This window comes from Pelodiscus sinensis, chromosome 18 (genome assembly GCF_052426305.1).
Source record: "Pelodiscus sinensis isolate ZL-2025 chromosome 18, ASM5242630v1, whole genome shotgun sequence".
Classification (NCBI taxonomy): Eukaryota; Metazoa; Chordata; order Testudines; family Trionychidae; genus Pelodiscus; species Pelodiscus sinensis.
The window spans coordinates 26732120-26875165 of record NC_143069.1 but is presented as its reverse complement, the minus strand read 5'-3'; the positions used below and the strand labels follow the sequence as shown (position 1 = coordinate 26875165).

The 143046-nt window shown below is 50.2% G+C and overlaps 2 protein-coding genes across 2 annotated transcripts; one reads left to right on the top strand and one right to left on the bottom strand.

Annotated features, from left to right (window-relative positions):
* Positions 1-56733: 56733 nt before the first annotated feature.
* On the bottom strand, positions 56734-94657 carry LOC149523326 (maestro heat-like repeat-containing protein family member 2A). The gene is made up of 4 exons (XM_089770422.1): positions 94611-94657; positions 58917-59086; positions 57599-57672; positions 56734-56880 (listed from the first exon to the last, which is right to left on the bottom strand). Exons 1-4 carry the CDS (start codon positions 94655-94657, stop codon positions 56734-56736), a joined length of 438 nt encoding a protein of 145 aa, XP_089626548.1.
* An 18109-nt stretch (positions 94658-112766) lies between these two features.
* Positions 112767-114444, top strand: LOC149523325 (maestro heat-like repeat-containing protein family member 7). The gene is made up of 5 exons (XM_089770026.1): positions 112767-112829; positions 112946-113051; positions 113320-113415; positions 113581-113685; positions 114075-114444. Exons 3-5 carry the CDS (start codon positions 113410-113412, stop codon positions 114420-114422), a joined length of 459 nt encoding a protein of 152 aa, XP_089626152.1. The 5' UTR covers positions 112767-112829; positions 112946-113051; positions 113320-113409; the 3' UTR covers positions 114423-114444.
* Positions 114445-143046: the final 28602 nt, after the last annotated feature.

The following is a 143046-nucleotide window of genomic DNA, read 5'->3' as shown; positions in this document are numbered from 1 at the left end:
TGGGGGGGGGTCGGGGGGGTCGGTACCTGAGGCTGCAGGCGGCGCTGAGGCAATTGGCCAAGACCAGAGGTGGGGGGGAGGCCTCCGTGATCTCCTGGGAGACCCAAGGAGACAAAGGGGCGTGTGAGACTGGGGCCCCCAAGAGACGCTCACACGGCCAGCGCCCCCACCCAGCAGGATCCAACCCCACTGCCTCCCGCTGCCCTGTAGCCCCCCTGCCCGGCACAGGGCCCCTCCCAGCACCCCCCTCCCAAACCGGGACCAGCTCAGTCCTTGTCCCCAGGCCGTCTCCTGCCCCTCACTGCCCTGGTGACCAGCCTCTGAACCTCCTCATCCCTGCTCCCCAGGCGCATCCCCAGCAGCCCGCTCTGCTGCCTTCCAGCCCCCCCCCCCATGGCCCGGGGAGACCCCTCCCTGTCCCGAATCCCCCTTCCTGTCCAGCACCCCAGACCTGCCCCATTTCTCTGTCCCTCCCTCCTCCACCAACCCCACCCACCCACCCCCTCCAGCTCTGCTGGCCCCACCCATCCCATTTCCAGGTCCCCCACCCACACCCATTGCCCAGGCAGACCCCTGTCCACCCCTCGTATCCCCTCCCCTCCTCCCGGCCACCGCGACTCGCTCACCACAATCCTGGCCACCACGGTGTCCCTGCTGCAGCGCGTCGCCAGGGTGTCCTCGCCCCTTTGGAGGGCGGCGAGGCAGGCGGTGGAGATGGCCAGGAGGAACCGCTGCAGGGCGGCTGGGCTCTGCACCCCAGAGAGAGTCTGTGAGCCTGGGGCCTGCCCCCGCCCCCGGGCAGCGGCAGGGCTCAGGTCTCCCAGGAGTGGAGGTGGGAGCTGCTGGTTGTCCAAGCACCCACACTCCCCCCCCCAACTGCTGCCCCAGGCTTGTGGGGGGCCCAGCTGGTACATGACAAGAAACCCCAGCTTGGGGGGCCCATGTCATGCAGGAGAAGGAGCCTCAGGGGGATCCCCAGGGACAAGCCCCTCCCGGGGGGGGGACGTGCTGGGAAGGGGCCGGACACACTCGGGTCCCCCCCGTGTGGAGAAGGTTCCTACCGTGTCCCGGGTGTGGAGCTGCTCTTCGATGTCAAAAATGGACACGTCCTCCACCCAGGAGTCCACCCGCTCCCGGCAGCGCTCCGGTGAGGCGCAGGGGGACTCTGTGCGGGAGGGAAGGGAACAGGGTGACTCCAGCGCCCAGCAGGGGTCACGCGCCCCCATGTCAGGGACCCAGGGCAGGTTGGGCCCCACACGCCCCTCGCAGGGACCCATCCCCCTTCCACCCTCACATCTGCCAACGCCCTCAGCAGAGCCCCCGCCAGGAACAAGAGAGCCAAGCAGCAGCCCCCGCCCCCATCCATTGCCCTGGAGCAGGGCAGACACTGGGGCTGCCCCTCCCCCCCGCCCCCCAGGTACTGGGTGAGCCCCTGGGCCCAGCGTGTTCACGGCCCCTCACCTGGGTCTGAGCGGCTGCGGGAGGTGGCCCGGCTGCAGCTGGAGGCCCAGGCGCTGCTGCTGACGGACCTGGACCCACAGCTACAGGGGCTGGTGCGGGGAGCGACGGGCTGGGGGCTCCCGGAGACTGGCAGGTCCCCGGGGGCCGGGCAGAGCGATGCCCCCTGGTGGTAATGGGGGCTGGGCTCCCGGGGCAGATGTTTCTCTCCACAGAGGAGGAGGCCCCCGAGCCACCCTACCCGGCTGCCCCGCTGGGCTGGGTCCCGCCTTCCCAGCCGCCCCTGGAGCCAGGTCCGGGTGGGCCTGGCCGGTGGGCGAGTCGCCCCGAGCTGGTGGGATTCAGCTTCCCCGCCCATGGGGACGGAGGAGCTGCTCCCCATCGGCCCTGGGGCCATCTTCAGGGTGTTCTTGAAGAATTGTCTGAAGCGTTTGGCCATTCTGCAAATAAGAGGAGCAAAGGGGAGCTGGGGGCGCAGCCTGAAGAGCGAAATCCAGGGATTCCCACTCCCCAGAGCGACTGCCCCCAGCCCCCAAATGGCCCCTTGATTATCGGCTCGGTCTTGCACAGGCACTGCAAGGACCTGAGGGTATGTCTACACTACAATGTTAGTTCGAACTAACGGACGTGAGTTCGAACTAACATTCCTAGGTGCTACACTAGCGCTCCGCTAGTTCGAATATAAATCGAACTAGCGGAGCACTTAGTTCGAACTAGGAAAACCTCATTTTACGAGGATTAAGCCTAGTTCGAACTTACTAGTTCGAATTAAGGGGTGTGTAGCCCCTTAATTCGAACTAGTGGGAGGCTAGACCTCCCCAGGTTTCCCTGGTGGCCACTCTGGCCAACACCAGAGAAACTCTATTGCCCCCCTCCAGGCCCCAGACCCCTTAAAGGGGCACGGGCTGGCTACGGTGCCCGTGCCAGGTGCAAGCCTGCCAGCCCCCAGCTAGCAGACCCTGCACCTGGTACAGCACAGAGCCACCCACCCGATGTCCCCCAGCCCACCCCCTCTTCCCGGGACCAGACTGGCAGCTCCCGGGAGCTTGCCCAGGACCGCAAGAGCCGGGCACCCACCTAGGCTAGTGCGGACATCGTGGAACTCGTCCACGACCTCCGCACTAAGTCACAGGAAAGTGGCCGGCTAGGGCAGGAGAGCTGCCAGCCTGGCCACCCAGGAGCAGGTGTGCATGAAAATCAAGGGGGTCCACTGAGACCCCCGACCCTGAGACCTGAGCTTACAATGGCCGTCCTGGGTCAGACCAAAGGTCCATCTAGCCCAGTAGCCTGTCTGCCGACAGCGGCCAACCCTAGGGACCCTGGAGGGGATGGACCGAAGACAGTGACCAAGCCATTTGTCTCGTGCCATCCCTCTCCAGCCTTCCACAAACCTTGGGCAGGGACACCACTCCTACCCTCTGGCTAAGACTACTCCATGGACCCAACCTCCATGACTTGATCTCCCTTCCCTTTAAACTCTGTTCCAGTTGTAGCCTTCACAGCCTCCTGCAGCAAGGAGTTCCACAGGTTAACTATTTGCCTTGGGAGATAGGCCGGCCCTTGCCCACACACAACCCGCCAACCTGAAGCAGATTCTCACCAGCAACTACACAACGCACCATAATCACTCGAACTCAGGAACCAATCCTTGCAACAAACCTCGCTGCCAACTCTACCCACATATATACACCAGCAACACCATCACAGGACCTAACCAGATCAGCCATACTCTCACTGGTACATTCTCCTGCACATCCACCAACGTAATATAGGCCATCATGTGCCAACAATGACCCACTGCTATATACATCGGCCAAACAGGACAGTCCCTACGTAAAAGAATCAATGGACACAAATCTGATATTAGGAATGGCAACATACAAAAACCTCTAGGGGAACACTTCAATCTTCCTGGACACACAATTGCAGATCTAAAAGTAGCCATCCTGCAGCAAAAAAACTTCAGGACCAGACTTCAAAGAGAAACTGAGGAGCTACAGTTCATCTTTAAGTTTCACACAATCAGCTCTGGATTAAACAAAGACTGTGAATGGCTTGCTAACTACAAAAGCAGCTTCTGCTCTCTTGGAATTCACACCTCCAGATCAGCTGCTAGAAGTGGGCCTCATCCTCCTTGATTGGATCCACCTCCTCATCTCCAGCCTGATCCTGGCCTGCATATTTATTCCTGCCTCTGGAAATTTACACTACATGCATCTGACGAAGTGGGTCTTTGCCCACGAAAGCTTATGCTCCTACACTTCAGTTAGTCTATAAGATGACACAGGACTCCTCGTTGCTTTTGCAGATTCATACTAACAGGGCTACCCCTCTGATACTTAACTTTCTCTTACTAGTTTGAAGCCTGCTACCCATTCCTTTCCTCTGGTGTCCTCTAGTCCTTCTTTATGGGAACTCATGAAGAACTTTTCTGAATGCACCCTCTCCATCCAACCCCTGCTTTTAGAGACCTCTATTCTGTCCCTGCTCCATCTCCTCTTTTCTAAGCTGAACAGTCCCAGTCTCTGTAGCCTCTCTTCATCTGGGACCTGTTCCCAACCCCTGATCATGTTAGTTGCCCTCCCCTCTCCCAGCCTTTCTCTTCCCCTCTCCCACCTCCTTTTCCCAGTCTCCCCCAGTTTTGTTCAATAAAGACAGAGTCAATGTTGGAAGAAACGTTATCTTTATTTTGTACATCAGGAAGGGGGGCTAGGGAAGGGTAAGTGGAAGGAGGTGAGGGAGGAATGGGGTACGAGCCCCCGATGGGGAGGACTGGGCTGGCTCTGCGGGTTCTGGGGGTGGAAGCTCTCCTGCAGCCCCCCAATTGCCCCCTCTCCCCAGATGGCAGCCTGAGGCAAGTGCAGCCGGGCTGATGGCCGAGTGCTGTGATGTGCCCAGTGTGGGCACTCCGGGCAATCCAAGCCAGGACTGCTTTGCAAGCGGGGCACCCCTGAGAACTGTCTGTCCGGGGTGGGGCTCGGGACACTTTAAGTGCAGCCCTCGGCTAGCCTGAGACAGCATCTCCACGCTCTAAGTCCTCCTCTGATGCCCTGCCGGCACTGCTTCCGGCCATCCTTAAGCCCTATTCAGGGTCCACTCAATGTGGACATGCTAGTTCGAATTAGCAAAACGCTAATTCGAACTAGTTTTTAGTTCTAGACGCGTTAGTTCGAATTCGCTTAGTTCGAACTAACTCTGTAGTGTAGACATACCCTGAGTCTCCTACCCATCAACAGCCCCTGCTCAGCCAATCAGGGGCGAGTCTAAGCTGTGGGGGGTGGAGCTTTCTTCTGAAAGACACCGGCATAGACCTGTTCCAGCCCCACCTCACCAGTCCCCACAACGGGGGCTGCATCCCCCGCCCCACGGGCTCCTGCAAATCTCACCCAATCCCTCAGCTTGTCTGTTGTGTCACAAGCTGGGGGGTGGGAGGGCAGCAGGGGAAGGGCACAGAAGAGGTAAGAACAGAGCAGAAATGCGGGCGGGATGGAGGAACCCAGCCGGCCCCGGGCGAGATCCAAACCCCTGGGGGCTCTTACCTTTTGCACAAAGGTGTCGGGATGTGGAACTCACACAGCACAAAGGAACCGTGAGGAGGAGACGCACCAGAGCTAAAGCAACCGGGGGTCTCCAAAGTCCCCTGGGCCCGCCCCCCCCTTTATCAGCCTGAGATGTGGGTCCCTCTGTGAGGTCACCACCTCCCCACCTGCCCTTTGCCTTATATGCTGAGGGCTGCCCAAAGCCACTGTGAGGTCACTGCCCCCCCCACCTCACCCCTGCCAATCAAATGTCCTTCCTCTAGCCGCCCCTCTGGGAAGTTTGAGCCATTCCTAGGGGTGCCCCCCACTCCCTGACTGGGCATCCTGTGGCCAGCAGCTCCAGTAGCCCCACAGGCTTCTCCCTGCCCTACACTGCAGGCTTCTTGCACGAGAACTGTTTCACGCAGGAGTTCTTGCGCAAAAGGTCTCGTGCAAGAGCACCTCCACCCTGCCATGTGCTTTTGTACAAGAGTGTCCATGGCAGTTGAATGCTCTCTTGCGCAAGAAAGCTCTGCTGGCCATATTAGCCATAAAAGTGTCTTGCTCAAGAAGCCCCTGGAGCCTGTCCACGCTGCCTTCTTGCACAACAGCTCTTGCACAAAAGGGGCTGATTCCTCGTGGGGAGAGGAATAACTCTTGTGCAAGAAGCCCTCTTTTCTGATGCTTCACTGCAAATTTACTTGCGCAAAAATTCATGTGCAGTGTAGACGTGCCACAAGTTTTTGCACAAGAACAGTTGTTCTTGAGCAAAATGCCCGCACTGCAGCCGCAATGTGTACATTAGGCATGTCCACTGGGAGCAGAGGAGAGGGTAGAGGAGCGGGGTCCTGGGATGGGCATGTTAATGTGGGGTGCACCCTTGGCTCACTCTGCACCTTTTGGGTGACCCTGCCTTGTTCTGTGCCTCAGTTTCCCCCCACTGCACCATGGGACCAGGGACTCTGCCCCACCTCGGTGTGCTTGGATGCAGTCAGGCCAGTCTGTGACAATTATAAAATTGTCAGACATATGGATGAACATAATTGGTTGGGGAAAGTCAACATGGTGTCTGTAAAGGGAAATCATGCCTTACTAATAGCCAGAGTTCTTTGAGGGAATCAACTATCATGTGGTCAAGGGGGATCCAGTGGAGATAGTGCATTTAGATTTCCAGAAAGCCTCTGACAAGGTCCCTCACCCAAGGTTCTTAAGTAAAGCAAGTTGTCATGGGAGAATAGGCTCGGCTTATGGTCTCCCCATAACCCTCCTGCAGCTGGTTCTGCCGCATCCAGCCGCTCAGACCCATACCCTCCCCATTGGACACATGCCTCAGTTTCCCTCCAATGGGCGCATGCCCTGGTCTCAGATCTCCCCACAGGCGCATGCCCCTGGCTCTCTGCAATACTCACCGAGGAAAAGGATGGTGAGAGCAGATCCCATAATAGGGCAGTGAAGGGTACCACCGATCCCCTAATGCGCAGCTCCACCCCTCCTCAAATAAGGTGCTCAGCTGGTGGTTGCAGCTACAGGAAGTCAATAATATTTCATCTCTTCTGGCATACCTTGCCTCTTATCGGCAGGCGACATCTCGTGCAATCACAGTTAATTAGAGGTCTTTGCAAAACCGAGGAAATGATCAGCCTGGCTCAGTGTCCTGCAGCTCCAGCTTGTCCGTATCTCTGTGGGGAGAAAGGGAAGTCTCCTCTGTCTGTGGGGAGCCAGGAGACCACAGGTTCTGAAATTCAATCATTGACTGACCATTATTTCCATGACGATTCCCCTCCCCCTTTCTTTGTTTCTAGATCCAAGTGGTTGGTGACTCATGTAAATAAAATCAGGAAGTGATCATGCAATTAAAGGAAGCTGTTGTGAGGCCTGTTAGTGAAGGGACAGAGTTAAGGGTGTTTAGGGAACAGTAAGTGGCATTTCCTGGCTTTGGAGGCTTTGATTCTTTAAAGCCTCCTGCTCAGCTTGCAAACCTGCCCACGTGCAACACAAGCCCTGGCACCATGCGAGGAATGGGCATGAAGGGGAACACCTGGGTTCACTGCCCCTTGCACCATAGCTGAGCGGTGTTGGCGGCTTTACGCTGTAACGCTTGGTTCTAAGGGTCTTTAGTCAGCCTGTGAATTAAATCAGCCAGGTTCAAAAGAAAATGGGAGCAAGAGAAATTCCATTCAACCCAATGGGTCACCAACCAGGAGAGACTCAGGGACTTTCCCATGTGCCACATAAACCTTGCCCACTGAGCTGCCAGTGGGTGTGTGGCTAGGCCCCTAGAGAGGGACATAAGCTGTGTTTGTGCAGCTGCTGGCTACCTGGCAGGAATAAGCTAGTAGTCAGGCACATTTGGCCCTGGTCCCAGCTCTGGGAGGAGAGTGGGGACTAAGGGTTAGAGGAGGAGGTTGGGAACTAGGACTCCCATGTAACAGCTAAGAACCAAGCCCTTTCTGTTTGCAGATCCTGGTTGGGCCTGGGCAGCCCTTAGACCTGCTGTGGGGAGCCAGGCTCATAAGCCTCCCCCAGCAACACACAGACAGCCCCTTCCCTCCCCCTCTCCTCCCCCCCCCTCCCGCCAGCTGCAGAACGATACAGATGCTGAGAGCATCTCTGGGCAGGCTCAGCTGAAGGGACTTGCCCAGGCCAGGTGTTCCCCTCCCTTGGAGACCAACATCATTCCCCTTCTCATGGGCCCACAGGTCACATCCACACTTGGCCCGTTGGCCCTGGGGGAACCCGCTTCAGGGCGACAGCCCCTTCTCGTATGGTCCTTGGGGCCACACACTCCTGGGGGGGCACTAGAGCCCTTTATTTCCAACCTTCTACTGTGCTGCTTTCCATGGGAACCTCCCAACCAGCACACACAGGGACAAGGGCCGGCAATTCCTCCTGTGGCCGCTAGGTGGCGCTGCAGCCTTGCACTGCCCCGTTCCCCAGAGAATCTGGATTTGTGCTGATCTGATCTGGCCCCTCTGCATTTGATGGGATAAATGAGGCCCTGTTGCACTCGCGGCTGGCTGAGTCAGGCTATGTCTGCACTCGCGGCTTCTGGCCTGAGAAATATGCAAATGAGGCTAAGCGTGGAATATCGCCTAATGAGCCACCATTTTTGCAGAAGAGGCTCTTGCGCCAGAAGGAGCTGTCTGCACTGCCCCTTTCTGTGCAAGAAAAACCCTCTTGCGCGATGCTGTTACGCCGATTATTTTCAGGAATAACGGCATTGCGCAAGAGTGTAAAGCTGCAAAGTTGCCATCCCCACTCAGCTATGCAGCAAAGAACAGCAAACACATCACACCTGCTTTTCTCCCCATCACACCTGTTCTTCTCATGGTGCCAGGGCTCATGTTGCACATGGGCAGGATTGCAGGCTAAGCAGTAGGCTTTGAATAGTCAAACTCTCCGGAACCAAGAAATGCCACTTACTGTTTCCCAAACACCCTTAACTCTGCCCCCTCATGCACATGCCTTATGACACCTTCCTTTAAATGGTCAGTCAAAGACTGAATTTCAGATCCTGTACACATCTGTGTCAAGGCTGTCCCCAACTCTGGCATGATGAATGCAGAAGTGGGTCCCTCAAAAGCACTCCAAAATCTTGCCTCTGCAGGCTCTGGTACAACCCCCCCCCCTAAAAAAATCCTAATACCCAGATTTTGGGGAATCCGCTGCCACCACCCAAGTAAATCCAAGAAAACCAGGGAAGAGATCACTTGGGAAACCTCCTACCTAAGGTAAAACTCTCCCCGTGCTCCAAGCTCTGTTTTACTTGGAGTTGGGAAAACAGGAGATTCACAGACAACAATGAACTCTGCCCTTGTAAGTAGGCACTGAGTCCTAAGGACACAACAATCAACCAATCCCGGTTAATTACAAGATACAACAATTCTTTATTATCAAAATAAAACTACAGTAGCAAGCACATTAAAGTGGTTAGATGGAAAGAGCCACCAAATTGATAAAGATACTCAGGGAAACCTCATGGGCTAAAACTTGGTTACAAAGAAAAAAGAAAAACACAATGAACAGCTTAGACATTATTTCCAAATCCCCAAACAAGGAAAACAACAAATCCTGACGGACTAGCTAAACTTTTCCCTACTTACACATTCTAAGAAATCCGTTCTTGGAGAGAGAATCATAGAATCATAGAATACTAGGACTGGAAGGGACCCCGAGAGGTCATCGAGTCCTGTCCCCTGCCCCCTTGGCAGGACCAAATACTGTCTAGACCATCCCTGATAGACATTTATCTAACCTACTCTTAAATATCTCCAGAGATGGGGATTGCACAACCTCCCTGGGCAATTTATTCCAGTGTTTGACAACCCTGACAGTTAGGAACTTTTTCCTAATGTCCAACCTAAACCTCCCTTGCTGCAGTTTAAGCCCATTGCTTCTTGTTCTATCCCCAGAGGCCAAGATAAACAAGTTTTCTCCCTCCCCCTTATGACACCCTTTTAGATACCTGAAAACGACTATCATGTCTCCTCTCAAGCTTCTCTTTTCTAAACTAAACAAACCCAATTCTTTCAGCCTTCCTTCATAGGTCCTGTTCTCTAGACCTTGAATGAGTCTTGTTGCTCTTCTCTGGACCCTCTCCAATTTCTTCACATCTTTCTTGAAATGCGGTGCCCAGAACAGGACACAATACTCCAACTGAGGCCTAACCAGCGCAGAGTAGAGCAGAAGAATGATTTGTCATGTCTTGCTCACAACACACCTGTTAATGCATCTCAGAATCATGTTTGCTTTTTTTGCAACAGCATCACGCTGCTGACTCATATTCAGCTTGTGGTCCACTATAATCCCTAGATCTCTTTCTGCCATACTCCTTCCTAGACAGTCGCTTCCCATTCTCCCATTTCCCTCAGTCTTGGAAGATACTACAGAAGTGTATGAGTCAAAACCAGCACACAAACACACACAGCCACACACCAGACAGTCCTCATCCCAGACAGCAGGGGGTATTCATATGCAGTGAGGGGGTGCATGGTGCATTGCTGTGGGGTGAGGCAAGGCACAGAGCTGGGGAGTTTTGGGGGGCACTTACAAAGACATCTTGCAGTTTCCCTTGGCCCACGAGGGCATCTGTGGTACAAAGACACTCAGGGGCAGGGAGGGTGTGAGAAAGCCGGAATCTGTGGCTAGTTATACAGGGTGTCTATACACCATGGGCTGAGCCAATTCCCTGGAGTGAGGATGGGACACAGGGACTGGGGCTGGATCAGTGTCCCTGGGATCGCAGGATGGGTCCCAGTGAGACCCTCAGCGAGATACGGCCCCTGCCTGGCTCCATGGAAACCACAATCCCTAATGACTCGTGCTAATCACCAGGAGCCCTGTCCTGGGCCAGCTGCCCTGCGTGCTCGGTGCTGTACGGACACCAGACACAGAGACGGTCCCTGCCCCACTCAGGGGCCACTCACCCCTGGAGTCCCTGAGGGGTTGGAATGGGCGCGGTGTCCCTTCTGCAGGGGAGGAGCCCCCTGCCCCACAGAGCTCAGGGGAGCTTGGCTGCCCCACGGGCCATGTCCCATCCGGGCGCTAATTCCCACAGCCCCGACTGTTTCTGAGCTCCCCGGGGGGGTTGGGCATTTGGGGCCGAGGTCTCATGCAGACAAGGTCTGAGTCTGTCTGTCCCTCCCCAGACGTGCTCCAATCCCTGCCCTGCGCGCCCAGTGCCCCCATCCCCACTGCCCCACAGCTGGGTGTCCCCAGGGTCTGTCCATCTCCCGCTGTGCAGGGACCGTCCCCCTCCAAACACCCGAATGGCCCCAAGGGCGTCTGAGCTGGGGCTCTGTTCCCCAGGAGATGAATTGCTCCATTTCTCCCACTCACCTTCTCCAGGCGACACCGTTGTGGAGTTCTCTGGGTTGGGTCCCTGTGTGGGGCTGGAGAAGCTGGATGGCTGGAGAAGCCCCTGTCTGTGGCAGGAGATGGCTGGAGAAGCCCCTGTCTGTGGCAGGTCCCATGGGACTTCAGTAGCTCCCCTGCTCATGGCCCCTGGTTACCTGGTTGCTTACTGGTTAACTGGTGAACCTTTCACATCCCTAATCCAAAGAACCCCTTGAAATGGGTTATACATTAAATGAGCTTTTTACTACCCTTGTCTCTCGTGACCATTTGGGGTGGTTCACATGCACCCTACGCAGCAGAACTGCCTCATCCATGAACGGGCCCTGGCCATGATTATGCAAAGGGCAAAAGAACAGTCAAAATGGCTGCATTGCAACTCGTGGAGACATTTCTGCAGCATCAAACAGCACGTGGCAGCTTGCAACGTGGTGCCTCACGCGGCTATTGGCCTGAGGATAGCCCCTCCTTCAGAGGAGTCAAGTGGCCAAATCATCCACTCTGCAATAGACACAAAGGGAAATGAAAGTGCAGGCTGGCAAGCTACTGTGTACTGGGGGAAGAGATGAAATGTCTGCCTTCCCACGCTGTGTACTTTCACAGGCTGTCTGCCTTCCCACGCTGTGTACTTTCACAGGCTGTCTGCCTTCCCACGCTGTGTACTTTCACAGGCTGTCTGCCTTCACACGCTGTGTACTTTCACAGGCTGTCTGCCTTCACACGCTGTGTACTTTCACACGCTGAGCTCAAGGGCTGTGTCTACATTGGCATTGCGCAAAAACATGCTGCCTGTCTACACTGCCAGGAAGTTCTTGCGCAAGAACACTGACGTTCTAATGTGAGAAATCGGGGCTTCTTGCGCAAGAACTATGATGCTCCCGCTCAGGAATAAGCCCTTTTGCACAACTGTTCTTGCGCAAGAGGCCAGTGGAAACAGGCAACATGAATTTCTTGCGCAAGAAAGCCCAAAGGCTAAAATGGCCATCAGAGCTTTCTTGCTCAAGAGAACATCTACAATGGCATGGATGCTCTTGCGAAAAAGCACATCACTTGTGCAAAAGCACATGGCAGTGTAGACACTCTCTTGCACAAATACTTTAGCGCAAAAACTCTTGTGTTAAAAGTATTTGAGCAAAATCTTGCCAATGTAGATGTAGCCAAGCTGTAAAGGCGCCTACATTAAACCCAGAGGTCCCAGGTTCTGGTCTGCCTGTGGTGGTTACACAAATGCTTTAGAAAGGAGATCACTGTTATTCTCTACAGTTGGGAAAACTGACTCTCAGAGTGTGGCTATGACTCAATTATGCCATCAGATGGCATAGCCAGGATTATAGCCCAGTCCAGCCCCCACTACATTAACAGTTTGATAGAATGTTAAACAGGAAAGATGGAAATTCTGATCTACTTGAAATCTGTGTTCTTCATGTACCATTTGCTCCAAAAAAGGCATAGCTAGTGGTTGAATGATCTGTGTTAGTGGAGGCTTGGGAAAAGATTGCTTACTCTTCTGAAGCAGATCTGTCACTCAGGGCTGGAATATGTTCCCAAAAGAAAAAAAAATCAGATACACAAAAAGGAAAACAAATCCAAAGAGTTTGCAACAGTGGAGCCCTGGGCTAGTGTTCTCAGAGAATCCATGTTAGAGGCCAAAATCTGAAAAAGGTGTGAGAGAGAAACATCATAGAAATTAACATTCACAGCAACTCAAGAGAACTACCTGAAATCCAGAGGGAATATAGGGTTGTTAACAAAAACCCTACCTCATTTCATAGTCATGGCAACATCAGAGGGGTAGGCCAAGACTGAATGTTTTTTTAAGCACTGTTGTAGGAATTATTCTGTGGCAGTTCTCTGGCCTGTGCCATGCAGAACATCAGACTAGATCACATGTTAGAACCAGAGATAACCTGAATGGAAGTGCCTACATATATTTCAAAATACATCCCACAGATTCTTTTGAGGGAAGTATCAAAATATTTCATGTTGGCCTTTTCATTTGAACTGACATTCATGCGTGAAGTCACAAATACATGAGCTATGTATTCAACCCAAATATTTCACAAGAAAAAACAACAAAATCCGTTTTGGTCATGAGCTAAACTCATATTTTTCCCCAGATTTTTTGATTTGGCCACTGAATCCAGAAATCACTTCCTCACTCATCTCTACATCTACCTGGTTGCAGGTGGTATTCTGATCATGCTCTCACAAGCAGCCCTACTGAATGCATTGAGAATATTTATGTGAATAAAACACATTACAATGGGAATGGTTCTATTCTCAGTATGTGTATTATTGCAAAAACATTTGACCAGCTTCTCCTCTTACAGCTTCTTCACATGGGGAGTCCTTCCAGAACAGTATTCCTGATTAACTCCACGTTTCTTAATTTTGATGAAGTTTTGTTTAAAAATTAAAAAAAAATATGAGAAAACGCGGGAAAAATTCTATTTCAACATTTTGGGAAAGAAAAGTTTTCATTTTTTTCAGTTCCAAATACAGTTTTGTTTGGAAAGGTCCTTTCTTTTATATTAAAATGCTCCCCCCCCCCCCCCGAAAAAGGTCTAAATCAAAAGGAAACAGTTTAATCTCTCTCTCTATATATAAATAAGTTTTCTATGGGATGACAGAGTGATGTGATGACACTGTATCCCACAGCCCCTCCTCTGCCCTCAGCTGCCCTACCTCCTCCTGCCCTCCCTAGTGCTCTGGAGGGCTGGAGCCATGTAACCTTTCCCCTCCCCATTCCTGGAGCCTCCAGGAGCCATGTATCCTCCCAGAAGGGAACCAGAGGCCTTCCCCTTGCGGGGGTGGGCCAGGACCCACATGCCCTCCCCCTTCACAAGGGAGGGGCCTGGGACCTGTGCACCCTCCTGGGGGAAGGAGGGGCAGAGCCACATTTCCTCCCGCATCACGTGGGGTGGGCTGGAAGTCATACACCCTCATCCCTCGCAGGCAAAGGGAGAGAGCCAGGCAGCCTTGGCCCAGCCCAACACCCTGGTGGATGGAGGAAAAGAGCCAGGCCAGCCTCGACCCAACCCTCCAGTGGCCCAGCGGGAGAGCTGGGGCTGCCTACCCACAGTGATGGAGCTTGGTGAGCGTAGCGAGCAGGGAGCAGAGCCCCCTAGTTTAATCAAAATTAAAGTTTTCATTTCAGCCCCCACATTCTTCATTTTGTCTCATGGAAAATATTCAAAATTGTAGGTCGCGTGTCCTGATTTCTGGGTGAAGTTCTTGGATAAGCTCTGAATGTTTTAGGGGACAGAAAATCCATTTCCCCAGCCAGACGGGAGAATGAACCCCATGGGACAGACATTAGTCGTCTTGCTTAATGCGCTATTGGAAGTTGCACGGTTACTGTCATGGGCTGGGTGGGACAAGAACCTACATAGATTAAAACAGCATGTCTAGGATGAGACCAAACCAGAATGTCAAATGCAAATGCCTCTGCACTTTGGGGAAGCTTTAACTCCAACCTAAGCTGTGTGACCTAGGTCCCTCCTCAAAGGGGTTCGTACTTGCCAGGTGTGCTCACCAGTGCCATAAGGATGCAAGTCATCTGTTTCCCCAGCTGGCGAAAGACCTGCTGTCTGGTCTGTGCAAGGACCTACTGTTGTGCAGGTCACCACCGTGTCTCCGCTGGGCTGTGAGCCCTGTGGAAAAAGGGCACATACGTTAGTGTGTAAATGAATCTGTGAAGGCTGCAGAAGAGATATATGGGCAAAGGCTAAAACGTGGGTGCAATCCCTCAGGAAATTGCCTGCAGTTGGGATTGTCTATAGAACTTCTGGATCTAAAACTGGGAGTTTGTGTAGCCTCAGCTAGTGGAAAGTAGATTTATTAACCAGGATGGGTGGTGTAACCCATGGGCTCTTGCAGCCATCTGCAGAGGGCACGGGGGTATAAAAGTTACAGGGGTCCCATGGGACTGGTGTTTACCTTCTAGTTCACCAAACAGTGTCACATGAAAGTGTGTGTCACACCGGTCCTCATAATCTTCTCTAAATGTATGTGCAGAGAATACGGAAGGAGGTATGTGTCTATTGGTAGTTGTGTTCTTTAGACCTTGTAGCTCAAGGCAAGGAGGTGGGAGATGCTTATTTCCCTTGCTGACCATCCTGTGTCTTACAGTAGTACTCTATTCGCATAGTGAGTCACCTGTGAATGGAGAGAAGGCAGGGGGAGAATTATGAGAATGATGTTAAAAGCAGGGGTGGGGTGGCTGCTTTACAGGTGAAGAATGAAGTACTCGACTGAGATATCTAGGAATGCAGAAAGATGCTCTGAGTTCCTTTACCAGGGGAAGGGGACAAAGTGCCAGTCGGTGTAGTTTCTGTCTTGGTTAAAATGCAGTGAGAAGGACTTTGGCTGGTTTTGATGGACATGTAACCCTTTTTTCCAGCATTTCTGTCGGCTGCCATTGAATCTCTCTCCTTTGTTAAATAAGCTCACAGGTGCTTTTCCCGTGAACTAAGTGCTGTGTACAATGCTGAGCTGTGTTCTCAGGTGTAACTATAAGCTGCTGGGTACTGGGCCTTTGGGATCTGGTAATTCTGTAAGTGGTTAAGATGCTGAATGTCACAGGGGCCCCACTCAGAGTACTCAGGGTTGGAGTTTGCCTGGCACTTGCCTCTCTGAGAAACACTGGAGCCCACATGAGTTGCCTGTGGCTGATAGGATCAGCCAGCTGACCCCTAGCAGGCAGAGAGAAGATTCCTCATGGTAATAGCAGGCATTAACGAGATGCCTTAGAACTTTGAGTAACCTGAGCATCATCACAGGTGGTCTAATGACCTCTAGAGGGAGACAGAGGGCAGTAATGACCAGGTGTGGGTGATACAGGCAAAGAAGTTAGGGGAAATAAGAGCTTTTATAAGTTTATTGGGAGGAAAATGCAATAGATCCTTTAATAAATAGAATAATAGAATCATAGAACACTAGCACGTCAAGAGATCATCAGGTCAAGTCCCTTGCCCTCACGGCAGGACCAAGGACTGTCTAGATCATCCCTGACAGGTGTCTGTCTAGCCTGCTCATAAACATGTCCAGTGATGGAGATTCCACAACCCGCCGAGGCAATTTATAAACAAGAGGGACAAAATTAATGTTTAATCAAAATGGCTGAGTCACTAAAGAACTTGTAAAACAACAAGTAGTCCTGAGGCACCTTAGAGACTAACAAAAATATATACATAATAGCATGAACTTTCGTGGGCAAAACCCACTTCATCAGATGAACTGTAAAGGAATAACAAAAACCCAGAAATGATAACAGAAAAAGAAAGGAAAGAAAGGTACCTGTCAATTGTAGGACCAGTGCTAACGAGGCTAAACAAATGGGCTGGAAGTGTCATATACTTAGCTTTTGATGTAAAAATGCAGTGTTAAAGGCAGTGGAGACTGGCTTTATAATGCCACATCCAGTTAATGTCAATGTCAAACCCAGGGAAACAGTGTCAAGTTTACAAATGAAGATCAGTTCCGCACACTCTCTCTGTAATTGGCTGGTGAAATTCCTTTGTAGAAGAATGATTACTTTTACATCCAAGAATGAGCACCCAAGCAGGTTAAAAAGTTTCCCTATAGGTTTATATGTGTTACCATTTCTGATGTTTGATTTGTGTTCATTTATTCTTTGTCATAGAGACTGACCAGTTTGACCAATAGATATGGCAGAGCGGCAGTAACAACAAATGAGAAAGTAGTATCTCTGGGAGGAAATTAGTTATTAAAATTGAGACTGAGATTTTAAAAACATCTTTGAGAGGTAGGAGAATTATTACTAACTTGCTCAGTCACTTCTGTAAATCATAGTTCTTGAAGATAGTGGAAACAGCAATAAGAAGGACAGGTTTCACATTTTCTGGTAAATCTGGTAGCTACAAAATGCTGGCTTAACTGCACAGTTCAGTTTCTTTCATCCTGGCACTATGGTAATGTCAATAAATTAATAACTTTCACGCTTTCACTTACCTGAGTGCTGGCCCTGTCAAATCCAATGGTTGTGGAATCTGAGGAAAGAGACTGAATATATTAATATGAACTCTGCTTGAAATGCCAGGGAACTTGTGTTAATGCCAGAGCTGGTCAAAATGATGCTGCTACAACTTTTTAAAAAGCAATCGATATATAAATGACTGATCAATATGAAAATGGTTGCTGGAAATGTTAATTTTGGTCATTTCCCCCCATGTTTTAGATGAAAAGTTATTTTTATCTAGTGATATTAGATTTCAAAAATATTTCACCATTTTACCCATTTTTTGTTGAACCCCCTGTGAAAGTAGAAAGAATTATACTGTAAGAGAAAGATGAATTGTACTGTAATAATTGAATAAGTTAAATGAATTCTGTTTGTCTTTTAAGAGGAAGAAAAAAAGTATGTTAATGTTGATTGTAGGTATGCAGATCAAGGTGCCAGCCAATTTGGGCCTGAGTTTAACAGGAAGAGAAACATTAGGTGTTAGACAGGAAACAATTCTAGATAATCAGGGAGATATAGCCAGGAGATTGCTGTGTGCTTGATATTGAAATGAAGATACTTAACCACACTAATAATGTGAAGTTTTGCCACACCCTTTGATCTTGTTAACTTGGCCTTTTGACTGTATAAAATCAAGGGGTTTGAACCTTGTATGGAACTCACATTTTCTGAATGCATTTTAGCAAAGCTTTGCTGAAATAAACAGAGCAGTCTGCCAAATCTGTGAGTCCTGTCTGACTTTGACAATTTGGAGGTTCTACCGAGATGGCAACCGTCTTCGCTGAGGCTGTGTGATCCTTGACTGTTTTGCAGGATGACCGTGGTAGCTGGCACCTGGGCATTTGGCCCGAGCGGTCCTCTGCCAGAACGGAAAGGTGCACAACCACAGTGAAGTCTACGCCATCGAACCTGTTGGTTCCTGCTCTGTTCTGGTAGGGATCCCGGGATCTAACATCAGGACTCTGGTCAGGTAATTATTTTGTCCGGACTGAGGACTGTCTTGTCTCTGTGTCTATCCGTCTTCCCTGTGGTGTGAGTGAGTCTGGGAGCCATCCCTGTCCAGGGACTGGCCGACCAAGGGGCTCCTGTCCCCGCAGTCTGTGTGACTGGAATCTGCACAATCGCAGCCGCACCGCACCTTGGATAAAATCCTTGGAGTGAACGCAAGGGCGATTGAGGCAGTAGCCTGTGGGCTTCTTTTGTGTGTTGCACTGGGCACCGCTCTGACGAACCCGAATTTCCTCCTTGTGTGATTGGTGTATGAAGTCCTCCTGTATGGGTAACTAGACATCTAAGCAGGGCAGTTCCCTAAAGGGACCCTGGCTCAGTTTATATATTTTAGAAAGGGTCCGGACTCCTGTAAATTTCTGGAAAAATGATCTAGATTAACTCTGGGGGGATCCCAAAACTCAGTGGCCACTGTTAGGATCTTGGAACAAAGACCAAGTGGACGTCTTAAAAGACAAACTTGGCCTTCCCAAAACTAAATTGGCTAGAGGAGAGGTAGATAGCTTCATGCAGTGGTGGGACGAGGCAAATCTTAAATGAACTGAATCGAAGCTCGCCTCCCTTAAAAATTCTAATTATAAGAAAAAGCTTTATTGGAAACCTCCTCTCCCACCACCAGACCGAGCGCTTCCCTTTACCCCGTCCTCCAAGAAGACTCAGACCGGTCCCACTTGAAGCTATAAACCCTGGACCCACACGGAGCTCCACTCGATTTTAAAAGGTTTTCCAAAGCCCCAGGAAAACCCTACCAAATTTGCAGAGGAATTTTGCTAGTGTGCAATGCCTATGAACCCTCTGAAGCAGACCTCCTGCAACTGTGTAAACTACTTATAACCCCGTAAAGAGCAACAAAGAAAAAAACCCGGGCAACTATCACACAGACTGACTGATGGTTTTTTTGTTTGGTTGGTTGGTTTTTTTTGGGTTTTTTGGGATACAGCAACCAGGTAAAAATGGACAGGGCGCCCTGGCGCATGCGTTTGTTAATAGCCTCTTATCTGCTATTAGCAGTATGTTAAAGCAAATAAGTGTTGGATGGGAGGCCAAGACCATGGACAAATTGCAAGCAGTGGCAGAGCATTGCCACTGCACTCTAAAAAGAAAGAGAAGCAGTCCTCACAAAAGTTGATAGCTCTGCAAATACAGCATTATTCAGGGCAGGGCAGACAGTACTGGGAATGGGGAGGGTACCAAGAATGGGGATAAGGTCAGAGAAGGGGTCGTGGCACCGGGTTTTTGGGATTTAAAGGTTTCAGCTCCGGTCATATCCACCCTGTGGGAACAAGGCATTATTGTCCCCTGTTCCAGCCCCTGTAACACCCCTATCCTCCTCCCAGTTCGAAAAGCTGATGGTAAATCATGGCGGTTTGTTCAGGATCTTCAAGCTATTAACTGCATTGTTGTACCCACCTTTCCTGTAATCCCTAACCCAGCAACTAATCTGGCTTCTATCCTGCCAGATGCAACTCATTTTACTGATGTTGATCTGTGTTCTGCTTTCTTTTCTGTCCCGGTTCACCCTAAGTCCCAGTATCTTTTTGCCTTTTCTTACAAGGAGCAGCAGTATGCTTCCCAAGGGGTACACAGAAAGCCCGTCTTACTTTTCCCAAGCATTAGCCAAAGACCTTGTTGACCTGGTCTTCCCCTCTGGGTCCACATTGGTCCAATGTGTAAATGATCTACTCCTCTGTTCCCCTTCATTATCTGCCTCAGAAACTGACTCTTTAGTGCTTCTCACTGCCCCCCCAGCCACCTTAGGGTTACCTGACTACTGTAAGCCTTTACCCTTTTCTGTCACGAGCAATCTGGTTGTGCACTTGGGGTTCTTACTCAGGAGCATGGTGGCAAAAATCGTCCAGTAGCTTATTTCTCTGCCACCTTGGATCCTGTTGCCCAAGGTCTACCCCCCTGTCTGCGTGCTGTGGCTGCCGCGGCACGCCTAATTGAAATGTCTGAGTCCCTTGTCCTCCGCTCTCCTGTTTCTCTCATGGTCCCTCACTCTATAGATACTCTCCTGCTGCAATGTAATACAGCTCACCTTTCCTCCGCCCGCCTCACTTTTACTGCTTTCGGCTTCGCATATCACCATAAAGTGCTGTTCTCAGTTGAACCCTGCCACTCTCCTTCCTCTGGCTAATGACGGTGAACCCCACGACTGCCTTGCAAGTGTCTCTGCTGTCACCGTCTCATGCCCCGACCTTTCTGATGTCCCTCTCTCTAACTCCGACCTTGTGTTATTCACTGACGGTTCCTGCTTTAGAGATAGCCAAGGTCGTCTCCTCGCAGGATACGCTGTGGTATCACTCTCTGAAACCCTAGAAGCTGCGCCTTTACCTTCTGTGACCTCAGCACAAGTCGCTGAACTAGTTGCCCTAACCCGCGCTTGCTTTCTGGCTGAGGGACGCTCCGCCACCATTTATACTGATTCTCGATATGCTTTTGGGGTTGTACATGACTTTGGCACCCTCTGGCAAGCTCGGGGTTTCCTTACCTCTGCTGGTACCCCTATCAAGAATGGCCCCTACATTGCTGCTCTCCTGTATGCACTCCCATCTGCATTAGCTATTGTTAAGTGCCCTGGTCACTCCACAGCAGATACTGATGTTGCTAAGGGTAATGCTGCCATAGAACCTTCCCCAGGTGCGTTTCTCGGTTCCCTTTCTGTTTCTGTACCACCGCAGTCCCTTTCTAAAGTCACCCTGCTCCTGGTTTTTGATCTGAGGAAGTGGGTCTGGCCCACGAAAGCTCATCATCTAATAAACCATCTTGTTAGTCTTTAAAGTGCTACATTGTCCTGCATTTTGCTTCACCTGCTCCAAGACTCTGCCTCAGAAACAGAAAAAGACTCCTGGGTCGCCCAGGGTTGCTCTCTACACCCTGATTCCCTTTGGCGCCCCCTTATTGGTGCCTTTGTGGCCCCCTTTTCGCTCTACCCAGCTCTGGCCGCCCTGCTACACGGCGTTTCGCATGTCGGAAAGGAGGGTATGATCTCTGCTGTAACTAAGGCAGAATCGTGGGCCCCCCATTTCAGCTCTTTTGCAGCTCACCACTGTGCCGCCTGTACCACTTGCCAAAGCTACAATGTTGGCAAACCTGTAAAGGTAGCTCAAGGGTTCTGGGGCCTGCCCCAAGCACTGTTCTTGCATTGGCAGCTTGATTTTGTACAAATGCCTGTGTGTCAACTATATGAATTTATTTGGGTTATGGTATGCTTATTTTCGGGTTGGATTGAAGTCTTTCCTTGTTGCAAAGCTGATTCGCTGTCTCTTGCCAAATGTTTGTTAAATCATATTATGCCTGCCAAAGAAACTCCTGCCACTCTGTCCAGTGACCGGGGTACACGTTTTACTGAACAACTTGTTCAGCACCTGGATCGTGTGTTACATGTCACACACCTGCTGCACTGTCCCTACCATCCCAAAGACATAAATTAAGTCCTTTTGAAATTGTTTATGTGAACAATGGCTACCATTACTCCAGTCTCAGACTTGAACTTGACTCACAGTACACTCCTTCAGTACTGCAAGGGACTAATGCAAGCTGTAAGTCACTTCCATTCACAGGTTCGAGCCGCCTGGCCGACGGAACCCACCTCGGATGCCTGCCACACTCTCGAGACAGGTGATTGGGTCTACGTACGACACCACCAACGAAAACACGCCATGGAACCCCGGTGGAAGGGCCTGCATCAGGTGCTGCTCACTGCCCAGACGGCTGTTAAGTTATCCGGCATCGCAGCATGGATACAGGCTTCGCAGTGTAAGAAGGCACCATCCCCAGCGGACCAATCATCACCTCAGGACAATGCAGAGTCAATTTTGACTCCAGAAGAAGACGTAGAGGAACAGCCTGCAATACCTTACAACCTACGTTCGCGTAAGGATTGCCTGAAGCAGATGAGGACCAAAAGCAAGGCCCAAGAAGAAGCAGTAGTGAGCCTAGCGCCTGCTGCCTGGTGGACATAAAACCGTAACTGCGGTTCCCTCAGTGGAGGTTGTCAGAACCAAAAGGGTCTTGCCTCCAACATGTGCCACTGGTGGGGCCTGTTCCTCGGCCACTGGTGTCTTAAGATCTGGGGAATCCACAATGACAATGACAATTCTTTTATCCACCAGCAAGTATGGATCGCTCAGACCCTTAATATCTCTAATTGCTGGGTCTGCAGCCACATTCCATCCCACTCACAAGCTGGTTCCTGTCTTGGCAATCCCACTTAATTCCCCAGGCCTCACCCGTTTAACAAGACATGGAACAGTAATGACACTTGGGAAGCAGTGGGAATAATTGTGGGAATAAATGTATCTAAACGGATAAGTGTGGAGGAGAAAAAAGGTCACTGGTGTTTGGTGTGTAATGGGACGGGGCTGAATCTGGGGAGGAGCAGTTGTCTCCAGCATATTGTAACATCAGTACAATCTTTAATGCCATGCAAATAACACCACTCCCCGTAAGGAGAATCACCGTGTGCCCTTCGGGGGATATTACTCCTCCTTTGTAGACACCTATATGGCAAAGGGGTGCAACCGACCCTTCCCGGCTTTGATAGGGCATCATTGGGTCTGTGGAACAAAGGCCTATACCACATTACCAGTTAACTGGTCAGGTATCTGTTATCCCGCCCAACTCTTCCCACAATTCCGAGTGTTAGAGTCCTTCCCATGAGAATGCCTCCGTAATTTTAGGCGAAAAAGAAGGGACTTGTCGGATGCCCAATGGTATGTGAATCACATAAGCCCTTTAACTTGGGAAGAGGCTATTGGTGGTTCCTTTGACCCACTTGGGGGAGTAATACATCATGCAAAAAGGCTTCTGAGGTTACAAACAGTAGTTAAAATCATGGAAAATGAAACTGGAAAAAGTTTAAGGGCCCTGGCCAAAGAAACAGGAGCGATCAGACAAGTGGTCCTCCAAAACCGTCAGGCATTGGATATAGTGCTGGCAGCAAAAGGAGGGACCTGTGCTCTCATTGGCAAAGAATGTTGTGTATATATACCAGACAACACCAATGATAGAATAGATCGCGCTAGCTACTTAAAAAAGATTGCATACCTTTCCAACGAAGAGCCAAGTTCCCTGTGAAAATGGCTAAGTAACTTGTCCAATTTCTCTGGCATAGGAAACTGGTTGTTTCAGGAAGCCCTGACTATCCTATTTGGAATCTTAATAATTTTTGTATGTTTTCAGTTAATCTCCTGTTGTATCCAAAACTGTGCAAGACATGTCACAGACATGTCCCCTCACCAGAGTGCTAATCTGATGCTTTTAAATATCACTAATGAACAAAAAGACAAAGAACGGTTAATGCAAGGAACCCAGTAATTGTTGGTCATAGGCGAGGCTTGACCAAAAGGAGGGATTGTGAAAGTAGAAAGAATTATACTGTAGGAGAAAGATAAATTGTACTGTAATAATTGAATAAGTTGAAGGAATTCTGTTTGTCTTTTAAGAGGAAGAAGAAAAGTATGTTAATGTTGATTGTAGGTATGCAGATCAAGGTGCTAGCCAATTTGGGCCTGAGTTTAACAGGAAGAGAAACATTAGGTGTTAGACAGAAAGCAATTCTAGATAATCAGGGAGATATAGCCAGGAGATTGCTGTGTGCTTGATATTGAAATGAAGATACTTAACCACACTAATAATGTGAAGTTTTGCCACACCCTTTGATCTTGTTAACTTGGCCTTTTGACTGTATAAAATCAAGGGGTTTGAACCTTGTATGGTACTCACATTTTCTGAATGCATTTTAGCAAAGCTTTGCTGAAATAAACAGAGCAGTCTGCCAAATCTGTGAGTCCTGTCTGACTTTGACACTTCCCAGGGTGCCCTGGTGGCCACTCCAGCCTCAACCAAGATCACTCCTCTCCTTCCTCCCTCCCCGGAGCCTTTGGGGGTTGACTCTGGCCACAGTGTCTGCGCCAGTTCCAAGCCTGCCAGGCCAGAGCCAGCAGTTACTACCCCTGACCCAGTGGCCCCCAAACATGAGCCAGCAAAGACTGGCAGCCAGCCCTCCACCACTCGCCAGGAGCAGTCTGCCAGCTCCCAGGAGCCTGACAGGGGCTGGAGAAGGCGGGCGCCTTCCTGGTCCAGGGTGGAGATCATGGACCTTATTCAGGTTTGGGGGGATTGCCCCCAATGTCCATGATCTCTGCACTAGAGAGAGGAATGCGGCCGTCAATGGCAGGATAGCTGCCAGCCTGGCACTAAAGGCCACATGTGAACCCAGGAGCAAGTTTGCATGAAAATCAAGTTGGTCTGGAGAGCCCCCCAACCCTGAGCCTTGACCTTCCCCTCCCCTTTCTTCCCCTTGCTTCCTCCCCCCAAGTTTTCCCCCTCTCCTCTCCCCGCCTCTCTTCTCCTCTCTCCCGCCTCCTTTCCCCAGTCTCACCAGAGTTTCATTCTCCCCCCTCTTCCCCGGGGTTTTGTTAAATAAAGATAGTTTGTGTTCATGAAAATACGTGTATTTTATTTGACATCAGGAAGGGGGCTTAGGGAGAGGTAAGTGGAAGGACGTGAGGGAGGAATGAGGCACAAGCCCCCAGTGGGGCAGACCAGAGAGGCTCTGAGGGCTCCTCAGGATGGAAGCTCTCCCGCAGGGCCTCCTGGATACTGACAGCCCCCTGATGGACCTCTCAGATGGCAGCCTGCAGAAAGTTCAGACAGGTCCGCAGCAACGCGTCCACGAAAAGCACCAGAGTGCCCAGGGGCAGCTCTGGCTTCACGTTGCAGAGTGCTGTGATGTCCCGAGTGAAGGCAACCAGAGCACACAGAGACAAAATGGTTTCCTGTCCCTCATGGAGGTAGGCAAGCAAGCAGGGAAACCTGAGAACTGGCTGTCCAGGGGGGTGCCTTTAAGCACAGGCCTCAGACAGCCTCAGGCAGCAGCCACACAAAGTAACTCCTGACCTGATGCCCTGCCGGACCTGGTTATGTCCGGCCTTAAATGCGATTCACCGTCCACTCAGTGTGGACAGGCTATTTCGAAATAGCAAAACGCTATTTCAAAATGCATTTTGTGTGTAGACGCGCTATTTCGAAATAAGATATTTTGAAATAATGCTGTAGTGTAGACATACTCTGAAAGAAGAAATCAGGCCCCTGAGTAATTGAAACAGATACTTCAAAGAGTTTAATTGGAAACATGTGCACAGTAAATACAAACACTATATTATTTACAGGGGAGGGTTATTTACAGGTGACTGTTTGTGAGACACAGCATGGCCAGCACCTGAGAAATAAACTTAAAGAGTCATCAGCATTTGTACAATGCCCCTTAATAAATATAATAACATGGGTTGGGATTAAGCTGCTGGATATGGAATGGAAAACAATCTCCAAAAAAGGAAACACCACAAGATTAGGGGAACTCCTATTACCTAATATAGTGAATTATCAGAAAGTGTCAATTCAACAGGGGAAAACACTGATCCCCTTCCCATATTCAGCCATCACAGGAAGATTCTCTCCCCATTGAGAACCACAGACAATGATATCCCAGACCCCCTCAGCCTTTTACCCTCCTTTGCTAACTGTTGTCTGGTGACTCCTCATAGGCCCAGAACCCAGGAGGGCAAGAGTAAAGTGCTGAGAGAGACTAGAAACCTAACTATTCAGGAAACTTTTTCTATGAGGTGGAGGATCATAGCCTCTAAATTTGGAGGATGAATGATATCTGCTGAGTACCTTCTTTGAAGGGCAGAGTGTTCTGAACTCCCAATATCATCAGAGGGAGTTTGAGGACACTCAGCAACTTATGAGACTGGACAATACAAGCACAGTTAAAGGCCCTGGATATCTAAAGGAAATCACCAAAATCCACAGTTAGATGCATAAATGCCAATTAAAGCCACCCTTAGTGAATTCCCCCGGCATGTGTAATCCCCTAAGTAGTATAAGGGCCCTACCATCAATCAAACGTTAGCCCTGCCCCCTGATCCCGGAAGTCCCGCCCCCTGACCGCCAGAATTCCCTTCTCCCCTGTCACCAGAAGTCCGGCCACTGGATGGTAGTACATCCGGGTCAAGAGGGACAGCTGACCGGGTGTCATGTGACCCCCGTTAGGCCCGTCCCCTGTCACCGGAAGTCCTGCCTTTGGGGGTAATACATCCGGGGTCAAGAGGGGCAGGTGACCGGAAGTAAGGAGTGTCATGTGACCCCTCTAAGGACTCGCCCCGCCTCCCTCAACCAATCAGGAAGGGTTTTTCCCCTGTAGGACCGCCCCGCGAACCGCTTTAACCAAGCGGGGGGGCAGTTCTGGGACCGGATGACCCGCCCCGCAGTGGGTTGTGTGACCCCTCTAAGAACTTGCCCCGCCTCCCTCCACCAATCAGGAGGGGGTTTTTCCCTGTAGGACCGCCCCGCGAACCCCTTTGACCAATCGGGGGGTAGTTTTGGGACCGGATGACCCACCCAGCAGTGGGTTGTGTGACCCCTCTAAGAACTCGCCCTGCCTCCCTCTACCAATCAGGAGGGGTTTTTTCCCTGTAGGACCGCCCCACAAATCGCTTTGACCAATCCGGGGAGTGCAGTTCCGGGACCCGTTGACCAGACCGGAGACGGGTCGTGTGACCCCTCTAAGAGCTTCCCGTGACACCCTTTGCCAATCAGAGCATAGCACTTCCCCGTAAGTTCTAGCGCCACACAAAAGAGGCCATCTTGTTCCAAGAGCGCGTGTTTCAGAGAGCGTGCAAACGCTGAGCGGAAACATGGCTTCTTTCACCAACTTTGTTTTGGTGCCGAGAAGAAAGCGCTACATCAGCGACAGTTCCGAGGAGGAAGGAGAAGTTGAAGGGAGCCCTTTGACCCACCCGCTGATGGATACACCAATATCTGACACCGAAACCCAACCGCTCACGATGCAGCCAGACAAGCTAGATAGCCTGGAGGAAGAAGGTGCCCATGGCTCCCAGGAGTCGGACAAGACGCATGGAAAAGATGCCAAATAGGTAAATGAAAGATCGAAGTTGGGGCATCATGGGGTTAGGAATCCGGGATTTTGTAAACTTTAAAAAAAAAATGACCAGAGCGTCTTACATTATTTCTTTCTGGCAATCTTTTGACAGCTTGACGATGCCTTTCTAGCTGACCGTCAGACCCAGGACAGCATTGCATCGGACGAGGAAGACGAACCGGGCCCACCTTGTTTTTGCTCAACACCGATACAAAGCATTGAAGAGAACGCCTAGGATGACGGCCATGAAGAATTCAGGAGGTGGCTGTGCATTGACCTAGTTGAGCCAGTGCCACATCATAAGCGTAAAAAAGTTATGCGCTCTATTGTACGCATTAGTGTTTATACCGTCCTTAGTCACTGTCTTAGGGAAAAGCTTTTTGAGGACTGTGAGGGTTGTGTCATAAATGCGCCAGCCCAGCGGTACCATGACTGTTTGACTTGGACTCCAGAGGGTATAAACTGCAAGCTCCAGGGCCTATGTGCTGAACTGTGTTTGGAAATCTTATTAAATACTGTTATTGCCGTAGGTCCGTGGTCCCCAACACGGTGCCCACGGGCGCTATGGCGCCCGCAGGGGCATTTGCATGCACCCGCCAGGTGCTCGGGGCTGACCTGGCCCTGGGCACATAGCGCGTGGCGCTTGCACGGGGGGGCGCGCCGGCCCCGGGCGCGCGGCGCTTGGCGGGGGAGTGCCGGCCTCAGGCGCGCGGCGCTTGGCGGGGGGAGCGCCGGCCCCGGCCCCGGGCGCGTGGCGCTTGCGGGGGGAGCGCCGGCCCCGGGCGCGCGGCGCTTGGCGGAGATGAGCATTACTATGGGGTTCTGGATGTGAAAAAGTTGTTCGGAGCGAAAAATTATTGTGAGTTTTGCCACACAGTATACAGTCATGACCACTCTTGCAGGTATTGTTGCCGCCTCTGCTTGAGCGGAACGTGCTCAGACAGCGTGGGCGTGCCGCTGCGGTGTCCTAGCTGTATCTTGGAACAAGATGGCCTCTTTTGTGTGGCGCTAGAACTTATGGGGAAGTGCTATGCTCTGATTGACAGAGGGTGTCACGGGAAGCTCTTAGAGGGGTCACACGACCAGCTTCCGGTCTGGTCAACGGGTCCCAGAACTGCACCCCCCGAATGGTCAAAGCGATTTGTGGGGCGGTCCTACAGGGAAAAAAACCCTCCTGATTGGTAGAGGGAGGCAGGGTGAGTTCTTAGAGGGGTCACACGACCCACTTCTGGGCGGGTCATCCGTTCCCGGAACTGCCCCCCGATTGGTCAAAGAAGTTCACGAGGCGGTCCTACAGGGAAAAAACTCCTCCTGATTGGTGGAGGGAGGCGGGGTGAGTTCTTAGAGGGGTCACACGACCCACTTCTGGGCGGGTCATCTGTTCCCGGAACTACCCCCCGATTGGTCAAAGCGGTTCGCGGGGCGTTCCTACGGGGAAAGCCCTTCCTGATTGGTAGAGGGAGGAGGGGCAAGTCCTTAGAGGGGTCACATGACACCCCTTACTTCCGGTCACCTGCCCCTCTTTACCCCGGATGTATTACCCCCAAGGGCGGGACTTCCGGTGACAGGGGACGGGCCTAACCAGGGTCACATGACATCCTTTTTTACTTCCGGTCACTTGTCCCTCTCGACCCGGATGTACTACCCTCCAGGGGCGGGACTGCCAGTGACAAGGGAGAAGGGACTTCCGGGGAGTCGGGGGGGGACTTCCAGGGTCAGGGGGCGGGGCTAATGTTTGATTGATGGTAGGGCCCTTATACTACTCCCCTACCCCATAGACAGCTAGCAGATATAGCGTTCAGTCTAGCTTCCCACCCAAGTATATGATGTGCAAGCTGGAAACAGAAGCAGGAGCTCTTTCTTCTATTTGTCTGTGCTTCATTCCCCGAGCACTCATCCAGGTCAGATGTCTCTTAGGACCTGAGTTGCCACCAGCTGGACAATGGGACTTGGGTCATTCTGTAGGACCTGGAGAGCTGAAATTACAGAGAATATGACTCACTTTTCATATAGTCACCTATGCCTGCAGTAGCTGGAGATTTAGTACCAGTGAGTACCAAGCTCCAGAAGCTCTCTGTACAAACAAAGCTTTAGGTTCCTCCATTGGGATCCTTCCAAGCTCCAAACTGAGATGGAGGAGGGGGGAGAGGGGAGACCCTGACCCTACCAGAAACTCATCCAATTGGAAGGTGCTCCATTGACTCAATAGCTTCTGCTTTTAAGTTATTTTACATCTCCTGACAGAAATAAATCTGATGGTGTGGAGTTTGGGGTAGCAAAAAGTGGCTCCCAGGGAGCCGATGGAGCCCAAAGAGTGGATCACACAGGTTGGGAAGAGGCATTGCCAGGGTAGCCAGGAGATGCACTGACTTATATCACACTGGCTGCAGTTTCCTCCAGGTACGTCTACACCGCAAAGTTAATTCAAAATAACAGCTGTTATTTTGAATTAACTTTAATAGCATCTATACATGCAAACCGCTATTTCGAAATTAATTCGAAATAGCAGAGCGCTTAATTCAAATTTGGTAAACCTCATTCTACGAGGGGTAACACCAAATTTGAAATAGCTATTTCAAATTAAGTGCTGTGTAGACAATTAATTCAAAATAGGGGGCCTCCAGCCCTTCCCAGGGAGCCCTGGTGGCCACTCTGGGCACAACCAGGAAAACTTCCTCTCCTCTCCCCCTGGCCCCAGAGCCATTAAAGGGATAGACCCTGGCCCGTGCCAGATCCAAGCCTACCAGCCAAGAGCCAGCAGTGGCCACCGGGGCCCCTGAGCCAGTAGCCACAAAACGTGAGCCAGCAAGGCACTGGCAGCCAACCCTCCACTGCTCCTCAGGAGCAGTCTGCCAGCACCCAGGAGCCTGACAGGGGCTGGAGAAGGCGGGTGCCTTCCTGGTCCAGGGTGGAGATCATGGACCTTATTCAGGTTTGGGAGGGATGCCCCAGCATCCATGATCTCCGCACTAGACAGAGGAACACGGCCGTCAATGGCAGGATAGCTGCCAGCCTGGCCACCAAAGGCCACATGCGAACCCAGGAGCAGGTTTGCATGACAATCAAGTTGGTGCGGTGAGACCCCCAACCTTGGGCCCTGATCTTCCCTTCCCCCTTCTTCCCTTTGCTTCTCCCTTCCAACTTCCTCCTCCCAGGTTTCACCCTCCCCTCTCCCACCCACTCTATTCCTCTCTCCCACCTCCTTTTCCCAGTCTCCCCAGAGGTTCACCCTGTTGTTCAATAAACCCAGTTTCTATTTTTCAACATACATGTCTTTTATTTGACATCAGGAAGGGAGGCTAGGGAGGAGTAAGTAGATGGACGTGAGGGAGGAATGGGGCACGAGCCCCCGGTGGGGAGGACCGGGGTGGCTCTGAGGGCTCCTCGGGGTGGACACTCTCCTGCAGGGCCTCCTGGATCCTGACAGCCCCCCGATGGACTCCCCGGACGGTAGCCTGCAGCAAGTGCAGCTGGGCTGATGGCAACAACCCTACGAGACGCACCGGTGTGCCCAGGGGCAGCTCTGGCTCCATGTGGCCGAGTGCTGTGGTGTCCCGAGTGCAGGCACTCAGGGCACTCCAAGACAGGACTGCTTTGCTCTCCCTCATCGGGGTAGACAAGCGAGCGGGGAACCCTGAGAACTGTCTGTTCGGGGTGGGGGTAGGGTCCCGTGAAGCACGGAGCTCAGTTAGCCTGAGGCAGCAGCCCCACACACTATGTCCTAACCTGATGCCCTGCCAGCACTGGTTCCGGCCAGCCTGAACTTCGGTTCAGGGTCCACTCAGTGTGGACGCGCTATTTCAAAATAACAAAATGCTATTTTGAAATAGGTTTTGTGTATAGATGCATAATTCGAATTAGCTTAATTCAAATTAACTATTTCGAATTAAGTTAACTTGAATTAACGCTGTAGTGTAGACGTACCTCTTTCAGAGCAGACTAAAGCTGAATCTGTCCTTTGATGTGTGGCTGATGCACTTCACACCTGTGGTATCAGTTACTGCTTGCTTGTCAGCTAAATTTCTTTATTTTATAACTCACTAATGAATAGGATTTCACCTGTATTTGTTACTTACAGGTCAACAGATGTTCCATGTCCAGCCATTTCATATTCTTGGTGTCCGTATGTTCCAGGATGATGCCTAAATAAGCAGTGTAAAATAAACATCAATAAAAAACCTTCTCTTGTTAAGTGCAAGGTGATAACATTGGCCCTTTGGCTTCTATTGTGGGTCTAAGGTGAGCTGTAGGCAAGAAAATACTAGAAAAGTTTAGCGTCCACACTGAAGAGAAAAAAATTAAGAATGTTTACATAAAACCTCATTTGCTTTAAACAATCTATGTTCCTCTTGCCACTGCTGTCAGTTAGTGGAGATATACTAGGATAGTGTATTAATCTAGTGGTGTGAACAAAGGGCTGGGGCCAGGAATAAGTGCATACTAAGCAAGGATCTCACATGGATAAATTAATTAGGCCACAATGCTTGCCTGGCTTGCATGGGTGTGCTAAGGAAAGGATGGCACAGGGCCAAAGGGGAGGAATCTAGTGCTTCCTGGGCAAGGCAATCAGGAACCTGCAACAGCAGGCACTGTGTGGCGGTGGCCTGCCTACCTCCCAGTGATGAAGCACCAGTAAGGAACAGTCAACAACACTGAGCTTAGGTCTATAGTTTGAGTCCACACTAACTCTGACTACTAAAAATAGAGTGCAGGTCAGATGACAGAAGCAGTCGGAGGAGCTAGCCACCTTGAGAACAGACTTTTGGGTTTGGATGGGATCATCCTTGGAATAGTTAACCCCTCCTGCTACTCCTGCCACAGCTACTCTATTTTTAGCACACTAGTTTGATCGGAGAATAAACATACCCTACGTGACAGTGTGCCAGCCTCTGCTACTAAATGACTGCGCCATCTCAAAGCATTCTATTGCAAATTACAAATTCCTCCTAACACCACACTGGAGAAGTAGGAGAACATTAACATCTCCATTTATGCATGAGAAGTCACAGCACGGAGAGATTAATAGTAGCTCAGTGCTGCACACAGGGACTTTTTCTGTCTACCTCAAAGGGAATACCAAAAGGGACACGGCACACTTTCTCTCACCAGCTAACTTGGCTGCAACTGCCCGGATCTCTTCCCAGCTGCTGCAGAAGTATGTGATGGTGCTTTTGTAAAAGTTCTCCAGTAGCTCAGCCTTCTCTTTGGCCTAGAGAAAATCAGGGACACATGAGCTCTCTCTGGCTAGAAATGCCCTTTGACTGCCAACACATGCCTTTACAAACCACAAGTAAACAGTCTGTGTTCCTCTTGCCACTGCTGTCAGTTCTTGGACTCACTCAGACTTTTTTTTTAATTTAAACAAGTAAATAAAAGAAAGGACAGGAGGCTGTGTAGAAGTGGGGAAAGTGGGAATCTATGGCAGATTTACATTCCTCTCACCCTCAGTCCTGTATCCCACTCTAATAGGGTACGTCTACACTACAACGTTAATTCGAACTAACTTAGTTCGAATTACTTAATTCGAACTAAGCTAATTAAAACTAACGGATCTAGACTAAAAAACTAGTTCGAATTAGCGTTTTACTAATTCGAACTAGCATGTCCACATTAAGTGGACCCTGAACCGGGCTTAAGGATGGCCGGAAGCAGTGCCGGCAGGACATCAGAGGAGGACTAAGAGCGTGGAGATGCTGTCTCAGGCTAGCCGAGGGCTGTGCTTAAAGGGTCCCAACCCCCACGCCGGACAGACAGTTCTCAGGGGTGCCCCGCTTGCAAAGCAGTCTTGGCTTGGAGTGCCCGGAGTGCCCACACTGGGCACATCACAGCACTTGGCCATCAGACCGGCTGCACTTGCCGCAGCCTGCCATCTGGGGAGATGGGGCAATTGGGGGGCTGCAGGAGAGCTTCCACCACAAAAGCCCGCAGAGCCAGCCCAGTCCTCCCCATCGGGGGCGCGTACCCCATTCCGCCCTCAACTCCTTCCACTTACCCTTCCCTAGCCCCTCTTCTTGATGTACAAAATAAAGGACAATTGTGTTCAAAAATGGAATCTGTCTTTATTGAACAAAACTCGGGGAGACTGGGAAAAGGGGGTGGGAGAGGGGAAGAGAGAGGGTGGCAGAGGGGAGGGCAACTAAAATGATCAGGGGTTGGGAACAGGTCTCATATGAAGAGAGGCTAAAGAGACTGGGACTTTTCAGCTTAGAAAAGAGGAGACGGAGGGGGGACAGGATAGAGGTCTCTAAAACCAGGAGTTGGGTGGAGAGGGTGCATACAGAAAAGTTCTTCATTAGTTCCCATAAAGAAGGACTAGAGGACACCAAAGGAAAGGAATGGGTAACAGGCTTCAAACTAGTAACAGAAAGTTGTTCTTCACAAAGCACAGAGTCAACCTGTGGAACTCCTTGCTGCAGGAGGCTGTGAAGGCTACAACTAGAACAGAGTTTAAAGGGAAGTGAGATCAAGCCATGGAGGTTGGGTCCATGGAGTGGTATTAGCCAGGGGGTAGGAGTGGTGTCCCTGCCCAAAGTTTGTGGAAGGCTGGAGAGGGATGGCACGAGACAAATGGCTTGGTCACTGTCTTCGGTCCATCCCCTCCAGGGTCCCTAGGGTTGGCCGCTGTTGGCAGACAGGCTACTCGGATAGATGAACCTTTGTTCTGACCCAGGATGGCCATTGTAAGCTCAGGGCTCAGGGTCGGGGGTCTCAGTGGACCACCTTGATTTTCATGCACTCCTGCTCCTGGGTGGCCAGGCTGGCAGCTCTCCTGCCCTCGCCGGCCACCTTCCTGTGCGTAGTGCGGAGATCGTGGACGAGGTCCACGATGTCCGCACTAGCCCAGGAGGGAGCCCGCCTTTTGCGGTCCCGGGCAAGCTCCCAGGACCCGCCAGCCTGGTCCCGGGAAGAGGGGGAGGGCTGGGGGGCATCGGGTGGGTGGCTCGATCCGCACCAGGTGCAGGGTCTGCCTGCTGGGTGCTGGCAGGCTTGCACCTGGCATGGGCACCGTAGCCATCCCGTGCCCCTTTAAGGGGTCCGGGGCCGGGAGGGGGGCATACGAGTTTCCCTGGTGTTGGCCGGAGTGGCCACCAGGGAAACCTGGGGGGGGCTAGCCTCCCACTAGTTCGCATTAAGGGGCTACACAGCCCTTAATTCGAACTAGTAAGTTTGAACTAGGCTTAATCCTCGTGGAATGAGGATTACCTAGTTCGAACTAAGCGCTCCGTTAGTTCGAATTAAATTCAAACTAACGGAGCGCTAGTGTAGCGCCTATGAAAGTTAGTTCGAACTAACGTCCGTTAGTTCAAACTAACTTTGTAGCGTAGACATACCCATAGATACTTCCATTGCCCATCACACATTCCCCCTGCTTCTACACCACAAGCCTATGCTGTCAATAATCTCATATAATTCTATAGGTCACTCACAAGGTGTCTGCAGATATCCATCTGGAGCTCCTCAGGGTTCAGCTCGGTTCTCCAACTAAGATGCTCATTAAGTATAGTTTGGAGCCTCTTCAGTCCCAAAAATGGGGCACAGAGATGAAATGTAGCTCTGCACTCCTGAAAAAGAGGGTTGCACCATTGAATTGTTCCATAACACGTATTGTGCTCATTCAAATGGAACTCATGTCCTTGACTGCTCATCTACCCCAAGAATAAAAGGGATTCCCCTGAAGTAATAGACAGAAAATATGCCAGCATGACTTTAATAGGGGGAAAGGGATTCTACTTCTGGAGTATTGCATCCAATTCTGGGCACCCCATTACTTAAAAAATGTTGATACATTGGAGAAAGTCCAACGGAGGGCAACAAAAATGATTAGGAGGCTGGAACACATGATTTACAAGGAGAGGCTGAGGGATTTGGGATTATTTAGTCTTCAGAAGAGAAGAGTGAGGGGAGCTTTGATAGAAGGCTTTAACTACCTGAAGGGGGATTTCAAAGAGGATGGAGAGAGGCTGTTCTCAGTGGTACTAGATGACTGAATGAGGAGCAATGGTCTCAAGTTACAGTGGGGGAGGTCTAGGTTGGATAGTCGGAAAAACTATTTTACTAGGAAGGTGGTGAAGCACTGGAATGGGTTACCTAGGGAGGCAACGGAACCTCTAAATCTAGAGTTTTCAAGTCCTAGCTTGACAAAGCCCTGGCTGGGATTGTTTAGTTGAGGCTGGTCCTGTTTTGGGCAGGAGGTTGGACTCAGTGACCTCCTGAGGTCTCCTCCAAACCTATGGTTCTATGATTTTATAATACTGAAAACTGGAGATAGCAGCAATGTTTTTTCAGAACGGATGTAGCTATGAAAGCTGCTTCACTAGGCATAGCTGTGGTCTTTCCTCTGTTGTGGGGAGGCAGGAACGTGGGGTGCAGAGATAGGCAGGAATGAACTCTTGGGATCAGACCCATGACCTATCCTGAACTCCAGTGAGACAACCCTGGCTGCTAAGGACCAGCCTGTCTGGGATTAACTCAAAAGGAGGGCAATGAACTGAGGGAAGAATTTAGGTCTCCACTGCGGGAAGGAATAGCAGAGCTCCCCTGGCATCAGGAGGAAGATTCTTTTTGCTTAGTAATTAAGTCACTGTCATTCTTACCATTGAAACCTCAGGGCTTGGATCTTGCAGGTGCAGCAGAAGCGTGACCCAGCTCTGTCTAACCTGCTTGGCAAAATAGTCCTTCCATTTTCTCTTTGCAGAGCCGGCCAGGATACCAAACAGGACAAAGGCCAATGCACGAAGAGTGTTGTCCTCCTATAGCCAAGAAAGCCACACAGGTTGGTAACGAAGAAATAACCACATCATGTATCTAGCACAGCTGTTTCTTCTACATTAGGGTAGAGTGATTCCAACGACAGAAGTTTAAAAGAACTGGAATTAATCAAGTTTGGGCCAAATGTGTTGATTCATCAAAATACTTTGAAGACAGTTCAATTTTGACAAAATTCTTCCAGAAGCCAAGTAGGGGTACTTGGTCAGCTTCTTGGTGACCCATCTAGCAGGCTGACTGGGATCTTGGGCTTCCTGGCCCTCACCTTCAGAACAGCCTGTCTGGCAGGCTGACAAGGAGCCAGGAAATGTGCACCCTGGCACCTCTAATTCCCAGTGTTTCCAGGTTCCCTGTCTCCAGCATAGTCTGCCAGTAGACTGCCCTCAGGCAAGGCTCCCAGTAGAGCTGGGTTGAGAATAGTATTACTGTTTCACAAAGAGTTTTGAAATTTGGGCTGGGGGGTGTGTCCCCCAAATAGGAATAAAACCAAAATTTGAAATCTCAAACTTCTCTGCAAAATGGAATAATTTCAACCATCTGACGTAAAAATCGTATGGAGCAGGCCCAAAACAGTCTATTACACCCTGTATGCTCATTTTCCTTGTTATGCAGCTACCTAATCTAGTATTCATACTTCCTTTGCCATTCTCATTGGAAATAAAGATGAACAGAAGGGTGAGACTGAAGGAGCAGGGATGGCATCCTCATTTTCTTAATTCTCTGCTCCTCCATAAAACACATCTCTTCCCTAAGGCCTAAAATCACTTCATTCTGACATGAACAATGCCCAGTGAGGACACATCATGCATTGTAAATGGAGCCTCATCAATGTCAGCTGAACTGGGGTTGAAGGCTTCTGTTCACGTACATTATCGAAGTACTTCCGGATCTGTGTGGTGAGGTCTCTGAAGGAAGAACCTATGTCCTTCCCTTTCAGCTCCTTTAGGACTTTGGCCAGTGCCTTCATGCTTTCGACGACTTCAGAACTGAAAGTGTCTTCTAAAGTCCTGATCAGTGCCTCCAGAAGAAACTTCTTGTACTTTTTCACCTGTTCAGACGTATGACATTAAAAAACACTTTCCACTAACCACATTTCTAATATGTTTTTTTAGCAATTATGAAGCAGTGGGAATTTCATCTGCCCCCTAGTGACCTATAGCTATATTTTACATCAGGTACTAGCTACAATAAGCCAAACTCTGTGCCATATTACACCTATGTAACCCTATTAGATTTCTAATTACTTAGATTTGAAGGCCAAAAGGGACCATTGTGATCATTCAGTCTGACCTCCTTCACAACACAGAACCTCCCCAAAATAATGTCTGTTTGACTAGAGCACCTCTTTTAGAAAAACAGCCCATCTTGTTTTTAAAGTTGCTACTGATAGAGACCCCACCACAACCCTTGGTAAATGGTTCCAATGATTAAAATTACCATTAAAATGTATGCCTTACTAGCAGTCTGAATTAGTTTAGCTTCATTCCCCGCCCCCCCCCCCATTGAATCTAAAGGCACATTTTCTAGCCCTTTGAAAATTCTTGTGACTCTTCTCCAATTTATCAGCATCCTTCTTGAATTGCAGGCATGATCCTGACATAGTATTCTAGCAGTTCTCACACCAGTGCCATAAGCAGAGGTAAAATAACTTCTTTATTCTTATTCAGAATCCCTCTGTCTATGCCTCCGAGGATCACCTCAGCTCTTTTGGTCACAGCTTTGTACTGGGCGCTTACGTTCAGCTGATTATCTATCATGATTTGAGTTTTTTAGTGTCTCTGTTTCCTGGAATAGAATCTCTCATCTTGGAAATAAAGCCTACACTCTTCATTCCTGGGAGTATACATTTACATATGATCATATTAAGTCCATATTGTTTCCTTATGCCCAGCTTACCAAGGGAACAAACCTGCTGTGTATTGACTGCAAAGAGGTTACAGGGGTATGAGAGAGCAGAAGTTGGCCTAGTGCATTGTGCATGGCCTCTGTAAATCCTGAGCAATTGTTTCCTTTAGTTTCTCTAGTTATGCTGCATTGTATTCAGTATTCTATCTTACCTTCTCAGGTGCCCCATAGACTAAATTGCCTAGGCCTCTTACAGCCATTTGACGGACAATGCTGTTATTGTCCCGTGACCTTTCTTCTAATATATGTAAGGCAGACTTAAGGGTCTTCTTCTCCCTGAGTATGGGATCAGTCATTAGCTGAAATAAAATCAACATGTCCATTAGCTCTAATCTGTTCATTAAGATAGCGAATATAATTTGAGGAGACACGTAATACACTGTAATTTATTATTCTATATGAATGAGTACTGTGTTAAAAACATGGATTTTTTCCTTTTAGGCACTATAATGGGGGATTGCTCATCCCTTGAAAGCCTCTCAGTGACTGCATTTGATACCACAGTCCTTTTCTCGCCCAGGTGCATCCTGCCAGTCGATCTTAGTGAGTCTTCCATGGCTCAGCCCTCTGGCCAAGTCCCAAAGTCCAAACAAATGCCTTTTAGGTCCTGTTGCCCTCACTAGGGTCTTCAGCCCCAACTCTGGACCCTTTATATTCTGTTCTTTGTTCAACCTCTCCATAAGCCTTGTCCCCTTCATCGGGTTTATGCCACTGGGGAACCTGGGCCTGCCCACTACTCTTGGTTCCAACCTAGAAATAGCAGCGAGTCATTGCTTCATTTCAGTTTATTGCTACTTTTTCCTTGGGTTCTTCCTATGGGGCCACTTTCAGTTTCTCCCTCGAATTATATGTTGAAGGCTCGTAAGGACTCTCTCTCTGCAAATTCAGCTTCAGAAAATGCTGCCTGAAATAAACCCCTGTGAATTGGTTTGGCCAGAGAATAGCATCCTTTCTTGGCCCTCCACTTCCTGAAAGGAACTGACCTAATAAAGCCCTGTAGCTCCATAGATCTGAGCCAGCTGGGCTCTGATTGGCAGCTTTCATGAGGCCTCTCTAGGCAGACCTTGAAAACCCACGTTTGTGACTCCTTTCCTAGGTGGGGTGTAGAAAGATTTGGGGGCACAAACAGATTCCTAGAACCACCAGATGAGCCTCTAAAATAGCGACTTAGCGTAAATGTGAAATATGACACAGACGTTATAGCAAGTCTGTGGAGAGGGAGGATGCTCCAGTGGTCAGCAGCCTAGGACTTAGGAGGTTCCAGTTCAATTTCCTGCACCCTCAAAGACTTCCTAGATGATGTTGGGCAAGTCACTTAGGCCTTCTGTGCATCAGTTTCCTGTTTGCAAAATGGGACTAATAGTGTTTCCCTGCCTCACAGGGGTGTTGTAGGGATACATACTTTTAAAGAGTTTTGAGGCACTCAGATACTACATTCTCATTTTGAAGTACTCAGATAATACAAGTTTCTAAAAGGATGTTTTAAGGAAGATGGAGAAAAATTGTTCTCCTTGGCCTCTAAGGATAGGATAAGAAGCCATGAGCTTAAATTACATCAGGGGAAGTTTAGGTTGGACAGCAGGAAAAACGTCCTGCCTGTCAGGGTGGTTAAACCCTGCAATAAATTGCCTCAGGAGGTTGTGGAATTTGCATCACTAGAAATATTTAAGAGCAGGTTAGACAAACACCTGTCAGGGATGATCTAGACTGTGCTTGGTCCTGCCGTGATGGCTGGGGATTGGACTCGAAGACCTCTCAAGATCCCTTCCAGTTCTAATGATCTATGAATCTATTATTCTACATTCATGAGAATCTAAGATAGATGTTAATGTATTTGTATGTTGCTTATTTTATAGTATTAGGACACTAGATTCATTTAGAAGATTTGCTGAGCTAGACCAAAATCAGGAGCTGTTGGTCAGTATTAGCCCTAGGAATTGTCAGAAAAGGTCTAGTAATTCAAATTCTATGGCTACATCTACATTGGCATGATTTTGCGCAAAAGCAGCTGCCTGTCTACACTGGTGGGGAGTTCTTGCACAAGAACACTGACATTCTAATGTCTAAAATCAGTGCTTCTTGCGCAAAACCTATGATGCTCCCACTCAGGAAAAAGCCCTCCTGTGCAACTGTTCTTGCGCAAGAGGCCAGTGTAGACAGGCCACATTAATTTCTTGTGCAAGAAAGCCCAATGGCTAAAATGGCCATCGGAGCTTTCTTTCGCAAGAGAGCGTCTATTCTGGCACGGATGATTTTGCAGAAAAGCGCCTCTTAGCGCAACAGCACATGCCAGTGTAGACGCTCTCTTGCGCAAATATTCTAACGCAAAAACTCTTGCGTTAAAAGTATGGGTATGTCTACAGTACAAAGTTAATTCAAACTAACAGCCGTTAGTTCGAATGAACTTTAATAGCGGCTATACATACAAACTGCTAGTTCGAATTTAAATCGAACTAGCGGAGCGCTTAATTTGAACTAGGTAAACCTCATTCTACGAGGAGTAACGCCTCGTTCGAATTGTGTAGTTCAAATTAAGGGCTGTGTAGCCACTTAATTCGAACTAGTTGGAGGCTAACCCTAATCAGGTTGCCCTGATGGCCACTCTGGGCCAAACCAGGGAAACTTTTCTGCCCCTCTCCGAGCCCCAGAGCCCTTAAAGGGGCATGGTCTGGCTACAGTGCCTGTGCCAGCGGCAAGCCTGCCAGCACCCAGCCAGCAGACCCTGCACCTGGCATGGCATGAGCCAGCCACCTGCTGCCACCCAGCCCTCCGCCTCTTCCCAGGACCAGGCTGGCGGCTCCTAGGAGCCTGCCCAGGGCCACAAGAGGCAGGCGCCTGCCTGGTCTAGTGCAGAGATCGTGGACATTATCGAGGTTTGGGGGGAGGCCTCCAGCGTCCACGACCTCCACACTAGGCACAGGAATGCAGCCGTCTAGGGCAGGATAGCTGCCAGCCTGGCCACCAAAGGCCACATCCAAACCCAGGAGCAGGTTTGCATGAAAATCAAGTTGTTCCAGTGAGACCCCCGACCCTGAGCCCTTCGCTTAGTACATAAGAACATAAGAATGGCCGTACTGGGTCAGACCAAAGGTCCATCTAGTCCAGTAGCCTGTCTGCCGACAGCGGCCAACACCAGGTACCCCAGAGGGGATGGACCGAAGACAATGACCAAGCCATTTGTCTCGTGCCATCCATCTTCAGCCTTCCACAAACAGAGGCCAGGGACACCATTCCTACCCCCTGGCTAATAGCACTCCACGGACCCAACCTCCATGAATTTATCTAACTTCTCTTTAAACTCTGTTATAGTTCTAGGCTTCAAAGCCTCCTGTGGCAAGGAGTTCCACAGGTTGACTATAAGAAGAACTTTGTGTGAAGAAGAACTTTCTTTTATTAGTTTTAAACCTGATGTCCATTCATTTCATTTGGTGTCCTCTAGTCCTTCTATTATGGGAACTAATGAAGAACTTTTCTTTATGCACCCTCTCCACACCACTCATGATTTTATAGACCTCTATCATATCCCCCCTCAGTCTCCTCTTTTCTAAGCTGAAAAGTCGCAATCTCTGTAGCCTCTCTTCATATGGGACCTGTTCCAAACCCCTAATCATTGTACTTGCCCTTTTCTGAACCCTTTCCAAGGCCATATCGTTTTTGAGGTGAGAAGACCACATCTGTACACAGTTCTGAAGATATGGCGTACCATAGTTTTATACTTCCCCTCCTCCTTCTTCCCCTGGCTTCCCCCTTCCAGCTCCCTCCTCCCAGGTTTCCACCTCCCCTCTCCCACCCTCTTTCTTCCCCTCTCCCACCTCCTTTTCCCAGTCCCCCAGAGGTTAATCCCCTCCGCCCCCAGTTTTGTTAAATAAAGAGAGTTTCTATTTTTGAACACATGTCCTTTATTTTTTACATCAGGAAGAGGGGGCTCGGGAAGGGTAAGTGGAAGGAGGTGAGGGAGGAATGGGGCACGAGCCCCCGATGGAGAGGACTGGGGTGGCTCTGCGGGCTCCTCGGGGTGGAAGCTTTCCTGTAGGGCCTCCTGGATCCTGATAGCCCCCTGATTGACCTCCCCCAGATGGCAGCCTGCAGCAAGTGCAGCCGGGCTGATGGTCGAGTGCTGAAATGTGCCGAGTGTGGGCATTCAGGGCACTCCAAGACAGGACTGCTTTGATGTCCCCATCGAGTTAGACATGCAAGCGGGGAATCCTGAGAACTGTCTGTCCGGGGTGGGGGTCAGGTCTTTTTAAGCACAGCCCTCGGCTAGCCTGAGGAAGCAGCTCCACACCTTAAGTCCTAACGTGATGCCCTGACGGCACTGGTTCTGGCCAGCCTTAACTTCGGTTCAGGGTCCACTCAATGTGGACATGCTATTTCGAATTAGCAAAATGCTAATTCGAATTAGTTTTTAGGTCTAAATGCACTCATTCGAATTAGCTTATTTCAAATTAACTAATTTGAATTAAGTTAATTCGAATTAGTGCTGTAGTGTAGACATACCCTATTTGCGCAAAATCTTGCCAATGTAGACGTAGCCTATCTATATCTTGCTCACTCTCTCTTAACCAGCAACTAGAATAGGCAGCTAGGCTAGGCTAGTATAGGCCCCAAAAATAACAAAGAGAAAATGATTAAGAAAGGTGTAATGAAGTTCCTTATGAGATTTCCTTATAAAGGACACATTCTACTATCTAAAATGAATTCCTATGAACTGAACTGTACAATTCCTCAGAGAAAGGTAAACAACAGATAACAGCCTAATGGTGGAACTGCTCATACCTGAGCAAAGAAAGCTGTGCTGGTGACTCGCTGCTTTTCTGATGGGGAATTTACCCAGGGAAGGAGGCTCTGTATGATCTCCACTGTTATTAGTCCAGATCTTTGCAGAACCCTGGAAGACAAAAGGAACCACTTATGGGGCAGACTGTGCACTTCAAAAGCTTAGCTGCTATGACCATACAACTCTAAAACCTACGCATGGAAGCTCTGTGTTTCTCACCCAGGGCACCCCGCACAAAGCTATACCTGAAAGTTCCCTGTCAGTCACTCTATTTGTTGCCGATCCCTGAGGATGAAGTGCTGTCTCCTAGATCTCTTACCTCACCAGCAAACACACCCCCTCGTGGTGAGTCTGCGGATTTTCAAGAAGCATCCAAGTTTTCTGCTTCCAGAGAGTTCGTATCAGCTTCTCATTCATAGCCTTGAGAAGCACAGCCTCTAATGCTTCAATAGAAAGCCTGGGGGAAAAGAGGCACAGAACTGTAGTAACCAATAGAAAGGCACAGCCTAAGCAGTCAGGAAACCCCAGTTACTTGTCAGGTCTGTTGTTCATTGACAGTTCATCCATTGACAGTATCCTGGGGACCACTGTTTTTGGAAGGACTTAATTCCCAGGAGGTATTTCAGTCTCATACATCTCATATTACTAGTGTTGCTATGGACAACATTTTGCAGTCACTTTCTCCTATCTGCAAGGTGTATGGGCACTAGCACAGTACAGTAATATGGAAAAAATTCACAATCAGACCCCAAAAGCTGGGACACAGAGAGATTAGTGATCACTAATGGATATTTTGGGGCCCTATGTCCAGCGAGATGTGACAGGGTGCTGAGAGCTTGTACTTGGGGTCAGCACTCTGGTAACTACTAGTACTAATTAGCTTCCCCAGAGAAAGCCTAATTGGATAGAAATGTACCTGATTGCCTGGCTAGAGTGGGGCTATAGAATCAACAAACCTATTCTCCCATGAATAAGGAATCTGCCTAAAGGGACATCCACAGGAGTGTTTGAGGGAAACAGAGAGCAAAAGAGACAAAATGCTAGAGGCATCTAGATAGACTTATGTGTAGTGCTGGGGAGGAGCCGGTGGTCGTGGTACATGTAGGTCTCAATGACATAGGGAAGGGTAGGAGAGATGTCCTGGAGGCCAAATTTAGGTTGCTAGGAAAGAGACTGAAATCCAGGACCTCTATGGTGGCATTCTTGGAAATGCTTCCAGTTCCATGCGCAGGACCAGGTAGGCAGGCAAAGCTTCAGAGTCTCAATGCGTGGATGAGACGATGGTGTAGGGAAGAGGGGTTTGGATTTATCAAGAACTGGGGACACTTTTGGGAGAGGGGGAGCCTATACAGGAAGGATGGGCTCCACCTAAACCAGGGTGGAACCAGACTACTGGCACTAAACATTTAAAAGGCTGTAGAGCAGTTTTTAAACTAAGAGATGGGGGAAAGCCGATTGGTGGGGAGATGCACGTAAATCGCAGGGAGACTTCTCTTAGAGGAGAATCTGTTGATAGAGATTCTCTAAGCTGTAGTCAGAAAGAGAGGACAAAGAGACTGAGGCCTGAGGAGGCCTAGATAGTAGTGTTTGTGTTGCCAGAGCTTGGTGGTTTCAGGGAACTGACCTATAGCAAGCACAAACAAGACTTTCTCATATTAAAAGCAGGTGATGGTAAGGTGCCTCATAACCCTGAGAACTCCTGGGGAGTGTCACACAAATGGACTGGGATTCTCTTTGTTTTGCTCCCTTTCTTCTAATTACCTGCAAGGGTTGCCCTCACATAGTTGTTGTCCTTTTCTAAATAACCTCCTTCGGCGTCTCATCCTGGGCAAAGGCATCTTTTGTCCTAGGGTTTGGCTGATCTGCTGCAGAAGAACAGTGAACAACTCCGGGAACAGCTCCTGCACAGTTTTGCTCAACTGCAATGCTGACACCACTTCAAAGATGGCACATGTTGCCTGAAAGGAGAGCATGGTAAAAGAAGAGGTCTCTTCCTAACACTATCACACGCTCTCCCCTTCTGATACCTGCTGGACTAAATTCTCACTCCTGTCACTAACTTGATGAATGACCGAGAGCAATTCACTCCATGTGTGCCTTAGCGTCCCATAGCTGTAAAAATGTGTAGGACCTATCAAGGCATGTTATGAGTTGCACAAAACATTTGCAAAGCACTGTAAGAAATCTGATTCAAAGACTTTCTAATTGCCAGATATTATTAAGTGAATCAGCCACATACTCTAAATCTGCCACAGAAAGCACAGCTGGAATCCAGGAAACAGTACTTCAGAAAAGAAGTGCCCAGATGACAATATTATACCACTCATCTAGCTTTCCATCAGCATGTTTGTCACAAAGCAGAGAAATACATGTCTGTCGTCTAACTTACTGTGAGAGGTGCAGCAGCTGCTAAATGCAGGTCAGTTTCTGTCTCTGAGGTCATGCTTCCTTCTTGGCTTGTTGGAGTCTTTATTCTTTCTATTAGGACCTTCAGGACTTGAGGGGCGAGCAAGGGATCTGTCCCCAGAGATCTCCACAGCTCAGTGGTGTTACTGCAATTTAACATAGGTTATATGTGACCCCTGGAGACTTTTGTGGCTCTGACTATATGCATCATATTCAAGTAAAGAACACATTTTCTCCTTGACTATGATCAGGGCTCACCAGCCGCGCTGTCCGGCGATCTGCGCATGCACAGATCGCCCGAACCCGGCTCTTCCAGGTTACAATCTACACGCCATGGATGAGTAGATTGTATTATTTGTCAAGCCCTGCCTATGATGAGCAAGTTCAGAGTGCTGTCCTCCTTATATGGTCCTCATGTTTTACATATTGAGTTTCTAGTTACAGAACTAAGTTAAGTTACATTTCAGGTTACATTTCTACAGTGCATGACTATTTTGGGATCCTGGAGGTATCCCGAAATACCTACCCCACATTTACAGAAGCAGCCCGTTATTTTGAAATATTTTTCAAAATAATGGGCACACTATTTTGCCATCCCAATAAACTTTGTTGCATGAGGGATAAGGGATGGCTTGAAATAGCACATTATTTCGACATTTGGTGCTGTGTAGAAGCGCCACATTTCAAAATAGGCTATGCAAAATATGATACGCAATTTGCGGAGTGCAAATTGTGCATCTTATTTCAAGTTTAGGGTGCTGTATAGACACAACCCTAGCCTTACTGCACCATAACCATTAATGCTAGACTTCAGAAGGAAAGGACACAGAGCTCTAATCACAGTTCCTGTTTTCCTACTTCTCAGTAGATATGGAATCATGAGCATATGATGCCCAAAGATCTAGGGCCTGGGAGACAAGTTGAAGAAAGAAAAATGATCTTCCTACTAACTGGATGTACAACTATGAGAACAAATATTTGTGGCTAGCCCATGACCTCTTCACAAATGGCATTCCCTGGCCTCTATTTGCCAGAATGGGCATGTTCTGTTCACTCCCTATGGGGCACCTGGCATTGGCCACTGTCTGAAGACAGGATCCTGGGCTAGATGGACATTTGGTCTGACCCACTACAGCCGTTCTTATGTTCTTAGATTCCAGCACAGATGACTGATAATTCAGCTAGGGATGTTTGAATGAAATGATAGATATGCTTACCGCCCTGTCTTTAAGTACCAAGAATGACAACTCCATTCCAGCAGCCATACCCTTCCTGATACCAAAAGCCTGGTGCCCTATCCTTGCTAATCAGCCAGGAATTTGGATTTGAAGCTTTCATGCTACCAGAAAACGAACAGTCACTGGCAATTTCCAGGGTGATGTTAGTTCAGGGGTCTGGAGAGGCAAAAGTCCACTCCAGTGATGCCAGTAAAGGGAAGTCTTTAGGATGCCAAAGCAACTATTAATTAATGGAAACAGAATGAAACTTAATTTCTCCCTGCACCCACCTTGACATGGTCTTGGACCTTTCTGCAGAAAGACCCAAGCTATTAACCTTTAGGAATTATCTCAACCTGTCTGTGGCTTAAATGAAGCCTTACATCTTCCAGTGAAGCTGTGGGATCCATGGTTACCAAAATGAACACTGTAAGGAGCAGTATATACCTGTCCATCGGCAGACGTTTGGTGAGGAGGCTGAAGATCACTGCCTCTAGGTGATGGTGGGCTAGAATGGACACTGCCTCCACCAGGAACTGCCTCAAGCTACCCTGCTTGATGGTAGGCATATGAATGTATATTCTCCTCAGGATAGCTGGCACCTGGACAGAATAAAACCAGAAAAAATGTCCCTTTTCCATTCTCTGCATTCATTCTGCAGAGCCAAAACCTTTATTTAGTCGTTTAGCAATTTGCTGTTCTTGTAGAAATTCCTCCCTTCAAAAAACAAGTATTTAGACATGGCTGCATAGATTTAATCCACAAAAATTATGCATATCTCTGCCCATACCTGGCTGCAACACTGGGTTAAGACATGCTGAGGCCCTAAGCTATGTCAAGTTAAAGAGGCCTCATTGCATTTCCAAAAAAACATGTATTATTCTAACAGAAAGGACAATGAAAAGAGAAATAATAAAGTTATCTATCTATCTATCTATCTATCTATCTATCTATCTATCTATCTATCTATCTATCTATCTATCTATCTATCTATCTATACATAGGCAAAGAGGCAAGTAAAAACTAGTAATTTGGGGGTATTTTTAGAGACCCCTCATTATCTGAGGCCCGAAGATGTAGTTCACTTAGCTTGTCTCTTGGGGCCGGATATTCTCTTTTTGCATTTTACTCGGAGTCTAATTTTTCCAAGCCTTTCATGGCTGGAAACTGTGACAACAAGATAGACAACTAATCAAGCATCTTCCTTTTCCCTTGGGGTACGGCTACACTAGCTCGTTAGTTCGAGCTAGGTAGGGTAATGAGGGCAAGCAGAGTTGCAAATGAAGCCCAGGATTTAAATATCCCAGGCTTCATTTGCATGTTCCCGGGTGCTGCCATTTTAAAATCCTCCTTAATCTGAACTCCGTGCCCGCGGCTACACGCGGCACCGAGTAGGTAGTTCTAATTAAAGATCCTAATTCCATGAGGAGTAACGGTAGTTCGAATTAGGATCTTTAATTTGAACTACCTAGTCCATGCCGCATGTAGCCGCGGGCACGGGGTTTGGAGTAAGGGGGATTTAAAAATGGTGGCGCCAGGGAACATGCAAATGAAGCCCGGGATATTTAAATCTCGGGCTTCATTTGCAACTCCGCTTGCCCTCATTACCCTACCGAGCTCGAACTAACGAGCTAGTGCAGATGTACCGTTAGATTATCTCTGTCTTCTGCTGTTGATTCCCCCATTGCCTGACTCAGGATAGGAACACAGATGGAATTAACTTCCAATCCCAGGGGGAGAAACAGCAAGACTTGTGTTCACTGCAAATGATGGCAAAGACCTGAAAGCCTGCAGGTTAGCCAGAAAAACCTCTCCAGCTTCTATTTTACCTCATCCAGCATGGCACCTCCACACTCCTTCAGGATGATCTTCATCCACAGACCGGCTGCTGTGGCACAGGAGGGGCTAGCAGACCGCATACCATCCAGTATGGCCTCAATAAAATCTGTGGCTTGTTCAGAGGGAAAGTACTTACTAACCACCTGTGGACAGATCAAAAACAGGAAAGATTGCAATGATAGTCGGCTCCAGTACTTTTAAGAAAGGAGGCCTAAGAGCTGTATTGGAAAATAATGTATTCATCAGCAAATTGCTAATTGGGCTCCTATCTGGCAAGGCAGTTGCAATTAAAATTTTCTCTGTAATCTTTCTAGCTACCACATCTCTATTCTACACTAATAATATCAGGTTAGATCTTAGGTTGTACAGTTAGCACAACATTGTATGGGACAAACAGGATGTAAATTTCCAGTTTATATTCTATTATGTACATGACATCTTTTCACAAAATATAAAAATATGCAAAGAGATGCATGCACACAAATATAGGTTCAGGTAAACACACAAGGTGCCAAGACTGGTTTCTCAGCTTGATGTCCCGCTCACATATTTTCCCCCTGGATGGATGGATGGATGGATGGATGGATGGATGGATGGATGTGCGCGCGCACATGCATGGGCATGTTCATGCAACTGTCTGGAATCTGTTTGTTTTTTACATGGCATTCATAGCATATACCTATGAAAAGCATGTTACTGATTACCCATGAATGCCTCACTCCCATAGCTCTCTCCAAGTGTGGAAAGACATCACAAAAGCATAAAACAATCATAGAATCATAGAATACTAGGACTGGAAGGGACCTTGAGAGTTCATCGAGTCCAATCCCCTGCCCTCATGGCAGGATCAAATACTGTCTAGACCATCCCTGATAGACATTTATCTAACCTACTCTTAAATATCTCCAGAAATGGAGATTCCACAACCTCCCTGGGCAATTTATTCCAGTGTTTGACTACCCTGACAATTAGGAACTTTTTCCTAATGTCCAACCTAAATCTCCCTTGCTGCAGTTTAAGCCCATTGCTTCTTGTTCTATCCCCATAGGCCAAGATGAACAAGTTTTCTCCCTCCTCCTTATGGCACCCTTTTAGATATCTGAAAACTGCTATCATGTTCCCCCTCGATCTTCTCTTTTCTAAACTAAACAAACCTAATTCCTTCAGCCTTCCCTCATAGGTCATGTTCTCTAGACCTTTCATCATTCTCGTTGCTCTTCTCTGGACCCTCTCCAATTTCTCCACATCTTTCTTGAAATGCGGTGCTCAGAACTGAACACAATACTCCAATTGAGGCCTAACCAGCGCAGAGTAGAGCGGAAGAATGACTTCTCGTGTCTTGCTCACAACACCCGTTAATGCATCTCAGAATTATGTTTGCTTTCTTTGCAACGGCATCACACTGCTGACTCATATTCAACTTGTGGTCCACTATAACCCCTAAATCCCTTTCTGCCGTACTCCTTCCCAGACAGTCGCTTCCCATTCTGTATGTATGAAACTGATTGTTCCTTCCTAAGTGGAGAACTTGGCATTTGTCTTAAACTTCATCCTATTTACCTCAGACCATTTCTCCAATTTGTCCAAGTCATTTTGAATTAGTGACCCTATCCTGCAGATTAGTCGCAACCCCTCCCAGCTTGGTATCATCTGCAAACTTAATAAGCGTACTTTCTATATCAATATCTAAATCGTTGATGAAGATATTGAACAAAGCCGGTTCCAAAACAGACCCCTGTGGAACCCCACTTGTTATGCCTTTCCAGCAGGATTGTGAACCATTAATAACTACTCTCTGAGTATGGTTATCCAGCCAGTTATGCACCCACCTTATAGTAGCCCCATCTAAGTTGTATTTACCTGGTTTATTGATAAGAATATAATGCGAGACTGTATCAAATGCCTTACTAAAGTCTAGGTATACCACATCCACCCCTTCTCCCTTATCCACAAGACTCGTTAGCCTATCAAAGAAAACTATCAGATTGGTTTGACATGATTTGTTCTTTACAAATCCAGGCTGGCTGTTCCCTATCACCTTGCCACTTTCCAAGTGTTTACAGACGATTTCCTTAATTACTTGCTCCATTATCTTCCCAGGCACAGAAGTTAAACTAACTGGTCTGTAGTTTCCTGGGTTGTTCTTATTTCCCTTTTTATAGATGGGCACTAGATTTGCCCTTTTCCAGTCCTCTGGACAAGGGAAAATGAATGGTGCACAGCCACTAGGACAGTCACCTAGTGTTTGTTACCTTAGCCATTTTGGAAGATGCTTGAAACAGAGCCTCAGGGTCTGGAGTTGTTAGTGCCTCACGGAGACAACTCAGCTCCTCCTCTGCTGACCCCAGGTTAGTGCACTGACCTAGAATAGAGAAAAGGAGAAAAAGTATGGCAACATTTAATAAAACTGAACCTCTGATCCATAGATAATCATACAGGAGGATCTATGGGGTATGTTATTACCAGCTGTGTGTGAAATTTTGGCCCCACTAAAGCCAATGACGAAATTCTTGTTGACTTTAACGGAGTCAGAATTTTACCGTCAGGCTATGTCTAGACTACATCCCTTTTTCGGAAAAGGGATGTAAATTAGACGTCTCGCAATTGCTAATGAAGCGGGGATTTAAATCTCCCCTGCTTCATTAGCATAAAAATGGCTGCAGCTTTTTTCGGCACGGAGCTTTGCCGGAGAAAAGCGCCAGTCTAGATGCTGATCTTGCAGAAAATTAAGCCTTTTCCGAAAGATCCCTTATCCCTCCGAAAAAGGGATGTAGTCTAGACGTAGCCCCTATGTCTGAAAGTTAACGGTAATGGCATGTGATTCATTGTGATTCATACAGGATTAAACAGGCACTGTATTCTGTGTGGAGCATCTTTCTCTGTATATCTGGTTTCAGTAGCCACTCTGCTCTCAGTATTTAAATCTAATCTCATAGTCAAGCACAACTCATGTAGATTGATCTGAGGTTCTGATTTGGAGGAGAATCCCTCCACTGAACTCTCATTGTAAAAGAGATGGGGCTGACCAAAAGCTTAGGTAGGAAACCCAGGCTCTTCGCTCACTTCTAAATCATGAACTGTCTCTTTAAGGGAAAGCTGTCCTGCTCTGTCATCTCCCTCTCCCCACCCCACTCTGCAGAGCGGGGGCATATGGGCATATGGCGGGGGAGAGAGTGTGTGTGAGACAATGTGTGTGTGTGTGTGTGTGTGTGAGAGAGAGAGAGAGAGAGAGAGAGAGAGAGAGAGAGAGAGAGAGAGGGACATGCTGGCTGCCAGAGAAATCTTAGAAACAGTGCCTCTTTAGATAGGCACTCCGTTACTCACCATACTTCAGACTGGAGCAGCACTATTGTATGTGTCCCTCTCCCCAAACTCTGCTCTGCAGAGATGATGACAGGGGCAAAAGGGTCACCCTGATTTCTGCATGTCTCCCTGCTCACCTCCCCTCCACACACCACTAGCAGCAGATAGGATGGAGCAAGGTCGGAGAGGGGCAGCTGAACACATGCTGCTGGCATGCTTGCTAATCAGCTGAGCGCTCCAGACAGAAATTCTGGGGAGAAGGGCAGATCTGGCCTGTGTGCTATATTTTGTCCACCCTCTAATATTTGCAGATTATTTATTATTTGTGCAGTTCTCTTCCAGCAATGTACTTACAAGGCCCCAATCGTTCTGTTATATAAGTGTCGCTAACAAGACAGAAAGAATTACAGATGGAAAAAATGGTCATTACAACAATGAAAGAAAGTGAAGAGTTACTTACACCTGCTCATGGTCTCCTCACCTTGTATATTGAGAAGACAGTTGATACAGTCAACCACCCACTGACGCGATGTCGTAAGTGAAGCACAGGTATATGGTGCTAACAGCCCAATCAGCGATCCAAACTGATCAAAAGTTTCCTGAGGCTAATTTTAAAAGAATGAAGAATGAAAGTTCTCCGGCTATACTGGACATTATTTGCCTTCCTTATTGTGAACTCCATTACTGTACCTGGGTACGGCACATTGGAAAACATAATCCTTGTTGTACATGCAAATTGATGGGGTCTAAATTAGCTGTAGCACTCAAGAAAAATCTCAGAGTCAATGTGGATAGTCCTCTAAAAACATCTGTTCAACATGCAGCTGCAGTTAAAAATGCTAATGGTATGTTAGGAACCACTAGGAAAAGGGATGAATAATAATATGATAAATATCATCATGCCACTGTTTCAAATCCATGGTACACCCACACCTTGAATATTGCAAGCAATTGTAGTCCTCCAACTTAAATAAAGTTAGGTTATAATTGGAAAAAGTTCAGAGAAAAGCAACAAAAATGATATGGGATATGGGACAAGTCATACAAGGAGAAGTTAAAAGGACTGGGACCATTCATCTTAGAAAAGAGATGCTTACAGGGGGGTTTGATAGAGCCATATAAGATGATCAGAGATGCATGATATGGGTGTCCCTATATCTCTGACTGCCTGGGGCTGGGACTGGACAACAGGGGAGAGATCACTCAACAATTGCCTTGTTCTGTTTGTTCCCTCTGATGCATATAACACCCACCACTGTCAGAAGACAGGCTACATGAACCATTTGTCTGGGGGATCCAGAATGGCCATTCATGTTTTATGTTCTTATCCGATTAAATAGAAATAGAAATTCAACTTTAACAGCGATAGAAATGTAGCTGTGTTAGTCTGGAGTAGCTGAAGCAAATGCAGGACAATGTAGCACTTTAAAGACTAACAAGATTTATTTATTTATTTATTGATTTATTTTTTAAGATGGTTTAGTAGATGATGAGCTTTCGTGGGCCAGACCCACGTCCTCAGATCAGGAAGTGGGTCTGGCCCACGAAAGCTCATCATCTAATAAACCATCTTGTTAGTCTTTAAAGTGCTACATTGTCCTGCATTTTGCTTCAACTTTAACAGCCTGAGAGTATAGGAATGCATCTATGACACTGACACAGCCAACCTATGTGTGACCACAATAACTTAACAAGCGGCACTGCAATTGTATCAAGACAAGTCACTTATATGTTATTTCAAAGGGTGTGTCTAGACTACTGAGTTTTGTCGACAAAAGTGGACTTTTGTCAACAAAACTATACCTGCGTCTACACTACCGCTGAGTTCTGTCAACATAACGTCGACAGAACTCAGCAGTTTTGTCGATGCTGGTAAACCTCATTTTACGAGGCATAACGCCTTCTGTCGACAGAGTTCTGTCGACAGAAGGTGTTATTGCATGTAGGGTTGTGTCTAGACTACAGGGTTTTGTCGACAAAGCAGCTTGTTTAGTCGACAGAACTGAATGTGTCTAGACGCTCTTTGTCGACAGAAGTTTTGTCGACAGATACTGTCGACAAAACTTCTGTCGACAAAACCCTGTAGTCTAGACGTACCCAAAGAAAAGTCCTAGACTAGCGATCACCAACATTATGCATTTTGGTAATAGATATGAAAGGTAGATGTTATGTATTATTGTCTGTATTTATATCTTGCTAGAAGTTTAACATAACCAAATTAGCTTGTAGATTCCAATTCCTTTTCATGTCTTAATTGCCTTAATTATATGCAACTGTCTTCAGTTAACCTTAAGATCAAAGATAGAAGATAGTACAAGAAAATAGTTTGTACATTGCCTTCAGCTTAACTATCTGTGTTGTAATGGAAGACTACGATCGGCTAATTACTTTATGTGAATGACTATCACCCATTTACCAGTGTATGCGTAGGAAATAGAAAATTAACTTCAAAACAAAGTACGACAGGAGATCTGCATGACCTATTCTTTCTCAGGGAGAGATCCTGCTTCGACAATTTCTGTGAGGAGGCTTGCCAACCGGCTAGAATAGCTATAAAAGACAAGTTATGGGACTGATCTTCTCTCTCCAGTCTGCTTAAACTTTGAACAGGGGACGTGTAAGCCATAGGACATAGATCTTCCAAATAATTATTTGGAATAGTCTGGGAAATGCATGGAAAAACTAACAGCCTTTGCATCTAAACTGGCTTTGGATGTTGACCGGTTAGCATGATTCCAGAGAGACTTTTACAAGCCAGCCGTTTATTCCACCATGGTTGTGATCCTGAACTATGAAAAGTGAAAGTCATTTTAACAACTATCTATCACTTAACCATTTGTAACTCTCTTCTTTTTCCTTTTAACAACAAATCTGATATTCCGTTATTAAGGATTGGCTGATATTTAGGGAAGACCTGTGATTCATATTAACCTAAGGATAAGTGTCTAGTCCTTTGTGATTGGTGATTATATTAGACTTAGTTGTCTAGATGGGAACCAAGGTCTGGAATGCCTAAAGGGTACTATTGTTTGGTATTTTGTTAACCAGAGTAGAAGCTCTTTTCTTACTGGTTTGGTGAATCTAATTATAAAATCACTAGTCTGGGGAACTGCCTGCCCTGTTTCTTACAGTCTGGCCTGAGTGCTGTCACAGCACTATTATGGAAACCTTTCTCTTATGGAAGCAGAGGGATCTTACTCACTTTGAGGCCCCAGCTGCAGGCCTAGTAGAATTTCTCATGCATTCACGTTGAATGTCAGATTTGATAGAAGTTGGGAAGTCAGCTCAAGGAAGAGTAGAACTATACTCACTGTGCTATTAACTACCTCCTGATAGGCAGTTAGCAGCCAGACACTGGCCTGCAAGGTCCTTTCTCTCTCCCACTCCTGCCCTGAACTGAGCCAGGTCTGTAGTAGCTGTTGGCAAAGCAGGAGAATGGACAAAGTTAGTACCAGAAAATCCCTCCCAAACGTTTCTTTTAAATAGGTTTGATTGTCACTAAAATCCCTCTCCAAAGCATTTAACTTCCATATAGCAAAAGATTTATATGTCTCCAAAAAGAGACCCTTGTCTATACAAGTCCCAGGGACCAGATTCACCTCTGGTGTACGTAACTCCATCAAAGCCAAAGGAGTTACATGAGAGATGAGTCTGGCTCTGTGTATGTGAGGGCTTCTGTAGACTGTCTGATGGCAGCTGTCTAGCACATTGCATGCAGTTTGGGGTCCGGTGCTGTGTTCTCTTTCCTGGACAGCTTCTCCCATGCTCAGTGGCAAATGACAGAGAGGAGCATTTCTTTTTATTTAGAGCAGAGAAGTCTCCCCAGCCCAGCTCCTTTTATAACTTTATTTTCATACCAACGTTGCACCTAACTCCCCTCCCCTCAGCTCTTCAAACTATTCTGTTTATGTCTGAAGAGCAGGAAGTCTTTGGTGAATGAGTTTCCATACACAGAGCTTAACTCAATACTAATTCATTCCTTTTACGAGAGGTGATCAGTTCTCACTGGTCCTCTTGAATTTGGTTACTGCGCTGATGATTTTCTTTCCTGTCCATGTAGTGTTAACTATACTGGAAAAACTAGATCTCAGTCCACCACTGGCATAAAATGTCCCCTGCTATGAGATAGATACATAGAATTTACTAGCTAGTGGGAAAACACTGGCTGTAGAATCGGTGTCTATTTCTTACAAAGCCTTTCTGAATATTGACCTAGGAGAGCTTTTCCATTGCATTAGGAGTGCACAAATCATAAAATCATGGATTAAGGATGGAAGGGACCTCAGGAGGTCATATAGTCCAACCCCCTGCTCAAAGCAGGGCCAGCCCCAACTAAATTATTCCAGCCATGGCTTTGCCAAGCCTGGCATTAAAAACCTCGAATGATGGAGATTCTTAAGGGAAGAGAATAACAGAAACACCTAACTGGTGGGTCAGAACCCAGGCTTAGGAAAACCCCAGCACAAGGGGACACAAAGAAGATGGAGAGAGGCTGTTCTCAGTAGTGACAGATGACAGAACAAGAAGCAGTGGTCTCAAGTTGTGTGTGGGGGGGTGGATCTTAGGAAAAACGATTTCACGAGGAGGGTGGTGAAGCACTGGAATGGGTTACTGAGGGAGGTGGTGAGATCTCCATCCCTAGAGGTTTTTCAGTCCCAGCTTGACAAAGCCCTGGCTGAGATGATTTAGTTGGAATTGGTTCTGCTTTTAGCAGGGGGTTGGACTCGATGACTTCCTGAATTCTCTTCAAGCCCTATCGTTCTATGATTCTATAAAAGAGTTCCCTGAACTCTTTTCAAAAAAATTTTCAAAAAAGAACATTTCTTCTTTTTATCTCTGAGGAGAGCCACTCAGACTCTGCCCAGTGGAAATAAATATGCAGAACCTAGAGGGAGCCATTCTGTTTGTTCTGATGCCCCAAGCAGCTTGATCATTCTGTGCATAGTGAATGTGAGTCTATCTATAGGCTAAATTCTGTTCTTCCTTACACCAAACTAAATATTGATCAGCTCTACTGATTTCAGTTTAAATAAGAGCAAATGTGGCCTGATGAGAAAGAGTTGCCTCCTACTTTCTTTGAGATGGGTAGGATGAAAAAGAGGCAGTTGGTGAGTACTGCCATAAGCTCCCACTTGGTAGCTAAAGGGCCAGGCAGAGCTAAGATCCTCAACAACTTACTGTAAAGTTAATGTATATCATGGATCCCATCATGGAACTCTGTGTCTGGAGTCCATGACTCTGCCCATAGCTGGAAATACCCATTGAAAAGATTTTGAACTAGTACACATAGAACAGAGAATGAAGTGTGCAGCAAACTTTTCCAGGTTCTAGACATCTTGATGTAGGCTGCATAACTTCAGTGTTTTGCTAATAGTTTATGTATGCTTCAGCAGCCACAGGATTGGGCACCATTGTGTTCTTTGGAGAGTCTATTTATAAAAAAGATGTGCTTCCTTATACAAGAGCATTTCACTGAAAGATTGTGTTGTCAGAATTTTCACTGACTTGCCCGAGGTCTAAGTAATGTAGGTCGCACTGTCAGATATAAATATCCAGAATCAGATTCTGGTCTGTTACACTTGTGTAAATCCAAAATAATGCCACTGAAGTCAGGGGCATTACCCTGGTTTTACACGAATATCACTGATCAGATTCTAGCTCTAATCCTTCAGTCCAGCTGCATCCTTGAGCATCCAAAGCTCCCACTGAAGTCAAGGGGAACAATCAGCATGCCAGAATGGCAGAACTGAGTCCTAAGTGTTAAGAACTCTCCTTACCAGATTTCTGGTGGACACATCGAACTCTCCGAATACATAGGCGACCATATCCCCTGCTGCACAATTGTCCACACTTCCTGAACTGAGCAGCTTCAGGACAAAATGGAGAGCTGCCATCCTCACCTGCAAGGGTAGAGATTATGCACGAGTTATTATTATCTCTTCTGCATGCAATATGAGACAGGATATGAGAGTCCTTTTGCTTTTTCTTTTATCTCTTTGGAATAGTGGCTGAAGTACAAATGATTAACACATCTGTTATGTAAATTCCTTGCAACACTGGCTACAGAAGTACCATGCAAATGCCAGTTTTCACTTTCAGGTGACACTGTAATTAGGAAAAAGGCAGCATTTTCTCCTATAAATGGAAACAAACTTGTTTGTCTTAGTGTCTGGCTGAACAAGAAGTAGGTCTGAATGGACTTGTAGACTCTAAAGTTTTACATTCTTTCATTACAGTTAACAAAAAATATCTACATTTGTAAGTTGCATTTTCACGCTAAAGAGATTGCTCTACATCACTTCTATGAGATGAATTGAAAAATATTATTTCTTTTGTCATTTTTACAATGCAAATGTTTGTTATAAAAATAATATAAAGTGCATAGTACACACTTGTCATTGTGTTGTAATTGAAATCAATATATTTGAAAATGTAAAAAACCACAAAAATATGTAATAAATTTCAATTTTTAATCGCATTAATTTTTAGTTAACTGTGATTAATTGAAACCCTATTAATAATCTCAGCCTAAAAATGTGTCTCGTTGCCAGACTCTCCACTGAGTGAAATACTTCCCAGATATTAACAGCAATACCACTATTCCACACACAATCTTACCTTAGCACTCTGATCACTGAGAGCAGATTTCACTGCCTTCACAATCAGAAACTTTCTAACTCTTGTCTCAGGCACTGAAAGATAAGGAGAAGTGTGCAATATAGTATATCTTTGTTCCAAACACTCATGCTCCACATTAGAATGTGTCCTGTGCCCTATTTAAGAGTACTACCAAGCTTCACTCATATACAGAATCAGCGGGGAAAATATAGGACCAGACTCTGATCTCAGTTACACCAGTCTAAGTCTGAAGTATTTCCACTTCTGTAAATAGCACCATCATACTATCCTGATGGAAATATTGTGAGAGAGTTAGACAAATGGAGGTCAGTGAAGTTAGTCTGTGTTTACCACCAGTATAGCAGAATTCGGAATCTATTCTAGAGTGTCTAATACTTATTCAGTCAGGAGTACTATTTTGTTTTTATCTCATTATTATTAACATGCATCCGCCACAAGATTACATTTGTATTTGTACCTTGAAAATATTTTAGGCTACATTCAGCACTTAATTAACCCTGTTGATTTCTGTGTGACCACATGGGAGTAACTTAGAGCAGCACTGGGTCCCTTTAGTGAATTTCCAACCCTCTGGTGAGCATGCATCTAAAAGGGTGTCGCAAGGAGAAGGGAGAAAAATTGTTCTCTTTGGCCTCTGATGATAGGACAAGAAACAATGGGCTTAAATTGCAGCAAGGGAGGTTTAGGTTGGACATTAGGAAAAACGTCCCAACTGTTAGGTTGGTTAAACACTGTGAAAAATTGCCCAGGGAAGTTGTGGAATCTCCACCACTGGAGATATTTAAGAGCAGATTGGATAGACACCTATCAGGGATGATCTAGACAGTGCTTGGTCCTGCCATGAGGGCAGGGGACTGGACTTGATGACCTCTCAAGGTCCCTTCCAGTTCTAATAATCTATGACTATATGACTCTATGTGTTGCAGCAGGGGCAGATGACCGTTTTGCGGGGCCCCGGGCAGCATAATTCCGCGGGGCCCCCCTTTGCCACGGCGCATGCACAGTGACGCCATGCTCATGCGCGGTGGCACCACGGCGCGTGCGCGGGGCTTTTTGAAGCGCGGGACCCGGGGCGGCCACCCCGCTCGCCCTGCCCTATATCCGCCCCTGTGTTACAGATCCTCTGTGCCCCATTTGCAGAGATGATGAGTATGTTATAGCCCTACCATGCCTGCAAAGCCTTGGTTCTTTAGATCAACCTATAGCAGCTCATGCTTTTAGCTCTGGATGTCCCCAACTCAACCCCCAGCACGATGGCGATGATCGCAGCAGTCACAGTTACTCCTGTGTTACTTACAGTCAGCACCAATAATAGCTGTGAGCAGATTCAGGGTTGCCACACGAACAGTCTCATTCTCAATCTTCAGCTGCGAGTGCAGAAATGCTATGAGGTCATCAGGAGAAGAACGGGCTGCAAAGGAAGAAATCACATCCTCACTAACAACTGAAAGCTCATTCTTACCACACCTACAAAAGAAGGAAGTTACAAGGACACTACTGTGTAATTTGGAGTCTCTTCCCCTACCTAGCAGTAGGATACAATAGCACAGCTCCATTTGATTTTCCATGATGAGCTGCTGAGTTGGAGAACAGATCTGTGGGAAGAAGAGAAGTGATCAAAGGAAAACTAATCAGAACAAGCAACTGAAAAGAAGAGGCTCAATTAATTTCTAAGCACTCACTTCCTACCTTTCCAAATAGAGCTCTGAAGCCAAAAGAAATGGTACTGACTGCACAACAAGAATCAGAAACAATGACCGAGACACTGGATAACAGAAGTTCATGCTTTCAAAGTGTTTTTAGCAGCAGAGCTAATTGAATCAAGACTTGACCCTTGGTAACTGGTTCAAATGGTTAATTATTCCACCATAAAAATGTAGGCCTTATTTGCAGTCTGAATTTGTCCAGCTTCATTTTCTAGTTATTGGCTCACGTTATGCCTTTCTCTGCTAGATTATTACATATGTTTCCCCACATAGATATTATAGACTGCAATTAAGTCACCCTGTCACAGGATAGGTCCTCCCCATTTGGATGGGATCAGTTTTTACTATCTAACTCTAACTCCCTCTAATAACTGGCTTATGCTAAAATTGCTTTACAAACTGAGCTGGATTTTAGCTAATAAAATGAGACCACTATCTGCTTATTCTTAAGCCAGCAGAAACCAATAAGGCATGAGAAGGTCTCCGGGCTCTTCACTAGCATTCAAAAGATGTTTATTCTTAATATGCTTCAGATCTGCTGTGCTTAAGCTCAAGTGATACAAGAACAAGTTCCCCTCACCCGGTCGTGCAGAGCACTGCAGATGGCTTGAAATTTCCCTTCAGGTAGAAGGATCTTATATTCACCAGAGACTTCCAAGAGCTGCCTCAGACTCTACAACAGAGGGTGAAAGTTAGAAGGTGGGCATACAAAGGAGCAATATGCAATGACTGAAGCAGGTTCATGGAATTCATAGATTCCAAGGCCAAAAGGGATGATTGTCATCAACTAGTCAGGCCTTCTGTATGACACAGGCCTTAGAAATTGCCAAAATAATTCCTAAAGCAGAACTTTCAGAAAAAAATCCAATCTTGATTTTAAAATGATCCCCTTGACTCTTGGTAAATGGTTTGAATGGCTAATATCCCACCACTGAAAAGGTAGACCTTATTTCCCATCTGAATGTCTCCTGTTTCAGTTTGGAGCCACTGGATCATGTCATGCCTTTCTCTGCTAGGTCATTACCTATATTTCCCCATGCAGATATTATAGACTGTAAGTAAGTCACCTGTCACAGGGTAGGTCCACCCTGTTTGGATGGTATCAGGTTGTGGAGGAGTTAAAGAACTAAGGCAGCCCAAGTGACCTAGTCTCCCCAACCACCATAGCAGGCCTGGTTCTTAGAGCAGCATTGCCTAATAGTCAGGGTCAGTGCAGCAGCCCTTTAATGAGGCTCTTCAGCTCAATGACCCAAGCCCTTCCAGGTACGACCGTGCAACCTAGTGCTCAACCACCCTTTGGGGCAAACCAGTGTTGCCTAGTGGCCAGCCCTTCTCCACCAGGCTCTACCTACTCCACAGGGTCCCAGCCCAGGGCCTTGTCTTGCAGCTCAATGGGGTTTCTTCCAAAACATGCAGAGTCAAAGACTAATACCTCAACTCAATAATGCTTAGTTCACATAGATTACTTCCCACCATTCTTCTGCAGCAGGTCATCTCAGTAACTCCGTGGTCTCTCCTCCATCTGTGGCATTGGATGGTTGTGGGGGGGGGTCAACTGGAACCACAGGCTGGCTGGTTTCTGCATCCTAGGGCACTGGCAGTCCCTCCACAAAAGCCTGCAAAGCACCTCTGCTCCCTTCAGCTGTCAGCCTAGACAGAACTGAGCTGCTCCCTTTTATATCCTGGTTCCAGTTGGAGCATTCCCAGCAAGTATGAAGGGGCATAGCCCACAGATCATGATTAGCCCCCGCTGAACCATGCATGGGGGGTATCCTCTGTCACAAACACTCCCCCTTAAGAGGGTGTCCATTGGTGGACCTTCCTCTTCATCGTCTCCTTCCACTTGGGAGAAGTCTGTGTTTGCATGAGCCTTCCCTGGCCCAGCGTAACATACAGAAGTCATAGGGTTGGAGCGGGAAGTACTACCTCATGATTCAGGCACTGGTGTCCTTCATGTTATTAATCCATCTGAGGGGTGCATGGTTGGTGACCAGTTGAAAGGGCTTCCCCAGTACAGGATATCCCAGGGTATGTCTACACTACAGCGCTAATTCGAACTAACTTAGTTCGAATTAGTTAATTCGAACTAAGCTAATTCGAACTAATGCATCCAGACTAAAAAAACTAGTTCGAATTAGCGTTTTGCTAATTCGAACTAGCATGTCCACATTAAGTGGACCCTGAACCGGGCTTAAGGATAGCCGGAAGCAGTGCCGGCAGGGCATCAGAGGAGGACTTAGAGCGTGGAGCTGCTGCCTCAGGCTAGCCGAGGGCTGTGCTTAAAGGGACCCGACCCCCACCCCGGACAGACAGTTCTCAGGGGTGCCCCTCTTGCAAAGCAGTCCTGGCTTGGAGTGCTCTGAGTGCCCACACTGGGCACATCACAGCACTCGGCCATCAGCCTGGCTGTACTTGCCGCAGGCTGCCATCTGGGGAGAAGGAGCAATTGGGGGGCTGCAGGAGAGCTTCCACCCCCAGAAGCACGCAGAGCCAGCCCAGTCCTCCCCATCGGGGGCTCGTACCCCATTCCTCCATCACCTCCTTCCACTTACCCTTCCCTAGCCCCCCTTCCTGATGTACAAAATAAAGAAAACGTGTGGTCAAAAATAGAATCTCTCTTTATTGAACAAAACTCGGGGAGACTGGGAAAAGGAGGTGGGAGAGGGGAAGAGAGAGGGTGGGAGAGGGGAGGGCAACTACAATGATCAGAGGTTTGGAACAGGTCCCATATAAAGAGAGGCTAAAGAGACTGGGACTTCTCAGCTTAGAAAAGAGGAGACTGAGGGGGGATAGGATAGAAGTCCATAAAAGCATGAGTGGGGTGGAGAGGGTGCATTAAGAAAAGTTCTCCATTAGTCCCCATAATAGAAGGACTAGAGGACACCAAAGGAAAAGGATGGGTAGCAGGCTTCAAACTACTAACAGAAAGGTGCTCTTCACAAAGCAAAGATTCAACCTGTGGAACTCCTTGCTGCAGGAGGTTGTGACGGCTAGAACTAGAACAGAGTTTAAAGAGAAGTGAGATAAAGTGATGGAAGTTGGGTCCATGGAGTGGTATTAGCCAGGGGGTAGGAGTGGTGTCCTTGCCCAAAGTTTGTGGAAGACTGGAGAGGGATGGCACGAGACAAATGGCTTGATCACTGTCTTCGGTCCACCCCCTCCAGGGTCCCTAGGGTTGGCCACTGTCGGCAGACAGGCTACTGGGCTAGATGGACCTTTGGTATGACCCAATACGCCCATTGTAAGCTCAGGGCTCAGGGTTGGGGGTCTCAGTGGACCACCTTCATTTTCATGCACACCTGCTCCTAGGTGGCCAGGCTGGCAGCTCTCCTGCCCTAGACGGCCACTTTCCTGTGCCTAGTGCGGAGGTCGTGGACGAGGTCCATGATGTCCGCAGTAAACCAGGCGGGTGCAGTCCTGGGCAGGCTCCCGAGAGCCGCCAGCCTGGTCCCGGGAAGAGGGGGATGGCTGGGTGGCAGCGGGTGGCTGGCTCGAGCCGTGCCAGGTGCAGGGTCTGCTAGCTGGGTGCTGGCCAGCCTGTGCCCCTTTAAGAGGTCCGGGGCCGGAAGGGGGGCAGACTAGTTTCCCTGGTGTTGGCCAGAGTGGCCACCAGGGAAAGCTGGGGAGGGCTAGCCTCCCACTAGTTTGAATTAAGGGGCTACACACCCCTTAATTCGAACTAGTAAGTTCGAACTAGGCTTAGTCCTCGTTCAATGAGGTTTACCTAGTTCGAACTAAGCACACCGCTAGTTCGAATTAAGTTCGAACTAGCGGAGCGCTAGTGTAGCGCCTATCAAAGTTAATTCGAACTAACATGCGTTAGTTCGAATTAACTTTGTAGTGTAGACATACCCCCAGGGTGTAGATCACCCACTTGATGGCCAGGGCCTCCCTTGCTATAGTAGGGCGGCAGGTCTCTCAGGAGAACAGCTTGCAGCTGAGATAAAGGATCTGGTGCTCCTTCCCACCTATTTCTTGAGATAGTACCACTCCTGGTCCTACCTCCGAGACCTCCATTTGAAGGATAGAAGGCTTTGTGAAGTTGGATGGGATAGGACCAGCTCTTGGTTCAGCTGTTTTCACAGGGTCTGGAAGGCTTCCTCACAGTCTTCTGATTACTGGACTTTCTGTGATTGAGTGTTCTTCATCAGGTCCAATAATAGGGTGCCCAGTGTGATGAAGTTGAGTACTAAGCAGCCACTGTGTCTGAAGTATTGTGGCACCTATTTCTTTGTCATGGAGGTGGGGCAGTCACACAAGCCTTAGACCTTATTTATCAAGGAGCTATAGTTTTCCCCTTCCTACTGTGTTCACTAAGATGGCACTTGCCTGGATTCACAGTGAGTCGTGCATCTATTGGGGCTTACAATACCTTGCTAAGATGTCAGAGGTGTTTCCCCCAGCTGGTGCTGTGGATGACAATATTCTTAATGCACACGGCTGTATATCGCATATATGTTTGCAATATTTGGTTCATGAGCTGCTGAAAAGTGGCTGAGGCTCTGTGCAGCCCAAATGGCATCCTGCTGAATTGCTATAAGCCAAGCAGGGTGTGGAAGGCACTCTTCTCACAGGAAGCCGGTATCAGGGGTATCTACCAATATCTGTTGGTCAGTTCTAGTGTGGAAATGAACTTTGCATTTCCCACTATATTCCTCCTTGAGATTTCCCCATGTATGCATCCCAGTATCACTTCAGCTTTTTTGGCCACAGCATCGCATTTGTAGGTCATGTTCAGCTGAGTATTCACCAAGTTTCCCAAAATATTTTTCAGAGTTACTGTTTCTCAGGAAGCATCCCTCAACATGTATGTATCACCTACATTGTTTTGTTCCTAGATGCATCTATTTACATTCAGCCATATTTAAATGCACATTTATTGTTAGCACCCAGTTTACCAAATGATCTATATCACTCTGAATCAGTGAGTTGTCCTTTCCATTATTTACCACTCCCCAATGTTTATTTCATCTGCCAATTTTATCAATGATGATTTTATGTTCTCTTCCAGGCTATTGATAATGAGATGACAGTCTAACTCCTTCCTGTACCTACACACTTTTCTTCTTTGCTGCTTGAAGCTTCCAGGATAGCTCTGATGAAATCTACATATTTTACTACATTTAGGCTCTTGTGTAGTCCTCTGATACTTTTAGTCAAGTCCATGAGACATTGATTCCCTCAAAGTCATGGGCATTCCAATCCCAAAAGCAACCACATATTCTGGACCAGAAAGCCAACATAGATTGGGAGTAAACCATGGAGGAAATGGGGAGGGGGGAAGGGCAGCAGGGTTGTGGCCCTGGATTGGCTGCTTGGCTTGTACTGAGCCAGCTCACAGAGACTGAGCATGCTCAATCATACTACTGAAGCCAACTGCCCTCACTCCATCCTCTCACTATCAGCAGACAAGAGTTACCTTGGTCATGTGATACTGAGGGTAGATGAAATAAGAGAGACAAGGTGGGTGAAATAATATCTTTAATTATATTATCTCACCCACCTTGTCTCTCTAATGTCCTTGAACCAACACAGCTACAACAGCCCTGTACACAACGGTAGATGAAATAGACAGTGATTTTATATCTATCTAGTTATAGAATCTAAAGCAATGCACTTCAGGCCTTCTTAGTATTAATTTTCAGCTACTGGCAGTTTACTTAATACTGCCCAGAGACAACACACAGCAGCCCCTGCTCTGAGGAGTTTATTTATAATCTAAAAGAGAGACACAGAGTTGATAGGATGTACCAGTAAATCACAAGGAGGGAGTATCTTATGGGGCGGGGGGGGGGGGGGGGGGGGGGGAGGGAAAAGGTGTTTTGTTTCTTACCTCCTTATCATCTCCAGAAACAGAAGATACTTTTCATGAGAGGCTTTTACCTACAAAACTTGTCACCTGGGTCACCATGTCTATAAAATCAAGACTTGTGTGTTTATCTATTATCTAACAAGTCACTATGTAGACCAGGAAACGCCACTGGTAGCAGCTAGTGCAGTTCACCTATGCGCACACATTGATAGTTATTTTAATAAGTATCTCACCTTGGTGACATGGAAAACATTAACATCCTCTTTATATTGCTCAAGAAGCCATGGGATCTGTTCGAACACCTTATCTTGATGCTCTTCTTTATGCAGGAGGAGGCTCATCATAGTACCAAGGGCTTTGATAATGGCCTGCTTGAGCTACATAGAGACACAGAATTTATGTTCCTACAAATTCATTCAATATCATGCAATGGGCCCATCTTTTCTACTGCTGACGAGTGCAATTTCCCTTTTCCACTGTTGAAACAGCCCTATCTCAATATTTCCTGGTAAAGAGTTAAGACTCATGCATGGCTTCGTCTACACTGGCATGATTTTCTGAAAATGCTTTTAACGGAAAAGTTTTCCGTTAAAAGCATTTTCGGAAAAGCACGTCTAGATTGGCAGGATGCTTTTCCGCAAAAGCACTTTTTGCGGAAAAGCGTCCGTGGCCAATCTAGACACGCTTTTCCGCAAAAAAGCCCCAATTGCCATTTTCGCGATCGGGGCTTTTTTGCAGAAAACACTACTGTGCTGTCTACAATATGCGCAAAAGTCTTTCGGAAAAGGACTTCTGCCTGAACGGGAGCAGCATAGTATTTCCGGAAAAGCAGTGACGATCTTACATGAGATCGTCAGTGCTTTTCCGGAAATTCAAGCAGCCAGTGTAGACAGCTGGCAAGTTTTTCCAGTCTAGACACAGCTATGGTGTTGGTTTCAGAATTATATTCTACTGCACCTCACAACTTTCCCAAGTGGGATATTTCCCCAGATTAGTATGCACACTAAACCAACTCATTCCTGCTGTAACTCTACTGGAACTGAATAGACATCTGCCAGGAATGAATTTAGCCCATTCTCCTATATTCATCTGCATGTCAGGTGACAAAACTGGAATCTATGTACACTATGTACAGACAGAATTTCCATGAGATTGTGACATTATAATCTTTTTTAAATGTTTTACATCATACTCCGTTCTATCCCAAAGAACCTGCCATTGAACTCCATCATCACAAAGAGTGCCATACACAGAGAATTTAACAATACAATTTCTCATAAAGGTTTAGAAAGCCTACAATTCTCACCTCCAAATCTTCACATGTGGTCCATTTGCTTGTCACATGACGATAGAGGGGAAGAATTTCATCACAGAATTGAGATTTACCCATTTTGGGAAATGGCCACCTTTCCCAGTTACTAAAATATACATTTACTGCCCTTGACCATTTTTCCAGAACTGCATGGAAGGAAAAAAGACAGGCAATATGAAAAGGATGCACTAGTAATAAGGATACGTTGTTTTATCAGTGGACACACCCAGGCTTGTAGTTTATTACAATTCCATTCCCAATTCAGGAACAGCTGATGAAATCCAATAACAGTTTTGAATGATTTCTCTTCCCTCCTTTCCGTTTCTTGTTTCTCAAAAGGCTTTCTTCTCTTTTGTCTCTCTCCATCTCTTTTTAATTCCCATCATTTGAAAACATATTTTTTTCTCCCTTGTTACCTCTTAATTAGAGCTGATTGTAAAGGTAGTTGAAATTAAATTAAAAGTGTTTACTCTTGTTTTTTTCAAAATTTCAAATTACAAAGATCATTCACATGTTTCAAAAATCAACAAATTTCAGCCACCTTTTTAGCTGCACAAAAACACTGAACACATCCTGATTAAAACTGTCATTGACATTTTTTCAGTTTAATATTCCATCAACTTGGAAAAAAATATGAAAAATGTAATACAAAACCAAAATATTTTGACCAGCTGTTTTCTGAATGATTCATGTCCTCTGCAGTTATTGCTTATTTAGCCCTAAAACTGTATGATTTCCTGTTGGGTTACAGTTTGTCTGAAAGATGTTCAGTGCCCCTAACTCCTATTAGCTATACTGAGATTTGACAGCATTTTGCCCTAAAATTAGATGCACCCGCTGCCCTTGAAAGGAAAATTAAGGCTCAATCCTATGTTCTATGAAGCTAATGGCAAAATTCCCATTTATCTCAAAGGTGCAGGATTAATCCCTTAGGCCTGATCTACACTAAAGGGGAAAGTTGACTTAAGGTACGCAACTCCAGCTATGTTAATTATGTAGCTGGAGTTGACGTATCTTAAATCGTGTTTTCAGACTGTCCACACAGTGGAAGGTTGACAGGAGTGTTATTCCTCATGAGAAGCAGGACTACCGGTGCCAACGGGAGCACCCACTCAGTTCGAATTAGTGGGGCTTCACTAGACCTGCTAATTTGGACCCTGGTGATCAACTGCAGCAGCATTGATCTTCTGCATAGTGTAGACGTGGCCTTACTTGAGCATCAACTAAAAAGCAAAGGAAGAGAGAAGTGGAGAAGACCAGAGGACAGAGAAAGAGGGTGAAAGGAGATGATAATTAAGCAACTAAAGAGGAGGAATGGGTGGAGGGGTGGAAAACGGGAAATTTTTAAATGTAATTCAGTCTGTTGCCTGCACATTCTCCCCCAGGAGTTTCCCGGCACATGGGCAGCATCAGCTTTTGTTTATTTTTAAAATATCCACAAGTCATAAAGGGCCTGAACTTACAAATGCTCAGCACCTCCAGCAAAGTAAGGAGTACTCTCAACTCCACTGAGTGCCACAGGAGCATGAGGACTCAGCCCCTGGTACAATCCAGTTCAGAGCCTGTTTGTAAACGATCAGTCACTTAACTCTGTACCAAGGCCCCTAAATATCCATTTTGGACATCTACAATAAGTGCTGGCACTTACCACCACAAAATGCTTGCCTCAGCCTGCTCTCGTCGTCTAACATCCGCATGGAGCTCATGCCGTACAGGGTCATTCCCACAAAAGGAATGCACTTGAGTGCTGAAAAGAAGGACCAGAAGAAAAGGAAGACAGACAATTGACTGTTATCTGCCTTCTTACTATCGCATTTAGAAACACCGCTGGGTCGGATGCTATGGGCTCCTAGGTCATTTTGTGCTCCGTACACAAATGATAAGGCAGAAGTAAAAAATCAGTGGGGGATTTACCCTGAGGAGGAGCATTCTCCACCAATGTGCAGCTGTGCCAGATGCCCAATCCTCTCCCAGAGTAGGAGAGAGAGCACTGGGGAGGGATGAGAAATGGAATGGAGAAGAGCTCCACTAGACCTGATTTTCCTCAATCCTGTCCTTTAAGAACTTCAAATGGGGCATAAGAGCTTGCACCTTGGTGTGGATAGCTCATGGTCTAGCAACTGGAACCAGCCACATCAGTTCATCTCATGCCCCCCAAATAGCACTCTGTGTAGCTGTACAGAGCGTGAACCTCTGTCCTTAAATGGAAGACAATAACTTTGAAACAAAAGATGGAAGTTGACCTACGATAGGCTGATGATAGGTTGCCCAGCGTAATCAAAGTGAACACGTCAGACAGCTTCAGTGGATTCAGATGACATTGAAGCTCATACATCACCTCACTGAAATAGCAGCGTGCCAGAGCCACTAATGTGTTGCTCGCTGCCACTTTTAGTTCATTTGTTGCTTCCTTAAAAAATACAAAAAGAGAGAGACTGAAGTGATTAAAGCCAACTACACCAGCCAATGCTGCTCAAATGAATCAAGTTCTTATTTCTGTTTTCCACCCAACTTTCTGAGAACAGAATCATGAGTCATAAATAATCATTGAATCGTTTGGCTAAACACTTGTCAGCCTTTCAGTTGTTTGCAAGCTGCTTAGACTATTCGCTATTAGCTATTTGTTGTGGATGATTGGCTATCATAGTGACATGATATTTTTCCCTCAGAGGAGGTGGGCAGCTTCAAGATATTCAGAGAATTTTCCTGAATAAACTATACCCTAAATCCAAATACTGCTTCTTTTGGAAACAGCTCCGATTCTGTTTAAAGGTTTCATCCTGCTGCTTAACACCATAGTATCAGAGCACCTTCCACACAAAATCAGTATCAATAATGAAATCCCTAGGAGACTTCACAAAATACTTGCTTGTTAAGAAACGGTAGGCCTCTCTGCATCTGATATATGTCACAATATCCTGACCTTACAAAGCACTTAAGCACATGTGTAACTTGAACAAGATGAAACTAGTCACATGCTGCTTAGGACCTGGGATTTCTGGAGGACGGTGTGGGGATCTGTGGGCCCCTAGCAGTCATTAATCCTGGAGTTTCAGTATATAGTTTACAAACAATGTTTTAATTAGTTTAAGCTTTCATTCCTGTCATTAGCATATAGGGAAAACTAACTTACCTGAGTATCAGAGGGGTAGCCGTGTTAGTCTGAATCTGCAAAAGCAGCGAAGTGGGTCTTTGACCACAAAAGCTTATGCTCCAACACTTCCGTTAATCTAACTTACCTGAGTCTCTCTCATGTGCTTTGAGGCAAGTGTTATTATTTTGCTCAGTAGCCTTCTCTTTAGGACCTGGGCATCCTGCTGTAATACTTTCTCCAGGATACAGTAAATGTCTACTCTGTTTTTCTGGGGACAAAACATAAAAGAACAATTGGGGGAAATGTTTCCTTGATGACAATATAGTAATGCTATAAGCTAATATAGTAACGCAATATAGTAACACTTACGCTAATAAGCTTCTGCCCAAAAGAGTTTACAATCTAAACATGAAACAACTAGCCCAGGCTAAAAGAGCAGATCAATAGCCAGGAAAATAATTCAGGTCTTCTGATTCACTATCTGGAGTCCTCTCCACTAGACCACACTGATTGCACAGCCTGCATACTCACTCAAGTAACCCCTAGTCTTCATTTGTATAAAACTTGCTATGCCCTCCACAATCACCCCAGCTAGCAGCATTTCAGAAGAAGCTGAGCAATTTACACATTTTTTAATCAGAATAAGGGCCCTGCACTGCCCCCTTATCCAATTTCGTTTATTATTATTATTGTTGTTATTATTATTATTATTGTTATTGTTGTTATTGTTATTATTAGCATCATGCCTTTTTTTATCCACTCCAGACAGAATTTGTAAATACAATGATAAAATACCCAACTCCTGCAGTAAATCTTCTGCAGCTTTTAGGGAAAATTAGCTCAGGAGTTACCTCTACATTGACAGTAGCACACTTGAAGGTCTCTTTTATGGGGTCCATCAAAGTTCAAATTCACAGATGATACTAAATATGGAGGAGTTGAAGGTATGAGTTGTGACAGAGAAATAATAAAGAGGGGCACAGAGAAATTAGAAACCTGAGCAGAACAAGACTGATTTCAGAGAACTGCAAACTAGCGCACCTAGAGAGGGGGTCAATATAACTGACATAATGAGAGGGAGAAAAGTGGGAAACAACAAGTGACCTGGAGTGACAGTGAAAAAAAAAGTCAGCCATCTGGGTTGGGTTTGTTACATACAGGAATCTTGTCATAAAGCAGGAAGACAACAGTTTCTCATTGTTCATCTGAGGTGCGACTGCTTCTGGCTTATTTCACTTTTTTGGCACCACATTCCCCAGAAAAGATCAACAGCTTGGAAGTAATTCAGGAGAAAATTTTAAAAAGTGCAGGGAGGCCAGCAGAACTGACTTTTAAATAGAGACCTGCAACCTCTATGGGATCTGACCTCATGCATCAGGGTGAGGTTGGGTGGGTGTAGGGGAGCCTGCCTTGACAATAAATGGCCACGTCTCCCTTTAACACGTGCGGATCTCTAACAAGCAAAACCCAGGCCTGTCTCAAGTCTGGTGCACATAAGCATGCAGGCAAGGTCATGGGAGAAGCTGTGAGAGGAAGGAATGTTTTGCATAACAATGCAGATGAAGCATGGTACGTGAGACTATGTCAAGAACACATGGCAAGCAATCTTGTACAGGTACTTCTGTTTCTGATAACCACAAATTACAGATGCAGCCATACAACTGTCAACTATGCACATAGCAGCAACATCCTGAGTGACAGGATGTACTCCAGATAGGGTATTGGGCATGTTCCATATCCTACACAATACGTAATCAATTGGTAAATATTATTAGAACAACCAAGTCTCGCTTTGCTATAAAATGGGCTTAGTAAGAACAATCCGTGGGAGGGAATGAGCAGGATTGACCCACAGGTACTGCTCGATGTAACTAGAAGTAAATAGGCCCTTCACACCGGTGATCCAGTGCATGGTGTTCCAATGCATGGGAAGAAAAGGAACCCTGACCTCTTGCCTGCTACTGTAGGTAGCATACGGGTGAAGTGTAAGTGAACTAGTCTTTATTATTGTATTATAGTAGCTCTTTTATTAATTGCTTTTGCATTGCTTTGCACTATATTCTTGCTTTAGAATGTATGGCATTTAAGGTTTAAATTGTGTAGTAATTGTTTTTAAGGCTTGTAAAACTTAAACAACTGTCATAACTGCTTAAAGCTTGCAATAAATAAGAAAGTGGTTAAGTATCCCTGGAGTGTCCTGGTTTCTCTTGGATCTAAAATAAATCGTATCACATCACAGTGGGAAAACAACTGGACTCCCCTGGGCTCAGATCAGGTCAGCTCTCCTCCACAGAGTCAGCACAACCGTGACTGCCTACTCCAGCCAGCCACCACCTCCTTGCTGCATAGCATGCACTGTGGAGTGAGGATGCTTAGGAGTCAGTGTTTCTTACCCTGCAGCACGTACATTGCACAGCAGGGGGCAGTATCAGAGACCTAAAATTTAGACTTTAACATCAGGAAAAATGCCCCAGCTATAAGACATCTATCAGGTTATTACATCGTCTTCATTGGAAAGTGGTGGAAACCCAGTCACTAGGAGCTTTTAAAATTTGTTTGGCCCAAAAAAATGAAAAAGGCACTGCTGGGAAATTGGATGATCCAACAAGCCTTTCACATCTGTCTCCTGTGAGTCTATAACTCTGAATTCAGGCAGCTGAAGGTGTGAACTGCCTGCTAAGGTCATAAAGCACTTTGGAATGTTCAAAGCCAATGGTTGGCTACACATTCCAGTGGTTGTGCTTTTAAAGGATGCTGCTGCAAACTGCTATTATTACTGCTCTAGTGGGGAGAGGCTCTGCCTCTTTCCATTCATTTGTAAATGTAAGGAGGATTTTTAATTGAAAATCATAATTGATAACTTATGAATACAAGCGCCCCACACTATTCAAGCGAGCCAGAAATGAACTGCTTGTCTTGGCTTCCTGGTACTTGAAACTAAAATGCCTTCTGTGTTGACCCTTAATAGAGAAATGGACTTTGCTGGATGCGAGTATTAATAAAAGAAAAAGGGGTTTGGATTATTTAAGAACCCTTCAGAGCTATATCCCAATCATATGTCATTATAATTAAGAAGTGTTGTCTTGGGTTTAGAGCAGAGAGTCAGTTCACATGGGTTTTATTCACCATTCTTCTACTAACTCACTATGTGGTGTTGAGCAAGTTATTTAATTCCCCATGACACAGCCCATCAGTAAATGGGGATGTTTATCACTCTCCCAAAGGTGCTGTAAAACCTAATTCATGCGTAAGTAGGTAAGTGCTTTGAGGTTTTTGGATGAAGATGCTAAAGGAGGACAAACTACTGCTATAAGAGATTATAGATACCCGTACAGTGCACTTTTATAATCTACAGCCCATGTACTCCAGTGTGTACAAAAGGACAGTGCTCCTCTGAGTGTCTCTTTATTATATCATCCTGATCTGTAACAGAATTTTGCATGATGAGTTTTGCATGAAGACAGAAGGGTAAATACTGCTTACACTGAAGGTGGGCTGAGCCAAGTTCTGTATTGAATTACTTCCATGAAGTCAAACAGAATTTGGAGTGGAAACATGGAAAACAGATGTGATTTGATGAAACTGCCCTACCTCATCCTGCTGAAGTTTTTCTAGCAGAACAGTCACAACGACAGCCAGTTTGGTCTCAGCTATCTTGACAATCTGAAGGGCAATAGAGGCCTTATCTTGATCGTCCATATGGTCCAGGAGGAAAACAACCTCGCTGTAAACAGCTGAAATTAAAGGAAAGGATTCTGCTGGTTATCATTGATGTTGGGATTCAGGGCTTGTGTCTTTAATTCACTATCTAGTAAAGACTCTGTAGGAGACCAGACATGGTGATAAGTGGACCTGGGAATCATGCAAATCCTTTTCTTCCCTCATGGTGACCATGTCTGTTTGCAGAGCTATTGTGGGGGGACGGATTATAATAAGGAAAAGCTGCTCCTTTTAAATAAGATCCCCACATAAAATCATCTTTTCCACCTTTACTATTAATTTAGGCATTTTGATAGCACACAGAATAATTTAGAGCCAAGATTTTTAAAACTGGGTGCCTAAACTAAAACTCCTCAATCCATATTAACACGCCTACATCCTGATTCAACAAATTAATCACATGCCTAACTCAATGCCAACAAATAAATCTAAAGTTAAACACATGCTGAAGTGTTTTGCTTAGTCAGGGTGTCATTTCCAAAAGTGCTGAGCACCCAGAATTACCTATGGATGGTGCAAAGAACTTCTAGGGGTTCAGTATCTCTTGAAAATCAAGCCACTTTTTAAAGACCCCACTGTATGAATTTAGAAGTCAAACTTTATGCACTCTGTTTTGAAAAAAGGCTTCAGTTTTATTTTATGGTAATTTAAATACTTGCAGAGAAGACACATGGAATAGGTATTTGTCCAGTTGCCTCTAGAGACCCTAAAAGATTTTCCCCCAATGCACAACATAAGAACATAAGAACGGCCGTACTGGGTCAGACCAAAGGTCCATCTAGCCCAGTATCCTGTCTGCCGACAGTGGCCAGCACCAGGTGCCCCAGAGAGGGTGGACAGAAGACAATTATCAAGCGATTTATCTCCTGCCATCCCTCTCCAGCCTCTGACAAACACAGGCCAAGGACACCATTTTATCCCCTGGCTAATAGCCTTTTATGGACCTAACCTCCATGAAATTATCTAGCTAGGTGTTTTCCATGGGTAGGGTGATTGCCCCATACCTTTATGTGAAGCCTCAGAGATTAAGTCTTGGTAAGTCTTGCTCACATAGTCAGGATCAGTGTTACCCGTAAACTGAGCACTTGGGTGGCAGACATGTGTTTCTAATGGTTGTACACATCCGTACATGCCTCAATGCACATAAAATGTATTCTACACGTAGAATTGGAGAGAACATTGGTCAGGATGCAATTGATCTCCAGATTTGAGGGTGGGGAGGAATCTTCCCTGGGTCAGACTAGCAGGGATTATTGTTTGGGAGGTTGGGAATTTGTCTTCTTCGGGAGTATGGGGCACTGATCAACCACCAGGATCATCAGGGCATTTCTGACCTAATCATTTCTCTACCATTGCAAAGGCCTCAGGCATTGGTAGCATTTCAGTTTCTCCTATCCTCTGTCTGCAGCACACAGCATCTTGGTCTCCTAGGCCGTGGGCACATCTACACAGCAGGGCTAAAGCAGAAATAAGCTACACAACTTGAGCTATCAATTGTGCAGCTTAAGTTGAAATAGTTTATTTCGGCTTTTGGCGCTGTCTACACATAAAATGTGGGTTATAGGAGTCAGAGAAAGAAGTCCTCCAGCTTGACATTATTTGACATTATGTTGAAATAATGGCTTGCTGTGTAGATGCGGACTATGTTATTTTGCAATAACATCAGTTATTCCAAATTAACACTGCTGTGTTGACATACCCTTCAAGAGTGACAATTTTTAGTCCAAGGGTACGTCTACACTACAGCGCTAGTTCGAACTAACTTAGTTCGAATTAGTTAATTCGAACTAAGCTAGTTCGAACTAACGCATCTAGAACTAAAAACTAGTTCGAACTAGCGTTTTGCTAGTTCGAACTAGTAAGTCCACATTGAGTGGACTCTGAACAGGGCTTAAGGATGGCCGGAAGCAGTGCCGGCAGGGCATAAAAGGAGGACTTAGAGCGTGGAGATACTGTCTCAGGCTAGCCGAGGGCTGCGCTTAAAGGGTCCCGACCCCCACCCCGGACACACAGTTCTAAGGGGTGCCCCGCTTGCAAAGAAGTTCTGGCTTGGAGTGCCCTGAGTGCCCACACTGGGCACATCACACCACTCGGCCATCAGCCCGGCTGCACTTGCCGCAGGCTGCCATCTGGGGAGAGGGAGTAATTGGGGGGCTGCAGGAGAGCTTCCACCCCCAGAAGCCCACAGAGCCAGCCCAGTCCTCCCCATCGGGGGCTCGTGCCCCATTCCTCCCTCACCTTCTTCCACTTGCCCTTCCCTAGCCCCCCTTCTTATTGATGTACAAAATAAAGCTAATGTTTCTTCCAACATTGACTCTGTCTTTATTGAAAAAAACTGGGGGAGACTGGGAAAAGGAGGTGGGAGAGGGGAAGAGAAAGGCTGGGAGAGGGGAGGGCAACTAACATGATCAGGGGTTGGGAACAGGTCCCAGATGAAGAGAGGCTACAGAGACTGGGACTGTTCAGCTTAGAAAAGAGGAGACGGAGGGGGGACAGGATAGAGGTCTCTAAAAGCAGGGGTTGGGTGGAGAGGGTGCATTCAGAAAAGTTCTTCATGAGTTCCCATAAAGAAGGACTAGAGGACACCAAAGGAAAGGAATGGGTAGCAGGCTTGAAACTAGTAAGAGAAAGTTGTTCTTCTTCCCAAAGCAAATAGTTAACCTGTGGAACTCCTTGCTGCAGGAGGCTGTGAAGGCTAGAACTAGAACAGAGTTTAAAGGGAAGTGAGATCAAGTGATGGAGGTTGGGTCCATGGAGTCCTATTAGCCAGAGGGTAGGAGTGGTGTCCCTGCCCAAAGTTTGTGGAAGGCTGGAGAGGGATGGCACGAGACAAATGGCTTGGTCATTGTCTTCGGTCCATCCCCTCCAGGGTCCCTAGGGTTGGCCGCTGTTGGCAGAGAGGCTACTGGGCTAGATGGACCTTTGGTCTGACCCAGGACGGCCATTGTAAGCTCAGGGCTCAGGGTCGGGGGTCTCAGTGGACCCCCTTGATTTTCATGCACACCTGCTCCTGGGTGGCCAGGCTGGCAGCTCTCCTGCCCTAGACGGCCACTTTCCTGTGCCTAGTGCGGAGATCGTGGACGAGGTCCACGATGTCCGCACTAGCCCAGGAAGGTGCCCGCCTCTTGCGGTCCAGGGCAAGCTCCCGGGAGCCGCCAGCCTGGTCCCGGCAAGAGGGGGTGGGCTGGGAGGCATCGGGTGGGTGGCTCTGTGCCGTGCCAGGTGCAGGGTCTGCTAGCTGGGTGCTGGCAGGCTTGCACCTGGCACGGGCACCGTAGCCAGCCCGTGCCCCTTTAAGGGGTCCGGGGCCGGGAGGGGGGCATAGAGTTTCCCTGGTGTTGGCCAGAGTGGCCACCAGGGAAACCTGGGGAGGGCTAGCCTCCCACTAGTTCGAACTAAAGGGCTACACAGCCCTTAGTTCGAACTAGCTAGTTCGAACTAGGCGTTAGTCCTCGTAAAATGAGGTTTTCCTAGTTCGAACTAAGCGCTCCGCTAGTTCGATTCAAATTCGAACTAGCGGAGCGCTAGTGTAGCGCATAGGAAAGTTAGTTCGAACTAACGTCCGTTAGTTCGAACTAACTTTCTAGTGTAGACATACCCCAAGACAAGTTTTGGTTTCAGCATAGGGTTGCTAGGTGAAACGTAATGGTTTGTGACATACAGAAGATTAAAGTACATGATCTAATGACCTACCAGCCTTAAACTCGATGAAACTGTGAAATAGTTGATGTATTAATAAAATCAGGATTTTATCTCCCATGTGTCTCTCAGCAGAAATTCTCCTGGAGACTTAATATTTAACAAGAAATCTGAAATGCCATATTTATCTGTCTCCATTGTAACAGCATTCCAAGGCATGGAGGAGGAATTGATCAGAATTTACCCTTCCCATGAAAGATTGCTCAAGATTAGGCGATTACCCATCCTTACCCTTCGATTCCAACACCCAGATGCAGATGGAATCAGAACTGTAACTTACATTGCCCATACAGTTGCAATAGTAATGGTGAAGGATTAAGAGCACTAGTGTTGCTAAGAAACGCTTTGTTATCCTCCATTTAATATGCTAGCTATCCACTTAATATCTTAAGTAGACAGCAGGTACATCTAGACTGCAGAGTTTTTCCAGGATACCAGAGATATCCCAGAAAAGCTCTGCCACGTCCAAGGAATGCGTCTGCTTTTCCAAAAAAATATTGGAAAAGCAGACATGTTTTTTCAGCATCTCAGTAAACCTCGTTCTACGAGGAAGAAGGGATGTTCTGAAAGAGGCTTTTTTTTCTGACATTTGGCCCAGTGTAGACGGGCCAACTGTCAGAAAAGCCTCTTTCAAAAGAAAAGTGATAGAACTTTGTAGTCTAGACACAGTCAGCTAGAAGAGAAGTCCTTCTGTGTTTTCTCTTCTAATTTCTCCCATCTCTGATGCTTTGCACCACTGGATTTTGGCTCCAAGGATGCAGAAGTCATAAAATAAGGACCCATATTAACAACATAAAACAACTGGAGAAAGGAAAGAAGACCTTCCCCATAAGATCCAATAGTGACACAGGTTGTCAGGAAAGTTTCCAGGTTCAGAGGCTGTAGGCCAGTCCTTCAACTCAAGTCAATTAAAAGGGAAGTCAGTAGAGGCTCACTGGATTTACAGCAGCTAATGATCTGGTCATAGAAATGGAGAATATTACACGTTTCTATGCACCCATGCTCTTGAATGTGTATGTGTGGCTACAGGTTGGATATAAAAAATACAATAGTGACCCTTACCTCTATCAATTACCTCCTGTTCACTCACAAATGTATTCATGGTTTAGTCTTTCCTCAACACCTTCTCTCAATCCTTTCTCCAACTAGCTCCAGTACTGAGAGATAGATGGCCTCTCAGTCTGTCAACCAGAACTTCCAGTTAAACTTACACAAGCACTATTGTGACATCCTTGTGACCAAAGCAAATTCCATAAACTGTTGATGACCAGGTAGGCACACAGGGACTCTGTCACTTTGATGGAGAGAACTATGGTTAAGATGACCTGTCACCTGTCTATGACTTTTACTAAAAATTGCCCTAAATAAATTTTAGGTGCTGGGGAAAGGCAGCACTCCAGCAGACTCCACCGCTCTGAGAGCAGGCTAGGGTGCCACTACTACTTCCACTCCCGGTGGGTGAACTGCCCAGGGTACCCTGACTGCTCTCCAACCAATGCTCCAGCACAGCATCTGGCCCCAGGGATGCCCTGAGATGTACCACGCCAACTACTGTGGAAGTCACAAAGGTCCCAGAAAGTCACAGAATCCATGATTTCTGTGATAGAAATGTAGCCGTGTTAGTCTCGTGTAGCTGAAACAAAAAACAGGACTATGTAGAACTTTAAAGACTAACAAGATGGTTTATTAGGTGATGAGCTTTCGTGGGCCAGACCCACTTCCTCAGATCAAATAGTGGAAGAAAATTGGCACAACCGTATATACCAAAGGGATACAATCAAAAAAATGAACACATGAAATTTGATTTGTCCTTTTCATATGTGTTCATTTTTTTTGATGGTATCCTTTGGTATATATGGTTGTGTCAATTTTCTTCCACTATTTGATCTGAGGAAGTGGGTCTGGCCCACGGAAGCTCATCACCTAATAAACCATCTTGTTAGTCTTTAAAGTGCTACACAGTCCTGTTTTTTGTTTCATGATTTCTGTGACCTCCATGAATGATTCACAGCCTTATTCATAATCACTTTCTCCCAAATAGGCCTCTACCTACAGGTTCACAACCATCTCCTCCCTGTTGGTCAGAATCAATTCTTAAATGCCTATGCCCTGGGTTACTTCCTTCAGTTTCTGAAACAAAGCATTGTCCCCATGACATTCCAAGAACTTAGTGGATATTTTGTGTTTTATCATATTACTTTTCCCACTGATGCCTAGGTAGGTAAAGTCCCTCATTACTATAAGGGTCTGGATATTTGTTTTATTTGTTCTAGAAATGCCTCATCTCCCTCCTCCTCCTGGTTTGGATGTGTTTTCCCCACTTCGTCTTTACCCAGAGACTTTCAGCTGGTCTGCCTCGTGCCTCTTTCTGGAACTCAGAACAAGTGTACAATACAACACCACCTCCCTTTTATTCCTACATGCTCTTCCTGAACAAGATGTACCCCTCTATGCCAATACTGCAGTTATGAGATTTATCCCATCAAGTATCTGAGATGCCACTTAAGCTCAGTTATGACTTGTCTATTAGTACTCCCAATTCTGACTGCTTATTCCTGTTATTCCTTGAATTTGTGAGTAGACGTCTAAAGCAGTGACACTCAAAATGGTCCATGAAACCACTTTGAGAAAACTGCTAACTGGCTACACTGGTGTGTTTATTTACTGGTGCCGCAGCCACAAAGCCTCGTGGCTCCCATTGGATCCGACTTGCTGTTTGCAGCCAAAGGGAGCCATGGGAAGCAGCAGCCACAGCTCCTTTTGCTATGACTGGCTAACCAGAGCCAAAGGGACCTGCAAGGCTCCGTGGCCTCAGTGCTGGTAAATTGTAGGGTAAACTGAGGCAGCCCTAAATGTGCTAGTAGGCCTCTAAACAGCATAACTCCATTCTAGGATTAAGGCCTGGGAACACCACAGTCAGGATAAGAACTGCAGACAGTGAAAGACCCTGGGCACCATAGCAACCACGTTCTAAAACACTCGAACTGGGTCTCAGTTGGTAACGTAACACATTTTGCTTGAGATAACATTCATAAAATTTGCTTAAACTGTCTTGCTTCACTCCTAGATAATAAGCCTGAGAACCAAGTGCTGCACCAACTCAAGGCCATACCCGCCTCCTATAGCAACATCATCATCTATGGAGACTAAAATGTTATTACTGTTTTGCTGACATGTTTTGGCATTTGAACAATAACCACCTGTATATTAATTAACGAGCTGTTACTTTGCAATGGGTGGAGATATTATGTAATCTTGAGTAGTTCTATTGGCTTATGTGCTCATTTCGTCTTGCTGCTAGACCTATCAAATCATTTTTCCTCCGTCCTCCTGCTGACTATATAATCTATTGTATTGTGTTAATTAACCAGTGTTCACCAGGGTAACCCCTGCGTGTCACTCCATCAGCTGATGTATAATAAATCCTCTGCTTGTTTTCACCTGCATCCAGAGTGTCCTGGCTTATTTCCAACATAAATAAACACACCGGCGCGGCCAGTTAGCAACTTTCTCAAAGTGGTTTCACGGATCACTTTGAGAAACACTGATCTAAGGGATTGATCAAATTCCCCCCAGGAATTTCCCTCTTGTTGCTCCTGTAATTCTACTCTAATTTTCCATATCTGATTCTCCCCAAAGAACTAGTCCTCTATTAAAGATACCTTTTGAACCTAGTTGCCTTTTGTCACCTGCCCCTACTCAACTTAGTTTAAAGCCCTTCTAATAAGATTGGTGAGTCACTGCATTAAGATGTCCTTCCCTTTTGTGGTCAGATCGACCCCATCTCTTCCCAGCAAACCTCCTTCCTGCAACAGTACGCCATGACTAAGGAAGTCAAAACCTCCCATCCATCCATCTTCATCACACTATTATGTGGACATGCTTACCATTTAGTGTAAAAAGCAGAAAAAACACTCAGTGCAGGAAACAAGGGGACTGAAACTGAAGCTGTCAAGTTCACATGCTTCCATTTTCACTAACTGATACATCTGGATCTCTCAAGCTAGTGGGGATGTCCAAGGCAGAAAAATATTTCTGTAGATCAGCATGTGATTATTTGTATTGCGGTACTGCCTCATAGTCCCAGTCATAGGCCAGAATCTCATTGCCTTAGGACCTGTACAAACTCAGAATAAGATGGTCCTTAACTGTCATTAAGTAATATTTATTCACAGCACAACAGAGAAGATAATTAAGCAAGAAGATAAGCCTACTTTGACCAGGTACCAACATGAAACTAGTGTAATAATACTACATATTTAGGAAACTTTCTCCCTGATTCAGGGTCTGTTGTGGCTAAGCCCCAGTTCCATACCATTGTGCAAACTGGGGTCTTATACAACTGCACTAGATAGAAAGTGTACAGCAGTACAGTTCAAGAGTACTCCATATTTAATACATGCACAGGAGGTCACTTCCACAAGAAGCTAAGGGCATGGTCATCACAGAGAGACTTCCTGTCTCTGCTAGTTTTATGCATCCCTCACTGTCTACGCCTGCTCCATAAGTTCAGGCCTTTCAAAAACACAGCATCATGTACAGGTAACTGTAACAATGCTTGTTCGTTGTATCTGTTCACATGAGAGCAAGGCATCCAATATCAGTCCACTATGGGTGGATCAGCAATAGGAATAATGTTTGTGCATGTGACAAATAACCCCAGGACCACAGAACAGATTAAGGACACCAATGTGTGTAGCAAAGTCATCACAAACACCGTGCAGACGTCAGGGAACTCATAAGTTAGCATATAACCTTCATTCCGATCTTGGTGCAATAGTATATCCTCAAAAGGAAACTTTACTTATTACTTGGTTGTATTTTACTTATCAGTTGGTTGTATTTTACAAGATAAAAAGCTGAATCGTTGGTTGAATGTTAGTTTATTTGCCCCAGGGCCAGATTTTTACAAAAACAAGTCATGTGCACATACACAACTAAGAGTTCTGCAGCAACGCACACTGTCCTGCAGCAAGTAGTAGTGGGATCCTGCCCTTAGCAAGTCCTGGGCTTACAATTCACATGCTTATCTCACTAATAGGTATCAATTGATCAGCCTGTACTGAATATGGCTTGACAATTTGCCATCACTCAAAACACATTACAGTCAGAGAGGATGATAAATATACCATTTATTCACCATTATGTACAAAGTCCAACATGTCCAAGGAGGCAAGAAAACAAAACTGGTGAATAAAGAAAAAACATTACAGCCTCTCTCCGACTTACAGACCAAACACTTGGCTGTAACTCGATCAGTTTGTAACTTGGACCCCATTGAGTTACACGTGACCACGCTGTTTGTAAGCGCGGGTCACATTCGTAACACGGGGACCGCCTTTACGACTGCTCCATGGGAGCTTTGGTTGTAAGTGCGAACGGTCGTAACTCGACCATTTGCAACTCGGGGAGCAGCTGTACTGCAAAAAATAGACTGATAGCAAGAAGCTTTTGTACAATGTGCAGTAAGATGCACACCTTAATCCCGCTCAGCGTTTGACTGACTCTAATTCAACCTAAGTTTTGTCAGAGTAGGGTATGAGGCCCAGATCTTCAAAGGTATTTAGACTAATTTCCATTGAAACCAATGGGAGCCAGGAATCTCAATACCTGGGAGGATCTGAGCAAGGACGGCAGAATTTGATGCAACAACAATATGCATTTCTAGAGAGATTTTCCTTTTTAAATAATTTTACTAACTCTCTGATTCAAATATAAGCCATTATTAGCCAATAATTATATTTTTTCTATCCCTATTAGAGCACAGACAAATAGGAGAGTGGAAATAACATGATTTATTTAAAAGATTTTAACCAGGTTCTTTCATGGAAAAAAATTAAAGATCCAGCATTGTACAGATCACTCTGCTGAGATGGGAGCCAAATGACTTAAAGCAGAATTCCAATATTACTTCTCTTTTTTGAAAGTTTTCTCACAAACTCCTCAAAATATCTGCCTCCACCTAGTGGTGTGGGTTTGTTATTTATATTCCCTGTTGTAGAAATACATCAAATTATACTCCGCATGATTCTATGATTCTATCTGTAGGGACAGGGACAGGGATAATCCTGGGAAGAGGCTCTTTTTTCCTTCACTACTCTATAGAGGTTCTTATACTGCTTGTTGTCAGCAAGACATGAGAAGTCATTCTTCCACTCTACTCTGCGCTGGTTAGGCCTCAGTTGGAGTATTGTGTCCAGTTCTGGGCACCACATTTCAAGAAAGATGTGGAGAAACTGGAGAGGGTCCAGAGAAGAGCAACAAGAATGATTAAAGGTCTAGAGAACATGACCTATGAAGGAAAGCTGAAACAATTGGGTTTGTTTAGTTTAGAAAAGAGAAGACTGAGGGGGAACATGATAGCCGTTTTCAGGTATCTAAAAGGGTGTCATAAGGAGGAGGGAGAAAACTTGTTCATCTTGGCCTCTGAGGATAGAACAAGAAGCAATGGGATTAAACTGCAGCAAGGGAGATTTAGGTTGGACATTAGGAAAAAGTTCCTAACTATCAGGGTAGTCAAACACTAGGGCTGTGTCTAGAATGCATCCTTTTTCCGTAAAAGGGATGCAAATTAGACACATCGCAATTGCAAATGAGGTGGGGATTTAAATCCCCCCTGCTTCATTTGCATAAACATAGCTGCTGCTTTTTTCCGGCTCGGAGCTTTGCCGGAAAAAAGCGCCAGTCTAGACGCGGATCTTTCGGAAAATAAAGCCTTTTCCAAAAGATCCCTTATGCCTCTTAAAAAAAGGAATAAGGGATCTTACGGAAAAGGCTTTATTTTCCGAAAGATCCCCGTCTAGACTGGCGCTTTTTCCGGCAAAGCTCCGAGCCAGAAAAAAGCGGCAGCCATGTTTATGCAAATGAAGCGGGGGTATTTAAATCCTCGCTTCATTTGCAATTGCAATGTGTCTAATTTGCATCCCTTTTACAGAAAAAGGATGCAGTCTAGACACAGCCTGGAAGAAATTGCCCAGGGAGGTTGTGGAATCCCCATCTCTGGAGATATTTAAGAGTAGGTTAAATGAATGTCTATCAGGGATGGTCTAGACAGTATTTGGTCTTTCCATGAGGGTAGGGGCCTGGATTCGATGACCTCTCGCGGTCCCTTCCAGTCCTAGTATTCTACGATTCTATGATTCTTTTCGTCCATAAACATTTTTACAGACAAAGGGAACGTGATGCAATTGACCTGGCCTTGGGATCCCCTCCTGGAGGCCCTATGGTCTGACCATACCCTAGAGACACAATAGAAAAGTCCTCCAGACAGACTGGAGTGGCTGTGGGAGAAGCAACCAATCAGGGCCAGGAAAGTCCTATCAAAGCAGAGGAAAGACCAGTATCAGTCAGTGTCTCTGGAGGCCACAAGGTATGCAGAACCAGGAGACAGGCTGCCTGAGAGAGTGGCAGCACTGCAGACAGCTCCTTGGCTATGTCTAGACTGCAGGCTTCTTTCGAAAGAGCCTCTTTCGAAAGAGCGTGTCTAGACTACAATACGCGGATCGAAAAATCGATCCGCTTTTTCGAAAAAGAGCATCCAGACTGCTGGACGCTCTTTCGAAATTGAAAGCCACCCGGAACTGCTTCTGCCAGGGCATGGGGGCAGCATTTCCTTCCGGGTGCTGCCTGCCTGCCCTTTGCAGAGACGCGTGGTGAGAGGGACACTCCTGAACACCCGTTGCTCTGCTCCTGCAGCTGCCTTTGCTGTCCCTCGAGGAAGTAAGCAAGGCATTGCAGTGCTGCTTTGGAGTGCTCAGCTTCCTGGGACACCCCAGCAGCTTTTTTCTTTTGAGGTTTTTCGCTTTGAGACCCTTTTTTTTGGCATGGAGCCAGAGCTGCCCCTGGGCAGGCGATGGCCCCACACCACCATACTGCAGCTGTTGCTGCATCTGCATGACACTGTCATGAGGCTACTTCCCGAGCTTGACCCAGACCAGAGGTACGAGGGGCTCCTCCGTCAAGCAGCCGCACTGCCCTTGACTCCAAACTTTTTCGTGGACAGGCGTGTTTGGAGGTTTGACACCAGCTCTGACTGGTGGGACCGGCTCGTGATGGAGATCTGGGATGACCGAGACTGGCTACGCAACTTCCGGATGCGAAAGACCACTTTCCAGGAGCTGTGTACCTGGCTCGCCCCTGCTCTGCAACGGCAAGACACCCACCTGCGGCCCGCCATCCCCCTGGAAAAGAGGATCGCCATTGCCCTCTGGAAGCTGGCAACCCCCGACAGCTACCGCTCCGTGGGACACCAATTTGGCGTGGGCAGGTCTACCGTAGGATCCATCCTGATGGAGGTAAGTCATTGTCTGGGGACAGTCACAGTTTGGGGTGGGGGGAAGGGAGACTGTCAGGAAGTGGAGATGATTGGACTGAAGTGGAGATGAACGTAGGAGATAGCTGTGTAGAGAGTCTCTGGGTTAAGCTAAAAGGGGTAAAAAACGAGGGTGATATCATGCTAGGAGTCTACTACAGGCCACCTAGCCAGGTGGAAGAGGTAGATGAGGCCTTTTTTAAACAATTAACAAAACTATCCAAAGCCCAAGATTTGGTGGTGATGGGGGACTTCAACTATCCAGACATATGTTGGGTAACTAACACAGCAAGGCACAGGCTATCCAATAAGTTTCTGGACTGCATTGGAGACAACTTTCTGTTTCAGAAGGTTGAAAAAGCTACCAGAGGAGAAGCTGTTCTGGATTTGGTTTTAACAAATAGGGAGGAACTAGTTGAGAACTTGAAAGTGGAAGACAGTATAGGGGACAGTGATCACGAAATAATAGAGTTCATGATCTTAAGGAAAGGCAGAAGGGGGACCAGCACAATTGAGGTTATGGATTTCAGGAAGGCAGATTTTGATAAGCTCAGAGAACTTGTAGGTAAGGTCCCATGGGAAGCAAGACTGAAGGGAAAAACAACTGAGGAGAGTTGGAAGTATTTCAAAGGGATGTTGTTAAGGGCCCAAAAGCAAACAATTCCGCTGTGTAGGAAAGATAGAAAATATGGCAAAAGACCAGCTTGGCTTAACAAGGAGATCTTGCATGATCTCAAAATAAAAAAGGAGTCATATAAAAAATGGAAACTAGGACAACTAACAAAGGATGAATATAGGCAAGCAACACGGGAATGCAGGGGCAAGATTAGAAAGGCAAAGGCACAAAATGAGATCAAACTAGCTACAGGCATAAAGGGAAACAAGAAGACCTTTTATAAATACATTAAAAGCAAGAGGAAGACCAAGGACAGGGTAGGCCCACTGCTTAGCGAGGAGGGAGAAGCAGTAACAGGGAACTTGGAAATGGCGGAGATGCTCAATGACTTCTTTGTTTCGGTCTTCACCGAGAAGTCTGGAGGTGTGCCTAACGTAGTGAATACAAGCAGAGAGAGGGTAAGTTTAGAAGATAGGATACACAAAGAACAAGTTAAAAATCACTTAGGAAAGTTAGATGTCAGCAAGTCACCAGGTCCTGATGAAATGCATCCCAGGATACTCAAGGAGCTGATAGAGGAGGTATCTGAGCCTTTAGCTATGATCTTTGAAAAATCATGGCAGACAGGGGAGATTCCAGAAGACTGGAAAAGGGCAAATATTGTGCCCATCTATAAAAAGGGGAATAAGAACAACCCAGGAAATTATAGACCGGTCAGTTTAACGTCTGTCCCAGGGAAGATAATGGAGCAGGTAATTAAGGAAATCGTATGCAAACACTTGGAAAGTAATAAAGTGATAGGGAATAGCCAGCATGGGTTTGTGAAGAACAAGTCATGCCAAACTAATCTGATAGCTTTCTTTGATAAGATAACGAGCCTTGTGGATAAGGGAGAAGCGGTGGATGTCATATACCTAGACTTTAGTAAGGCATTTGATACGGTCTCGCATGATATTCTTATTGATAAACTAGGCAAATATAACTTAGATAGGGCCACGATAAGGTGGGTGCATAATTGGCTGGATAACCGTAGTCAGAGAGTTGTTGTTAACGGTTCTAAATCCTGCTGGAAAGGGATAACAAGTGGAGTTCCTCAAGGGTCTGTTTTGGGACCCGTACTATTCAATATCTTCATCAATGATGTAGATATTGGGATAGAGAGTACTCTTATTAAGTTTGCAGATGATACCAAACTGGGTGGGGTTGCGACTTCTTTGGAGGATAGGGACATAATTCAAAATGACCTTAGCAAGTTAGAGAAATGGTCAGAGGTAAACAGGATGAGGTTTAATAAAGAGAAATGCAAAGTGCTCCACTTAGGAAGGAACAATCAGTTCCATACATACAAGATGGGAAGCGACTGTCTAGGAAGGAGCTTGGCGGAAAGGGATCTAGGGGTCATAGTGGACCACAAGTTGAATATGAGTCAACAGTGTGATGCTGTTGCAAAAAAAGCAAATATGATTCTAGGTTGTATCAACAGGTGTGTTGTAAGCAAAACTCGTGAAGTCATTCTGCCGCTCTATTCTGGACTAGTTAGGCCTCAGCTGGAGTACTGTGTCCAGTTCTGGGCGCCACATTTCAAGAAAGATGTGGAGAAATTGGAAAGGGTGCAGAGAAGAGCGACAAGAATGATTAAAGGTCTAGAGAACATGACCTATGAAGCCAGGCTTCATGAACTGGGCTTGTTTAGTTTGGAAAAAAGAAGATTAAGGGGGGACATGATAGCGGTTTTCAAATATCTAAAAGGGTGTCACAAGGAGGAAGGCGAAAATTTGTTCCTCTTGGTTTCTGAGGACAGGACAAGGAGTAATGGGCTTAAAGTGCAGCAGGGGAGGTTTAGATTGGACATTAGGAAAAAATTCCTAACTGTCAGGGTGGTCAAATATTGGAATAAATTGCCAAGGGAGGTGGTGGAATCTCCCTCTCTGGAGATATTTAAGAACAGGTTAGATAGACATCTGTCAGGGATGGTGTAGACGGAGCTTGATCCTGCCTTGAGGGCGGGGGACTGGACTCGATGACCTCTCGAGGTCCCTTCCAGTCCTATTATTCTATGATTCTATGATTCTATGAAGGGCCAAGTGGAGTGGGAGTGGGAGGGAGCTCCTCCACTCACCCTGAATTGTTGGGGGGGGGGGTTCTGAGGAGGGGATTCCCGGGTGTTTGAGAGGGAAGGTGGGCGGTGGGTTCTCCTCCTAAGAGATAAGGCACCCCTTCTAACATTTTGTTGTCTGTCTCGTTCTGCAGGTGGTGAGGGCCATCAATTCAGAGCTGCTCAACAGGCTCATCTGTCTACCAGATCTGGACAGCGTCATGGCCGGCTTTGCTGCCCTCGGCTTCCCGAATTGCGGAGGAGCGCTCGATGGGACACACATTGCAATCCGTGCACCGCCCCATCGAGCAGCCCAATTCATCAACAGAAAGGGCTACTTTTCTATGGTCCTCCAGGCCCTGGTCGACCATCGTGGCCAGTTTTCGGACATTTCTGTTGGGTGGTCAGGGCGGGCACACGATGCCCGCATCTTCAGGAACTCGGACCTCTACCGGAGGCTTCAGGAAGGAACATTTTTCCCACATCGTGAGTTTGCGGTTGGGGATGTGCACATGCCGGTGTGCATAGTGGCTGATGCCGCCTATCCCCTGATGCCGTGGCTGATGAAGCCCTACACCGGCCACCTGGATGCGAGCAAGGAGCAGTTTAATGCTCACCTTAACCGGGTTCGCAACCAGGTGGAATGTGCGTTCGGACGTTTAAAAGGCAGATTCCGGTGCTTGCTCACACGCCTCGACATGGGGGAGACCAACATCCCTGAGGTGGTGGCCGCGTGTTGCGTTCTCCATAACCTGGTGGAAAGGAAAGGGGATGCCTTCCTACCAGGGTGGGGTAGAGGTGCTGATGGCCAGGAGAGGCACTTTGCCCAGCCCCGGACAGCTGCCATCCGCCAGGCTCACCGGTCTGCTGTTGGCATCCGGGAGGCCCTCCGGGAGCAATTCTCCAGTGGAGGCCACTGACTCTACTTAGGGGCTTCTGCCTGGGGACTGGGCCCTGGCCCAATAGAAGCTTCCCTCCACAACCCATCTCCTGACCCTGTTTGGACACATCAGTAACACCAGGGTGTGTTGCAAAATAAAATGTTATGTTTAATGTTTGTACATATTCTCCAACAATAGTATAAATGTAGCAAACATAACACATTTTTTTTTCATTTTTGTTGTTGAAAACACTATTTACAATAAAGAAACATTTTGTTGAACCCTTTGTTTGTGCTTTATCTGGGGTGATGGTGGTGCTTGAAACCTGGAGGGGGGAAGGGGACTGGAAACCTGGAGTGGGGAAGGGGACTGGAAACCTGGAGGGGGGAAGGGGATCAGGTTGCATGGTGCTTGCCAGATTTCCCTCTCCTGCCTGGGCCTCGTGTTTGGGGTGCTCCACGGCTACGGGATCGGGTGGTGCACCTGTCGGTTGGCTGGATGGGGTGCTCTTAGGACGTGGAAGCCTGGGGGAGAGGAGGGCCAGGGGGAGAGAGGGGCTGGGGAACTGGGGGGGCTGGGGGAGAGGGAGGTCCAAGGAGGGAAAGGGATGCTGTTGTGGAAGGGGGGTTTGGTGGGGTGGGGTCATGGGGTGCTGGAGGAGCAGGACCAGGCACAGGAGCAGGCAAGCCGCAGACCTCCCTGAGAGTGGCACACAGGGACGTGCGCTGCAGGACCAGCTCGTCCATGAGCCGGTCACGCCAGCGATCCTCTGCCTCCGCCCTCTCTCTGAGGATGGAGTTCAGCTCCTGCACGGCCTCCACGTGCTGCCTGAGGATGTTCGCATAGACACGCCTGTGTCTACGGCTCCCATGTCCCCGAGATGGAGATGGAGGTGGGGCTGGGGTGCTGCGGCCCTCTTCCACGGCTGGTCTGGCTGTGGAGGAAAAGAAGAACACACAATCAGTCCTAAAAACTGGACTCTGTAGCACTTAAAATACTAACAGGATGGTTTATTAGGGGATGAGCTTTCGTGGGCCAGACCCACTTCCTCAGATCAGAGTAACACGGCTACATTTCTATCACAATCAGTCATGTGTGCAACAGCTGTCCAAAAGGGCATGCCCTCTCCCTTGAGACAGGGGAATCAGACATTCTGAAGGTTACACTGTGTGTGTGTGTGTGTGTGACCTGGGCATCAGCCTGAGCATGACAGGTTTCCCTTGTGCATCACCCACTGTGCACCCACCTACCTCCCCTCCCCCCCCCCCGGGTGTTACACAACCTCACTGCACTCACTTGCTGCTTCCTCTCCTGCGCCAGATGATGCCTGGGAGGCCTCTGGGGTCTGGGTGACTGGCTCCAGGGTGAGGGTCGCCGTCTCCTCACTGTCCTCCTCCTCTGGGACCATGTCCCCGTCTCCAGACTGCTCTGGGTCCTGCTCGGGAGCGTCCACCATGGGGTCTGCCAATCCAGACTGTACGAACCGCCGTGGTGTGCGTGCTTCTCCACTGCCACCCAGGATCTGGTTCAGCTCGGGGTAGTAGGGGCAGTAGTGGGGGGCTGCCCCAGAACGGGAGCTCTCCTCCCTGGCTTTGATGTACCCCTGGTGCAGCTCTTTTACTTTGGACCGCACCTGGTCCTGGGTGCGGGGGTAGTGGCCCTTCTGGACCAGGGCTTCAGCCACGCGGCCATAAATATCTGCGTTTCGCCGCCGGCTTTTGAGGGCCTGTAAGGCCTCCTCCTCTCCCCAGAGCTCCAGCAGGCTCTTGATCTCTGCGCCAGACCAGGATGGTGCCCGGCGCTTGGAGCCCTTGGCTGGGTCCTCAGAAGCCTCGGTGGAAGGGCCAGGACGGTCTTGGGGCTGGAACATGCTGCAGCAAAGTAGCCATGTGCTCTGGCTCCTTCTCTGCAACAAGTGGCTGTGAGGTGCCTGTCCCTTTAAGGAATGGCTGCAGCCAGGAACCACAGACATGCAACGCATGGCCCAGATTGTCCTCCAGGGCTTCTTCCTGGAGGCCAATACTTTCGAAAAAAAGGGCTCCCCCCGTCCACGCTCACTTACTTTCGACGGATCTCCCTCGAAAAAGGCGTTCTTCCTCGTAGAATTAGGTGTACCGCCGTCGAAAGAAAAGCCGCGTTCTTTCGATTTACTTTCGAAAGAACGCGGCTTGAGTCTGGACGCAGGGGAAGTTCTTTCGAAAAAAGGCTACTTTTTTCGAAAAAAACCCTGAGTCTGGACACAGCTCTTGTGAAGAGCTATTGGCGAGTGCTGGACTGTGATGGGACTTTGAAATAAAGCCCTGAGGTAAGGGCAAAAATGCTGTATTTTGGTGGGGTAGCTCTGGGGACACCACTCTCTTTGAGTGGGGAACAAACTTAAAAGGACATAAGAGAGCTAACCAAGATAGGCTCCGATTAGATGTGTACCCTGGAAGGGGTTTTGATGAGCACACACAATGAGTGAGACTCGGCCAGAGACTGTGTCACCGAAGTCAGACAAGAGAGTGCAGGCACATGTGCTTAGCCAGAAGGGGTACTCAAGAGAGGTGAATGCTGCTCTGTTACAGAGAGCAGTCCAATATTGTCATTAATTCCTGTTCATGGCTTGTTCCTTCATTAAAACCAGTTGTGTCTCTGCATATGATGTCCTTTGTGGACCCCGGGTGAGGTGAAGGGACATGGCTTCACGCATAAGGGGTGTGGCACTTCCTCCCTCCGAGCTACCCAAAGTGTGTGGTGCTCCAGCAGCAATTGATAGGGTCTTGGGCTCTGGCTGCTGCTGCATTAGCAGCAGCCCTTATTGGAAAACTTGAGAGCCCCAAGCCCTCTCTATCCCTTCCCCCAAATCCCACTCCTGCTTCACCCCACTGGGTACTGAGACTAGGGCCAGGACACTCTGCTTCCCAGCCACCACCATAGTGAAGTAGAGCAACCCAGCTGGGAGATGGTGGAGCACAGTAGGCTGTTGGTTGTTCCAGGTCCCACCACTGTGGTGTGTGCTTGGGGGCATGACCTCCTCTGACTGCCCTGTGCTAGATTTTCCCAGATAATTACCTGGGCACCATGGGTCCCATCCATCTGATGGTTGAGGCATCCACTGTGGGGCCTGGACAGCTCGGAGAGGCCTATATAACCGTGTCTCGCATGGGCCAATACAAACTGCCTCCTGTGTTGCATCATTTAATGAAGCATCTCTTGTACACAGGCAAGACTAGGAAGAGCTGACAATTAGGCTTACCATTTTTCCCAACTGGATGGACTGGACGCCATTTACAGCAATAGTGTCCCATCCCTCTGGTCAGGAAAGATGATAACCCTAAGCTGACTCAATGCAATGGTAGCAACGTCAGGTGACAGAACAGTAGCACAAAAGAGTGGCAGGGGAAACTCAAAACAATATTTTTTTTAAAAAAAGAGAAAATTGAAAGTTTCAGCAACAAGACAAAAAACAGGAGAAAATGACTCAAGTGGAGAATTAGGCGGGAGTGAGGGAGTGTCATGTCTTTCTTAGTATACCTGCGGGGCAGGAAACCCTATTCAGACCTAAAGGGCAGACACCAAGTCTAAGGCCCTTATGCCCAGAACCTCAGAGGTATTTCGGCTCTTAGGGTATGTCTACACTGCAGTGTTTTTCCAGAATAACTGCCGTTAGTCCAGAAAAAAATACTTGCGTCCATACTGCTATTGCATTCTTTTGACAAAAAGTTGAAAGAACCAAGGGGTTCTTTCACGAGGAAGACGTCTTTGTCTGAAAGAGCAGAAGAGGGAGTTCTTTTGAAAGAAGAGGCCTCCAGGAAATAGCACAGGTGCCCTGGTGGCCACTCCGTCCAAACTAATCAGAACTCTATAGTCCCTGTCTCCGGCCAGCTCTTAAAGCTGCAGGCACCTGGGACAACACTTGTGGCAGGGGGCTGGCCCAGAGAGCTGCACCTCACTGCGTGGCTGTGACTGCCACACTAATTGGGACCCATGGCCCAGCCACAAGCCTCCTGAGACCTCTCTGGCCCTCACAGGGAGCATGACCAGGGCTCCCAGGACTCAGCCAGAGGCCCGAAGAGGTTTGTGCCATAGTGGTCCGGGGCAGAGATCCTGGCCTTCCTGTAGGTGTGGGGTGAGCAGGAGACCCTGCAGGATCTCGGCTCCCAGTGGCACAACGCCGACATATACGGTCGGATGGCCGAGGCTCGGGCCACAAGAGGCCACCACTTCCAGAACCTCATACAAGTATGGAGGAAAGTGAAGGAGCTCTGCCAGGGCTATGCGAGGGCAAGGGAGCACAGCTCTCTCTCTGGGGCAGGACCCCACTCCTAGCCCTACTACGCTGAGCTCCACCACATCCTGGGGGGTGGTTCAGCCCCTTCCTCCCCCCTGGTGGTGGACTTGGGGCTGGAGATGCTCATCTTTGCCAACCCAGGGCTCCCAGGCCAGGAGGAGGAAGAATCCGACGACGAGCTGGAGGAGGAGGAGGAGACAGCCAGCACAGTCACCCTCACCCTCAAGCCCGTACCCCAGGGCCTGGATGTCTTACACGCATTCTCTGAGGACGGGGAGGAATCATCAGGTGAGTGCTCTGTTTTTCACACACACAGGGCAGGGAAGGCGGGCGCAGAGGGGATGGGATGCAATCGTCGCTTGGTCATCTTGGCCTGGATATTGTGCTACACTCCGTGCATGTGGAACTACATGCAGTGCCAGTCTGCAACATGCAGCCCCAGGAGGCAGCCCCAAAGCACCTCCAGGCAGGGCCAGCCCGAGCCCTTTGGCACCCTGGGCCCAGGCATGCGGCGCCACCCCCAGGCGCAGGGTGCATGCGTGGGCCTGCCCCCCAGGGCGCTCGGCGCATGCGCGAGCTGGTCACGGCCACTGGCGCGCAGCCCGGGGCCGCCCCCAGGGTGCACAGCACATGCGCTGCCCAGCCTGGTCCGGCCAGCGCTGCTGGCACGCACGCTGGGCCGTGCAGGGCCCCGCAGCCATGGGTGGAAGGGTGCTGTTGCCCAGCGCCGCGGGGCCGGCGCTGCGGGATCCGGGCACGTGGCTCCTGATGGCAGCTGTAAGGGACGCCATGCACCCCTTACAGCTGCCATTAGGCGCCCCTCATCGGCTGGCGCCTTGGGCAGCTGCCCGGCTCACCCATGCCTCCATCCGGCCCTGTCCCCAGGGTCCTGTTCACGGGCTCTGGGGAGGCCACACACACATCTGACCCCTGTGGGAGATGCCCTCCCACCACTAACCACTGCTGGAAGCAGGCTGGGGACAAGGGCACACACGTGGCTGCACACAGACTTAGGAGTGCCGCACACGACACACGGGAATGCCTGCACACTTGAGGCACCACCCACTTCCACGGACAGCGCTGGCAGGTGTGCGTGCAGCCCCCATGGAAGAGCAGACTGCTCCAGGCCCCTCTCCTGCCCATGGCATCCCACTGTGGCCGACCACTTCCCTTGCCCTGCCTGTCTGTGGGATGAGGATGGGGGGGAGCAAGAAGCACGGTCTCCTGGGCACCTCAGGGCCTCTGTGAGGCAGGGCCGATGTCCAGGCCACACATAGCCTTGCTCCTGGAACATCCCTGCCCTCTAGCCTGAGGACTCTTGTTCTCAGCTCACAGAGGAGGGCACGGACTCAGGGACAGTGTCTGCATGGATGACTGACCGCCTCTTCCTCTTTATTCTCCACAGCCGGACTAGCATCACTAATGGGCGATCACCGCCAGCTGAGGCAGCCGCCTGACCCTGGGGGAGCTACAAGTGCAGGAGGGTCCAGAGGGACATGATGAGACAGCACGTGGTCATCCTCTAAGGCATGCAACGGATCCTGGCCCAGAAGGACCAGGAGGACGCTCAGGGGCCGTGTCTACATTTGCGAGATTTTGCGCAAAAACTTGCCGCCTGTCTACACTGGCCGCGAGTTCTTGCGCAAGAACTATGATGCGCCCGCTCAGGAATAAGCCCTCTTGAAGAAGTGTTCTTGTGCAAGAGGCCAGTGTAGACAGGCAACATGAATTTCCTGTGCAAGAAATCTCGATGGCTAAAATGGCCATCAGATCTTTCTTGCGCAAGAGAGCGTCTACACCGGCACGGATGCTTTTGCGCAAAAGCACATCTCTTGCACAAAAGTACATGCCAGTGTAGACGCTCTCTTGCACAAATACTTTAATGCAAAAACTCTTGCGTTAAAAGTATTTGTGCAAAATCTTGCCAATGTAGATGTAGCCAGGGTGTGTCTAGACTATAGGGTTTTTTCCAAAAAGTGGCCTTTTTTTGAAAAAACTTCCCCTGCATCTAAACTGCTGCCATGTTCTTTTGAAAGTAAATCGAAAGACCATGGCTGGTTTTTTAACTATGGAAAACCTCGTTTTACGAGGAATAACGCCTTTTTTCAAAAGTGCTCTTTCAAAAAAAGGCACTATGTATTGCAAACTGTGCTTTTTCGAAAGGGAGCATCCAGACGGTCTCGGTGCTCTCTTTTGAAAAAGTGGCTTGCTTTTTCAAAAGTACCAGTTGTAGTCTAGATGCTCTTTCGAAAGAGGCTTGCAGTCTAGATGGGACCCAAATATGGGCTCAGATGGTGCAGCAGAGCCAAAACATGTGTGCTACCATATATGAAATGATGGCACACCCAGCTCCTGTCCCTGTCCCTGTCCCTGTCCCCGCTGCTCCCACTGCCCTCCCTGCTCCTGCTTCTCCTGTTGTCCCAGGCCCCACCCACCTCCTGAGGTTGCCGAGGTCCTGAGACCTGAGGTGGCACTTCCAGCTGCACCACGCACCACTCCCAGCCCTGAGTCCCCCTCCTCCTTGGCCCTATCCAGGGAAGAAAAGGAGGAGTTGCACTATATGTAAGAGAGCACTAGGACTGCTCTGAACTCCAGTATAAAGAGGGAGAAAAACCTGTTGAGAGTCTATGGGTTAAGTTTAGAGGAGCAAACAACAGCAGTGATGTTGTGGTTGGTGTCTGCTACCAGCCACCGAATCAGGTGGATGAGGTAGATGAGGCTTTCTTCGGACACCTGAGAGAAGCTTCCAAATCTCAGGCCCTGGTTCTTGTGGGGGACTTTAATCACCCTGACATCTGTTGGGAAACCAATATGGCAGTACACAGGCAATTCAGGAAGTTTTTGGACAATATTGGGGATAACTTCTTGACACAAGTGCTAAAGGATCCAACCAGGGGCCATGCGCAGCTTGACCGTCTGCTCACAAACAGGGAGGAACTAATAGGGGAAGTAGAGGTGGGTGACAACCTTGGAGGCAGTGATAATGAGATGGTAGATTTCAGGATCCTGACCAAAGGAAGAAAAGAGAGTAGTCAAATACACACCTTGGACTTCAAAAAAGCAGATTTTGACTCCCTCAGAGACCGGATGGGCAGAATCCCCTGGGATGCTAACATGAAGGGGAAAGGAGTCCAGGACAGCTGGCAGTATTTTAAAGAAGCCTTATTGAAGGCACAGAAAGTAACCATCCCGACACGTAGCAAGAGAGGCAAACATGGTAGGAGACCGGATTGGCTTACAGGGGAAATCCTTGCTAAACTTAAGCACAAAAAGGAAGCTTACAAAAAGTGGACACTTGGACAAATGACCAGGGAGAGCTATAAATGTATAGCTCAAGAATGCCGGGGGGGTTATCAGGAAGGCGAAAGCGGAAATGGAATTGCGATTGGCTACGGATGTGAAGGATAACAAGAAAGGTTTTTACAGGCATGTTAATAATAAGAAAGTGATCAGACAGAGTGTGCGGCCCCTACTAGATGAAGGAGGTAACCTAGTGACAGATGATGTGGGGAAAGCTGAAGTACTCAATGCTTTCTTTGCCTCTGTATTCACGGACAAGGTGGGCTCCCGGACTAATGCGCTAAATGACACAAGATGGGATGAAGATGGACAGCCCTTGGTGGGTAAAGAACAGGTTAGGAACTATTTAGAAAAGCTAAACGTACACAAATCCATGGGTCCAGACTTAATGCATCCGAGGGTACCGAAGGAGTTGGCAAATGTCATTGAGGAGTCTTTGGCCATTATCTTTGAAAAGTCGTGGAGGTCGGGAGAAATCCCGGATGATTGGAAAAAGGCAAATGTAGTGCCCATCTTCAAAAAAGGGAAGAAGGACGATCCAGGGAACTATAGGCTGGTCAGTCTTACCTCGGTTCCTGGAAAAATCATGGAAGCGATCCTTAAGGAATCCATTTTGAGGTACTTGGAAGAGAGGAAACTGATTAGGAATAGTCAGCATGGATTCACAAAGGGCAAGTCATGCCTGACCAATCTGATTAGCTTCTATGATGAGGTAACTGGCTCTGTGGACGTGGGAAAGTCAGTGGATGTGATATACTTGACTTTAGCAAGGCTTTTGATACCGTCTGCCACAATATTCTTGCCAGCAAGTTAAGGGAATTTGGATTGGATAAATGGACGGTAAGATGGATAGAAAGATGGCTAGAAGGCCGGGCCCAGCGGGTAGTGATCAATGGCTCAATGTCAGGATGGTGGTTGGTTTCTAGCGGAGTGCCCCAAGGTTTGGTTCTAGGACCAGTTTTGTTCAATATCTTTATTAATGACCTGGATGAGGGGATGGATTGCACCCTCAGCAAGTTTGCAGATGATACTAAGCTAGGGGGAGAAGTAGATACGCTTGAGGGCAGAGATAGCGTCCAGAGTGACTTAGACAAATTGGAGGATTGGGCCACAAGAAATCTGATGAGGTTCAACAAGACGGAAGAATCCAAAGCATAGTTACAAGCTGGGGACCAACCAGCTAAGTAGTAGTTCTGCAGAAAAGGACCTGGGGGTTACAGTGGATAAGAAGCTGGACATGAGTCAACAGTGTTCCCTTGTAGCCAAAAAGGCTAATGGCATATTAGGTTGCATTAAGAGGAGCATTGCCAGCAGATCCAGAGATGTCATTATTCCCCTTTATTCGGCTTTGGTGAGGCCACATCTGGAGTATTGTGTCCAATTCCGGGCCCCCCACTACAAAAAGGATGTGGAGAGAGTCCAGCAGAGGGCAACCAAAATGATTAGGGGGCTGGAGCATATGACTTATGAGGAGAGGCTGAGGGAGTTGGGTCTGTTTAGTCTGCAGAAGATAGGAGTGAGGGGGGATTTGATAGCAGCCTTCAACTTCCTGAAGGGAGGTTCCAAAGAGGCTGGAGAGAGGCTGTTCTCAGTAGTGACAGATGGCAGAACAAGGAGCAATGGTCTCAAGTTGTGGTGGGAGAGGTCCAGGTTGGATATTAGGAAAAACTATTTCACTAGGAGGGCAGTGAAGCACTGGAATGGGTTATCTAGGGAAGTAGTGGAGTCTCCATCCCTAGAGGTGTTTAAGTCTTGGCTTGACAAAGCCCTGGCCGGGTTGATTTAGTTGGGATTGGTCCTGCCTAGAGCAGAGGGCTGGACTTGATGACCTCCTGAGGTCTTTTCCAGCTCTATGGTTCTATGATTCTATGATTCTAGGTTCTGAATCCTGCTCCTCCCTAGTTACTTTTATTATGGACAAAATACAAAGTTCTTGGTTTTCAACACAAAACTGGTATCTGTACTGATACCAAGGAAGGAGGGAAGGGAAAGATTGTTGTGGGAAAGGCAGAGAGGGGCAAGGCACAGGCCTCTAGTGGGGGGGGGGGGTCATGGGGAGAGTTGGTGGGGTCTTTCAAAGAAACTCTCCCTCAGAGCTTCCCAGATGTGCACCCTCATTTGATGGGCCTGATGGATGGCAGCTGTGCACGGCGCATTCCACATGGATACAGGCCCTGTTTAGGTGGGTATTAAATTGGTCCCTGCTGAGGTCCAGGTGGCAGGTGTATAGCTTCATCAGCCATGGCATGAGGAGTAGGCCACATCCCCCATGATGCACAGTGGCATCTATGTTATACCAAATAAAAGCAAGCAGGATCTTATGAGGGGGATAAGGCAAAAAGCCACGTTTATTGTAAAGATAATAATAAAAAATAAAGAAAAGATAGAAGCAAACAATGTTGTTTAACTACTTAACCCTTATACATATAAACATTCATTCATCCATTTATTCAGGTTCTGTGTATTTGTTATAGTTACCAGCCTGGAAGTTGCTTGTGACAGAAAAATGGCCAGGTATTCTGTACACAAGTGATGGTAGTGGGGAGCGAAGTCCTGATCAGATGTGCATCTGAAGCTCCTGGTAGGCTGGCAGCAGAACCTTGGACTCTGATTCCATAGTTTTTTAGTCCAGTTCTTATAGGAATTTTTTCCTATGCCAGTCTATGGAAATTGCTGCATCATGATGATGTCTCCAGGGTGGCTGCCAGGTGCTTGACAATGATCTCATCGGGTGGACCTTCAGTATTTGACACCTTTTGGTTGCACTGGCACCTGACGCCTTTTTCAGCCCTTTGTTGCTGTATTCTCAGGCTGGCACCTCTCAGAACCATTCACTCATCATCCAAGCACTCTCTCTCTTACATACATTCCTTAATTAATGTTTCCCACACAATATTTTTGTATAATAATAACTTTACATATCTCAGAGTTGTAGTTACAAAAAGTTTCTGGATGGTATTGCTTAAAACATTCTCTGAGTGCTGAATAAAGTTACAATGTTTTAAAGAGAACAGGCGTTAAGTAAGTAATAATGCCCTTAGTCAATTACAGGGCTTGGCTCCCATAGCAGAGTTAGTGGATTGACAGTGCATTGTTACAATGTATCTCTGCAATGTCAATTTCAAGCAGCCCCTTGCACAAGCTTGAGCATGCCCTGGAGCACAGAGGGGGGGCTGTTTCTGGCTACATAGGATTATATTCTTAAATTCTAAATTACATAACCTAATACATTATATTCTAAAGGGGCAATAATAATGATAAATCTAAACATTTAACAATCTTAACAAATAATAATAATAAGAAGAAGAAGAAGAAGAAGAAGAATTAATAATAAATCTAAACACTTTAAGTTGTGGGGAACAAATTATGGGGAGTCACTTTCATTTGGGGGAATCATTTTCAATATATTAATATGTTATCCCTACATCTGCACATCCCCAACCTGACAGTCACGCTGGGGGAAGAATGTGCCAACCTCCAGCTAGTGGTAGAGGCTGGAATTCCTGAAAATGTGTGCATCGTGAGCTCTGCCCAACCACCCAACAAAAATGTCCATGAACTGTCCATGGTGGTAGACCAGGGCCTGCAGCACCATGCAGAAATAGCTCTTGCAGTTGATGTATTGGGTGGCTCGATGCTGTGGTGCATGCATGGGAATATGGGTTCCATCTATGGCCCCACCGCAGGTGGGGAAGCCCAGGGTGGCAAATCTGGCCATGATGGGGTCCAGGTCTCCCAAGCAGATGACCCTGTATAGCAGGATGGAGTTAGGCCTTCACCACCTGCAGAAGGAGACAAAGAAATACAGAAAACAGAGAATGAGAGGGGGTGCCTGAGCCCTTGGGAGGTTCCGGAGTCCCTCTTCCTCCTTTCCCCCTCAAACACCGCAGGAGCCACTCCCTATGAGTCATCCCCCACCCCCTGCAGGGCTGTGTGAGGGCGGGATGGCACATCCCCCCCAGGGATGGGACTTTCCCTCCACTCCCAGCCCACCCCCCACAGCCTCGCACCCCTTTCCCTAGGGTCCCCTTTTCCAAGACTTCCCCCCCCCCCCCCAGAGATTCTGAGAACACCTTACTTCCATGAGGAGGGCCCGGACAGTGGACTTTCCCATGCCAAACTACTTGCCCATAGACCACTAACTGTCTGGGGTGGCGAGCTTCCAGACAGCGATGGTGACCCACTTGTCCAGGGGGATGGCGGGTCGTATCTGGGTATCCCGTCAATGGAGGGCAGGGGCAAGCCAGGCACACAGCTCCATGAAGGTGGCCTTCCTCATATGAAAGTTATGGAGCCATTGCTGGTTGTCCCACCACTCCATGACCAGCTGGTCGCACCAGTCGGAACTGGTGTCCAGCCTCCAAAACCGTCTCTTCACTGTGGGATGCAGTTGCCAGGGCCTTGCTCCGCACACAGGGAGAGGGTCTCAATGATGAGCTCGGTGTCGAGCTCGTGCAGGGCCAGGAAGCAGCCTGCACAAACAGAAGCTGCAGCAGTGTGGGGCCATCGCATGCCCACAGGCAGCTTCGGCTCCATGGCAAAGAGTATGCTGTGGTGTCCAAAAGCCGGGCAAGCAGAGCACACACTGCAAAAGCTTTGCTGTCCCTCGGAGAGGTAGGCAAGCAAGCAGCAGGGTCCCTTTAAGCACATGGCTCAGCTAGCCTTAGGCAACAGCACCCAGAAGCAACTACTGGTAAACCTCATTGCAGGAGGAATAACAGCTAATTCAATGTAGGGCTTTAATTTGGAATCCCGTTTCACTGCCGCGTGTAGACGCGGGCAGTTACTTCGGCCTAGTCAATTTCTAAAATGGCGACTGGACGGGAACATGCTAATGAAACGCGGGATATTTAAATCCTGCGCTTCATTTGCAATTTCGGTCACCCTCATTAGCCTCCCTAGATCGAACTAGGGGGCTAGTGTAGACATACCCTTCCAGAAAAGCTTATTCCAAAAGAAGCTTGCAGTCTAGACGTAGCCCTAAAGTCCATTGCTTTCAATGGATGTTAGAAGGCTAAATACCTTTATGGATCTGGGCCCTACTCCTACAAAATGATCCACACAGATAGATCTGTGTGTCTGCATTCATGTCAATGGTACTCTACACAGACACAATGAAAGATTAAGGAGTAAAGGATATTTATTTGGGATATATCTCTTCAGACACGCACATACATGCCTGCATACACAGTAGCCCAACAGTTAGTTTGTTCTTTTAAAGAAATGATGTGACACACATAAGGCTGACTCAAAGGCAGGGACTCATAAAAACGTGTAGTGATATATGCCTGTCAACTTGTACAACTATAATCATTAGGAAATACAACTTAAACCCGTTTTATTTCCTAACATGCAGAGCACATGTAGGCAGGGAATAGCAAGCACTTTGAAATGTATCCACACACTTGCTGAGCTGTCTATGGAGAGCGACAGTCTACATCCATAAACTCCAAGGCTGGCATGTCGGATCCAAAGCAATGAGCAAAAGTCTTAGTGTCATCAACTTCCACAGATGTCAGTGGGAGCTACAGATACTGAGAGCTTCTCAGCACAGTATGATTATCTATGTGTGTGGCCAACTTTAGCAGGATTTTGTTTTGTTTAGTTTTGTTTTTCCTCCAAGCCCTAGCTCTTGGATTCATGATTATGTACAACTCAGTTTTTGCCTTCAAAAAGTAAGTTTCTATCCGTCATGATTACAGAGAAGTTTAAAATATGACATGAGTTCACCCAAATGACTCAGAATCCAGAAAACAGTCCAAAAATAATATTTTTTAAAAAAACCTCATGATTTTTAAGCCAAATGAATGACTTTTTTCAGGCCTGACCTGAGATATTTGTTATGCTTGGGTTTAGAAATATTAATAACATGTTAGAAGTAATTTATATGCTGGGCTCTTGCAGTGCATTAGAAAGCCTGATGAGTGCTATCCCACGAGAAGTACTGTTTTCCAACTGAACAGGGGAGAGGATCTGTGGGATCACGTGAGGATTACTTGTATTCCCTCCCTCTGGGGTATCTGGTGTTGGCCACTGTTGGCAGACAAGATACTGGGTTAGATGCACCTTTGGTCTGACCCAGTCTGGCCATTCCTTTGTTCGTATCAAGCACCCATGCTGAGTGAGAATGTGAATGGAGCAGACAGGGTATGTCTACTAGGGATGTTAAAAGTTGATTAAATAGGTAACTATGTGACCACTGAAAATCTCACGGGCAACATGCTGCATGCTCTTAAATAAGCATTATATTGCTGAGCCCACAGCGATGCCTCCCTGAGAGCAGGCCTGTCAGCCCCTGCTGGCCTGGCTCCCAGGGAAGTGGTTTCCCTGCCACAGTGAAGCTACATCCCTGGGAACTGCCTACATCCCTAATGTCTTCACCAGTGGCCTCCAACCTTTTTATGCACAAGAACATTTTTTAAGTATTAGGGCAACTCCCACCCTACCCCTGAGGCTCCACAGACTTCATTCCCCGCTCTCTCCATCACTTGCTCTCCCCACACACACACTTTCATTAGGCTGGGACAGGGGGTGCAGGCTCCAGGCTGGAACCAAGAGTTCTGGGAGCAGGAGGGGGTAAGAGATGCAAGCTCTGGGAGGGACACTGGGTGCAGGAAAGGGGCTCTAGGCTGGAGCACAGTGTTAGGGTGCAGGTGAGGTATAGAGTACTGAGCAAACACCCAGGCCAAGGAGAAAGTCTCTGAATGCTTATGGGAAGCAAGGCTTTGCATTTCCCCCCTCAGTGACCCCTAGCATGCAGGACAGCTGCCTCCCAGGCTGGAGGTCCAAGGAAAAAGCCTGTGTGGGTGGGCGCACAACAGGGCTTGGTGCAGTAATTTGCTTGACCACAAGCCCTCTCATGGGGTGGTCTCGGCTACTGCCTAACTCCATCTGCACTGCTAGCCAAGGCAGCACCTTCTCCTCAGTGCGCACAGGCTCCAGCCTCAACTCCCCTGGGCAGCTGGATAGCCAATCTGTTATCATCTCCACTCCCTCCCCATCCTATCATTCCAGACTCCCTGCTGAATGCACAGGGGCAATCCCATCCCCTGAGTCTGTGGGGGCCGTTCTCAGACAAACACCTTCCTGCTGGCCAGATCCACCATATGCCACAGCAGCTGGATCAGCTCTTATCAGATCCCAATCTAGACCCCCCAGCATCAGCAGTCTTCCTGGACAAGATCACAGAGTAGTTAGGAAGGGAGGAGGGAGAAGCCTGTGGTAACAGCAGCAGCAGAAGGCAGCAAATTGACGGTGGAGACAGCTAAAAGTGGGAGAAAGCACCAGCAAATGGGTGAAAGGGCAGGAGCAGAGGTGGCAGCAGCAGGAAGGATGAACATTAGATGGGTCCCAAGAGAAGGGGGAGGAAAGAAATAGCAAAAGAGAGGGATAAATGGATGAGAGGCAGCAGGAGACAGAGGAGCCAATAGCATGGGCAAGGGCCAGCAGTACTTGGTAGGAGAAGGCACTTCTAGCAAATGGCAAAGTTGTTTATGAGATCAACGTGTCTTCTAGTGCCCAAAGGAGCTCAGCTGAGACCTGGCCATCCAGGCTCTCGCTCTGCATGGTCATTGCAAATGGCCCTTCTCCCTGCTGGAGAAATGTGAACAGCTCTGACACCGCTGTGTGATCATTAAATACTGCCAATGCTGTTCTCTCCTGGGACTCTAGGGGTATGTCTACACTACCCTCCTAGTTGGAACTAGGAGGGTAACGTAGGCATACCGCACTTGCAAATGAAGCCCGGGCTTTGAATTTCCCGGGCTTCATTTGCATAAGCCGGGCGCCGCCATTTTAAAATCCCGGCTCGTTCGAACCCCGTGCCGCGCGGCACGGACTAGGTAGTTCGGACTAGGCTTCCTAGTCCGAATTACCGTTACTCCTCGTGGCCACAACTTCCCCCACAGAGTGAGGGAAAGTGAAGGGGGAAACTGAGGTTCCAGGCTTCCCATAGACCAGACTTATTTTTCTGGAGTTCTGGAGTTAGTGGATTAGACTCTGGCGTAGGGATAAAAATGAGGCTTCAGAGGTAGGTACCTTATCCACTGTGACACTGAAGGAGCCCTCCAACCTCCCTACCTTCAGGGCCCCCTTTATCCTTCCTGTGTTCAAGGGTGCCAGGTTGGTTCTCTGTGACACTGGTGGTGGCTGTCCCCAAGGGGACAGTGTGTGAGACAAGACTCCCAGCAAGTAGGATAGGGACAGGGTGCAGGATCTGGGAGGTAGCTGGGGTGCAGAAGCAGGCTGGGAGTAGGGTTTCTGGCCAGTTGGAGGGAGCAAGAACGAGGGAGGGTGCAGTGTGCGGCCAGGAGAGAGGGTTAAAGGACAAAGGATGGTGTCGGAGTAAGCTGGGGATGCTGGGTGTTGGTGGGGAGGTAAATGACAGGATTAGGGTGTAAGTGAGGGGGTCTGGACATGAGGGGGAACCTTACCTGGCTTCGTGCTCCCTTGCAGCAATGGCTGCAGCCACGCTGTCCTTGCCGCCCCAGAGGGAGGCCCTGCTTCTGCGGGCCACGTGGTTCCGAAGGCCGGAGACACTGCGGCTGTGGCCATGCGATCCAGGGCTGACCCCGAGGCACTGCAGCCACAGGCCACCCCAGAGGCTGGAGGTGCCACTGCCGCAGCCACGCGGCCGGACCCCAGGTACCACCTGCCACAGAGGCACCATGGCCTGGGGCTGGCCCAGGAGGTGCCACTGTCATGGCTACACAGCAGGCCCTACAGGCTGCCCCAGAGGCACTGCAGTCACATGGCCCGGGGCCAGCCCCAGAGGTGCCACTACTGCGGATACATGGCCTGGGGCTCGCCCTGGAGTCACTGCTACCACAATTATGTGACCCAGGGCTGGCCCTGAAGGTGCTGCTACTGTGTCTTAGGGCTGGCCTGGAGGCACCACTACTGCAGCCAGGCCGTCCGGGTCCAGCCCTGGAGGTGCCGTGGTATCAGCGTCTCCATCCTCCGGAGCCAACCCCAGACTGTGTGGCCGCAGAAGCAGTGTCTCCTGGGCTGGCCCCTGGCTGCCTGGCTGCGGTAGCAATGCTTCCAGGCTGGCCCTATAGAGGTGCTTGAGTCCTGGCGCTGCCTCCTCTCCAGTGGCAGTGTGGGGCATGTAGGGGCTCAGCTGAGCTCCTCCCCATCATGAGTCCTGTAATTAGGAGGAGGGGTCTGTAATTGCCTCGCGGGCCGGATCAAAGCCCAAAGCGAGCTGGATCCAGCCCGCTGAGAGACTTTTGTCCACCCCGATCTAAAGAATAGCCACATCTCCTGAATAGGAGTGAAACCCTTATGAATTTGTAGACAAAAGACATTTTCTGTGAAAAATCACTTTTTGTGAAAAATGTGATGTAATTGAGAGTCCAGCTTTCCATTAATAATTAGATTAGAGAGAAGTTTTTGACCTGCCCTAGTGAAAATGAATAGCCATTCAACATTTGAGGGAACATGTAGGCTGTGTCTGCATTGGCACGATCTTGCGCCAAAGTGGCCGCTTTTGCGCAAAAACGTGCTGCCTGTCTACACTGGAGGGGAGTCCTTGCGCAAGAACACGGACGTTCTAATGTGTGAAATCAGTGCTTCTTGTGCAAGAACTGTGATGCTCCTGCTCAGGAATAAGCCCTCCTGTGCAACTGTTCTTGCGCAAGAGGCCAGTGTAGACAGGAAACATGAATTTCTTGCGCAAGAAAGCTCGATGGCTAAAATGGCCATCGGAGCTTTCTTGCGCAAGAGAGCGTCTACACTGGCACGGATGCTCTTGTGCGAAGGCACATGCCAGTGTAGACGCTCTCTTGCGTAAATACTTTAAGATTGAAAAATGTATATTTAGTTGTGATTAGGTTATTTTTCTTTGTTTTGTTGTTTGGTTAAACTCTGTGCTAAGCCCATGTGCCTCCCTCCTCCCCCTCCCCCCGACACACACACACACACACACACACACACACACACACACACACACACGCTATATCTAAGCTGCACCCAGAGATATTATTTTTCTCTATGTTATATTTTGTTTTTCTCAGTTGCTCTGTAACATCTAGCAACCAAGTAGTCTTTATTAGTATATCTGGGTATGTCTACACTACAACGCTAGTTCGAACTAACGCGTCTAGAACTAAAAACTAGTTCGAATTAGCGTTTTGCTAATTCGAACTAGCAAGTCCACATTGAGTGGACTCTGAACAGGGCTTAAGGATGGCCGGAAGCAGTGCCGGCAGGGCATCAGAAGAGGACTTAGAGCGTGGAGATGCTGTCTCAGGCTAGCCGAGGGCTGCGCTTAAAGGGTCCCGACCCCCACCCCGGACAGACAGTTCTAAGGGGTGCCCTGCTTGAAAACCAGTCCTGGCTTGGATTGCCCGGAGTACCCACACTGGGCACATCACACCACTCGGCCATCAGCCCGGCTGCACTTGCCGCAGGCTGCCATCTGGGGAGAGGGGGCAATCGGGGGGCTGCAGGAGAGCTTCCACCCCCAGAAGCCCGCAGAGCCAGCCCAGTCCTCCCCATCGGGGGCTCGTACCCCATTCCTCCCTCACCTCCTTCCACTTACCCTTCCCTAGCCCCCTTCCTGATGTACAAAATAAAGATAATGTTTCTTCCAACATTGACTCTGTCTTTATTGAACAAAACTGGGGGAGACTGGGAAAAGGAGGTGGGAGAGGGGAAGAGAAAGGCTGGGAGAGGGGAGGGCAACTAACATGATCAGGGGTTGGGAACAGGTCCCAGATGAAGAGAGGCTACAGAGACTGGGACTGTTCAGCTTAGACAAGAGGAGACGGAGGGGGGACAGGATAGAGGTCTCTAAAAGCAGGGGTTGGGTGGAGAGGGTGCATTCAGAAAAGTTCTTCATGAGTTCCCATAAAGAAGGACTAGAGGACACCAAAGGAAAGGACTGGGTAGCAGGCTTGAAACTAGTAAGAGAAAGTTGTTGTTGTTGTTGTTGTTGCCAAAGCAAAGAGTTAACCTGTGGAACTCCTTGCTGCAGGAGGCTGTGAAGGCTACAACTAGAACAGAGTTTAAAGGGAAGGGAGATCAAGTCATGGAGGTTGGGTCCATGGAGTAGTCTTAGCCAGGGGGTAGGAGTGGTGTCCCTGCCCAAAGTTTGTGCAAGGCTGGAGAGGGATGGCACGAGACAAATGGCTTGGTCACTGTCTTTGGTCCATCCCCTCCACGGTCCCTAGGGTTGGCCGCTGTCGGCAGACAGGCTACTGGGCTAGATGGACCTTTGGTCTGACCCAGGACGGCCATTGTAAGCTCAGGGCTCAGGGTTGGGGGTCTCAGTGGACCCCCTTGATTTTCATGCAAACCTGCTCCTGGGTGGCCAGGCTGGCAGCTCTCCTGCCCTAGATGGCCACTTTCCTGTGCCTAGTGCGGAGATCGTGGACGAGGTCCACGATGTCCGCACTAGCCCAGGAATGTACCCGCCTCTTGCGGTCCCGGGCAAGCTTCCGGGAGCCGCCAGCCTGGTCCCGGGAAGAGGGGGTGGGCTGGGGGACATCGGGTGGGTGGCTCTGTGCCGTGCCAGGTGCAGGGTCTGCTGGCTGGGTGCTAGCAGGCTTGCACCTGGCACGGGCACCGTAGCCAGCCCGTGCCCCTTTAAGGGGTCCGGGGCCGGGAGGGGGGCATAGAGTTTCCCTGGTGTTGGCCAGAGTGGCCACCAGGGAAACTTGGGGAGGGCTAGCCTCCCACTCGTTCGAATTAAGGGGCTACACAGCCCTTAATTCGAACTAGTAAGTTCGAACTAGGCTTAAGCCTCGTAAAATGAGGTTTTCCTAGTTCGAACTAAGCGCTCCGCTAGTTCGATTCAAATTCGAACTAGCGGAGCGCTAGTGTAGCGGCTATGAATGTTAGTTCGAACTAACGTCCGTTAGTTCGAACTAACATTGTAGTGTAGACATACCCTTCCATCCTTAGCCAAAGAGGAACAAGCCAGTTAGCCCAGGGAAATAAAAGAAAGGGAGAGCGGTGACGGAAAACCCTGTGTCTGTCATTTTTTCAAATGATCTATCTTGCCTAAAAGCCTGTCAGGGATTGGGCTCTGTTGCAGGAGGTGCTGGCGAAACACTCCGTGGATTTGGGTGCTACAATTCCTGAGTGTCGTCCGCCTTCCTGCCCCCTCCCCCCACCGAAGCGCTTTGGAAGGCTCACAAAGGACAGAGACCTGCCTTTTGAAAATCCGACTCCCCACCGGTGTCTCAAGACAGGCGGCTCTCTCTCGCCAAAAACGGAGGCAGCAGCGTGGGATGACAGGCAGCCAGGTCGCAAGGGGAGCTGCTTTTTAGACCAGTTCCCTCCTGGCACTCCGTACTGCTGCCTCTGTATCAGAGGCAGCAGCACAAGCTGGCAGCAGCCCTTGCCTGGGGGCTGGGTCTGAGCTTCTGGACCTGGTGCAAACTGGAACTGAGCGAGGCTGCCTGCCTGCCTGGCTCCTAACACACTGTAAATGCAGAGCCGCAGAGGGGGTAGGTCCCGCACCCAGCGCGAGCCAGGACTGAGACAGCTGGCCCCTGGGGACTATCGAAAAGTCAAGTAACCGATAAGAAATCATGAGGTTAATTGACTACTCAGTGAATATCTAACGTCCCTAATCCCTTTTCATAGTTCCCCTCTAGACTCTCTCCCCTAAAGCATGGCCCTGAGATCTGGACACAGTGCTCCAGCTGAGGCCTCCTCCGTGCCAAATAGCTAGGAGAGTGACCTCCCATGTCTGCCGTACGTCTCCTACCACGCCCCAGGGCTATGCCCTCTTACTGAAGGGCTTTGTGTCTGAGATCGCTTCTCTCCTAGGCTACGTCTACACAACGAGTTTTTTTGGCAACAAATATGCTAACGAGGGACTCTATGACACGCAATGTCATTTGCATATTTTCTGCCGATCCGTTTTTGTGCTCGGGGTTTGTGCGCAAAACCAAGCCGTGTGGATGTTTACTTTTTGTGCAAAAAAACCCCTTTTCCCACAAGATCCCTATTTCTGCAAAAAGGCCGACCGATCTTGTGCAAAAAGGGGCTTTTGCCTAAAAAGAAAACATCCACATGGCTTGTTTTTGTGTGTTCTTGCGAAAAAACTTGTGGCGCGTCTACACTCTACGTGTGTTCTTGCAGAAGTAAATTTGCAGTAAAGCATCAGAGAACAGGGCTCCTTGCACAGGAGTTATTCCTCTCCCGACGATGACTAAGCCCCCTTTGTGCAAGAGCTGTTGTGCAAGAAGGCAGCGTGGACGGGCACCAGGGGCTTCTTGAGCAAGACACTTTTATGGCTAAAATGACCATCAGAGCTTTCTTGCACAAGAGAGCGTTCACACTGCCATGGACGCTCTTGTGCAAAAGCCCATGGCAGGGTGGAGGCACTCTTGCACGAGACCTTTTGCGCAAGAACTCCGGCGTGAAACAGCTCTCGTGCAAGAAGCCTGCAGTGTAGGGCAGGGAGCAGCCTATGAGGGAGGGGGAGGGACCCCTAGTAATGGCTCAAACTTCCCAGGGGGGTGGCCAGAGGCAGGACATTTGCCTGGCAGGGTGAGGGGGGGGCGGTGACCTCACAGGGGCTTTGGGCAGCCCTCAGCATATAAGGCAAAGGGCAGGTGGGGAGGTGATGACCTCACAGAGGGACCCACATCTCAGGCTGATAAAAGCGGGGGGCGGGCCCAGGGGACTTTGGAGACCCCCGGTTGCTTTAGCTCTGGTGCGTCTCCTCCTCACGGTTCGTTCGCGTTCTGTGAGTTCCACATCCCGACACCTTTGTGACGAAGGTAAGAGCCCCCAGGGGTTGGATCCCGCCCGGGGCCGGCTGGGTTCCAGGCAGGCCCAGCCCTCGGTCAAGGGCCAGAAGGTGATTCCTCACCTGGGCTGCGTCCTTAGCGCCACTGGGGCTTTCTCCTGGTTGGTTTCCCTTTTCCTCCATCCCCCCACATTTCTGCTCTGTTCTTGCCTCCTCTGTGACCTTCCCTTGCTGCCTCCCCCAGCTTGGGACCCAACAGACTAGCTGAAGGACGGGGGGTGGTTTGCAGGAGCCGTGGGGTGGGGGATGCAGCCCCCATTGTGGGGACTGGGGAGGTGGGGCTGGAACAAGTCTATGCCGGTGTCTTTGGGGAGAACATTCCACCCCCCACACCTTAGATTCTCCCCTGATTGGCCAAGAAGGGGCTGTTGATGGGCAGGAAACTCGTGGAATGAGGAGTAACGGTAGTTTGAACTAGGAAGCCTAGTTCGAACTACCTAGTTCGTGCCCCGTGTAGCCGCGCTGCACGGGGTTCGAACGAGCGGGGTTTTAAAAATGGCGGCTCCCCGCTTATGCAAATGAAGCCCGGGAAATTCAAATCCCGGGCTTCATTTGCAAGTGCGGTATGCCTACATTACCCTCCTAGTTCGAACTAGCGGGGTAGTGTAGACATACCCTCAGGTCCTTGCAGTGCCTGTGCAAGACCGAACCGATAAGCAAGGGGCCATTTGGGGGCTGGGGGCAGTCGCTCTGGGGAGCTGGAACCCCTGGATTTCGCTCTGCAGGCTGCGCCCCAAGCTCCCCTTTGCTCCCCTCATTTGCAGCATGGCCAAACGTTTTCGGCTGTGGTTCAAGAAAGCCCTGAAGATGGCCCCAGGGCCGGTGGGGAGCAGCTTCTCCGTCCCCGCGGGCGGGGAAGCTGGATCCCACCAGCTCGGGGCGACTCGCCCACCGGCCAGGCCCCCCCGGACCTGGCTCCAGAGGCGGCTGGGCAGGCGGGACCCAGCCCAGCGGGGGAGCCGGGTAGGGTGGCTCCGGGGCCTCCTCTGTGGAGAGAAACACCTGCCCCGGGAGCCCAGCCCCCATTACCACCAGGGGGCATCGCCCTGCCCGGCCCCCGGGGACCTGCCAGTCTCCGGGAGCCCCCAGCCCGTCGCTCCCCGCACCAGCCCCTGCAGCTGTGGGTCCAGGTCCGTCAGCAGCAGCGCCTGGGCCTCCAGCTGCAGCCGGGCCACCTCCTGCAGCCGCTCAGACCCAGGTGAGGGGCCGTGAACACGCTGGGCCCAGGGGCTCACCCAGTACCCCGGGGGGGCAGCCCCAGTGTCTGCCCCGCAGCCAGCGCAATGGATGGGGGGGGGGCTGCTTGGCTCTCTTCTTCCTGGTGGGGGCTCTGCTGAGGGCGTTGGCAGATGTGAGGGTGGAAGGGGGATGGGTCCCTGCGAGGGGCGTGTGGGGCCCAACCTGCCCTGGGTCCCTGACATGGGGGCGCGTGACCCCTGCTGGCCGCTGGAGTCACCCTGGTCCCTTCCCTCCCGCACAGAGCCCCCCTGCGCCTCGGCGGAGCTCTGCCAGGAGCGGGTGGACTCCCGGGTGGAGGAAGGGGCCTTCTACGACATCGGAGAGCAGCTCCACACCCGGGACACGGTAGGAACCTTCTCCACACGGGGGGGACCCGAGATTGTCCGGCCCCTTCCCAGCACGTCCCCCCCCCCTCCGGGAGGGGCTTGTCCCTGGGGATCCCCCTGGGGCCCCTTCTCCTGCATGACCTGGACCCCCCAAGCTGGGGGCTCTTGTCATGCACCAGCTGGGCCCCCACAAGCCTGAGGCAGCAGTTGGGGGGGGAGTGTGGGTGCTTGGACAACCAGCAGCTCCCACCTCCACTCCTGGGAGACCTGAGCCCTGCAGCTGTCCGTGGGGGGCAGGCAGGCCCCAGGCTCACAGACTCTCTCTGGGGTGCAGAGCCCAGCCGCCCTGCAGCGGTTCCTCTTGGCCATCCCCCTCGCCTGCCTCGCCGCCCTCCAAAGGGGCGAGGACACCCTGGCGCCGCGCTGCTGCAAGGACACCATGATGGCCAGGATCGTTGTAAGCGAGTCGCGGCGGCCGGGAGGAGGGGAGGGGATACGTGGGGTGGACAGGGGTCTGTCTGGGCCATGGCGGCGGGTGGGGGTGCTGGAAACGGGATGGGTGGAGCCAGGAGGGCTGGAGGTGGACATGGGGAGGGTGGGTGGGGATGCTGGAGGAGGGAGGGACACAGAAATGGGGCAGGTGTGGGGTGCCGGACAGGAAGGGGGATTCGGGACAGGGAGGGGTCTCCCCGGGCCATGGGGGACTGGAAGGGAGCCGAGCGGGCTGCTGGGGATGCGCCTGGGGAGCAGGGATGAGGAGGTTCAGAGGCTGGTCACCAGGGCAGGGAGGGGCAGGAGACGGCCTGGGGACAAGGATTGAGCTGGTCCTGGTTTGGGAGGGGGGTGCTGGGAGGGGCCCTGTGCCGGGCAGGGGGGCTACAGGGCAGCGGGAGGCAGTGGGGTTGGATCCTGCTGGGTGGGGGCGCTGGCCGCGTGAGCGTCTCTTGGGGGCCCAGCCTCACACGCCCCTTTGTCTCCTTGGGTCTCACTGGAGATCATGGAGGACTCGCCCCCCCGCTGGTCTTGGCCGACTGCCTCAACGCCGCCTGCAGCCTCAGGTACCGACCCCCCCCCCCCCGCCGACTCCCCCCAGAGCAGATCCCCTGGCCAGGGAGTGGGAAAGTCTCTGTCTCCTGCTGCTGAATTAACAGCCTCTGCCCCTCTCTCCTGCCAGCACCTTGCAGCCTCCCCTGCGGGCCCAGCTCCTGAGCCCCCTGCTGACGGCGGCCGTGGGACAGACAGTGTCTGGGGACTGGCAGCAGGAGCCCATCCACAATCAGGTACGTCCCTCCGGGCCCTGCTCCCGGGCTGGGCTGGAGCTCCAGAGAGGGGGGCGGGGGCAGAGGGAGGGAAGAAGCTGCAGGTTTGGATCCTTCCCTCCAGGGTTCCCGTTGCTCTCCCGGGGGGCCCGTCCCTTCCATGCCCAGCCTGGGCTCCTCCCTGCTCTGCGAGGCGGCTCAGACCCTGCTCAAGGCTGCACCCCGGAGCCAGCGGGTGGCCTGGATCCCCCAACCCCCCTCTGACCCAGGGCTCCCCCTTGTCTTGCAGCAGTTCATCCGGGCCCTTCCCTACGACCTCCAGGCCCTACTGGCGAGCCTCCTCGCCGAGTCCCCAGACACCGCCCGGCTGCAGCTCATAATGGAGGTGAGCCCCGTGGGGGGGACGGGGCCATTGTCCCTGCTTCCTCGGGTGGGGGCCGAGAGAGGAGCAGTGTCAGTGGCTGGGGGGGGCACAGTCCGAGAGGAGCCCCAGGCTCTGCCCAGAACCGGCACCTCCCTACGGGTCCTGACCTGCCTCTTTCCCCCCCAGCACCTGAGCCCGTGGCTGGAGTCCCGCCTGCCCCAGGAGCGAGCCAGGGCCCTTGGCAGCACCACGGCCCTGCTGGGAGTCGCCACCACCCTCCCGGGGTTTGACGTAAGTGACCTCGGAGCCGGGGGGTCTGGGGCTGCAGGGCGCGGGGCTGGGAGCGTCCCCGGGAGGCAGAGGCAGGGCCGGGAATGGGCCGGGAATGGGCCGCGTTCTCCTTTCCCCGGGGAGGGGCGACCCTGGGCCCTTCAGGGGGGCTCTTGAGGGACTGGGCCTGGGGACTGGGGAGTGGCCGTCAGTGGATCCCCTTGTTCCACCCCCGGAGTGACCCTTCAGTCGGGGCCATTGCTCTGGGTTGTCTCCTCGCAAGGCCGGCCCCGCCCCGCCCCGGGAGGTGTCTCTGTCCGTCCCCCGAGCTCAGACCCGCCTCGGCGGCCGTTTGCATGGGACGTGCAGCCCCAGGATGCTGAGGGACCCCCCCTCTTCTCTCCCCTCAGAACTCCGCCGACTGGCCGAGGATGGGTCACCACGTGGCCCAGCTGGGCCTTTTTATTTCGGACCCATCCGAAGACGTCAGCCGGCTGGCCCGGGAGGGGGTGCACAGCCTGTATCAACTCCTCCTGCACCACAGGGGTAAGGAACCCAGCCGGGACCTGGGCCCCAGGGACACCCTGAGGGTGCCGGCGGCGGGGGGAGGGGACCCAGCCCTTTTCCCCCAGACTGGCCCAAGGGGGGATGCGTCCCTCTGTGTTCCCCTCCTTCTGCCCCCTGTGCCCCTCCATTTGCCCAGGGATGCCTGCAGGGACCCGTGGGAGGGGAAGGGCTCAGACCTGCCAGCAGAATGACCCTGTTGTGTCTCTTGCAGGCCTCAACATCCACCAGGCAGAGGACCTGTGGTGCAGACACTACTACAAAGAAAGATGGGTCCTGGCTCACAGCAACAGCGTGAGGGTGGGAGAGGTAAGGACGCGCTGCCAGGGCAGGGCAGGGCTCGGGGGTGGGGCTGGCTGGGGCCCTCGTGGGGGTAGGAGGGTCTTGGGGGCAGGAGGAAGCTGTGACCTGGGGCAGGGGTTGGGGTGCCGGGTGAGGAGAGCGTCTGGGTGCAGGGTCTGGAAGGGAGTTTGGGGGAGGAGGAAGCTGTTTTAGCCCCAGGAGTTGGGGCCGGGCTCTGGGCCGTCAGCTGAAACCTCCTGTGCTCTTGATTCCAGGTCTTTGGGCAGCTCTTTACACCAGAGCAGGAGAACTGCTTTTTGGACAAGGCTCTGCTCGCTGCCCGCTCCCCCCTGCGGCGCCCCAGCCAGGCCGGGCTGGTCCTGGCCCACGCCCTGCATGGGCAGGCCCATCAGCTCCTGGAATACATGGTGAGCAGCCGGAGCAGATCAGGAGAGTGGGGCAGGGCCAGGGTCTCCTTCCCATCCCCTCAGGGAGTCCCCCGCCCCTTTCCTCAGGCTGCCCCCACCCCACGTCCCTGCTGGCAGAATCCCTCCTGCCCCTGCGAGCGTCCCTGGGGGTGGGGGAGGCTCTGAACACAGAAACTGTCCTAGGAGGCGGGAGGGGGCCGAGGTGTCAGGAGCTCTGGGGGGGGGGGGTCAGGAGCTCACCCTGCGGGCCTGACGGGGGGTGACCAGAGAGCAGGGGGGAGGAGGGTGGAAATGCTGGGGGGCCAGTTCCCCTGAGTCCCCAGGGATGAATGTGACGGATTCTGCTTCCCTTGCAGCAGGAAGACACCCAGTGAGAGCAGCAAGAGCTGAGGAGCCAGCAGCTGCGTCCCCCTCCCCCCAACCCTCCCAATAGTATTGAATTGTATTTACATTCTCATTAAACAATGTTTCAAAAAACATTTGGATCAGGCTTGGTCAATAATTTGTAATGGGGGGGCCATTTTGGCAACTGATCAAAGGCCACATTTCTACCGAGGGCTTTGGGGTCTGGGACGGGGTGGTTGGGTGCAGAAGGGAGCTTAGAGGTGGAGCCTGGGTGCAGGGGGGGGTATGATCTGGGGCAGTGGATAGGAGTGCAGGGTCCAGGAGGGGGTATGGGCGCAGGAGAGGACTCTGGCCTGGGGGAGGGGCTCTAGAGGGGTGCAGGGTCAGGGAGGGAGCTGTGACCTGGGTGAAGGGGGAGCAGAGGGTTTGGGGGAGGGGGTGCGGGTGCCAGAGAGGAGTCTGGCCTGGGGGAGGGGTGTCGAGGGGTGCAGGGTCAGGGAGGGAGCTGTGATCTGAGGGAATGGGGGACGCAGGTTCAGGTGGTCACCTGGGACAGGCAGTCGGGGAGGGGACGTGGGCGCCAGGGGCAGGCTCTGGCTGCGGAGGTGCCTACCTAGGCAGCTGCGTATGGGGGAGCCCGACTGTCACCTGAGGGGATGGGGGAGCTCAATTTTCAACTGTGGGGAATGGAGGAAATACTGTGGAGTGGAGGGAGCGAGATGGGGGGGGCTGAATTGTTCCCGGAGGGGAGATCTCCCTGGCTTGGGGGGGGGGGGGCGTTTCCAGCAAAGCCCTCACAAAGCCCTTGGGGGGGGGACAGACGGGGGGAGGGAGAGGACGGGGATGGGCAGGGCAGGTGGAAATGGGGAGGGGCAGGAGAAGGGAAGGGGAAGGAGATGGAGGAGAGCAGGGGATAGGAGTGGGGGCGGGGATGAGGAGCAGGACAGAGGCAGGGCAGTGGTGGTGATGGCTGAGCGATGAGAACAGCTCGCAGGGAGCTTAAAGCCAGCAGATGCTTTTCGGCAGAGTTGCCATTTGCCCTGGCGGCTTTGCCAGAATAGCTGTGCCAGCGGGGGGGGGGGGCTTTTGCCACACACCCAAGCCAAGCCAGCTGTGGCGGCAAAGCCTTGTGATGTAACCTAAGCCCTTGGCAAGGTCGGGATCAACCTGCTCTGACAATTTCTCGGACCGGCGGGATGAGAAACAAGGATCGTGCAGGGAGATGGGGATGACTAGGAAGCGAATCCAGGTGTGGGGGGAATATCCTGGGTTGGAGGGTCAGTCGATACCCCCGCCTGCCACTGTCTGCCGGGGCTCTGCCCGCAAGATGGAACCAACAGCTGAGTTTGCTTTTCTGCCCCGTCGTGGGCACAAAAGGCCCAGAGCAGCCTCCTGCTATCTTGGAGGAAAGGGGCCAAAGTTCAGGAAGCAGGTGCCAGGCTGGGCTGGAATCCGCGAGCTCCGCTTTTGCTTTGCCTGGCTTACAAGCGTGTCAGCAGAGCTGTGTAAAAGCGTGACGAAGGCTTTGAGAGCGATGCCGAAGGCGTGTGAGGCTGTAGCTGGCCAAGTGACAGGGAAATGAAAGGTCAGAGTTTGGTCAGTTAGATTTTATGGTAATACACTGAGACGAAGCACTTTGGGCGTATATACGATAATGTCTTTCCAAGTGCGTTAGTTCAAGCCGTGTCCTAGGAGCCAAGAGGTGAGACAAACATGCTTGGTCCTGTCTCGGTGCAGGGGTGGACTAGATCAGTGCTTCTCGACCAGTGGTACGAGTCCCCTTAAAGGTACTCAAGAGATGTCTGGGGGACACGTCAACACAACTGAAATTTGGAGAAAACTGAATTTTAGTTTTCAGTTTGACAGCGCTTTATTCTTTTTGTACCTTTTACACCCAAAAATGCCATCGCTCGCCCGGCTACGATGCAGTTGTTTAAACAAGTGTGTTGCAACGGTAGAAAAAAATTGTGTGTGTCTGAAAACTGTAGGTACTGGGGGTACTTACACATTATTTTTTAAAGGGGGTACATTATAAAAAAAGTTTGCGAAACACTGGACCTATCATGGTCCCTTCCACTCAGACTTTTCTATGATTCTGTGACAGGGGTGGGCGATAATTTTCAGAAGGGGGCCACTTAATGGATTTTGGTATGGGGTCAAAGGCCGGCTCCACCCACAGAAGGGGCGGAGCCTGAGGCAGAAGGGGCGGTGTTGTGGACTAGCCCACCCTCAGAGTTCTCCGCGGCTGAGGCTTTCAATTAAAAGCACAGAAAAGAGCTCACAGATTTGCCACTACTGGCAGCACTACTGGCAGCTGTCCAAGGACTTTTCCCACTATCCACTTAACAATAGGGATTAGTTTGGCCCTCACCAAACCCCCCTCGTGCAACGATCCTGCAATTGCATTAACCCAATGTGTGAGACATTAACTCGGGGGGTGGGGAGGCTGGGGGAAGTGTTCCCTCTAAGAGTTTCCTCCCATGAGCACAATACATTTTGCGTTGTGCACCAGTACTGAGTTTGTGGCTTGTTTGGATGTGTCAGTGTGGCACCCAAGTTATTCATAAATATCTTATGAACCACTTACCTGTCCCCTCTGCTGCCCTGTCTCCTTCCCTTCCTCCATCAGCTCCCCTGGTGCCTGCTGCCCCCCAATCCCTCACCCACCTCTGCTGCCCTGACTCCTGCCCTTCTCACTGCCCTCGGCCTTCCCGAGACCTGCCCCCTCCAGCAGCCTTTCTCTCCCCCCCTGTGCCCACTCCTCCAGTAGCCCCACTCTGACCATGTGAGCTACCCCTCCTCATCCCCTCTTCTAACACCTCCCTCTACACACCTGTCCTGCCTCTCTCCTCTGCTGCTGGTCCCTCCCCTGCAGGTGTCTGCCCTTCTGCTTCACCCCCCGGACTCCCTGGCACCTGCACCTTCCCTTACCCTTGCACCCTCTTGGTGCCTCCCCCTTCCCTCACTGCCCCTACCCACTTTGCCCACTCCCTCACCACCCTCTGCCCCCGTTCCCCTCATGCCCCTGTGCCTTTACACGTGCCTTGCTCCATCTCCGCCTTCCTCATGCCCACCCCTTCTTTCAAGCCTTCTCCCAGCACCTCCCCTTCTCCCCTCTAGCCCCCAAAGCCCTTCCCCTCTCCTCTCCTAGCATCATCCTGTCCCCCCCCCCCCCACTGACACCTCTCCTCCTGCCCTTTTCCTCATTGTCTCCACTTGGCCCCCGGGCATTTGTCTCTCACCTACACCCTGTCCCTTGGTGCCTTCCCCTTTCATCTCCTGACCTGCCCCCCTCCCCTCAGCACACGCCCTTTCCTCTCTGACCCTTTCCCCCTATTTTTCCCTCCTCTTCCAGCAGCCGCCAGCTGGTCTGTAACAGAGTTCTAGGGTCGCCCTGACTGTGTCACCCTTCTGGTGCTCCCCCTACTATGTCTGTCTTAGGTTTCTCAGCCCCCTTTTGGGCCACAAACCCCCACCCCGCAGTCTCAGGTTCCCAAAGTTCCGGCAGTCCCCATCACTTGGTGCCTGCGCCGGGTCTGACTCGTAGGGTTGCGAGGTAGACCCTCCCCCCAAAAAACGGACACACGAGGAGTAACGGTAGTTCGGAATAGGACCCTAGTCCTGTAATATGTGTGGAAGCTGAATATTTCTGTGAATGTGGTTAAGCATGGCTATGGACAGGATGAGTAGCAAAGCCCTGTGGGACAATGACTCTCAATAGGCTATGGACACACCCAAAGAATCGGATTTGTCACCTGAGGGCAGCCAGCAGGAAACATAGAGATTGGCCTCTGACCAGGTGACTTGCTACATACAAGAAGAGGCCAGGAAGGAGTATAAAGAGGCCATGTGGTCGATGCCATTTTGTTCTCAGCTCAGCACTTCATCCCAGAGGCAGCACTGCAGGGATTGAAGAGCCCGGAAGACCTGTGAACCCATCCTGATCTCGGGATGTGCAATAAGAACTTTTAAACCAGCAGCTGCAACACCTCTGCTAGAGCCTGCATCGAGGACTGGGAGATTCGGTGCATGTAACGTACTGTACTTTAATAACCTTACTCTCATGCTTTTCTTTCTTGTGTTAATAAACCTTTAGTCTTAGATTCTAAAGGATTGGCCCAGCGTGATTTGTGGGTAAGATCCAGAGGGTAAATTGACCAGGGATCTGTGGCTGGTTTCTTGGAACCGGACAGGACTTGTTCGGGGTAGGTGGGATTGGGTGCTAGGACCCCCCACCTGTGTACAGGCCCGGGGCCATCTGGGGCACGGATATTGCTGGGGTGTCGGAGGGGTTTTGCTCGGGAGGCTTCAGGCAGGCTGCTGAAGCGCTCTGTGAGACTGGTTTGTGGCCTGTGTGGAGAGGTCGCCAGTCGGGGGCTGTAAGGAACCCCGGATTCGAGCAATTCGCCCTGAGCGGACGCCCTAAGCTGTGCCCAGATACGGCCCGGTCCGTCACAGTGGCGTAGTCGGCAGGATCCACAGATCTTGGTCAATTGAGCTTTGGGATCAGGACCCCACGCTGTCTAAATTTGATTTTTGGTGTTGAGAGTTTGGTTGATTAAAGAGCCGCTGCGATGATCCCGGAATTATATGAGAGTCTGAGCAAAAGTGCTCTGAAGGATTTGTGCTTGGGGAGAGGCATTGCCTTTAGGAAAAGGGTCTCTAAACTAGATCTGGTAGTGCTGTTATTAACCAGAGATGTGGATGAAAAGGAGCAGAAGCAAGCCAAGGAGGCTGCTGAAAGAAGGCGGAAGGCAGATGAAGAAATTGCTAAGAGAAAGCAGGAGATGGATCTGGAACTTGAGATGAGAAAAGCAGAACATGCAGAGAGAATGGCAGAGTATGCAGAGAGAAGGGCAGAGAGGGCCAGATGTCAGCTTAAGGAAATGGCGGAGCATGCAGAGAAGATGGCCCTAGCCAAGGAGGAAAATGCTAGACTTGACCTCCAGCTTAAGAGACTAAAAGAACAAGAGAGACTGTATTCTCCTGAAGGTTCAGTGTATAACTCTGTGGGTATGCGGTGTGCTTATGATATGGCAGACGTATTTTACCCAGCTGATGTGAAAACCCAACCCCAAAGCATGTGTAAATGCAAACCTTTTGTGTTATCTGTAGCTAACAGGGAGGTTTGGGAAGGGGGTGCATGTGGGTATGAAAAGTTTCCTGGAGCTGGTCAGTCTCCCTGTAACCAAGGGGAAAGTGTCTCTACATGTAAGCCTGTGGGTGAGGGCCCGTCTGATGCCTCAGAGGTGAGGCTGGAATCAGAACCAGGGCAGGAAGAGCCCAGAAGTCAGGGAAATGTTTCTCTGGGGCAGCCTGGAGTGGCTGGCCAGAGTGAAGTTTTAGTTGAGGAGTTGGTGGCTGATGAGGTTTGTGGAATTGAACCTGCACAAGCTGAAAGTGATTTGTGTGAAGAAGCACAGTGGGTGCAAGCTGGCAATTTGGAGGGTGGAAGTAGCTATGGGGAAGGGAAGGAAGCTGTCCCAGTGGCTAGCTGTATGCCTGAGATTAGCCAGGGATGTTGGGACAAGGGAGAAGCTGTCTCTGGTGGTCTGGCTGTGTGTGGGGAAGAGTTTCTTCCTTTGTCTGAGGAGGATGCTCCACAGCCTGTGAAGGCTGAGAGCAGTGTTGTTGTCCCAGAGTTGGGTCTGGATATGGCTAAGGCCCAGGAAGGGGGTGGCCCAAGGTTTGTGTCTGCTGGGGAGAGGGATGAGGTGACTCAGGTAGAGACAGTCAGTGTTTTACCAGAACCCCAGAGATCAGACAGTGGTGACCCTGATATTGTGCCTGATGCTGCTGTGTTGCTGGCAGAGGGGGGAGCTACTCGGTGGGAGCAGGGAGACCCCTTAGCTCGGGCACAAGGAGAGAATGAGGGTGTGTTAACTCTGGTGCCTAATGATGGTGTGGACGTTTACAGCCATCTAGAGAGCTGCACAGGGAGTGAAGATGCCTCTGACCCTGTCTCTTGTGAGTCTGTTTATGTGCCTGAGAGGGGATTATCTGTGAATCCACCTGAGGGGCCAGAGATGACTCAGGGAGTAAGGGAAGTGCAGGAGGAATTGGTTGGGGCTCAGCAGGGCAATGCTACTGCAGAGTCAGGGAAGGGTGAACTGCTGCTTAAGGAAGCTCATAGGGAGGAGAGTCCTGGCAGTGCTTGTAGCAAGCAGTTTGCTGTGACTGAGAGAGGTGAGAATGCCTGGCTTGGAGAAGGCATTCAGGAGAAAGCTCTGCCTGTAAAAGGCAGCAGCTTCTTGTGTGAGGCACTTGTTTTGGTGCCTGACAGACAGAACTTGTCTGTTAACAGTGACTCCACTGACTTGGGTTTAGGGAAACCCAGTGTGGATGGTGGTGGAGAGGTCTCGGAGGGACTGAGGGTTGTTCCAGATGAGGCAAGAACATCCAGAGAACTGGAGCAGGCTGCTAACCCAGTGACTGTGTGTGACCAGCTTGCTGGGAAGTCAGTGTGTGTGGGACAGGATTGTTCCCAGGTGAATGAGGAGAGTGGGAAGTTAGTGTCTCAGATTCAGGAGAAGGGCTGGGTAGCTAAGTATGCAGAGCAGAACAGCTGTGTGGTCACTCTCCCTAGGATGCAGGAGATGGCAGTTACGCTCCCATCTCTGGACACTGTGGACACTCATACTCAATCAGGGAGGTGGATATCTGGTTCCATGTGGAACCAGAGGTTGGAGATGGACAGAGGAGAGACTTGGGAGTCTACAGCTTACTGCTGTTACCCCACTGAGTGGGGGAAGGGGGAAAATTCCAGGGCCATTGTGAGCCAGGGAGTCACACCCAGCCAGCCCATTGTCTTGGTCAGGCCAGAGGTTTCAGGCCTGGAGCCCAGAGGACAAGGGGGAGGGACAGGACTTGCTTTGGCCAAGAAGATTTGCAGTTTAAACCTGAAGGGCCAAAACTGCAATGGTGTGGGGCCAGAGAAGGGGCCTGGTGGAGAATTTCAGTATACACCTGATATAGGATTGTTCTTATTACTGATGTTAATTCTTGTAACCAATGTACTATTGTTGCAGAGAATTGTAAAGGTATACAATGTGCATGATCCTATGAAAATACCATGTAATCTGTCTGGAGATGTACCAAACGACAGATGGTATGTAAGGGGACATTGTGATATTGATATCTCATGGTTAACACTTGTAACTGGTCTTGGAACTTTTTACAGGACAAAAGGGGTTCCAGCCAGAAGGTCCTGTGTGAGAATGGAAACTGAGGCACACCACCATTTTGGTTGGGGGAGGCCTGTGATGCCCTCAGTGATGTTACTGGCATCACTTCCTGCATCAATTTTGCGTTGGGGGTGTCACATTACCAAATTGGAGGGAAGCAGCCAGATCGCTGCTGCACCCCTAGGTGGGGGTGTTGGCCCCAGAAATTGATATGGGGGGAGCCATGTGGGGTATTGAATGGGAGCTTATTGTTTGTTAATCTTATGTACACTATTTATGTGAGTGTATAATGTCTATGTGTGTAGGTAGGAAACTGTAATCTGTGTGGAAGCTGAATATTTCTGTGAATGTGGTTAAGCATGGCTATGGACAGGATGAGTAGCAAAGCCCTGTGGAACAATGGCTCTCAATAGGCTATGGACACACCCAAAGAATGGGATTTGTCACCTGAGGACAGCCAGCAGGAAACATAGAGATTGGCCTCTGACCAGGTGACCTGCTGCATACAAGAAGAGGCCAGGAAGGAGTATAAAGAGGCCATGTGGTCGATGCCATTTTGTTCTCAGCTCAGCACTTCATCCCAGAGGCAGCACTGCAGGGATTGAAGAGCCCGGAAGACCTGTGAACCCATCCTGATTGCAGGATGTGCAATAAGAACTTTTAAACCAGCAGCTGCAACATCTCTGCTAGAGCCTGCATCGAGAACTGGGAGATTCGGTGCATGTAACGTACTGTACTTTAATAACCTTACTCTCATGCTTTTCTTTCTTGTGTTAATAAACCTTTAGTTTTAGATTCTAAAGGATTGGCCCAGCGTGATTTGTGGGTAAGATCCAGAGGGTAAATTGACCAGGGATCTGTGGCTGGTTTCTTGGAACCGGACAGAACTTGTTCGGGGTAGGTGGGATTGGGTGCTAGGACCCCCCACCTGTGTATAGGCCCGGGGCCATCTGGGGCACGGATATTGCTGGGGTGTCGGAGGGGTTTTCCTCGGGAGGCTTCAGGCAGGCAGCTGAAGCGCTCTGTGGGACTGGTTTGTGGCCTGTTTGGAGAGGTCGCCAGTCAGGGGGACTGTAAGGAGCCCCGGATTTGAGCAACTCGCCCTGAGCGGACGCCCTTAGTTGTGCCCAGACATGGCCCGGTCCGTCACAGCGGGGAAAAGAGATGTAGAGATCATGGTGGGTAATCAGCAGAACATGAGCTCCCATTGTAGCGTTGGGGCTTAAAAAGCTATTGTAATTCTGGGATGTATAAACAGGAAACGCTTGAGCAGGAGTAAAGAGGCTGTCTCGCTTCTGTGATGGATGGGAGGCCCACTGTTCTTTTCTGAACATCCCAGTATTCAGTGACTAAAGGGTTAAACCTAGCTAGCTAGAAAGTGTTGGCAGGGAGCCAGGAGCACCAGTGAGAAGAAAGAGTTCAGATCTGCATTAAAAGGGAATCTGTCTGCTGTTTTTCTTTGTGAGTTTAATCCTGGAGCTGTGGAAGGGGATGAGGGGGGGGATGAATTGAACTGGGCAGGGACATCATGCCTAAAAAAAAGAATACCTGGGCCTAAAATTGGACTGGACCTTGGAAGTGTGGATACTTGAGTAGATAGAGAATGTTTATTTAGATGCGATCAGGTTATTTTTTTTGTTTTGTTGTTTGGTTAAACTCCTCTGTGCTAAATCCATATCCCCTCCTCTCCCCACTATAACTTTAAACTGAATCCCAGGGATGCAATTGTCTGTGTTTTAATCTGTTCTTTTCTCAGTTGCGCTATAACTCCTAGCAGCCAAGTCAGCTTTACAAATGAATACCTTTTTGTTTTCTTAATATAATCACCTATTTTAAGGCTATGATCTGATTTTGTATCCTGGAAAGTAATAGGAGGTCTGTGTATACCTGCCTAAGACTAAGAGGACAGCTATCAGAAATTACAGTTTGTTTTCATTTTTCTTTTTTTCTTTCCAAGTGCTAAATAAAAGGGAATAATGACATCTCTGGATCTGCTGGCAATGCTCCTCCTAATGCAACCTAATATGCCATTAGCCTTCTTGGCTACAAGGGCACACTGTTGACTCATATCCAGCTTCTCATCCACTGTAACCCCCAGGTCCTTTTCCGCAGAACTACTACTTAGCTGGTTGGTCCCAGGCCTGTAACAATGCTGGGGATTCTTCTGTCCCAAGTGCAGGACTCCGCACTTGTCCTTGTTGAACCTCATCAGATTTCTTTTGGCTCTTGTGTAAAAGAGTTTGGGGTACCCTTCTGGAATACGTTCCCAAGTGACTTCTTCCTGCGTTCAAGAAGAAAAAGTTTTTTTCCACTTGGGTAGAGGCAGCAACCCTCCTAAGCTCAGGGAATCTGTGACCTTGGGGAGTTTTGAAGCAGAAGCCCATAGAGACACGGTATTTTAAGGTCTCTTTTGGGCCCACACCTTCTGCACTCCAAGTGCCAGAGTGGGGAACCGACTTAGCCTCTTTATTCGGCACTTGAACTTCTGCTGCTGGAGTTCTGTGCCCAGCTCTGGTGACCAGAATTCCAGATGGATGTTGATGAATTGGAGAGGGGTCATGTCAAGGCTGTTTCCCACTCTGGCACTCCAAGTGCAGAAGGTGGGGGCCCACAAGAGACTTTAAAATACCCTGCCACTGGAGGCTTGCGTTGGTGTTGCTGCCATCATCCAAATGCACAAACCCCTTTGAGAACCAGACAGGCGCATTTCAGAATTCCCTCCTGTGGGGTACCTTCCTTGTCCTTGACACTCCCTCCAGAGAGAGCTTGAAAACCTGTAATTTCTCCTAGTAGTATGGCTTGCTGTCTTAGGCACGTGCATACAGAACCTTCCGCCCTCTAGGATGCAGGAATCAGATCATGGTTTTAAAAATGTGACGTCTATTAACAAAACAAATACACTTGGTGAAACATTACTTAGAATCATAGAACCATAGAGCTGGAAGAGACCTCAGGAGTCATCAAGTCCAGCCCCTGCCCAAGGCAGGACCTATCCCAACTAAATCAACCCATCCAAGGCTTTGTCAAGCCAAGACTTAAAAACCTCTAGGGATGCAGATTCCACCACCTCCCTAGGGAACCCATCTCAGTGTTTCCCTACCCTCCTAGTGAAATAGTTTTTCCTAATATCCAACCTAGACCTTCCCCATTGTAACTTGAGACCATTTGCTCCTTGTTCTGCCATCCGTCACTACTGTGAACAGCCTCTCTCCATCCTCTTTGGAACCTCCCTTCAGGAAGTTGAAGGCTGCTATCAAACCCCCCTCGCTCTTCTCTTCTGCAGACTGAACAGACCCAAATCCCTCAGTCTCTCCTCATAGGTCATGTGCTCCAGCCCCCTAATCATTTTGGTCGCCCTCCGCTGGACCCTCTCCAATGCGTCCACATCCTTTCTATAGTGGGGGCCCCAGAACTGGACACAATACGCCAGATGTGGCCTCACCAGAGCCGAATGAAGGGGAATAATCACTTCTCTGGATCTGCTGGCAATGCTCCTCCTAATACACCCTAATATGCCATTAGGTTTCTTGGCTACAAGGCCACACTGTTGACTCATATCCAGCTTCTCATCCACTGTAACCCCCAGATCCTTTTCTGCTGAACTGCTACTTAGCCAGTCGGTCCCCAGCCTGAACTATGCTCGGGATTCTTCCATCCCAAGTGCAGGACTCTGCACTTGTCCTTGTTGAACCTCATCAGATTTCTTTTGGCCCAATCCTCTAATCTGTCTAGGTCACTCTGGACCCTATCCCTGCCCTCCAGCATATCTACTGCCCTCCAGCGAATCTACGTGGTTGCTAGGTGTTACAAAGAAACTGAAAAAAGAAAGATTAAAACACAGAAAATCGCTTCCCTGGGATTCAGTTTGAAGAGTTCTAGGGTAAAGGGGGATAGTTACATGTGCTTAGCAAAAAGAAGTCCAACAAACTAAAAAAATAAAGAAAATAACCTAGTAGCGTCTGACTAAAAATTCCCTGTTCTACTCACATCTCTCTTGTTCCAAGATTTAGTCTTTCCCTAGCCAAGAAAGTCGCTGGATTCTGCTTGCCCAGGTTCCTGGCTTAATTCACATCTTCCAGGCATGATCACACAACAGGCACATCACTGCTTCCAATTCAAAACCCCAAATTCTGTTTCCATTTTCTTTCCTGGCCTCCTGTCAACTCGCTTCCTGCTTCTCTAGCATTCCTGGAGACTTTCTAGGACCTTTTGTCTATGGTTTCAACCTTTCCAGGCAAGACAGTTAGGGTTAAGTCCCAAGACTTTCAGGCAACCGTCTGCTTTTGACACGACCTGCCTGTTTCTCTTCAGCTAACTCTTGCTTACTTTGGTTCAGGCCTCAGGCCTTACACCAGGCCCATGCTTCAGGCCCATCCTTTCTAGTACAGGATGTAGCCTGGTAACAAAGCCCTGACTGTGGTATCAGGAAACCTGGGTTCTATTCCTGCCTCTCCCACAGGTTGGAGAGGTTATTCCCTGTCTGTAAAATAAGACTAATGATACTAACCTTCCCTTTTTAGACCTACACACAGCAACTAGGGATTTTTATTAACTACTCAAATATCGGTGAGCCTGGCTCGCTAGATGAACCATCCGGTTCCTCTTGGAATCATGTCAAATGCTTGATCCCCATGACCAAAGTCTCAGATACTGGGAGAAGTGACACGGGGGAATAAAAGCTGCTGTGTGAGGTAAACTACCTGGCAGGAATCCCCTGGAATGGGAGCCATCGCTACCAGGAGCCCAGGAATAACAAGACTCCAAAAGTCCAGCTGCCAGGCAGTTTGACCATCTCCTTCAGGCCAGTGGCCCAGAATTCCAGGACATCTTTGGGCCTGGGTTTAAAAAGAGGCAGTACCGTGTGCTCAGCCCCTTTTTATCCATCCCCTTTCCCTCCATTGGCACGCAACCCTCAAATGGCCAAAGGTTTCCCTTTCCCTCCCTCCTTGGTTAAACAAGCTGGTTAAACAGCTCGAGGTGATGGAGTGATAAGCACCCACTGACAGAGTCGCTCGGGTTGCAGGGCCAGCGTAAGTCCGCTTTTAAAACTGCCGGCCATAGCTGCAGCTACGGGAGGGGACTCTAGCAAGGGCCTGGAACAAGGAACAGGGCTCCACTCCTGCATGGGATTCGGGCTTCCCCAAGGCAGATGCTCTGTTGCTGCTTTCCTGTCTCTCCCTTCTCCAGGTGGAAGGGGACGGTTAGCCAGTGTTCCCTGCAAGCTGAGCTCTTGGGCGGCCAGCCAGGAGACATTCAAATGCTGCCCAGTTTGCTAGCCGGTAGCATGTGTTTCTAGTGGTGGTGCATGTGGTGTACTGGGTGTAGACATAGATCTTGTTGTTATAGTAACTGCGTTAGGTCACTGGGGGTCAGCCCAGCTGGTTTGGGTTTTTTCTAGCTAGCTCCGTGCTATGCAATAAAATGGACACTTGCAACTACTCAAGCTCTCTGTATTTCCACTGATTTCTTCCCATGCTGTGAAACTCCACGTGACGTAACAGTGCACATCCGTGCATGCCTTGGTGCACATAACAAAATGTATTCCGCACAGGAGTGGGGGAAAAAGTAGAGGCATTATTGCCGCTAGCTCCTTACTGAAACTCAGTGAAAGGCAGGGGAAATGAGAGATCAAAATCCTGAGACTGACAGTCCCCAGGAACAACGGGGAGAGGCTAAAGTCCCAGTTCAGCCTGACTGGCAGAGCAGGGAGCCAGGAGGGAGCCAGGGTCGGCAGAGTGGGACTGAGCTAAGGAGAGAGCAGGGGCCCGCACTGAGCTGGGGAGCAGGGCTGGCCTCGGGGAGGGAGAAGGGGAGGCCGGGGTCAGGATCGGGGGCAGTGCGACTGGCCTCAGGGAGGAAGGGGGTCAGAGGCAGCATGACTGGCCTCGGGGAGGGAGAAGGGGAGGCCGGGGTCAGGATCGGGGGCAGTGCGACTGGCCTCAGGGAGGAAGGGGGGGTCAGGGGCAGCATGACTGGCCTCGGGGAGGGAGAAGGGGGGGCCAGGGTCAGGATCTGGCCCTTCCCCCCCAGAGCTGCTTCCCATCCCCTCTTCCTTCCAGCCAGTTCCTGCCCCCCCCCCCCCCAGCCAGTCCCTCTTCCTCCCTCCCCCCTGCCCAGGATCAAGTGTGTCCGTTTCTTGGGGGGAAGGGTCTACCTCGCAACCCTACGAGTCAGACCCAGCGCAGGCACCAAGTGATGGGGACTGCCGGAACTTTGGGAACCTGAGACTGCGGGGTGGGGGTTTGTGGCAGGTCAGGAGATGAAAGGGGAAGGCACTAAGGGACAGGGTGTAGGGTGTAGGAGACTTTGAAAAGTCGTGGAGATCGGGCGAAATCCCGGATGATTGGAAAAAGGCAAATGTAGTGCCCATCTTCAAAAAAGGGAAGAAGGACGATCCAGGGAACTATAGGCCGGTCAGTCTTACCTCAGTTCCTGGAAAAATCATGGAAGGGATCATAAAGGAATCCATTTTGAGACACTTGAATGAGAGGAAAGTGATCAGGAATAGTCAGCATGGATTCACAAAGGGCAAGTCGTGCTTGACCAATCTGATTAGCTTCTATGATGAGGTAACTGGCTCAGTGGACATGGGAAAGTCAGTGGATGTTATATACCTTGACTTTAGCAAGGCTTTTGATACGGTCTCCCACAATATTCTTGCCAGCAAGTTAAGGGAATGCGGATTGGATAAATGGACGGTAAGATGGATAGAAAGATGGCTAGAAGGCCGGGCCCAGCGGGTAGTGATCAACGGTTCGATGTCAGGATGGAGGTCGGTTTCTAGTGGAGTGCCCCAAGGTTCGGTTCTAGGACCGGTTTTGTTCAATATCTTTATTAATGACCTGGATGAGGGGATAGATTGCACCCTCAGCAAGTTTGCAGATGACACTAAGCTAGGGGGAGAGGTAGATACGCTTAAGGGCAGAGATAGGGTCCAGAGTGACTTGGACAAATTGGAGGATTGGGCCACTAGAAATCTCATGAGATTCAACAAAGACAAGTGTAGAGTCCTGCACTTGGGACGGAAGAATCCCAAGCATAGTTACAGGCTGGGGACCAACCAGTTAAGTAGTAGTTCTGCAGAAAAGGACCTGGGGGTTACAGTGGATGAGAAGCTAGATATGAGTCAACAGTGTGCCCTTGTAGCCAAGAAGGCTAATGGCATATTAGGATGCATTAAGAGGAGCATTGCCAGCAGATCCAGAGATGTCATTATTCCCCTTTATTCGGCTTTGGTGAGGCCACATCTGGAGTACTGTGTCCAGTTCTGGGCCCCCCACTACAAAAAGGATGCGGACGCATTGGAGAGGGTCCAGCGGAGGGCAACCAAAATGATTAGGGGTCTGGAGCATATGACCTACGAGGAGAGGCTGAGGGACTTGGGTCTGTTTAGTCTGCAGAAGCAAAGAGTGAGGGGGGACTTGATAGCAGCCTTCAACTTCCTGAAGGGAGGTTCCAAAGAGGCTGGAGAGTGGCTGTTCTCAGTAGTGACAGATGGCAGAACAAGGAGCAATGGTCTCAAGTTGTGGTGGGAGAGGTCCAGATTGGATATTAGGAAAAACTATTTTACTAGGAGGGTAGTGAAGCATTGGAATGGGTTACCTAGGGAAGTAGTGGAGTCTCCATCCCTAGAGGTGTTTAAGTCTCGGCTTGACAAAGCCCTGGCCGGGTTGATTTAGATGGGATTGGTCCTGCCTAGAGCTGAGGGCTGGACATGACGACCTTCTGAGGTCTCTTCCAGTTCTGATTCTATGATAAGGGGATGGTTGGATGAAATAACATGATCTTGGTAACTAATTGACCATTCATTTCCAGTTGGAAATAGGTCAATGGAGGGATGATAGGAGTTGCTATAGGGAACTTTCTGGGTGTCTGGCTGGTGAGTCTTGCCCACATGCTCAGGGTTTAGCTGATCGCCATATTTGGGGTCAGGAAGGAATTTTCCTCCAGGGTAGATTGGCGGAGGCCCTGGAGGTTTTTCGCCTTCCTCTGTAGCATTGGGCACAGATCACAGCGGAAGGACTCTCTGCATGTTGGGGCCTTCAAAGTATTGGAAGGCTTCAATATCTGAGACATAGGTGAGAGGATTATTCTAAGAGGGGTGGGCGAGATTCTGTGGCCTGCACGGTGCAGGGGGTCAGACTAGATGATCATAATGGTCCCTTCTGACCTTAAAGTCTATGAGTCTATGAGTCTATGAGACAGACAAATGCCAGGGGGCCAAGTGGAGACAATGAGGAAAAGGACAGGAGGGGAGGTGTCAGTGGGGGGGGACGGGACAGGATGATGCTAGGAGAGGAGAGGGGAAGGGCTTTGGGGGCTAGAGGGGAGAAGGGGAGGTGCTGGGAGAAGGCTTGAAAGAAGGGGTGGGCATGAGGAAGGCGGAGATGGAGCAAGGCACGTGTAAAAGCATAGGGGCATGAGGGGAACGGGGGCAGAGGGTGGTGAGGGAGTGGGCAAAGTGGGTAGGGGCAGTGAGGGAAGGGGGAGGCACCAAGAGGGTGCAAGGGTAAGGGAAGGTGCAGGTGCCAGGGAGTCCGGGGGTGAAGCAGAAGGGCAGACACCTGCAGGGGAGGGACCAGCACCAGAGGAGAGAGGCAGGGCAGGTGTGTAGAGGGGGGTGTTAGGAAAGGGGATGAGGAGGGGTAGCTCACATGGTCAGAGTGGGGCTACTGGAGGAGTGGGCACAGGGGGAGAGAGAAAGGCTGCTGGAGGGGGCAGGTCTTGGGAAGGCCGAGGGCAGTGAGAAGGGCAGGAGTCAGGGCAGCAGAGGTGGGTGAGGGATTGGGGGGCAGCAGGCACCAGGGGAGCTGATGGAGGAAGGGAAGGAGACAGGGCAGCAGAGGGGACAGGTAAGTGGTTCATAAGATATTTATGAATAACTTGGGTGCCACACTGACACATCCAAACAAGCCACAAACTCAGTACTGGTGCACAACACAAAATGTATTGTGCTCATGGGAGGAAACTCTTAGAGGGAACACTTCCCCCAGCCTCTCCACCCCCCGAGTTAATGTCTCACACATGGGTTAATGCAATTGCAGGATCGTTGCATGAGGGGGGTTTGGTGAGGGCCAAACTAATCCCTATTGGTAAGTGGATGGTGGGAAAAGTCCTTGGGGGGGGGGGGAGGTCACATGACACCTTTTATTTCTGGTCATGTGTCCATATTGCCCTGAAAGTGTTACCTCCAGAGGCGTGGCTAATGGGGGTCAGGGGGCGTGGCTAATGGGGGTCAGGGGGCGTGGCTAATGGGGGTCAGGGGCGTGGCTAATGGGAGTCAGGGGGTGTGGCTAATGGGGGTCAAAGAGTACATTTAAAAACATTCTTTGGCTGCACACCCTAATGAAATGTGCTGCGCACGCCTATGGGCAGAGAGCAGATCCAGTCCTGGGAGCAGGGCTGCAGCCACAGAGTTATAGACGCCGCCCAGAGAGCAGATCCGCATGCTGGGAGCAGGCCTGCAGCTGTAACCCACACACCTGATGTGGGTCACTATCCTATGGAGTGGCACTGAGACCACGTCCAGCAAGCAATTATTACAAGGGAGCTCTTCAGCCTACGCTGAGAGGCAACTGACTTATAACTCAAGCTGTAGCAGCTCCTGCCCTAAGCTCCAAAAGTCCCAGGTTCTAATTCACCTGGTGGCAGTTGCACAGCCATGGAAGCAGAGGGGCCAGGGAACCCTCTGTACAGGACTTCCCCCCCCCCACCACACACACACCCTTGCTTCCTGGAATCAGCCACCTAGGAGAATAAAGCTGGAAACCCCCATGCCTATAGCTGTGCACCTTTGCTTTCAATAGCTACAGCCATTCTAAAGTGCCCAGATCTCACAACAGAAAGGAGACGTCCCAATGAGCTGCTAAGCTGTGCTGCCTGCCACGGACAAGTAGCTCCAAGAGGAGCAAGTGCTGTTGACTCTGGAGCCTAATGATGGTGGTGTCTTCCAGCCATTTTCAGATTAGTACAGCTGTGAACCAGGTGCCAGCTGGCCATAGGGTCCCATAGACCTGGCTTGTGCAGCCTAACCTGATAACCAAGCAGTCCATCCATTACTAGCCAGCCGATTACCTTGGGCATGGGAGACCATCGCACTCGTAATTCCTGGGGCCTTCACGCACTGACAGGGCTTGACTTGATCGGCCAGCTAGGGAGAAAGAAATAAACAGAAGGCAGAGGAGTCACCAAGAGATCAGAAGACCAGCACGATGCCTTATAGGCCGTTCAGCTGTGAAGAGTCACCAAGACAGGGCAGGTGATGCTAACCTGAGTTAGTCCATTAGCTGCGGCTAGGCTGGGCCAAGAGAGGAGAGACAGGGAGTAAATCTGCAGCTTTCAGACCATAAGGAGGACACGGAGGTTTCGAAACCAGCTCAGAAAACAGGGCTGGGTAAGATGCAACCCACCTAACACTGTGATCTGGCCGCTTTCTGTTTAGATCCTGCTGCCCATGCCGCCGAATTCTAAGTGGGGACTCAGGCAGCAGGATCCAATTTTAAATGATTCACGGCTCATGGTTACAGCAGGGGCAGGAGCCACGAGCCCTTTAAAAAGCTGTAGCCACGCTGGACAGCTGCCAGTAGTGGCAAATCTGTGAGCTCTTTTCTGTGCTTTTAATTGAAAGCCTCAGCCACGGAGAACTCTGAGGGTGGGCTAGTCCACAACACCGCCCCTTCTGCCTCAGGCTCCGCCCCTTCTGTGGGTGGAGCCGGCCTATGACCCCATACCAAAATCCATTAAGTGGCCCCCTTCTGAAAATTATCGCCCAGCCCTGTCACAGAATCATAGAAAAGTCTGAGTGGAAGGGACCATGATAGGTCCAGTGTTTCGCAAACTTTTTTTATAATGTACCCCCTTTAAAAAAAAATTTGTAAGTACCCCCAGTACCTACAGTTTTCAGACACACACAATTTTTTTCTACCGTTGCAACACATTTGTTTAAACAACTGCATCGTAGCCGGGCGGGCGATGGCATTTTTGGGTGTAAAAGGTACAAAAAGAATAAAGCGCTGTCAAACTGAAAACTAAAATTCAGTTTTCTCCAAATTTCAGTTGTGTTGACGTGTCCCCCAGACATCTCTTGAGTACCTTTAAGGGGACTCGTACCACTGGTCGAGAAGCACTGATCTAGTCCACCCCTGCACCGAGACAGGACCAAGCATGTTTGTCTCACCTCTTGGCTCCTAGGACACGGCTTGAACTAACGCACTTGGAAAGACATTATCGTATATACGCCCAAAGTGCTTCGTCTCAGTGTATTACCATAAAATCTAACTGACCAAACTCTGACCTTTCATTTCCCTGTCACTTGGCCAGCCACAGCCTCACAAGCCTTCGGCATCGATCTCAAAGCCTTCGTCACGCTTTTACACACCTGTGCTGACACGCTTGTGAGCCAGGCACACTTGTGCGACACGTCCCAAAGCACTTGCTCCAGGGCATTACATCGCACTTGCCTGCCTTTGATGGACAGGGAAAGGGAGACCTGAAAGGCCTCTCCAAGGTCACCAGCGCGAGAGTGAGCGCAGAATTGAGGAGCAAGGGTCTAACACACAACTCTGTGCCTTAGTCACTAGGGCTGTGTCCAGACTCCATGCCTCCGTCGACGGAGGCATGTAGATTAGCCAGCTCGGAAGAGGGAAATGAAGCCGCGATTAAAATAATCGCGGCTTCATTTAAATTTAAATGGCTGCCCCGATCTGCCGATCAGCTGTTTGTCGGCAGATCGGGAGAGTCTGGACGCGATGCCCCGACAAAGAAGCCTTTCTTCATCGACACAGGTAAACCTGGTTTCACGAGGCTTACCTGTGTCGATGAAGAAAGGCTTCTTTGTCGGGGCATCGCGTCCAGACTCTCCCGATCTGCCGACAAACAGCTGATCGGCAGATCGGGGCAGCCATTTAAATTTAAATGAAGCCGCGATTATTTTAATCGCGGCTTCATTTCCCTCTTCCGAGCTGGCTAATCTACATGCCTCCGTCGACGGAGGCATGGAGTCTGGACACAGCCTAGGTGGCATTAGATTAGAACCCGGGAGTTCTTACGCCCAACCCCCTGCCCTCTCCACTAGGCCATGCTGCTGGCCTCCCGCCTCTCCCCCAGGGCTTGGAGACAGACGGGAGGCTGGAGCCAGCCTGCGCAGAAGGAGCTGTAACGCTTACAGCTCGTTCATGACACTGCCCCTGCGCAGCCCCTCTCAGATCCACACTCGGAACCCACAAGAAACACCCCAAGAGCAGAGATGAAACCGCCACTCACCTGCAGCCCAGCTTCCAGGAAGGGCAAAGCAAAAGCGGCGCTCGCGGATTCCAGCCCAGCCTGGCACCTGCTTCCTGAACTTTGGCCCCTTTCCTCCAAGATAGCAGGAGGCTGCTCTGGGCCTTTTGTGCCCACGACGGGGCAGAAAAGCAAACTCAGCTGTTGGTTCCATCTTGCGGGCAGAGCCCCGGCAGACAGTGGCAGGCGGGGGTATCGACTGACCCTCCAACCCAGGATATTCCCCCCACACCTGGATTCGCTTCCTAGTCATCCCCATCTCCCTGCACGATCCTTGTTTCTCATCCCGCCGGTCCGAGAAATTGTCAGAGCAGGTTGATCCCGACCTTGCCAAGGGCTTAGGTTACATCACAAGGCTTTGCCGCCACAGCTGGCTTGGCTTGGGTGTGTGGCAAAAGCCCCCCCCCGCCCCCCTCCCCCCCGCTGGCACAGCTATTCTGGCAAAGCCGCCAGGGCAAATGGCAACTCTGCCGAAAAGCATCTGCTGGCTTTAAGCTCCCTGCGAGCTGTTCTCATCGCTCAGCCATCACCACCACTGCCCTGCCTCTGTCCTGCTCCTCATCCCCGCCCCCACTCCTATCCCCTGCTCTCCTCCATCTCCTCCCCCTTCCCTTCTCCTGCCCCTCCCCATTTCCACCTGCCCTGCCCATCCCCGTCCTCTCCCTCCCCCCATCTGTCCCCCTCTTATGTGAGGGCTTTGCTGGAAACGCCCCCCCCCCCCCAAGCCAGGGAGATCTCCCCTCCGGGAACAATTCAGCCCCCCCCATCTCGCTCCCTCCACTCCACAGTATGTCCTCCATTCCCCACAGTTGAAAATTGAGCTCCCCCATCCCCTCAGGTGACAGTCGGGCTCCCCCATACGCAGCTGCCTAGGTAGGCACCTCCGCAGCCAGAGCCTGCCCCTGGCGCCCACGTCCCCTCCCCGACTGCCTGTCCCAGGCGACCACCTGAACCTGCGTCCCCCATTCCTTCAGATCACAGCTCCCTCCCTGACCCTGCACCCCCCGACACCCCTCCCCCAGGCCAGACTCCTCTCTGGCACCCGCACCCCTCCCCCAAACCCTCTGCTCCCCCTTCACCCAGGTCACAGCTCCCTCCCTGACCCTGCACCCCCCCGACACCCCTCCCCCAGGCCAGACTCCTCTCTGGCACCCGCACCCCCTCCCCCAAACCTTCTGCTCCCCCTTCACCCAGGTCACAGCTCCCTCCCTGACCCTGCACCCCTCTAGAGCCCCTCCCCCAGGCCAGAGTCCTCTCCTGCGCCCATACCCCCTCCTGGACCCTGCACCCCTATCCACCGCCCCAGATCATATCCCCCCCCCCGCACCCAGGCTCCACCCCTAAGCTCCCTTCTGCACCCAACCACCCCGTCCCAGACCCCAAAGCCCTCGGTAGAAATGTGGCCCTTGATCAGTTGCCAAAATGGCCCCCCCATTACAAATTATTGACCAAGCCTGATCCAAATGTTTTTTGAAACATTGTTTAATGAGAATGTAAATACAATTCAATACAATTGGGAGGGTTGGGGGGAGGGGGACGCAGCTGCTGGCTCCTCAGCTCTTGCTGCTCTCACTGGGTGTCTTCCTGCTGCAAGGGAAGCAGAATCCGTCACATTCATCCCTGGGGACTCAGGGGAACTGGCCCCCCAGCATTTCCACCCTCCTCCCCCTGCTCTCTGGTCACCCCCCGTCAGGCCCGCAGGGTGAGCTCCTGACCCCCCCCCCCCCCCAGAGCTCCTGACACCTCGGCCCCCTCCCGCCTCCTAGGACAGTTTCTGTGTTCAGAGCCTCCCCCACCCCCAGGGACGCTCGCAGGGGCAGGAGGGATTCTGCCAGCAGGGACGTGGGGTGGGGGCAGCCTGAGGAAAGGGGCGGGGGACTCCCTGAGGGGATGGGAAGGAGACCCTGGCCCTGCCCCACTCTCCTGATCTGCTCCGGCTGCTCACCATGTATTCCAGGAGCTGATGGGCCTGCCCATGCAGGGCGTGGGCCAGGACCAGCCCGGCCTGGCTGGGGCACCGCAGGGGGGAGCGGGCAGCGAGCAGAGCCTTGTCCAAAAAGCAGTTCTCCTGCTCTGGTGTAAAGAGCTGCCCAAAGACCTGGAATCAAGAGCACAGGAGGTTTCAGCTGACGGCCCAGAGCCCGGCCCCAACTCCTGGGGCTAAAACAGCTTCCTCCTCCCCCAAACTCCCTTCCAGACCCTGCACCCAGACGCTCTCCTCACCCGGCACCCCAACCCCTGCCCCAGGTCACAGCTTCCTCCTGCCCCCAAGACCCTCCTACCCCCACGAGGGCCCCAGCCAGCCCCACCCCCGAGCCCTGCCCTGCCCTGGCAGCGCGTCCTTACCTCTCCCACCCTCACGCTGTTGCTGTGAGCCAGGACCCATCTTTCTTTGTAGTAGTGTCTGCACCACAGGTCCTCTGCCTGGTGGATGTTGAGGCCTGCAAGAGACACAACAGGGTCATTCTGCTGGCAGGTCTGAGCCCTTCCCCTCCCACGGGTCCCTGCAGGCATCCCTGGGCAAATGGAGGGGCACAGGGGGCAGAAGGAGGGGAACACAGAGGGACGCATCCCCCCTTGGGCCAGTCTGGGGGAAAAGGGCTGGGTCCCCTCCCCCCGCCGCCGGCACCCTCAGGGTGTCCCTGGGGCCCAGGTCCCGGCTGGGTTCCTTACCCCTGTGGTGCAGGAGGAGTTGATACAGGCTGTGCACCCCCTCCCGGGCCAGCCGGCTGACGTCTTCGGATGGGTCCGAAATAAAAAGGCCCAGCTGGGCCACGTGGTGACCCATCCTCGGCCAGTCGGCGGAGTTCTGAGGGGAGAGAAGAGGGGGGGTCCCTCAGCATCCTGGGGCTGCACGTCCCATGCAAACGGCCGCCGAGGCGGGTCTGAGCTCGGGGGACGGACAGAGACACCTCCCGGGGCGGGGCGGGGCCGGCCTTGCGAGGAGACAACCCTGAGCAATGGCCCCGACTGAAGGGTCACTCCGGGGGTGGAACAAGGGGATCCACTGACGGCCACTCCCCAGTCCCCAGGCCCAGTCCCTCAAGAGCCCCCCTGAAGGGCCCAGGGTCGCCCCTCCCCGGGGAAAGGAGAACGCGGCCCATTCCCGGCCCATTCCCGGCCCTGCCTCTGCCTCCCGGGGACGCTCCCAGCCCCGCGCCCTGCAGCCCCAGACCCCCCGGCTCCGAGGTCACTTACGTCAAACCCCGGGAGGGTGGTGGCGACTCCCAGCAGGGCCGTGGTGCTGCCAAGGGCCCTGGCTCGCTCCTGGGGCAGGCGGGACTCCAGCCACGGGCTCAGGTGCTGGGGGGGAAAGAGGCAGGTCAGGACCCGTAGGGAGGTGCCGGTTCTGGGCAGAGCCTGGGGCTCCTCTCGGACTGTGCCCCCCCCAGCCACTGACACTGCTCCTCTCTCGGCCCCCCCCCGAGGAAGCAGGGACAATGGCCCCGTCCCCCCCACGGGGCTCACCTCCATTATGAGCTGCAGCCGGGCGGTGTCTGGGGACTCGGCGAGGAGGCTCGCCAGTAGGGCCTGGAGGTCGTAGGGAAGGGCCCGGATGAACTGCTGCAAGACAAGGGGGAGCCCTGGGTCAGAGGGGGGTTGGGGAATCCAGGCCACCCGCTGGCTCCGGGGTCCAGCCTAGAGCAGGGTCTGAGCCGCCTCGCAGAGCAGGGAGGAGCCCAGGCTGGGCATGGAAGGGACGGGCCCCCCGGGAGATCAACGGGAACCCTGGAGGGAAGGATCCAAACCTGCAGCTTCTTCCCTCCCTCTGCCCCCCCCTCCTCTCTGGAGCTCCAGCCCAGCCCGGGAGCAGGGCCCGGAGGGACGTACCTGTGTGTGGATGGGCTCCTGCTGCCAGTCCCCAGACACTGTCTGTCCCACGGCCGCCGTCAGCAGGGGGCTCAGGAGCTGGGCCCGCAGGGGAGGCTGCAAGGTGCTGGCAGGAGAGAGGGGCAGAGGCTGTTAATTCAGCAGCAGGAGACAGAGACTTTCCCACTCCCTGGCCAGGGGATCTGCTCTGGGGGGAGTCGGCGGGGGGGGGGTCGGTACCTGAGGCTGCAGGCGGCGTTGAGGCAGTCGGCCAAGACCAGCGGGGGGGGGCGAGTCCTCCATGATCTCCTGTGAGACCCAAGGAGACAAAGGGGCGTGTGAGGCTGGGCCCCCAAGAGACGCTCACACGGCCAGCGCCCCCACCCGGCAGGATCCAACCCCACTGCCTCCCGCTGCCCTGCAGCCCCCCTGCCCGACACAGGGCCCCTCCCAGCACCCCCCTCCCAAACCGGGACCAGCTCAATCCTTGTCCCCAGGCCGTCTCCTGCCCCTCCCTGCCCTGGTGACCAGCCTCTGAACCTCCTCATCCCTGCTCCCCAGGCGCATCCCCAGCAGCCCGCTCGGCTCCCTTCCAGCCCCCCATGGCCCGGGGAGACCCCTCCCTGTCCCGAATCCCCCTTCCTGTCCGGCACCCCACACCTGCCCCATTTCTGTGTCCCTCCCTCCTCCAGCATCCCCACCCACCCTCCCCATGTCCACCTCCAGCCCTCCTGGCTCCACCCATCCCGTTTCCAGCACCCCCACCCGCCGCCATGGCCCAGGCAGACCCCTGTCCACTCCACGTATCCCCTCCCCTCCTCCCGGCCGCCGCGACTCGCTTACAACGATCCTGGCCATCATGGTGTCCTTGCAGCAGCGCGGCGCCAGGGTGTCCTCGCCCCTTTGGAGGGCGGCGAGGCAGGCGAGGGTGACGGCCAGAAGGAACCGCTGCAGGGTGGCTGGGCTCTGCGCCCCAGAGAGAGTCTGTGAGCCTGGGGCCTGCCTGCCCCCCACGGACAGCTGCAGGGCTCAGGCCTCCCAGGAGTGGAGGTGGGAGCTGCCGGTTGTCCAAGCACCCGCACTCCCCCCCAACTGCTGCCTCAGGCTTGTGGGGGCCCAGCTGGTGCATGACAAGAGCCCCCAGCTTGGGGGGCCCAGGTCATGCAGGAGAAGGGGCCCCAGGGGGATCCCCAGGGACAAGCCCCTCCCGGAGGGGGGGGGGACGTGCTGGGAAGGGGCCGGACAATCTCGGGTCCCCCCCATGTGGAGAAGGTTCCTACCGTGTCCCGGGTGTGGAGCTGCTCTTCGATGTCGTAGATGGCCCCTTCCTCCACCCGGGAGTCCACCCGCTCCTGGCAGAGCTCCGCCGAGGCGCAGGGGGGCTCTGTGCGGGAGGGAAGGGACCAGGGTGACTCCAGCGGCCAGCAGGGGTCACGCGCCCCCATGTCAGGGACCCAGGGCAGGTTGGGCCCCACACGCCCCTCGCAGGGACCCATCCCCCTGCCACCCTCACATCTGCCAACGCCCTCAGCAGAGCCCCCACCAGGAACAAGAGAGCCAAGCAGCCCCCGCCCCCATCCATTGCCCTGGCTGCGGGGCAGACACTGGGGCTGCCCCTCCCCGCCCCCCCCCGGGTACTGGGTGAGCCCCTGGGCCCAGCGTGTTCACGGCCCCTCACCTGGGTCTGAGCGGCTGCGGGAGGTGGCCCGGCTGCAGCTGGAGGCCCAGGCGCTGCTGCTGACGGACCTGGACCCACAGCTGCAGGGGCTGGTGCGGGGAGCGACGGGCTGGGGGCTCCCGGAGACTGGCAGGTCCCCGGGGGCCGGGCAGGGCGATGCCCCCTGGTGGTAATGGGGGCTGGGCTCCCGGGGCAGGTGTTTCTCTCCACAGAGGAGGCCCCGGAGCCACCCTACCCGGCTCCCCCGCTGGGCTGGGTCCCGCCTGCCCAGCCGCCTCTGGAGCCAGGTCCGGGGGGGCCTGGCCGGTGGGCGAGTCGCCCCGAGCTGGTGGGATCCAGCTTCCCCGCCCGCGGGGACGGAGAAGCTGCTCCCCACCGGCCCTGGGGCCATCTTCAGGGCTTTCTTGAACCACAGCCGAAAACGTTTGGCCATGCTGCAAATGAGGGGAGCAAAGGGGAGCTTGGGGCGCAGCCTGCAGAGCGAAATCCAGGGGTTCCAGCTCCCCAGAGCGACTGCCCCCAGCCCCCAAATGGCCCCTTGCTTATCGGTTCGGTCTTGCACAGGCACTGCAAGGACCTGAGGGTATGTCTACACTACCCCGCTAGTTCGAACTAGGAGGGTAATGTAGGCATACCGCACTTGCAAATGAAGCCCGGGATTTGAATTTCCCGGGCTTCATTTGCATAAGCGGGGAGCCGCCATTTTTAAAACCCCGCTCGTTCGAACCCCGTGCAGCGCGGCTACACGGGGCACGAACTAGGTAGTTCGAACTAGGCTTCCTAGTTCAAACTACCGTTACTCCTCATTCCACGAGTCTCCTGCCCATCAACAGCCCCTTCTTGGCCAATCAGGGGAGAATCTAAGGTGTGGGGGGTGGAGCGTTCTCCCCAAAGACACCGGCATAGACTTGTTCCAGCCCCACCTCCCCAGTCCCCACAATGGGGGCTGCATCCCCCACCCCACGGCTCCTGCAAACCACCCCCCGTCCTTCAGCTAGTCTGTTGGGTCCCAAGCTGGGGGAGGCAGCAAGGGAAGGTCACAGAGGAGGCAAGAACAGAGCAGAAATGTGGGGGGATGGAGGAAAAGGGAAACCAACCAGGAGAAAGCCCCAGTGGCGCTAAGGACGCAGCCCAGGTGAGGAATCACCTTCTGGCCCTTGACCGAGGGCTGGGCCTGCCTGGAACCCAGCCGGCCCCGGGCGGGATCCAACCCCTGGGGGCTCTTACCTTCGTCACAAAGGTGTCGGGATGTGGAACTCACAGAACGCGAACGAACCGTGAGGAGGAGACGCACCAGAGCTAAAGCAACCGGGGGTCTCCAAAGTCCCCTGGGCCCGCCCCCCGCTTTTATCAGCCTGAGATGTGGGTCCCTCTGTGAGGTCATCACCTCCCCACCTGCCCTTTGCCTTATATGCTGAGGGCTGCCCAAAGCCCCTGTGAGGTCACCGCCCCCCCCTCACCCTGCCAGGCAAATGTCCTGCCTCTGGCCACCCCCCTGGGAAGTTTGAGCCATTACTAGGGGTCCCTCCCCCTCCCTCATAGGCTGCTCCCTGCCCTACACTGCAGGCTTCTTGCACGAGAGCTGTTTCACGCCGGAGTTCTTGCGCAAAAGGTCTCGTGCAAGAGTGCCTCCACCCTGCCATAGGCTTTTGCACAAGAGCGTCCATGGCAGTGTGAACGCTCTCTTGTGCAAGAAAGCTCTGATGGTCATTTTAGCCATAAAAGTGTCTTGCTCAAGAAGCCCCTGGTGCCCGTCCACGCTGCCTTCTTGCACAACAGCTCTTGCACAAAGGGGGCTTAGTCATCGTGGGGAGAGGAATAACTCCTGTGCAAGGAGCCCTGTTCTCTGATGCTTTACTGCAAATTTACTTCTGCAAGAACACACGTAGAGTGTAGACGCGCCACAAGTTTTTTCGCAAGAACACACAAAAACAAGCCATGTGGATGTTTTCTTTTTAGGCAAAAGCCCCTTTTTGCACAAGATCGGTCGGCCTTTTTGCAGAAATAGGGATCTTGTGGGAAAAGGGGTTTTTTTGCACAAAAAGTAAACATCCACATGGCTTGGTTTTGCGCACTAACCCCGAGCACAAAAACGGATCGGCAGAAAATATGCAAATGACATTGCGTGTCATAGAGTCCCTCGTTAGCATATTTGTTGCCAAAAAAACTCGTTGTGTAGACGTAGCCTAGGAGAGAAGCGATCTCAGACACAAAGCCCTTCAGTAAGAGGGCATAGCCCTGGGGCGTGGTAGGAGACGTACGGCAGACATGGGAGGTCACTCTCCTAGCTATTTGGCACGGAGGAGGCCTCAGCTGGAGCACTGTGTCCAGATCTCAGGGCCATGCTTTAGGAGAGAGAGTCCAGAGGGGAACTATGAAAAGGGATTAGGGACGTTAGATATTCACTGAGTAGTCAATTAACCTCATGATTTCTTATCGGTTACTTGACTTTTCGATAGTCCCCAGGGGCCAGCTGTCTCAGTCCTGGCTCGCGCTGGGTGCGGGACCTACCCCCTCTGCGGCTCTGCATTTACAGTGTGTTAGGAGCCAGGCAGGCAGGCAGCCTCGCTCAGTTCCAGTTTGCACCAGGTCCAGAAGCTCAGACCCAGCCCCCAGGCAAGGGCTGCTGCCAGCTTGTGCTGCTGCCTCTGATACAGAGACAGCAGTACGGAGTGCCAGGAGGGAACTGGTCTAAAAAGCACCTCCCCTTGCGACCTGGCTGCCTGTCATCCCACGCTGCTGCCTCCGTTTTTGGCGAGAGAGAGCCGCCTGTCTTGAGACACCGGTGGGAAGTCGGATTTTCAAAAGGCAG

What these genes read in the sequence shown, in the direction of transcription:
- LOC149523326 (XM_089770422.1), bottom strand. Translation starts at nt 94,657, where the DNA reads ATGACCACGTGCTGTCTCATCATGTCCCTCTGGACCCTCCTGCACTT. An exon ending in AGCTATTATTGGTGCTGACT is followed by an intron (nt 57,673 to 58,916) that starts GTAAGTAACACA and finishes CTTATCTTTCAG; the next exon opens with TGCCTGAGACAAGAGTTAGA. An exon ending in TCAGTGATCAGAGTGCTAAG is followed by an intron (nt 56,881 to 57,598) that starts GTAAGATTGTGT and finishes CTACCCTTGCAG; the next exon opens with GTGAGGATGGCAGCTCTCCA.
- LOC149523325 (XM_089770026.1), top strand. An exon ending in CCACCCTCCCGGGGTTTGAC is followed by an intron (nt 113,686 to 114,074) that starts GTAAGTGACCTC and finishes CTCTCCCCTCAG; the next exon opens with AACTCCGCCGACTGGCCGAG.